Raw genomic sequence first — 144,179 nt, 5'->3', positions numbered from 1 at the left:
CAATATATAGTCAACTTAATAATTTTGCTTGGAAAATTCTTTATTCATAAATCGAAGTTTATGAAAAACTACGGTGACGCATTGCTGCCACATAGGCCTACATATAATTTTTTCCACTCAAGTGTGTAGTCATGTAGGCTACAAAATATGCCTTTATCCACATAAAATTGATAGCCAATCATGTCTTTATCATACGTTCAAAAAGCTGAAGAAATAACAGCCCCCAACGGACATTCATGTTAAATGATCAAATTCTGTACACACCTTATTAATAGCAGATGAGCCCAGAATACGAACATTGTGTTTAATTGCATATTAGGCTAAGCATTTTCCTCCCATAGAAAACCCTTATAATAAAGAAAAAGCTTAATGTGGCTTAATAGGCTACTTCAGTGATAAAGATCAAATGCTGTAGCCTACACACCTTATTAATAAACCATACTATCCTACAGAAAAGCAGATGAGCCCAGAATATGAACGCAATGCATTTAATTATGCGTTAAGCGTTTTCCGATAGAAACCCTTTATTATAAAGAAAATAAAGGTGGCTCTTAACGTGTCTTTCTATGGGAGGATGGCATTGCGGTGCACAGCAAATCCTTTAAATGGTATTCAATGCAAAACAAAAATGAAAAATAAAAGTAGCCAATAAAATAAACAAATTATTGTGGCATTAATTAGCCCACAAACAATATTTATTTTAAAGACTAAACGAATTTGTTTAAAGAAAAACACCAGCGTTGGGCGTTTATCTGTATAGGCTAAGTGTTTCAGTCGTCCTTTTCAAACTGGCGCAATAAAATAAAACAGAATTTGATTTGTTAAACATGAAGAAGACTTATCTGTCTGGCATGGCCGCTCGCTCTAACGTTAACCTAGATAAATGTTCGCTATTATTAAGCGCATATCCGAGTGTTTGTGCGGAGTGTGGAGCGCGCACTGCATGACGGCGCCGGTGCCATCACTCGCATTTTCCTATCAACAGTGGAAACAACTTAAATACTCCATCATTTCTGGTCATACAGAAAAGAATAATACATCAGTCGCAACTACTTTTATTTGTGTAAACTCTCAACAACAAGAAAACGGTGTGCTTTTGTAAAATAAAATAAAACGAACAGGGCGCGCTTTCATGATCTCTGTGAATTCGAGCGCGTCTCAAAAATGAACCGAAAAACAGTGTATAGACAAGCCTCACAGACATGAGAAATATAACTATCTATATAAAGTTTATAAAAAAAAAAAAATGTTATCCACCAACGAAAAAAAATCCAATCGAAAGCAAATAGCCTACGGTATACCATCTGATCCTGTCCGTATGAAAGGCGCATCTCTAGAGGCTAAATTATAGCGGAGATGTAGATATGTTTGCAGGCAGCCTACACTGAAAAGACTAGTTCATTAATAAACAATTAAAATGCTTCATTATTTTTTTCAGACACATTTATTAGGCCTATATCATTAGCCTACTTTTGCCGGTGCTTTGCGGCAAGTTTTATGCGCTTGAGCGCGGAATAGCCATATATACACCCAGGATTGAATTTAAACGTGAGATTAGTCCTAATTGCTTAAATAAATTACTACTAGTTTAGAAAAATCCTTCAGTCTATGGCAACTCTAATCAATAGCCTACATTTAATATTTGACATTATTTAATTAGTAATTAGTATCCAGCTCTTTACATTAAATTAGTTGAGTTAGCATAATTAGTTAATGAACAAATAAAATAATAAAATAAAGTTTAAATTATACTACCGGTAACCATATATTTCTATAGCATTGCTTATTCCACCACACAAAGGACTGTTTATAAGGTGACAATCCGTTATACATGTGAAGATTGTAGCCTATATGGCTGTATCTTGAAGATTTTTGTATTGTATCTTCTGTTATAAAGATGAAGATTGACATTTCGTTAATTAAACAAAATAAGAACACAATGTTGTAAAAAATAAACAACTTAGGCTATTCTGTTAGATGTGTTTTGACTACTTTTTGTTTAATTATATCTCTAGGTAATGAAGATATAGCCTATTAACAAAAATAAATCTTAGGCTATATATAATATATTATATATATAAAAAAAAAAAACTTATAGGCCTATATAAAATATATTTTAAAAAAGGGCCTCATTGATTCATTTTGCCTGATTGGGGGCTGTTACTATTTGCTTAAGCTTTTTGAACGTAGAAGTGTGATAAAGGCGCTATAGGCTGTCAATTTTATGTGGATAAAGGCATATTTTGTACATGACATGTCCTTATAAAGGCAAAAAAAGATGTCGTTTTTAACGACATCTCGTTATTACGAGAAAAATATGTCGTTTTAACGACATAAGATCACGTTATTACGAGAAAAGATGACGTTAAAACGACACAAGATCTCGTTATTACAACATAATTGAGGGGGAAAAATAATATGTATGTGGCAGCAGCTATGCGTCACCGTACTGCTCTTGATGTAAAGTGTAACAATTATCGTCAGCCCTCTGTTGGCATTTGTACATAATATACATATGTTCATTGTTTATATATTTCTTCATGTATTTTAATAGTGTTGTTAAATAAAATAAAATAATTAATTACTTTTAATACCCTACTTTATTTGAACCAATTATATTGCCTCATTTGTAATATGTATTTAAGTCATAAAGGCTATTGTTCACTTCAGATCTATCTTTATGACCAAAAAATATATAAATTAAATAGTCGACACTGACAGCCCTAGTTTTGAACATTTGAACATGAACCTACATTGTTTTGCATTTTGTGACTAAAAGACTATTTCCCTGTCTTATATTTTTTCATTGTTGATTTCTTGAAAATAATAGGCTATTAAAATACTTTCTTGTCACCTTCTCCTGTAAACAATATCGTGAATAGTTTCATATTGTGTATTCGCCCATTATGGTCAACTGTGTAAATTAAAATTATTACCACCTTCAAAAGTAAAAACTCAGAATGACACATTCCAGAATATTATGTTTATAGATTACAATTAATGAATTTATCTGTTCAACTTTAAAGTTGTTGTTAATAATTGTGCAAAAAGTTGTGACTTTGATGGTGTATAATTTGCATAGTCCTCATATCCAGTAGAAAGTGAGTGAATTATTTAAAAAAATATATACTATGTTTGTAAACCATTCAGAGATGACATTAATGACATGCACAACTTTGTATACAATACAAAATTTGTATCAGTGATATTTTCAATGTCATCAGAATACAAGAAAAGAATGATTGATTAGAAAGATAACAAAGGAAAGATAAGAAAAGCTAGGGGGAAAAATAGATATTATTTTATTGTGATGTGACGTTGGAGTCACACGTTGGTGTCACGCGTCTGTGGTGCGGCGTGCTGTGGTGCAACGTTGGAGTCACGCGTTGGTGTCACGCGTCTGTGGTGCGGGGTACCCCTTCTGTCACGTAAAATTACACGACTGTCGACTTCGGTAAGTTATCCGTGGCACTATCCACTCGTCATAGACCTCTCCCTCTCTCCCTCCCTCCCTCCCTCCCTCCCTCCCTTGGATAATTTCTTGAATGCTGTGCAAAACATATATATATATTGTTAATAGACCTCATAGAATGAGTAAATACTTTTCTGATAATTTGGCAGATGGCGAGACATTTGAGTTGAGTTACTGATTATCTTTTATCTTTCTTGTTCTTGTTGTCTCTTCCAGAAGCTCCAGTTTCCTCCAGTCCAGCTCCTCCACACTCCTCCTCCAGCCCAACACCTCTCAGCTCCTCTGACCTACACTGGCTTTATGCTTTAATTCCTCTGGTTATTGTCGCCTCGGGGGGCGTTTGCTTCTGGAAACTCAGAACAGCAAGTATTACTTACATTTATTCTTTTATCAGTGGATATGAGCAGCGCTGCAGTTCTAATAATCTGAGTCTGTATTCACCAAAATCTTTCAGCTAAAAGTTTCTACTAACGTGGAAATTTAGGAGCAGCTCTTAAAAATGAGTGTCGTTTTACTCCTAATTTTAGATCTCATACATTTTTAATCTACGAGTAATTCAAACATTTTAACACTAAAAGTAGCAGCTGAGTTTAGACGTCGCCCTCAGGACTTCTGTATTACTAAAGACCGACTGAGACGATCCAGAGCCTGGTTGTTGTTGTACATTCATGACACCGACCTTTAATACTGTATCGTCTGAATCGCTATGGGGTCATCCCTTCAACTCAACCAGAGGTCCCCGGCTCAAATTTTAGATTTGCTTATTTTCTTTCTGTAGAAAGACAAACATAAATAATGATGAAAGACAAAATATTAAATGTCACAGATGTATATTTACTGAGTAATCCACTGTTTTGTGGAGGAGGATCAAAATGACTTTAGAAAAATGGCAGCATCACTATTTTACACAGAGATTGGTAGATCTATTAGTCAAATATGTTGACTTTAGCAATCTGTGTTTCATTATATGCCGACAGTGAGAGTTCAATAATGGCATAAAGCACTTCTTATTTTTTGCCTCAAGTTTCCATGCCTGTAACTGAAGAAGTATTCAAGAAATCCCCCTGTAGTCACTAGTTGTATTCCTTAAAACTCACCAAAATGACACGTTTAAACGTTTTTTTCCTTAAAAAAAAATTCATGTCTTAAAATAGCTTGAATGTAACTCTACACCCTTGCCTCATTTAGTATACACGAGTCTATGAATATGCAAATGAGAAAATACTCAGCAATGGGGTTGACTTATGAATTTACACTAAGTTTGTCTTTAAGCGTATTAAAACACCACAGACACATAAACAACATTAAAAGCTGGATTTTCATCACAGAGGGACTTTAAAGATTTCTTAATATCCTTTTAGATTCTGGTTCTTAACAAACCTTAATTTTGGTATCTTCATTTTAAAGGCCCTCGATGGTTCAGTCCCACAGATATGGAGATCTTAATGCCACTTTATGAGTTAATTAGTCAATTACACACATTTCAGTGGTCAAAAACCCAATGTGGGTCACTTTGTATATGGCTAATACTTTTTTCTTTTAAATAGGAATATAACTATATCCCCCATAACAGGATGGCAATTGTAACATTTATTAAAATGTATAAGATAATTCCTTTAACATCATTTTCAAATTTATTTATTTTACTTGTGCACAGACAGGGTCTTCACCAAGATATATCGGCAAAGAAAGACTAGTAAAAGGAAAAACATTTTCAAGTAACAAGAGCCAGGTTTTGGTAAATTATATAAAAAGAATATTTATTTATTTATTTAAAAAAAAAAAAAAAAAACAGAACTGAAGTTCAATAAGACTTGTGTGAAAGCTTACAGAACTTTGTGTGTTTAAGTGAATGTTGGAATATATTCTTATATATATATATATATATATATATATATATATATATATATATTCTTTTTTTATTTAGTTTTTCAAAATAATCAGCATAAACAGTAATGAATAAATGGAGCATTATAGCCTATATATATATATATATATTCTTGTGAGGTTTAGTGGGTAATGTCATATTGTTTAGCCTCAGGCCTCAGTGTCCTGCCTTTATGCTTCACTGTGTTTGCTGCTAACATCATGACAGAGGGAAACCCCGATCCGTAGCGCATTTCCTCTCTTGTAGCTAAAAAACACAGAACAGATCAGATGTGTGTCTAGTCTGATTTTTACTTAAAAAAGGGGATACCTGGTTATTAACAGAGGGTTCTTTCACATAAATGTATAATTGTGTTATGTTATGGCAAGGTTTACATCAATGTTGTGATAAGGGAAAGTTGTGACAGCCCCAACTGGGAGTTTGGGAATGTTTGCTGATAATAAAAAATAATACAATAAAATAAAAAATAACACTTCACTTTAGGATTTAATAAAGAATCTTCTAAATTATTTACAAACTGAGCAATTAAGAAATGACAGAACAATCACAGCAGTGTGTATATGTCTAATTATCTAATTAATATTAATAATTACTCCTATTCTTTTGCCAGGTATGTCTTCTCCATATACACATTTGTAAATATAACTTTTAGCTGTGATCAATGTAACCAGTTGTAATTCAATTTGACCATTTTAGTTGCTGTGGTAAGCTTGTAGAGTTGAACTAAAACCTTGTGAAAGTGCTGCAGGGCTGCTGATTTCACAATGTTTCCAGCCATAAAGAGCATTGTGTGTTGTAAGGCCCACTATATTGGCCCAATTGCCGGTTCGCCAATATACGGGGAAGGAATCACGTGCTCTGTCCTCACTCATGCAAAGTATGGGTTGGTTAAATTTGTAATACATTAATCATATGTATACTCGTTAATTCATCTGACTCCATAAATGAAAGGTTTTAATAATATCTGTGCCTCACTAAAAGTGAGCAAATGTTTGACTATTCCTTTTAACCATTAAATGAACGATGTCAAGATCAGTTAGAATAATCACATGTAAGGATTTATTATGTCAGGTAAATGTATCATGCCAATTTCATAATCAATTCAAAGATAATCGATACAAAACATCAAATGCTCTTGAATAGAGAGAAGATGCAAACCCAACTTTAAGAAATACGTGAGGCTGAGAGATCTATCTCTCTCAGCCTCACGGACCGATCCGAAGTACAGAAAAGGGCCCGAACTCTCTGCTGCATCTCATTAAATAGCCAGACCTCTTTCACATGGAAACATGTGCTAACAAAAGAAATTTGCATTCAGTGGTCGCACTTTCATGGGGGTGGGTGACCATTTGCTTGAGAGACCACCTTCCTTTGTAAGTCAGTTATCCATAAACTCTTAAAACCTTATTACCTTTTATTTTATCTATCTGGATATGAGATATCTGTACCACTCACTTTGAGACATTTCAAATGACACCAAAAACATAACAGTCAATGATAAACATTCACATTAAACCATATTCTTGTGTGAGTTCTTAGTAGTTTGCGGAAGTGAGGTCGTATGGGGGAGGTCAAATGGTAATTAGCCCTTTGTCTCAGACCAGGGCCTCAACCAGTATTTTCAGTCTTACAGTGTTTCCCGGGAAAAGATGAAGGTTTACATGCATTAATTCATGCATGTCAAAAACAAACATTTCTCATTGTGTTTTAATAATGTCTGGGTGAAGTTATGCAAAGTAAGTAGTGAATCACATTTGTTTTTTTGACCACTGAAATGTGTGTAATTGACTAATTTACTCATGGAGCCGCGTTACGATCTCCGTATCTGTGGGACTGAAGATATGAATGAAGATACCAGAAGGAAAGTTTGTTAAAAACCAGAATCTAAAAGTATATTAAGATCTTTCTATTTCTGAGCTGTCACTGTCGGCATATAATGAAACACAGATTGCTAAAGTCAACATACTTAACTAATAGACTTCCCAATCTCTATGTAAAAATAAAATAGTGATGCTGCACTATTTCATCACTATTTATGTTTGTCTTTCTACAGTCATAGCAAGTGTGTAAAACGCACCTTTTTATTTGGTTTACGTGACGTCTTGTAATTGTGTGTGTGTGTGTGTGTGTGTGTGTGTGTGTGTGTGTGTGTAGGCTGTCAGAAACAGTCAGCATCAGATGATGAAGGAGCCAGAGAAACTCCAGCTGTCTCCAGGTATGAAGCTCTTCACTGTTTGATGCATCACATGACTTTTCCATTATTAGGATATTTCTCTTTGCCATGTTGTTCCTCACTAAGGACAGTTTCTGCTGTTTTCTTCACAGATCCAGTGTCTCAACAGAAAGAATTGGAAAACATGATTGTGTAGCCGTCGCCATGAACGGTTGTGGAGAACATCTTCTCACGTCTTCTTAAAACACTTCAACACTTTAACCTTCTTCAAAATATCAGTCCAACATTTTTAGTCAGATTGACAGTGATAACCATTGCGATGGACAGCACCAAAACATGTTGAAATAGATCTCCAGCATTAAGTGTTGCAGTGCAGTGTTGCCCTTCTGCTTGTTCTGTCTCCTGTAGTGTGATTCTGTGATTTTGTCTCATGAATGTTAAAGCCCCACTGAAGTGTCTTGGTAAGCGCAGCTTTGATGCGTTGATGTAATTTTCTCTGAAACAGGAAGCTGAGGCGGGACTTATTGAATGGCTCCTCCCCCTTTTTTAAATAGCCAATAGCGTTTAGTTTACAGCACCATTGAAGCGAATCTGAGCGCTGATGATTCGTTGGATTCAATAGTAGAGATGTGAATAAATTGTAACCATGTCATTCTTAACCAGCGTAAAGTTAGAAAACGTAATAAAAGTCAAGGGTTTTCAGCAACTGAACTGTTACGATGAGACGTATATTGTGTCTGTTGTGGGATTGATGTAGCCTATCAGAGATGAACAAAAAGCTTCTTCAGCAGATCTTCAGTCAGATCCACACATTATGATTTATGTTAGGATCCGCGTATACTTGCAGTCTTTATAAAGGGAAAATAATTGGTCTGAATTTGGTTATGAGAGATTCTCACACAGATGAAGCACAGTCTCTTTACACAGGCATCGCGTGACCACACTTTATTTAAGAAAATCTGGCTTGTGGTTACAGAGTTGAAGTGTGTTGTATTGAAGTGTGTTATATGAAGAGGATGTTATATTTGAGTGAATTTCTCTGAGAACATTCATCTCACAGCTTTAACAGTCTGGATGACCTAAAGAGCACACTTGGGGCTTTCCAGAGATACCAAATGTTGTAAGGTTTTGAAAACTCCCTCAGTCTTTACATTTTTAATTATCAAATGTAGCAGTCTTATGGAAATATAATATTTTGTAATATCATTTAATGGGTGACTGAGCTTTTCCTTGCTCCAAAACTCCATATGAGATTAGACATGCTGAATCTTAGTGCTTTTAAATCCTTGCTTAAAACTCACTTTTTTTTTTACCTGCTTAAATGTGATTTTGTAGTATATTGAATATTTTGTATGTTTATTTTAGGATTTTGATATTTTTATTTCTCTTGTAATTTATGTATTTACTTTTTACCTTTATACATTTTTTACAGTCTATGTTTGTTACACGCAGTGTGAGAAAATGTCCGGAGGTCAGGTGTTGACATGCTTCACTCTTCTCAGTCCCCTTATATCTTTGGGAAGCTTCGACATGCCATAATCTGTAAGTTATTAGCGGTCAATTTTGTTTTCTAAATGTTTAGTTACTTTTCTGGTACTTAAGAGGTTATTTTAACTCTTTCAAGCAAAAAGGTTGTTTGTGATCTAAGCCAAGCTAATGTTGCTAGCTTCTGTTTAGTATGTGGTTGTACAATATCTTATGGGTCAATGTGAGCACTGCCTTTTGCTCGGCTCGGGTCGTCGGGTTGTGCATGCAGGTTGTCAGGAGTGAGGCAAGTAGCTTTGATTAAGGCTTGCTGAGTTCATGTTCTACTAAATCTAACTAAAGAGGAAAGACCTGTTATATTTTTACAGATATGTTGAACAGTATTTTGAACTGCCTGTGAATCTGTGCACTGAAACTGCAATTAACTCCAGTATATTCCGCAACCACATGGTGGCAAACTGAATCATTTAAAGATGTAATGTTGTGATTCTTATATCTTGAACTCTGATCACTTCCAGCATTTAAATTCACAGCAATGAGTCAATTTGCTTGTATGTTCACAGTTTTACAATCAAAAAGAGAGGTCTTCAGTAAAGACACTAAGAAGAAAACTGTGTCCTGTTATTCCTGGAACCACCTTCTCTTACTGTTTAGCTCGCTGCATAGGCTGAGTAGCCACACACTCAACTGAGGGCAGAAGAAATATTCTTATGAAAATATTCCCAATTATAAATTTTTTACTCCCATTATTAAACGTTATGTTGCCCCAATAACATATTAATATGCAAATAAGATACATTGTGTTGAATGACACTACACATTTATGGCTATTTTACCCACATATTGCATAAAGTAAAATTATATATCAATTAATTCCGTTATATCTTTCATAGTTTGGAATCATCTTTATACAAAGTTTAGGGGAGAGAGAAAAAAAGCTTAATATGAAAATTGATTGGTGAATGAAAAAAAATAAATAAAAATGTATGCCTATTTATGTCTTTTCATTTTCTTAATAAAGGGTCATGGTGTCCTCTACACAGGACATAACAACAGGAATAAAATATATTTTTTCCAAAAATGTCTGTTCAATTTGTTTCTTCTCCAAACAATGTAATGAAAAACTAAATATGCAACAACAACAAAAAATATATACATATTCTGGTTCTCAATATAATAAAGTGGAAGTGTTATTATCCCCATTTACCACAATGACGAGTTCATGTCAGCCTAGCACACTTCCTAAAGCACTTGTTCAACCGGATACCGGATATTGTGGTTAGAGGTGAAGTGGGCAATTCTGTCAGTTCTGTGTGTTTGCATCTGTTTTTGTGGGGTATTTCCAAAAACCAAGACCACGTAAAAAAAACAATAAAAAAAAAAACCCTGAGCCATTATAAAGTTTTACAAATGTACTATAATTCATGATAAATGTTTTTATTTCCTATATAACAGTAATAGCAATTTAATTTTTACATTAATATTTCTTAGAAGACATCGAAACATAGGCACTAACCAGCGCTGGCTGGCCAATAGACCCCAGACCACAGTTAATTTATTAATTTAATACATAAATCATGTATACAAACTGTCAATATTTGTGTGTTTGAAATATTAAATGCACCCAGTATATTTGAAAAATATGATAGAAATTCAAAATTAAAATCTGTGCTGCGTACCAATAATTCGCCTACTTAAACTACGCCCTAAAAGTATGTCATGTTCAAAATAGACTAACAAAGAGAGATTCAAACAAATAACATATCCATAACAGGGTAGAATTTACTGATAGTGCTGAAGAGTAATATTCAGAGGTTTTTGAAGGAGAGAAAAAGAGGAAGAGCACAACGCTAAAAGCCCTGCTCCCATGATTACCAGACTATTGAAACTGACTGAATATGCCACAGCCACACCTAAGATATTTTTCACCAGCCGCCACTTAAACAATGTTGTCGTCTATCTATCTCACTCTTCCTCAGTGTTTCACATTAGTTCGCTGCTGTTAACGTTACCGACGACTCCCCGGGATGAGCTACTGAGGTTTAGCAAAGAGTTAAAATGCTTTTAAACAATCATCCGTCAGTGTCAGTGTTCTTCTGCTGCTCTCCATCCTCAGCATCGTTCCTGAAACCCCGCGGTCGGATATCAGCCATAACCTTTTTTACTGTATATGGTCATAACTTATATCTTCATTCAGAAACAAATGAGTGTGTTAATAAATTAATAATATGTAATTACAGACACTGATATCAGTCATAACAGCATTTGTGACAATGACTTATGACTAAAGTAGTGTCACTCCACACACAGTCATTTGTTTCTGAATGAAGATATAAGTTATGAACATATACAGTAAAAAAGGTTATGGCTGATATCCGACCGCAGGGTTTCAGGAACGATATTTTGATTAAAAATTCTTAAATATTGTACATTTAAGGAACAAACTCGATCCACAAGGAAACTGGACTTTATTCACGAGTTCACACTTATATAGACCAATAATCAGTGCGGATTAGAACCTGTAAACTTTGACAGGCTTGGCAAAACCACTAGACCATTAAAGTGCACAAACAAATATTGCGGATCTATGCATATTCACGAGGAAATTCTTATGGAGTTGTAAAAATGCAGAAAATTTTGTGTGATGGGGGTTAGTGTAAGGGGACAGTATAAAACCATTACGTCTATGGAGAGTCCCCATAAAACATGAAACACAACATTGCTTAGTCTTGTTGAAATGAGAGGTGTGTTTGATGAAGATGAAACTCTTGTCATCTCAGTCTCATCAGCTGGACTGAAAGAAGGTTCAGTGCTCTTATGACACTAAAACATGGCTCACAACGATGGCACAATTAGGGTCACTGAACAGTATTTCTGTGTGCCAGGCCCAACAGGACCATCTGGAAAGTATTCAAGGTCAATGTCTTTTATTGTCATTCTGTATGTTGACACATGAGAACGAAATATGTATTCAGGACCAGCAGCGTAAAGTATTGATGTGAAAAAAATGTCAACCGTTCATTTCTGTTAAAGGGATAGTTCCTTTTGACAGGCCTTTTCTAAAGCCATGATTGTTTGGTGTTCAGAAAAGCAGTGTGTGTGTGTGTGTGTGTGTGTGTGTGTGTGTGTGGCTCTGATGAATTAGAGTGGTATTTTGATAACGTGTTTAAAAAAGGAAATCAAGATACTTCCTGTTAGATTCCTGTTGTGTGTTACATAGAGAATTGTGTGTTGTGATTTGCAAAAAGTGTTTTAGGAAATTGAAAACTGTGTCAAAGACCAAGAATTAGAGTATGATTTTGCAGATTTGCAGACAGACATTTTGCTATAATATTTAAGAGACAATTGCTTAGACTTCAAATAAATATAAAAATTCATGTTTGCTTAAATATGAATTGTTAGGGAAAGTTGTCAGTGTGAAACTGTGATGAGATGGGGAATGAGTTTTTATATTTTGTGTAGAATGTATTTTAGATCTATTGCTCAGATTAAATAAAAAAAATTATACAAATGAACCTAAAAATACTCTCCCAGGCTAAAATGTTAGTGTGTGTTAACACAGTCTGATGGCTATAACTAATCAATGACAGTTCCTAATTGATTATGTTTTTACTAGTTGGAATATTGTATAATTAGTTTAGATGTAATTCAGTAATTTCAGTATGAATCTTTCCTCTCCTCCATCTTCTAGACGTATTCAAGTCCAGGTGTGAGGCTCCAATTCCAAGAGTTTCCCTGAGACCCTCCAGGGACGAGCCAGGAGAAGCTCCGCAGCGACTGTACAAATCTCATCCCTGCAGAATACTCGCAATCGAAAGATCCAGCTTACTGTTTAGCTTGTAGGCATTTTTCCCTCCCCGATGCTCCTGGAACTGTTTTCACCTCATTCGAGGGTTATCGTACTGAACCAAACGGCCAGGAAACTGTCCAGAAACGGCCTGAATACTCACAAAATGTTTTTGTACTTTTTCAGACTTTGAGCAAAATGTATTTTTATGTGACTTCTTTTCAGGTTTGTGGAGATTTTGATGTAACATACCCTTTGTAACTCTGTGAGCCTTTTCGTTGATTTGCTGATACAGCAGCTCATATTTACATGCATGAAATGTTCCTTTCACGTCGCCTTAACTGCTGTGAATATTGTATATACTGTACTGTATTTCTCATCACTTTTTCAGTAAAGACCTCATCTGTCAAACAATTGTTCAAGTTACTGGGGGAGAATGTGTGTTCTGAGTAAACAATAAAAGCGATGTCCAGTACCTTGTTTGAGTGCCCCATTTATTTCCACAGTGTATTTATGCTCACTTTAGTACAGCTCAGTCCATAGATCTTCATAGGTAAGTTTTTCTTTGTATAGTTTCTTCTTGTACAAATGCTGCCTGTCAAAAACTGTTTGCTTCCCCTCTCACACATCTGCCACTCATCACCTGTCTTGCCTTAATGCCTTTCCTGTGATTATGCCCCTTACTTATATCATACTTCTATCTCCTATTAAGTGAGATCACATTGTATGGTCACTTATTCCTATGAACTGTTTCACATGAAACCTCAAATGCAAGACATTGATTGCATGAGATTAAGTTTGTCTGAATGAGTTTGTAAATGGCAGCCTGTGCCCTTTTGTAGTGTGTATAGCCTACTATTTCTCATCAAACTGATAACTGTGATTAAATTCAGTATATAGCCTATACGTCTGCCATATGTTGCCACCCCTCAAAAATTCCAACACGATCTCATGAAAGCGCGTATCTATACCACGAATTTAATTTCTCGCCACCCCATACATATTTTTCTAGATCCGCCCTGAATGAAAACATTTGCCCTCTTTAATGCTGTTAAAATGAATGTTGGAAGCAAACTATCCACAACTTACAACAACAGAGGAATATGTGTGGAATTACGTGTGAAAGTTCAGTTGCGTTCCTTGCTATCGCCTAATGTGTGTGTATATGTATATAACACTGGTCTGGTCTAACGTGAGTGAGTCAGTGCGAGTCACACACTCACAGTTCACCCGAGTTCACCGAGCAGCCAAAGCGTAGGTTATTTTTTACCGTCAGACTTCTGCTTGTGGGAGAGGGCGGGGTTTGTAAATAAAAAAAAAAAAAAAAAGAGGGCGGGGTTTCCTCATTTCAGCCAATAGAAAGGGATCTTAGAAAGGGAACGTTTCCTCGTGGTATCAATGGGCTGGGCTTCGGAATATAGCCTATAAACCAACACGGTGAAGAAACTCAAACGGGGATTCCACTCCGAGCTGACTTGGATATTTCTTGTGAAAAAGATGAAAACCAGTGTCGCTGTCAACTTGGCACTTTTTTCAGGTAGGCTAGCTAAACTATAGGGTGACCGGGAACTTTGTCCCGCAAAGACGTAATCCGTGTCCCGCATTTCTGCATTATTTAAGTTTAAATAGCGATAGGCTATATTCTATTTATGAGTGAAAATTTATATAGATTCTATGTAAAATATCAGTATTTTCTTTGCAATTGGCTAAGAAAGCCTAAATAATGTTAGATGCTATAGATAGTGGAAGATTTACTGTTTGTGTTACCGGCCTCAGACCTAGGGGAATCTGGGCAGGTACAAAACCACAGGCTGGATAGCACTGTGGGTTGGAAAGAAGTGGAGATACAAAAGTTATGTCTTTCTCAAGCGCTGGATGTTTATTTCTGAGCTCTTTTGGATCAAATATCTCAATAATACTATGAGATCATAAACCGTACTTCAGCCATTACGTGGACCATATAATATAGAAATGGTCTATAATACTGAATACAATAAACAAACCAATATGAAAAGCATTGGTATATATCAGATAAAATACAAAACCCATTAATAACATATTGTGAAATAGATACCAGTCTTACTGTATAATATATTAAATATACATCAACATAGACCATATAATATAGATGGTCTATAACTATACTGAATACAATAAACAAATCAATATGTAAAGCATTGGTATATCAGATAAAATACAAAACCCATTAATACCATATTGTGAAATAGATACCAGACTTACTGTAACGTTATAATATATAAAATATACATCAACAAATGACACTATATATATATATATTATATCTTGAAACAATTGCTTTAGCACATTCAAATATGTAGACATTACACCATACACTTTAAACACCAATGTTTACTTGACACTACTGTTTACAGTCAGTACAAAAAGACGAGAGAACGGAACCTTCACTAACGGTGACAGTTCAACTAGCTCGCCAGCTAAGGCGGCAAGCCAATACATACAGTATAAACACAGCATAATAACCTTTCTACACGGAACATGACAACATACATCACCTAAACAACCGTACTGGTTATATACTCTTTCGATAACTTTTGACAGAGATTGGAAAGGTTTAAAAAATACCTGTGGGTTGGAAAGAAGTGGAGATACAAAAGTTATGTCTTTCTCAAGCGCTGGATGTTTATTTCTGAGCGCTTGAGCTACCGTCTCCACGGCAACCCAACTGAAACAGTGTAACGGCTTTTTTTTTTAAAAAGTAACAAAACAGAAGAAGGTTTTTTTCAATTAAACTAATATATGTGGTCATTTTCTCTACCCATTACATTTGCACCAGTGTTGTTATACATGAAATGGTATGCAATAGCCTAATAACAGAGTGTAAATTATTATATTTATTAAACTTATTAAATGGATAACGATAAACACTTTATTATTTTACACTTCATTTCCACTTTTCGCATATTTACATTTTTCATATTTTTTCTTTTTATTAAAAGCAAATGGCTTTTCGGGCTGATATGTGATGGGAAAGGGAGTAGAGGGAGTTCGGCAAAAGGCGGATTTGAACTCATGGTCGATTTACATCAAAACCTTCCTCTACGAGCCTTAAGCTAGTTTACTCTACTGCGGCTGTGGCGAGATAAGGCGGAGAGGAAGATGATGACTAAAATGAGCGGCAATAAAACACATTAAGATACTCAAAGTCTTAACTGTAGCCAACTACGCCACCTACCGTAACATTGTGGAGCCTACACTATGCACGTTAACGGAAGTAAACTGTATTTAAGTAAACGTATTCCTCATTATTCTAATACACTGGTTCTGATTTGCAGCTCTGGTTGTTGCTGGGTCGAAGTTCGAGGTGATCGATGGACAGAATGTTACAATATACTTCGACATCGATGAAGTGGAGAAAGCAGATGAAGTGAGAATTACTTTTAAAGAAGAAAAGAAGGAATATGCTGAACTTATTGCGCAGAAGCCTTGGGTCTATGATGATCCTCCCAGACCTGGAGTTTCACTGATAGTTGGAAAAGGACGTTTATCTGTAATCATTCAGAATGTGGACATCTCCAGATCAGGACTCTATAAAGCAGAAGCCTACACTGGAGGGAAAGTGTGTGAGGGGAATGCTACACTTGTGGTCAACAGTGAGTATATTACTATAATATCTGTTTGCCTGTAATGTGCAGAATCAGGTTTATGTGATGGTCAGGATAAGAGTCATTGATTTGCAGTTTATAACCGTCTAACAGTTTCTGTTCTTGTCTCTTCCAGAAGCTCCAGTTTCCTCCAGTCCAGCTCCTCCACACTCCTCCTCCAGCCCAACACCTCTCAGCTCCTCTGACCTACACTGGATAGTTATAGTTATAGTTATTGTTATTCCTCTAGTTATTGTCGTCTTGGGGGGCGTTTACTTCTGGAAACTCAAGAGGGCAAGTTACTTACATTTATTCTTTTATTCATGGATATGAGCAGCGCTGCAGTTCTAATAATCTGAGTCTGTATTCACTTTTCACCTAAAAGTTGATTCTAACATGAAAATTCTTAAAAATTAAATCCTAATTTTAGGACATGTTTCATCTAAGAGTAATTTAAAAATGTAAAAGTAAGAGAAGCTGCTGAACCAGGACAGTTTAGCACAGCTCCTGTTGTCAGTCTGCGTTGAGGAAATATATTGGAATATTACAGTTACACTGAGCTTTAATAATGTATCGTCTTAAGGTTTAAAAAAAAAAAAAAAAACTTGATTAGAGATGCGATTTCGTCTCCCATGAAAAAAACCCAACTCAATTACAAAAGTTTTGACAACTCAATATATATTAATAAGACCAATATACATTAATAATAGGCCTACATTTTTCTAGTTATCCTCGGCCAGAACTGAGCATATCTGATCAGATCACCTGACACAGATCTTAATAACAGTTTAAACAGAGTTTGAGTCAGTCTCAGTTCAGACTCTTAATGGTGGAGAATTACACAGGCTCGTCTAGTCCATATATCAGAATGATGATGTGTTTTATGTATTGCTCTCTAATGTCGGACACACAACAGTTATTAATATGATTAGCCTTTTTCTTGACCATGTTATCAAACGGCTTATAATGTGTTGCTAATGTTACACAAACTGTGTTTCCGTTCATCATCTCAGAGTCAGACATCTGTCTTCTAACATTCATCAGAAACGCTTTGAACAACTCAGAGCGTCAGCGGAGAAAGACATCGTCTCCAGGTGTGAAGCTCTTCACTTTTCTGGGAATCTTTCAGCTCTTTTTCCATAAAGTAGGATATTTCTCTTTGCCATGTTGTTCCTCACTAAGGACAGTTTTCTGTTGTCTTCACAGATCCAGTGTCTCCAAAAAAAGTGGAAAAATAATTGCAGTGATTGTGTGTCCGTCACTGTGAACGATTGAGGAGAAAATGCTGAATCTCTTCTCACAGATTCCTGAGTGTCTTAAAACACCAAATATCATCCCAAACACTTCAACAGTCCAAATCTGATTTTTGTGCATTTCTGATATTGAATCCGTAAGTGTGAACTTAATGACAAAACAATTTACTCCAGCTACTTTCATGTGGTTTCATCTTTCCAGATTGTTGATCAAATGACTCTTGTTGTATTAAAGTCAGACGGGCTGTAGAGATTTTCAAAAGTGTTTTCCAGTTATGTGTGAAATATATTAATAGAACAGTCAATATACTGTGTTCATGCTGTCTGTGGAAGAGATGAGAGACTGTATGAAGAGAGATTCTGTCAGATTTACATACACAAATATGTATTTGTTTCTCCAAAGCGTTGACTGTTTTCTCCTCTGACTGGTTAAATCACTTCACTCTGCCAGAGTAATATATCATAAATGTTAAATACATTGTGTACAGTTTAAGATGACCACATTTATTGATGCAATACGAATGAATCTGTTGTTTAAATATAAGTGTACATGCGCAGAGAATGGATCTTTTTAAATTATTGTCAAAAAAAAAAAAAAAACATGAATAAAAATCATGTAGCTGGCGCAGATATTTTTTCACCTTTGAAAGTTTTTGGTTTGTTTGTTTGTTTTTGTTTTATACATTTTGTGTAATACTTATGTGAGAATTGTATTGATCTACATGATAGTTTGGTAATAGTGACACCCAGGGTTGCCAGGTCCCAGAAATATTTCCAGCCCAATGACAACTCAAAACCCGCCCAAATGGAATGAAAACTAGCCCAATTTTCCCGTGTCCAATCAGATTAGACAACGGCTGGATTCCCACAAATGGTCTTAAAATAAATGTATATATGTATAAGTTTAAGTCTAAAGTTTTGGCCTTTTGTCTTACCCAAATTCTTAATATCACACACTGTTTTTTTTATACACAATCTCATACAATAAAGGTCAAATAAGAACATGTCCTCTCTGATATTTTCTAACCCTAGTCAGAAGTATTAACTTGTACTTTTTCTCTTATCAGGACTTCTCTCTGATGCTTTTCTCTCCAGATCTGCGATTGTTCTGTTTACAAACAAGCAAAATTAACACACTGTTAAACTAAATTAACATAAACTGGCTTTTATCAATATTATTCCCAATAGCTTACTGGGTGAACCTGAACACTTGGCCCTTTATTTTTGTTTGTCTCTTCTTTTTCCAGAACTTTTCACAACATTTCTTCTTAGATGGTCTAACTGTGCAGCCTCATTTTGATTACAGCTTTGAACAGAATCTCAGGGCTGTTTTATTTTAGACATTTATGCCCTCTTCCCCACCCTTCTAAGGTAGTGCTAAATGGATTTCAGCAGTAAAGAGAGAAAGCATCCGTGGTGATGGTTTAAATTAATGGCAGCATATGTTTCTTTTTTGCATGTAAGCTCGAATCCTCATTATATTTAGCAAAGAATTATCAGCTTGGTGAGCTCTTGACATTTACAATATTTACAGAATGCGTTTCTATCATCATTTGGAACACTACGAATCCACTCCTTTAATCATTACTCTGTCTCCCATTCTTTGCGATACTTCTTTCCATACTTTCCCCATTTACCTGACATTTTAGAATGCTGCTTGTTCATCCATGGACAACCGAACCGACGCTTCTACAACGCTCTCATATGATGTGATGATACTTGATTTGTGATGTTGTTGAGTCAAAAGCACACGTCTCGCGAGCAGCAGCAATTGTTGCCAAGTATTCATTCCCGGGATCAACACCCACTAATAAAAGTTCCCTTTTCATTTGATCTTTGTCTACAATTTATTTATTTTTATTATTTTTTTGCGGCCGCGGTACATTATAAATGTAGCCCAAAAAACCGCAACCCGCGACTCTGTAATTTTTCCCGCAACTCCTTTTTTAAAATAGCCCAATTGTGCGGGAAAACCGCTACCCTGGCAACCATGGTGACACCTAATGGGAAAAGGAGTAATATAAGACGTATTGGTCATGTGATTTTATATTTTGCGTGCTTACCGGAAAAGGAAAAAGAAAAAAGATAAGAGAGAAACACGAGGTGTCGCACACAAATCGAAAGAGGGAAAATAGAAAGAGTGTTTGATCAAAAAAAATTGTCTACTGATGTCTCCTGAGTCCCGATTGGAAAGCACACGGTATGTTTGTATGTATTTTGGTTATTGTTTATTTATAATTTGATGTACTGTGTGTATTGATTTCAGTTTTAATGGGATATGTTTCGAGTGATGTCATGGCAGAATCGCTTCAACAAATTTGATTGTAATTTTGGTTTATTTTTCAGTTTTTTCACGGTGTCCATTAGATGTTTGTGATATGGAATATCTTTATTCCGGAAAGGAAGACATTAAAAGATCGAAGGCATCAGTTGAAGCGTGATTTTTTCTGATCTGGAGAAAACCTTCAGGAGCCGTTATAAATCATATTATAATTTATTTCATGAATTTATTCCAAATATAGATTTACACCTTCACAACACCAACATTATATTGTTTAGGTTTACTTATGTATGCTGGTATTTTTGCTAATGGTTATTTTTAATTGTTTTAAGAAGGAGGCTGCCAATAATAATTAGTTGAGATTGCAGGTTTGATGTATCAGGGATGAACAGAAGCTTCTATACAGATCTTCAGTCAGATCCACACATTATGATGCACCTCAGGATATACTTGCAGTCTTAATAAAAGAAGGGAAAGTAATGGATCTGAATTTGGTTATTTTTAACAGCCCTACTGATGTTTAGGCCCTTGATAGATCACACAAGCACACAACTCTTTACTTAAAAGGATAGTTTACCCCAAAATCAAAATGTTGTCATCATTTACTCTCCCTCAAGTTGTATGAGTTTCTTTGCTGAACACAAAAGAAGATAATTTGAAGAATGTTGGTAACCAGACAGTGGATGGACCCCATACAAGTTTACAGTTTTTTTTTTTTTTTTTTTTTTTTTTTTTTTTTAATGTCTGTGTTTCCCATTTAGTCTTCAATTGTGTAAAATAGTCTTAATTTGTAGGGAAGTCTTTGTATAAGGACGTCTTTGTAAGGAAGTCCCCATAATAGAGCAACATTTTTTGGTTTTGAGTGGTCGGTGAAACCAATTGTTTTTGTGTGCAGATCTCAGAGCCTAGGCTGCCTACTACAGAGACGCATTTTTTTTACGGCTTGCTCATGGGGTGGGCAGCTAGCGGATCGTTAGGAAAGATTAGATGAATGTGATCAAAAAAATTGGGGCCTGAAATCACTGATACAACCTTTAAGCTGATGTTCATCTTTTGTAGAAATGGATCAGTCTCTGGATGTTCCTCTCTCTGTAGAGGAGACCCGAGCAGAACGGCCCAGAGTTCAGTGTGGCCATGTTCATTCACACACGAGGAAGAGTGTGTGTGAGCGATGATGATGATGAAGAAGAAGAAGAAGATGATGATGAGTATTGACTTTGTATTAAATAGTTTCTGTGACCATTTGGATTTCATTATTTTTCAACATTTCCACACTTGAAGTTTTACTGTTCACTGGTTTCCCAAACTAAAGCATTTGACGTTATTAATCAAATAATATTAGTATTTAAAATGTAAAATTTAAATGAAAAATGTTATAATAAAACCATTAAAAATGAAATGAAGCACTTTTTAAAATGTCAGATGCAGTTATTTTTTCCTCAGTACAAAATTCATAATATTAAAGGCACATATTTAAACAGTTTTGTTTCTGACCAGATTGTAGAGTCACACTAAAGATTAATAAACAATATTAATAAATCTGTAAATGGACTGTTCATGCTGTCTGTGGATGAGATGAGATCCATGAAGAGAGGTTCAGTCCTTCATTTTGCAAGTGCTCTTGAGTTTCTGTGAACGTTTTGTGAATCCACACATTGAAATATTAGTAAAATGTGTAGTTGATTTCTTGTCCCATAATGTATTATTATTATTATTATTTTAAAACTTATATAGCCTATAGCTCAAAGATACAGCATGTAATGATAACTCATCTCACAGCGCTCTCTGACTTATTGCAGGTGTGTGTGTAAGAAAAAGTATAATCTTTCAAATTTGTAACTTGGTACAAATGTGAAAAATGTGAGATTATAAGCCTGTTAATTTGAAATGATTAGATATAGACTAACACAGACAATTCTATTTAACTAATTTCACTTTCACTTCAGAATACTTCTAATGACAAATTCTACTACTTCTGAGTTCTGAGTTGCACACACACACATGTTCTTGTTCTAATTTCCCCGGTAAAGTAGGCCTATGTTGGGGTTCCTGAGTCACAAAATCTCATCTCAGCACTTTTGAACTCCCTACTTCCCTTTAGTAGACCTTTCCAATCCTTTTAGAAGGGGTTGAAAGGGTTTGGATGAAAAGGATGTTGAAAAGGCTCCCTGCCTGTTCCACACCCCTTTCGCTGGAAGGGCCTAAATCATGCACCCGGTGTCTTCATCCATGCGTGGGGAGGCAAAGCGTGCACACCGTATCCTCTAGTGGATATCTGAAGATTCCACGCTTTTGTACCGGGTTGAATCATGATACAATTGTCGTTTTGTGTGTGTGTGTGTGTGTGTGTGTGTGTGTGTGTGTGTGGTCACTTCAATGGTAAAATTAGCCTATAGACATACAAGTCCTTAATGTGGTTAAACAAGTGCTTATGTATTTGTACTTGTAGCCTATGTGTTTCGAATATTCACCTACAAATTGAATCATTTTTCCACCCTCAGATTTCAGACTTCATTTGTTTTACCATTACTCATTTACTCAGTGAATCCGTGCCTCGTTTTAATGTTCGTTTTCGTCTTGATACTGTTGAATTTTAAAAGTAATATTCAATTATCCATGCGCTTGAGCGTTTGCAGTTCTGTGTTATTAAAAATGAAAACAAAATAGGGGGCGTAAATGTGCAATGTGCCGAATGAGCTCACATTTACGCCCCCTCAGATCACCATGAATGTAAACGGGATTTTCAGACAGTGATATAGTAAATATAGAGTCAATCTTTCTCAACTGGTGGGTTGCAAGACTGTTTTGAGTAAGATGAATAGTGTGCAGTCAACAACAAACATAATTATCTTTTTTTTCTGATGCTACTTATATTTTAGAAGATGTGTGTCAAAGCTTGCGACACTTCTGTCAGATGCTGAGAAAAGTGTGTTGTTGGGATGGTGTCAAAACTAACTAACTTTTGTGTCATACACTGTAAAAAGTGAATAGTTGGATCAACTTAAAAAAATTACTTTAACTAGTAACACCTAAAGAAATTAAGTTTTCTCAACTTAAATCATCACATTTTATCGTGAAAAATCTTCCAGAATACGTTTTAATAAGTTTTGGAAGTTTCTTTTTAGTCCATCTCCTACCCTGAAGTCTGTTTTGCAGAGATGGACTAAAAATAATCTCCCAAAATTTACTGTCAGATTCTGGAAGATGAATTCTTCAAACAGTGGTAGAAGAGGATGTGGTGCTGGTCCTTCAAGAGTCACTCTCAATCTGTCTGTCTATAAAGCCTATAAAAAACAGTCTTCATGTATTTCACAACACTTCAGCTTGTGATTATATTAAGAGGGGGTCATGTTTAGGATTCTTTACCTAACCAGTAAGTCTCTGAGATCCTGACCTTGCTCTTCTGGAGAATCCAGGTAGGATGCAGTTCTGGAAAATGTTGGCGCTGAAGACTAAAAGGCTCCTGATGGTTTCACACTTAATTCTTCATTATTTTGCAGTTAACATGTGTCTTTTCTTCTCCACCTGTTTTTGTCTGACCCTGCTGACCCAATGAGCATTTCACTGTCCAATGGTCATGCCTTAACTGCAATTTCTAGTATTGCATTCTTCTCATGGGGATTTAATAATTTTTGACTTTTCAGTCTGAGTTTAATCTCCTTTTTGGCTTATTTTATCTGTAAAAGAAAACTTGCCTAATAATTCTGCACACCTGAATATAAGGTGTTTTTCATTTCCAGCCTTCGTGAACAATTATATATCACTTATAAATGATTAAATACAAAATGAATAGTAGTTATTAAGATTAATATGGTTTGGAATTGGCAAAATGTGTCTATGAATAAAATATGATCAGAAAATCAACGTGCCTAATAATTCTGCACACACTGTACAAACAACCATTTTATGCATTTGCAGATTAGTTTCTGGGAAATGTGAGTCTTCCTGTTTCCTTCCCAAAAGGAATACATAATACATAATACAAAATGTCCAGCCATTTAAATAGGAAAGTCACTTGGTGACGTAGGCAATTCAAATTGCATGAATGCAGGAACATAACTGTATTTTTTTTTTTTTTTTTCATGTAGGCTGTAGCTATAGGCTATCTATTAATACCTATTGCTCTCATGTTTCATTTCTTCTTCTTTTAAAACTAACTCTAAAACATGTTCATCATAAAATAGGTTGTAGCCCTCAAACCGTATTCACTTTATAGCCCTTAATTCTGTAATTGTGGACAAATGTGGGCACAGAGGACTCAGATGTGACCCTATTTTTTATTTATTATAAATGTTATATCACTGTCTTCGATAAAATTTTGTCTATCCATTAATGGTGTGTTTTTTTATTTTGGGGGTATTTTTGAATTTATTTACTTCAAAAAGTACCATATTTTCTATGTAAATTATGCTTATTTTTTTGAGTGTGAGTTTTTGGCATGATGAGAATGTTGTACAGGATCAGCCCTTCATTTGTGTGTATGTTAGATATGCATTGTATTGGATCTAATGATTTATTTTTACAAAAAAACAAGAAGAATGCTCTAAATTACAGTTTTTGCTCTAAATTACATTACTTTCACTGTCACTTTCACTTTCACTTTTTCCCATTAATTTCTATGGGTGCCCATTTTTGACCCAAAGATTAAGGATTAAGATTAAGGATTTTTTTTTTTCACCCACTTAACATTGTAGAATTGAGTCAAAAAAAAATTGTGTGTGTTCAGGAGGCAAACTTAGGAAAAGTGGCCAAGTCTTGTAACGCTCAGATCAAGGGAAGTATTTTTTAAAAATAAATCAAAATTATTTTGCCCACATTTGTCCAGAATATGGTTTTAGGGTTAAAATGTTCAATGTATTTTTGTATTGGCTACGTTTATCTGCTACTTCCGGAAATCACGTGTTTTTTTTTTTTTTTTGTAAGCTCACAACCATTAATAGCGCGTCATATGGGAATTTTACTTTTACTTTGGAAAATGGTTAGACTATATATATGTCAGATTACAAACGGACCATGCCAAACATTTGACATGTTGTGTCTGCTGAACTTGATCCTAATTGTAAGCTTCATAACCAGAGGTTAGTCACGAGAATCCTTTTTATTCAATATGCCTATTGCATTTCTTTTTAGGACAAAACTGTGTTAGGCTTGCAAACTAATAACTTGTTTATTTTCATTCAACAGCGTACATCTATCATGCAGAACTCCTCAACAAGTGAGTTATTTCATATATTTAATTGATTTAAACTTTTATAAAAATGGTAATTTGTAAATTAAGAAGAGCGAAGTTTAAAGTAGGCTTACTCTGTGCAAACAAAATATATTTATATATATTTATATATATAACTGTAAAACATGAACTGTTAAACACCCCTATTTTTTTTTACACAGCACTAATAACAACGAGTGTGTTGTGTGATTTGCTGTTTAATAATAATCAATGCTGAGTGACAGAGATTTGTGTAAATGTAACTGATTACAGCTTAGAGTTTTTGGCAACACTTTATAATAAGCTTTCATTTAGGCTATTAGTTATTTAACAATGATGACTCCTACATGCATTTATTAATTTTAGTTCATGTTAATTTCAACATCTAGCCTACTAGTTCAGAAATTAACATTTGCATTTTAGTAAGCATTAATAAAAGCTGTAAATAATATTGCTCATTGTTAGTAAATGTTATCTAATACATTAAATAATGTAACTGTAACTCTCAGTGTCAAGTCTAGTCTGATGCAAATAGTTGCTGTTCAACCATTCGTTCAAAAGTCTTCGTTTTCCGACTACATTTTGTGATCACATTTATTATACACGAGTACAGTAGGCCTACTGCTTCTCCAGGAGGTCCAGCACTATCATTAGCAGACGCTAGATGGCGCGAGTCTGTCACCGTGTATCTGTTAATGTAAATGTTACTGTATCTGTGTCTGTCCAGGCTCTTCAGTGTGGAGTGTTTGTCCATCAGTGTCCTGCTGTCTGTCTGCTCTCTGGAAGATGATGAGGACTTCTGTTTGTTCCTCTGAGGGTATGATTATTCTTATATTTATTATTCATTTAAATATTATATGTTATTCATATTATTATTCATTTATTAACATATTATTAAAACATATTATTCATTTATTAACACACTCGCGCTCAAAACATGAGTTTAGTGTCATTTGTTTCTGAATGAAGATCTGCACTGAAATAATAGAGTTTGTTTAAGTTGATGTTCATATTTTGTAGAAATGGATCAGTCTCTGGATGTTCCTCTCTCTGTAGAGGAGACCCGAGCAGAACCGGCCCAGAGTTCAGTGTGGCCATGCTCATTCACACACGAGGAAGAGTGTGTGGTGATGATGATGAAGAAGAACAGCAGCTTTGAGGGTCGAGACAAAGAAGAATGAACTAGAAATAAATTTGTATTAAATACTTTCTGTGATCACTCATTTAATGATGATTACAGAAAGATTTCCTTTTTTCTTCAAAATGTTCATGCATTTAAAATTTCACTGTTTAGATCTGGGTTTCCCAAATTTGCTTTTCATTAAATGAAATAGTTAATCAATTAGGCCTAATTATTAAAATATAAAACTAAAATGAATCTTATATAATAAAAACCTTATAAATAAAGCACTTATTAAAATGATGTCAGTGCTTTACTGTGTTCATGCTGTCTGTGGATGAGATGAGATACTGTATTAAAATATTTGCATAAATGTGTAATTCATTTCTTATCAATGTCTATACATTTGTCCTGGATATTTTACCAGCTTTTTCTGGTGTTTTCGCCTCTGACTGGTTAAATAACTCACTTATCAACTTCACTCTGCCAGAATAATACATCATAAATGTTAAATACAGACTTGCAACCTCCTGAGTTGACAAATCAAGAGAGATTTCACCAGTTTTGTTTAAAAGGTTTCTCGGATAATCGACCCATCGCCTCAACGTCACCAGAGATCACGTGTCAGTGAAGCAGAAGCAGATGCGCTGAGCCTGAGCAGAATGCAGTGATCGAGCTGTTGCGAGATAGATCAAGTTCATTGCTCGTTTTGTTTGAACAATACCCGTGCTTGTCTTAGGACAACTTTGATGAACTTTTTTGATCCACTTAAAATGTTGACTACTGTACATCATCTCTCGTCAAGGAATGCCCCCTTGACACACTGTGTAAACATGTGCTCTACTACACTGTCTGTAAATGATTTCTTTCCGAGGAAGAACTGATGATGACGGCACGATTTGAAGTTTGGTTGACCAATCAGCGGAAAGGGGCGTGAGAATATTCTAGTTGTTCATCCATAATCTGCCTCTGAACGTAGAAAAGAATATCCGTCCGAATTCTGTGTGTGTGTGTGTGTGTGTGTGTGTGTGTGTGACACTCAAAAAGTGAGTCACTCAAAGTGCACCAATCATGTGCGTGTCTGAAAGCGAACATGGCTCAAAGCCAACTATAGTCGTTATGTTACAGAGAGAGAGTCAGCAGGAGGAACTGGAGTCCATTACAGGAGGCTGTTTTCTGCCGCCATGATTCAGCCTGTTCGTGTTCGACTATCGCTCTTTTCTCTTAGACAACAACATTATTCAGTGTCACGAGTAAGTAAATGATTTTAACATTCGACAGTATTAAATGTGTGTTGTTTTAGCCTACACACAATAAATAGACTATTACATTTGTAATAAAAAGAAAAAGCTTTTTTTTCAGCAATCTTGATATTTGTAATTGTGTTTATAATTATAATTGTAATTACACAAGATCAAATTATTGGAGTAACATTAATTATATATTTTTGTTGCGTATGTGCCTGCTAGGGTTGCCCAAATGCGCGGAATTATAGCCTACTTCTAACCTACTTTTTGGACATATTGCATATTTAAGTGAAATGTTTGTATTGAAATACTTTACCTAATTTATATCCTAACATTGATAAAACTGCTTAACGAGACAGTATGAAGATGTTTGTGAGGGCTGGGCACTAGACAGCTTTTGAGCTCCTTTATGAAAACAGACTTTTTGATTACTAGCCTATATACAGTGATTTAAAATACCAGAGGTGCGGTTAGTAAGAATAGACCATTTGTAACCACGGTTTCAATAAATGATGATGAAGGCTTATGATCGCAAAACGTTATGTGCAAAAGATAGACAGAATGAGGAGGGTTTATGTGTGGCGTTGAATGCTCTGTCGACTCTGTCAGAGTCGGTGACCAGAAATGAGCAAGAGTGCAGAAGTAGAAGTAGCCTATCAGAGCGCATCTAAGGCCACGCCCACACACCCCGTGACATCGAAAGAGGCAGCTAAAAAACGAGAAAACCCACACCTTTGGTGGGTTTAAGGCTATTGTGAAGAATGACTGAGATCTGGGTTTCACATATCAGTCTGTGCGCGACGGCGACCGCGAGCAATCAGGCAGTCCGTTGAATCAAACAAACTACAAACACACGACATCCCGCTGCGTTACATATTTTTTATGATTAAATTTAGGAGATTCCGCACAGTTTTTTTTTAAATATGAAATTAATTTCCACTGTCTTCGTGTTAGTTCACTTTGTGTTGTTTTCAGGTAGGTAACGTTAGATAGTTGGGGTTACTGAACTGACGAATTCTTGTTTTTATTTAACTATAAATGTAAATGAATGTCAGTTCATCGCTCATTATTCTAAAGCATTGATTGTCATCCTAATAAACACTTTCTTTCTGTTTAACAGGCGATGCTTTACTTGCCGATGGGTCGAAGTTTGAGGCAAATCATGGAGAAAACGTTACACTGCCATTCCCGATGGAGAAAGCGGAGGAAGCCGATAGATTGAGGATCATTTTTAAAGAAGAAACTACGAGAAACTTATCTTTGATCGCACAGAAGTGTGTCCCTCATGAAGGATGTACTGTTGTGGACACATCTGGAGTCTCAGTGCTAGTTGGAAGAGAATGCGTGCGCGTAACCATTCAGAATGTGAACATCTCCAGATCAGGACTCTATATAGCACAAGCTTTCTTTGGAAAGGACGTGTGTGAGGTGAAAGCGACACTTGTTGTCAACAGTGAGTATATAATATCTTTTTGCATTTAATGTAGGCCTACTGGAAGAATATACTCTCAAAAGTTTGGAAATATTACTTCTTTTTTTATTTTTTATAAATCTCTTATGCTCATCAAGCCTGATATTCATTTGATCACAAATACATAAAAAACTGTAATATTGCGAAATATTATTACAATTTAAAATAATGGTTTTCTATGTGAATATATAGTAAAATATCATTTATTCCTGTGATCAAAGCTGAACTTTCAGCATCATTACTCCAGTCTTCAGTGTCACATGATCCTTCAAAAATCACTCTAATATGATGATTTATCAATGTTGGAAACAGTTGTGCTGCTTAATATTTTTTTTGGAACCTGTGATAGTTTTTTCAGGATTCTTTGATGAATAAAGAGTAAATAAAACAGCATTTTATTTAAAATAGAAATACTTTGTAACAACACTACTGTTTATATAAGCCTTTAAAAAATAATTTATTCAGCAAGGAAGGATGTGTTAAATTGATAAAGTGATAGTAAGGATTTATATTGTTAGAAAGGATTTATATTTTGAATTAATGCTGTTCTTTCGAACTTTTTTTATTCATCAATGAATCCTGAAAAAAGTACTACAAGTTCCAAAAAAATATTCCAAAAAACCCTAACCCAACTGTGTCCAACATTGATAATAATCCTTGTATGGGCATGTTAATAATCCTTATATGGGCATGTTATTCCTTTTCTTTAAACGTTGTCATGTAGGTGTGTGTCCAGTAGGCTTCACTCTTGGGTAATTGGTTACTGACAGGAACCTGAAATCTTCCCTCGGGTGTTGGCTGGAGAGAAGGTGCACACAGTTTTTCACACAGCACAAGGACTGAAACTGGATTCATTGACTGTTTATTTGGATTTTTGGTTACTTGAAAGCAAGACAGTCACAGTCAAATAAATCTACAGCAACTGTAACGATGTTGCAAAATGTATATCTGCAATAGAACATCAGTGTTGCTGATAAATCAGTGCTTAGCAGTAAGAAAACATTTCCTAATAACTAAATGGAACATTTTAATAAAAAATAGAAGTTAAAGAAAAATAAATTAATATGGCTCCTACAACTTGTGTGTGGACATTTCAGTTAGGCTAATAATAACCGAGGCGTGCGCGTCCATTAACAAGCGCCGTCCAGCCAGTAATGACTGATGAAAATTCAGTTTTGCATCAAATAAATAAATGATATTTTAAAATATATTAAAAAAGAAATCCATTTTTTAAAATTGTAATATTATTTCACAATATTACTGGGGATTTTTTATCAAATAAATACAAAGGTTTCTAAACTTTTTAAACTTCTAAAAAAGCAAATACTTTTTGAAAAATCTTCTGTTGAAAACAATTATAAGTGATAACATTTATTGCGATTTTTCTTTAGAAGCATCATACAGTTGGCCTAGTACATTCTTTTTAATAAATGATTCAATAACAAATACATTTTTTAACAGTCCTTGTCGCCACAATGTAATCGATAAATGCGTTATTTTAAGCGCCAAGTTTTAATCAGAAGCTGATTTACTATATTTTGATCGCTATCGTAGACATCAGTGTTTATATTTGAACTTTAAACTTTTATCCTATTACTTCTATGATAATTTGAACTATTGTATCACAATACTCCCTCTGGGTCAGCGCCAACACAGATTTGAATGTTGCGATATGATTTTGTCAAAGGTTTAATAGACAGATGAAATGGAAGAAGATCTAGCCTGGAAAAACCCAGACAACTTCCGGCAAATTTAGATTTGCTCTGCAAGTAGTCTGGCAAAGAGCTCATTCAATCCCAGAGGCATTTGAGCGACGTCCAACGTCCGTTGGAGAAGCGCACCAACTTTTAAATGCATTATTATATTCAAATTGCAAACACATGAGGACAGTCTCCATAAAGGACCCACTGGCACATCATGAACGTCCTACTACATTTCTCTCCGAAACGGTAGGAAATTAAATTAGATTTAATAGAGGATTTTAACTGTGACAAGATGATTGACAGGGCAATTTACGTGACAGGATGCTCGCGACAGATCCGTCCGATAAAGATGACGAAGTATGTCCCAAAGTTGGCTACTTTTTTGCTACACATTCAAAAGTAAATACATTTTCTTCACAAAAAGAGTACATAGGCTACTTACTTTTATAGCGTAGTGTAACATAGGCAAATTGGGACGCAGCATATGGCTTTACACATGACGATCTCTGATTGGTTTTAGGAGTTTTAGGTCTATCCAGTTGCGCCCAGAGGCATTTGAGCGACGTCCGTTGGTGACGCCCCTTTGGAAATTAGTTATTAAAGGAGCTTTGCCAGACCATAACTCAGTTACTAGTGAGAATGGTCTGGTTTTAACCAGGCTAAAGAAGATCGCGTGTGGTGTTTGAATCGAGATCACAGTCTTTTAAAGATAAAATGTGCTGCTCTATTTGTTGTAAACTTTCTAGTTATTTCGGATCAAACCACACAGACACCAGATTTAACTTCATCCATCCTTTATATCCACTTTTTACGTAATAACATTGATGACGTCACATCAATACACAACACCCCCCCCCCCCCCCCCCCCCCCCTCTACTTGAATATGAATTTACCCCAACTAAACAAGTTCCCATTCACATTTTCTTACAACTTAAGACAGTTCAGAACATTCAAAGTAGCCTACATGTAACACTGTACATCTTAATAGAACATAAGCAATGCTTTCTAAACAGGTGCACCACACCACAACTCTTAATCTGATTTTTACTTGTTTTCCTTCTTATAGCCTAGCCTTTATCTGACAGTCACTCAACAACATAGTCTCTAAACCTTTCAGGCAATCTGATTAATCTCTGGGGTCTGCAAGGTTTAGGAATCTGTTCCTCTCTGAAATGTTTCACAGTTCCCTTTGCATTTCTCTGAACTTCCCTTTTGCTCCTTATCATAACTCGGCTCTTGAGCACATATCATTTCACCATCCAGTGTTGGTGTTTCCGCAGAGTAACTTCTTGACAAATGTCGTATTCCGTGCATACTTTGCTCCAGTGGGTGACTGAACGACAGCGCTGTTACCTTCTCTGCATACAACCTTGTGAGGAGTGCTGTGAAATGTTTTTGTGAATTTGTCTGTTTTATCCTGTTTCACAAGCACTTGATCCCCAACCTCTATGTCTGATGTCTTAGCGTCTTGTCTGTGGTCTGTGTTTAACTTGGCTTTTCCTTTCTGCTCTGCGTCTTTGTCTCGAGCTTCAAGGTCACTGTGTGGAGTTGTGATGCCTGGTAACTTTCCTCTGATCTTTCTCTGAAAAAGAAGCTCTGCTGGGCTTTTGTCCGTTGTAGCATGTTGTATGGACCTGTAGACAGTCACATATTTGCGTAGCTCTTTTTTCCAATCCTGGCCCTCAGCTTGGGCTTTCCACTTCTCCATTTGCTTGCGCCCACTTTGGAGTTGTTTTGATATGGTGTATTCCGTTCTCCTGACAAAAAGCCTGAAACAGACTGGACTTGAATTGTGGGCCACAATCTGACCTGATTGTTAAATGAAGTCCGTGCCGACTGAAAATGTCTTCCAAACGGTCAATCGCTTTTTCCGCCGTTGTTGACTTGAGGATTGCATATTCATAGTACCTGCTGTAATAGTCAACAACAACCAGAATCGAATGTCCATCCGGTAAAGGACCAAGTAAATCTGTGGCTAAGTTTTGCCATGGCCCTTCAGGCATCACTGTGGGCGACAGTGGTTCATGAACATCTGGTTTCGCTACCAACTGACAACCATGACATGTCCTCACAAGTCTTTCTGCGGCCCTGTCCATTCCGGGCCACCAAACCTAGTTGTTCTCAGGTGTTGTTTTGTTCCTACCACACCAAGATGACCCTCATGTGCCAACTGTAATGCTCTTCCTCGCATCGACTGTGGCAAAACAATTCTTGTTCCCCTGGGTATTATTTGGCCAATGACACATAGCTCACCTGCAATATGTCTATATGCAGGACAATCATCAAAACAACCTGTTTGAATAGCAGTTCTCAGTCTCTGTAATTCCACATCATTTGCTGAGATTTGCTCGACTTCCTTGGTGGTGAGGGTGCTGGGTGTCACACAAACTGCTATAAACCGCACATATTCCTCTGCTTTATGTGTGTGCATCTCACCTTTGGCTGATGGGCCCAGCAGACGTGACAGAGGATCTGCAATGTTGTGTGTGCCAGCCTCCAGGTATATGAATCACCCGGAAGTCATACGGCTGTAATCTCAAGATCCACCTTTCGATTCGTGCGCATAGTTTTGAGCGAGGGCTATAAATTGCTTCCAATGCTTTGTGGTCTGTGACAAGATCAAACTTCCGACCATAAACTTAAGGGTGCAATCGTTCACATGCCCACACCAGAGCGAGTGCTTCGCGCTCTGTTTGTGAATACCTTTCTTCGCACTCTGTCAAGCTCCTGCTCACAAAGCAGACAGGAACCATTCCTTCATGTTGTTCCTGAACCAGTACTGCTCCAACGCCTTTTGGTCCAGCATCAGCAATGACTTTTGTTGGTGCGTCCTTGTCAAAGTAAGCCAGTGTTGTTGCCTCGGCCAACTTATCTTTGAGAGTTTTGAAAGCTTTCTTCTGATCAGCTCCGAAATTAAATTTGGTGTCTTTCTTTGTCAGTCTGCGCAGAGGTTCTGAGATGCTTGCAAACTGAGGTATGAAACGGCTACTATAGCCAGCTAAACCGAGGAAACTTCTCACCTCTGAAACGTTTTCAGGCTCTCTTGCCTCCACAACTGCTCTCACTCTCTCTGCCGTCGGGCCTATGCCTTTCACTGACAGCAGCATGCCCATAAACACCAATTTGTCCATGTTAAACTGGCACTTCTCTACATTCAGAGTCAAGCCGCAGCTTTGTCTCTTTAGTACTGCATGCATTCTTTTCTCATGAGTCTCTTTGTCAGGTGCATGGATGATGATGTCATCTGATATGTTCTCTACTCCTTCGATGCCTTCTAGTTTGCTGAAAACGACTGACCCATTCATTCCTTGCAACAGTTCATCCACTGTGGGGATTGGGAACCGCCCACGAATGATTGCAGTGTTTGCTTGTCTCATGTCCAAACACATCCTTATTTCCCCATTCGCTTTGGGTACAATGACAACTGGGTTTACCCAAGGGGTTGCTCCATTGACTTTCTCGATAATGTCCATGTGGAGCAGCTCATTTATTTTTTCCTCAACAGCCTCTCTTTTTGCACATATAAGATTAAAGGGTTAGTTCACCCAAAAATGAAAATTATGTCATTAATGACTCACCCTCATGTCGTTCCAAGCCCGTAAGACCTCCGTTCATCTTCGGAACACAGTTTAAGATATTTTAGATTTAGTCCGAGAGCTTTCTGTTCCTCCATTAAAGTCAATGGACGTGTCACTGTTCACGTCCAGAAAGGCAATACAGACATCGTCAAAGTAGTCCATGTGACATCAGTGGCTCAATCTTAAGTTTATCAAGCGTCGAGAATACTTTTTGTGCGCAAAAACAAACAAAAATAACGACTTTATTCCACTATTCATTTCCTTCTCTCTGGGCCTCGTAGTGTTTTTGCGCAGCGTGTCTGTGTTGCACGTCACCACGTAGGCTCACTATTGGCCGACGCTGGTCATGTGTGATGCGTGATGACATGCAACACTGCGCAAAAACACTACTTTTTGCGCACAAAAAGTATTCTCGACGCTTGATAAACTTAAGATTGAGCCACTGATGTCACATGGACTACTTTGATGATGTCTGTATTGCCTTTCTGGACGAGAACAGTGACACGTCCATTGACTTTAATGGAGGAACAGAAAGCTCTCGGACTAAATCTAAAATATCTTAAACTTTGTTCCGAAGATGAACGGAGGTCTTACGGGCTTGGAACGACATGAGGGTGAGTCATTAATGACATAATTTTCATTTTTGGGTGAACTAACCCTTTAAGGTCTGAACTTACTATAACCGTTATTTTTAGAAGATTAAAAAAAATTCCTATATAATTATTTACATTTTTTAGATGAAGTCCATAAAAAATGATCATTACCGCAACATGCCATTACATTAAATATATGGTTAAAAATGTGCATTTTTGGCTAATGTTAAAGTAGACTCTTATTACTCATGCTCAAAGCTATGTAAAACTCTGGAGAGATTACTTTTTCATATTTATTATGTTTTTGTAATTTCCTTATTTTCTCTCATTACCGAAACATACGTGATGATTTACAGTTTCTTTTATTTAATTGTTTTACTAAAAGATAACATACACATTTGTTATGTAGCAGACCTTAAAGGTACAATATGCAAGAATTTTGCATTAAAATATCCCATAATCTCAAGGCCAGTGTTATATATTTTGTTAAGTTGATTACTTACAATATCCCAAATGTTTCCAACTATTTTTAAATCGTGAGAAAATTGCGATTTTAACCAAGGAAACGGGGCGTTAGAGCAGGGGGGAGTGGGAGTCGCCAGTCAATTGCGTCATTTCCGCGTTACCCTCGGTTTCCGCTCGTACTGCGTGGAGTCCTGGACAAATGCGGAAGTTGTAGTTGTAGCGTCTATCAAGCAACAAACGTTAGCTTGTTTCGTGCAGTCGTTATGGAACACAATTATTCTTTAACGATTGCAGCTGGTTCTGTCGACAAAGCATCCTTAATTTTATATTTTCCAAATGTAGCATTCGGTAATAGTTATGTTTATGTAAGGAAAGTATTATTGCTTTACATTTGTGTTTAGTTTATTGACATTGTGTATCACGTCTGGTGTTTATGGCCATGTAAATAAATATAGCATGTGTTATACATAGATTAATCAGTATTTTAGCAAATGATGTGGGTATGTTCGAATGTACTTTTACAACAATTGTTTAGAACACGTAAAACTGCGCCGCGTTATCACAACAATGAATTCGACATACATCTACAATTCAGTAACATCTATGATAACCAATGTAGTATTAAACCTTACTTTTCTTGCGGTTAATTCATTTTAATGAAATAAAAGTGTGATGAGGTTCAAGAGTCAGGAAGGAAGAAGACAGGGGTCGGCGTGACTGGGACTCGTACTTTATTAAAATAAAGCAAAACAAACAAAAGTCGCGCACAACGCGCATTCACCGTGGCAACCGCGACGGCACAAAACAGTTCAAAAATGAGAGCTAGGATCCACCGGTCTTCAGTCTCTCTCTCTCATTCCAGCGTGCGGCTTAAAAGCGGTCTCTCCACGCCGATCACTGCAATAAGACACAGGTGTTCGTCATTTGCACTTGACCTACTTCAAGTATTTGACTACTTCAAGTAGTATACTCCCATTACAGACCGCGCTGAACCACGCCCCCCTCGCCACAAAAAGCATGTCATTATAAAAAAAACTTACCCTCATCCATGAACATGATTTTTCGATTCCCGTCTGACTGATTTACATCCACGGTGGAGTTTAAAACGACAGTTCCCATCATTCCACGCTCCTTCACATCGTCATCAAGCTACGCCGTTGTTGTTGTTGTTTGGAATGTAGCGCCCTCTCGTGGCAAAAAAATCCTGCATATTGTAGCTTTAAATAAGTAGTGTTGTATAATATGTATATACATTTTAAAACAAAATATGATTATCTAATTATTACTTAATTTGTAAAAAAGATACATGTTGCGGTAATGAAAATGCCATTTCGGTAATGAGGATCAATGTTTCGGAAATGAGATTTAGCTCACACATTCACTGTTGACAAAGGGGTTTGATGCCTAACCCTATTTTACATATTTAAAACACATACACTTTTTAAAAGAAGTGTTTCATTTTCTCATTTATTGTAATCATCACAGTACCATGCCTTGTGTTAACAAGTGTTGTGTATTCAAGTTACAATCTTATGCTCATAAAGAATCATGTCATGTAGCCTACACTGTAGTACTAACAAATATACAACCATTAGTTTAAGTATTATAATTCTAGTATAACATACAATCATGTGTTCATGAGAACGTTTTCAATGTAACATACTATCATGTGGTCCTGAGAAACATTTAAATGTAACAGCATCATGTGCTCTTGTAAAAAGATTTTAGTTTAGCTAAAACACTTTGGTCCTGACATTCAACCACACAACCTTTTTCTGAGAATAATTTCATGTGAAGAACTTGAATGGCAGCAACTCTATGCAATTTATGATTGGTCAAACAACTAAAACAAACAACTGGAACGACTGCTTTATACCAATCACGTTTTCCCCCAACTGTAACTCATTCATGAGCGTTTTTTGTATTTTGCCCATATGTCAGGAGAGGAGGTGACAGGAAGTTGTTCTGGGATTATGTCCCGTATGTCCTGGCGATAGTACCAGACCCTTTCTCCTGGAAATCTGATGCTCGGTACATAGAAGCGGTTCTCCCCAGCACAATTCATAGTGTCGACTTCATTCTGCTCTTCAGCAATCTGTTTTAAGAAACATTTTTATAGTCTCTAAACATTTTGGCTGGACAGCATGTACTATAATGTAACTGGAGAAATATTCACATATTAACTGAAACCCTGTACCAGGGAACAAGTCACCATCGTATTCAACCAGCCAGGACCCACTGTCCAACCTCTATGGTGGTCACTGTTCTGTCAGGGTCCTCATCTCTTCCCTCAGAGAACATGTGGCACTTTGCAGAAAAGCACTGGCATTTTTTTCCACAAAAGCATGACACCTCCTGTGTGTTTATGACTCCCGGTTTTGTGGATGTCAGCTGTTAGGGTGGAATTCACAAAGACAAAGATGAATTGGAGTATCACAGATTGACTCAGTAACAGACATTCTTTTGTGAGATTATTTCAGATACTGGTGTGGTCTGCTTTCCATGTTAATTACATGGAGAATTTAACTTATTTAACTTCTGTAACTTCTGTAACTACATACTACTTAACTACATTTACTTATTTAACTACATTTCTTCATATTTACTCATATAATTAATATAAATGTTGACTCACTCTGTGTATTTTCAGTGTCCCAGGAACTGTTTTCAGGTTGGGGGGAACCAATTCGCAGCTGGCCTTTATTTTCTCCTCTGATACTTTGTACAGAGTCACTGATGAATTATTCTTCAGCTGCTCATACAGAGAGTCTGTATCAGGAATACTGGTCTCATAAGAAACAATTCTGTCTGCAAGATTCTTCAAGGCCCCACCTACTCCATCTGGTGCACCTTTGCCATGTAATGCCTCAGTATAGTTCCAGGTCACCCATTGAAATCCATGCACAAAGGGCACAGTGGAGGCTAGATAGAAAGATGTTTTGTTTCTATACTGGGAAGTTGGGCCATCTGAAATGAAATGTATGTTGTGGGCTTCAGGATACTTTCCTCGTATGTATCTCAGCACTAAGAGGGATGCAAAGGCTTCCACTCTGCCCCTACTGAGATAGAGTACCCCGATGTGGAGGGTTACCTGATCATTCCCAGTTCCAAAATGGGTGTCCTTGATTTCTTTGGCATATTTGCAGCTGTAATTTTCGCTGTAATCCACATGCACTGCAACAGCATCATCTGTCAGGGTGTCTTTCATTGCTTTCAATGACAAATATTGGTGCTTGACATTAAACATGTGAATGGCAAAACCTGGAAGGTGTTCTGTTGTTAGGGCCAGCAACCGCTCAATGGATGAGGTACGCTTTTCAAGGACAGTTTTCTTTGTCTGCCTTTCCTCTGTAGATCCATCCTTGAGGGTCTTTGTTACAGTGACAGACCTTGTGATCCACTCTTGCCAGATGACAGTGTTCCCCTGAGTGAGAGGATCTAAGGATGTGGGAAAGGTCGTTTCAATGGATTAAATTCTTTTTATTTTCAAGTCAATGTTCTCGTGCATTTTACATGCACACGTCTCTCTGTCTTTAACTTTAGGCCTAATAATCCAAAATGGCCTCAATCTAAAGAACTGAGCTTTGGACACGGTTTGCTCAGGATGTTCAGCGAGGAAGCGTTGATGGAGTTTTGCCAAGGTGTCTGTGAGTGCTCTTTTTCTATAAATTTGTCCCTTGCGACGAATCTCTCCAGCCTTGCCATTTATGACAGTTGAGACATCATCCTGATGTAGGAACATTCTCACAACCTTGCCAAGTTGTTTCCGCCTGCTATTGATCGGCAGTCCCTTTTTAGCCTCTCTGATGTGAAATATTTGCTGGTAGCCTTGGCATTGCACTTTTTGTTCTATTAGCCGCCAGCCTTCTAATTTTTCTGTTTAGTGTCAGTAGTTGTTTTGTTTTTGCCCCAAGTTTTTCTTCAACATTCCTTAGCTTTGCTCTTAATTTGGCCACAGTCTTTGATGCTCGCTCTCTTTTTTCAATGACTGGCCATGTTCTCTGGGGGGTGGATGCCTCAATTGGCCCTGTCAGGTCTAAACTTTCTTCTGCTGGTGTTCTGTTGTTCAGACTTTCATTATTTGTGTCTAGTTCCTGTCTGTTATTTTCTTCATTTGCAAAGGAATTTTCTGCCTCACTTAATGAAGATGCTGGGGTTACATCTAGAAGTGCTTGCTCTAGCTTTTTTTTTTTTCTGTAATATTTTGCTGAATTTTTCTTCCAATTTTATTTTTTCTCTCATGCTGTCTACTTGTGAGGTCCTGAGTAGTCTTAATTTTACCATTTTCCTTATGTTTTTGATACCTGGAAAAGGAAAAATGAATAAAAGGTGAAATGCAGTAAGCACTGACATAAATACAAACTTTGGACTATAATCAAAATTGCACACAATTGTTCATTTAAGAATGGTAGGTGTGTGTGCATTTGTGTGTGTATCGGCTGTAAAATATCGGGCTGCTTTTGGTAGGCTACTGGATGCTGCCGAATGAAACTTTCTGCGCATGCATAAGGGCAAGTCTGAACAAGTTCGACTCGTGCATGCATGAGGCGGAGAATTTTGTACAGAAAGAGTAAACGCGAGAAATTTGTACTTTGGTTTTACTGTTTATGATTCTCTTATTCGTTTCTGTTCCTGTTGTCTCTTCCAGAAGCTCCAGTTTCCTCCAGTCCAGCTCCTCCACACTCCTCCTCCAGCCCAACACCTCTCAGCTCCTCTGACCTACACTGGCTTTATGCTGTAATTCCAGCCTTCATCATCATCATCATCATCATCTTCATCATCTTCATCATCATCATCTTGGTTTTTTGCTGCTTCTGTAGAAGGAGGAAGGCAAGTATTACTTACATTTATTCTTTTATCAATGGATATGAGCATTACTGCGGTTCTAATAATCTGAGTCTTTATTCACCAAAATCTTTCGGCTAAAAGTTTCTATTAACATGGAAATTTAGGAGCAGCTCTTAAAAACGAGGGGTGTTTCGCTCCTAATTTTAGATCTCATACATTTTTCATCTACGAGTAATTCAAACATTTGAACACTAAAAGTAGCAGCTGAACCCAGAACAGTTTAGACGTCGCCCTCAGGACTTCTGTATCACTAAAGACTGACTCAAACGATCTGATCATCTGGATTTTCATAACAGTTTAACAAACTTTCCTTTTGGTATCTTCATTTTAAAGGCCCTCGATGCTTCAATCCCACAGATACTGAGATCTTAATGCGGCTTTATGAGTAAATCGGTTTCAATTACACACATTTCAAAAACCCAGTGTGGGTCACTTTGTATAAAGCTAATACTTTTTACTTTTAAAGAGGAATATCTAAAGAACAAATAACGTTAAACTGCATCTCATGTTTTTCTATCAATACGGCATTGATTTCATAATTCATACATGACCACTGTAAAGACATCAGGACTTAAATTATGTTTATCAGGCATTCTGGGAGACGCAACAAGTGGAATTATATATCAACATTTTTACAAAAATATTCCCAATTATTACATTTTTACTCCCGTTATTAAACGTTATGTTGCCCCAATAACATATTAATATGCAAATAAGATACATTGTGTTGAATGGCACTACACATTTATTTTTACCCTATACCCATAAGCTATTTTACCCATATATTGCATAAAGTAAAATGGGATATCAATTAATTCCATACTATCTTTCATAGTTTGGAATCATCTTTATACAAAGTTTGGGGGTGAGAGAAAAAGTTTAATATGAAAATTGATTGGTGAATGAAAAAAATACATATAATTTATGCCTATTTATGTATTTTCATTTTCTTAATAAATGGGTCCTGTTGTCCTCTACACAGGACATAGCATAACAGGAATAAAATATATTTTTTTCAAAAATGTCTATTCAATTTGTTTCTTCTCCAAACAATGTAATGAAAAACTAAATTTGCAACAACAAAAAAATATACATATTCTGATTCTCCGGATAATAGAGTGGAAGTGTTTTTGTCCCCATTTACCACAATGAAGAGTTCATGTCAGCCTATAGCGCACTTGCTAAAGCAGATCTTCTACCAGATTTTGTGGTTCGCGCACTTGCTAAAGCACTTCTACCGGATCTTGTGGTTAGAGAAGCACTTCTACCAGAGATCTTGTGGTTAGAGAAGCACTTCTACCGGATCTTGTGGTTAGAGAAGCACTTCTACCGGATCTTGTGGTTAGAGAAGCACTTCTACCAGAGATCTTGTGGTTAGAGAAGCACTTCTACCGGATCTTGTGGTTAGAGAAGCACTTCTACCAGAGATCTTGTGGTTAGAGAAGCACTTCTACCGGATCTTGTGGTTAGAGAAGCACTTCTACCAGAGATCTTGTAGTTAGAGAAGCACTTCTACCGGATCTTGTGGTTAGAGAAGCACTTCTACCGGATCTTGTGGTTAGAGAAGCACTTCTACCAGAGATCTTGTGGTTAGAGAAGCACTTCTACCGGATCTTGTGGTTAGAGAAGCACTTCTACCAGAGATCTTGTGGTTAGAGAAGCACTTCTACCAGAGATCTTGTGGTTAGAGAAGCACTTCTACCGGATCTTGTGGTTAGAGAAGCACTTCTACCAGAGATCTTGTGGTTAGAGAAGCACTTCTACCGGATCTTGTGGTTAGAGAAGCACTTCTACCAGAGATCTTGTGGTTAGAGAAGCACTTCTACCGGATCTTGTAGTTAGAGAAGCACTTCTACCGGATCTTGTGGTTAGAGAAGCACTTCTACCAGAGATCTTGTGGTTAGAGAAGCACTTCTACCAGAGATCTTGTGGTTAGAGAAGCACTTCTACCGGATCTTGTAGTTAGAGGTGAAGTGGGCAATTCTGTCAGTTCTGTGTGTGTGCAAAACTGTTTTTGTGGGGTATTTCCAAAAACCAAGACCACGTAAAAAAAAAAAAAACACTGAGCCATTATAAAGTTTTACAAATGTACTATAATTCATGATAAATGTTTTTATTTCCTATATAACAGTAATAGCAATAGCTATAATTTAATCTTTACATTAATATTTCTTAGAAGACATCAAAACATAGGCACTTAACCAGCGCTGGCTGGCCAAAAGACCCCAGACCACAGTTTATTTATTCATACATAAATCATGTATACAAACTGTCAATATTTGTGTGTTTGAAATATTAAATGCACCCAGTATATTTGAAAAAAATATGATAGAAATTTAAAATTCAGATCTGTGCCGCGGTCGGATATCAGCCATAACCTTTTTTACTGTATATGGTCATCATAACTTATATCTTCATTCAGAAACAAATGAGTGTGTTAATAAATTAATAATATATGGATTAGAACCTGTAAACTTTGACACGCTTGGCAAAACCACTAGACCATTAAAGTGGACACACAAATATTGCGGATCTATGCATATTCACGAGGAAATTCTTATGGAGTTGTAAAAATGCAGAATATTTTGTGTGATGGGGGTTAGTGAGGGGACAGTATAAAACCATTACGTCTATGGAGAGTCCCCATAAAACATGAAACACAACACTGGTTAGTCTTGTTGAAATGAGAGGACTGTTTGATGAAGATGAAACTCTCATCAGTTGAGACTGAAAGAAGGTTCAGTGCTCTTATGACACTAAAACATGGCTCACAACGATGGCACAATTAGGGTCACTGAACAGTATTTCTGTGTGCCAGGCCCAACAGGACCATCTGGAAAGTATTCAAGGTCAAGGTCTTTTATTGTCATTCATGTTGACACATGAGAACGAAATATGTATTCAGGACCAGCAGCGTAAAGTATTGATGTGAAAAAAATGTCAACCGTTCATTTCTGTTAAAGGGATAGTGTTCCTTTTGACAGGCCTTTTCTAAAGCCATGATTGTTTGGTGTTCAGAAAAGCAGTGTGTGTGTGTGTGTGTGTGTGTGTGTGTGTGTGTGTGTGTGTGTGTGTGTGTGTGTGTGTGTGGCTCTGATGAATTAGAGTGGTATTTTGATATTGTGTTTAAAAAAGGAAATCAAGATACTTCCTGTTAGATTCCTGTTTGTGTTACATAGAGAATTGTGTGTTGTTGTTTGCAAAAAGTGTTTTAGGAAATTTAAAACTGTGTCAAAGACCAAGATTTAGAGTATGGTTTTGCAGATTTGCAGACAGACATTTTGCTATAATATTTAAGAGACAATTGCTTAGACTTCAAATAAATATAAAAATTCATGTTTGCTTAAATATGAATGGTTAGGGAAAGTTGTCAGTGTGGAACTGTGATGAGATGGTGAATGAGTTTTTATATTTTGTGTAGAATGTATTTTAGATCTATTGCTCAGATTAAATAAAAAAAATATACAAATGAACCTAAAAATACTCTCCCAGGCTAAAATGTTAGTGTGTGTTAACACAGTCTGATGGCTATAACTAATCAATGACAGTTCCTAATTGATTATGTTTTTACTAGTTGGAATATTGTATAATTAGTTTAGATGTAATTCAGTATGAATCTTTCCTCTCCTCCATCTTCTAGACGTATTCAAGTCCAGGTGTGAGGCTCCAATTCCAAGAGTTTCCCTGAGACCCTCCAGGGACGAGCCAGGAGAAGCTCCGCAGCGACTGTACAAATCTCATCCCTGCAGAATACTAGCAATCAAAAGATCCATCTTACTGTTTAGCTTGTAGGCATTTTTCCCTCCCCGATGCTCCTGGAACTGTTTTCACCTCATTCGAGGGTTATCGTACTGAACCAAACGGCCAGGAAACTGTCCAGAAACGGCCTGAATACTCACAAAATGTTTTTGTACTTTTTCAGACTTTGAGCAAAATGTATTTTTATGTGACTTCTTTTCAGGTTTGTGGAGATTTTGATGTAACATACCCTTTGTAACTCTGTGAGCCTTTTCGTTGATTTGCTGATACAGCAGCTCATATTTACATGCATGAAATGTTCCTTTCACGTCGCCTTAACTGCTGTGAATATTGTATATACTGTACTGTATTTCTCATCACTTTTTCAGTAAAGACCTCATCTGTCAAACAATTGTTCAAGTTACTGAGGGACAAAAGGGGAGAATGTGTGTTCTGAGTAAACAATAAAAGCGATGTCCAGTACCTTGTTTGAGTGCCGTGACCCATTTATTTCCACAGTGTATTTTTGCTCACTTTAGTACAGCTCAGTCCATAGATCTTCATAGGTAAGTTTTTCTTTGTATAGTTTCTTCTTGTACAAATGCTGCCTGTCAAAAACGGTTTTCTTCCCCTCTCACACATCTGCCACTCATCACCATGTCTTGCCTTAATGCCTTTCCTGTGATTATGCCCCTTACTTACCGGTATATCATACTTCTATCTCCTATTAAGTGAGATCACATTGTATGGTCACTTATTCCCATAGGCGTAATTCTATGGGGGGACAGGGGGACACGTCCCCCCCAATATTCAAAGAAGGACAATTTGTCCCCCCCAATATTTGATCATACTGTATGATTATGCGGGCAATATTGATGTGATTGCAAATACGTCTTTCTTTCCAGCTCCGAAAATATAAAATCCCGGCCGGTCCATTTCCCAAATCCATTCGACTGGCCTTACACTATACATTAACAAAACCTATTTCTCCTGAAATCCATGTCATGTTTTCCCTATACCTTTAGTAGCTCGTGCACCGTCAGTGAGTTAGGAAAAACCAAACAGAAGAAGAGTTAGGAGCGCGAAATCTGACAGAGCAGGTGACGGCGGTGTCGTCTCACATGGTGAAATCTCATATGGCAGGTGACGGCGGTGTCCTCGCAGAGAAACCGAAGTACAGTTGTAAATTTATGTTTCCATTTATGGGTATTGCCAGAGTTTTTCCTGCATAGAGAATTATGAGGCGGCTGCCTCCGTCAAATTTCGTGCCGCCTCCGGCTCTCGACAAAACTCGGACAGACAGTCACATGGTCAGATACACTTTCCCCACCGTGATGGTTCTGTTGCGGTTATAAAAATATTTAAAATAATCTAATTTAATACAGTTATAATTTTTCAATGTAAATTATTTAATTTGATTGGTAACAGCCTAGTGTCTTATTATTTTAATTGGATATATTTATCAAATTTAAGAATTTGAAATGAAAGATGGAGCATACAGTTAATAAAATTAGGGGGGAAAATGCCCTTTATAAAGGTACAAAAAACTATTCTGAGTGTTTTCAAACAGTGATGTAATGAAAAATGGACAATTTTAAGTTTGAAGGGAGTAAAGCCTCTGTTTAGGCTATTAAGGAAATATAATTTTGCCAAAAGAAGAACTTTTATTTTAAATAAATGTTCATTTTAAATCAGCATGTCAGTGTGATATGTTACCATATTATCATGCTTAACACTAAGAATTTGAATAATTGTAATGTGATGATCAGATGCAGATATCTAAATTAGAGAATATCATATAGGTTCGGGCGGTTTGCGGGTGGATTATTTATTTTTAACAGTGGATTCGGGTGACTCAAAGTGCACCAGATTAATGAATTTACCTTTAAAATGTACAAAATTTTCTTCCGGGGGAGCATGCCCCCGGACCCCCCTAGAGGTACCAAGTACACAGCTGTCCCCCCCAATGTGTGATTGACAATTTCGCCCTTGCTTATTCCTATGAACTGTTTCACATGAAACCTCAAATGCAAGACATTGATTGCATGAGATTAAGTTTGTCTGAATGAGTTTGTAAATGGCAGCCTGTGCCCTTTTGTAGTGTGTATTAGCCTACTATTTCTCATCAAACTGATAACTGTGATTAAATTCAGTATATAGCCTATACGTCTGCCATATGTTGCCACCCCTCAAAAATTCCAACACGATCTCATGAAAGCGCGTACCCAGCAAACATTGGTCCGACGGCAACGTCGTGTCCCTGGCCAAAAATAGTCGCGGTATGACGGCATAAATCGGTAAAAATATGTAACACAGAACATTTCCTAAAAATGCATTCAGATACATGTGTGCATGTCTACAGTTATCTGAGGTTGCATGTATAATTGTTATTTTGACTTTTAGCTACGTGTAGTTCAATATATACCATGTTGTGTTTCGGGTGAGAGAGGACGTCACCATGGCGACGTCTTTTACACGTGCATTTATAGTCCATCATGACCCTCTATGAAATCAATTGTGATAAAGCTGTGCTTAATCCTTGCGTGGTTAATACTGCAATAGTTAATTAAAAATTTTATTAAATTAAAGTTTTAATAAGTTGTGTGAATACGTCCACTGACGTCCTTTACACGTCTATAGTATCGGGTGAGAGGACGTCACCTGGCGACGTCTTTTACACGTGCATTTATAGTCCATCATGATCCTCCATCATGGAATCCTTGTGAAATATGCAAAAGCTGTGCTTAATCCTTGCATGGTTAATACTGCAAAAATTCATTTAATTGCCCAAGTAGTTTTTAAGAGGTTGTGAAGACGTCCACTGACGTCCTTTACACGTCAAGGCTGTGAATACACGTCCACTGACGTCCTTTACAGATCTAGTCAAGCAAGACAGAAAAAAAACCCCCAGGAATTATCTTTATGAAATACACGAATTGTATACAAATTAAATATATTTACTTTATCTTGTTTAAATAAATTATAATCACACAGTTCCCAGTGTGGTTAAGTGAATGCAAAGCCTCTGCATTTTAGTCATTATTTCAACCTGTAGCCTACCTGATACGTTGTGTTTTTTTTGTTTTGTTTTTTATGGAATGTATGCATGTAAAACAGAAATATATCTGGTCACCATTTATGTCTGAGTTGGATGTAATTGCCAAAACTGTGCTACCAAGATGTAACAAAAGATCTCCCGACATTACCAAATCCCGCGATAGGTTAGATTATCTCACGAGATGTTAACGCGTTTTCCCCATAGACTCACTCCGGAACACTGAAGTTTGAACAACCACGAAGAGAGGAGGAATTGAGGCCCATATTATTAAAAATCTACTGTTGGGTACGTACATTTTGTATTATTAGATTCACGTGCTAGAGTTTTACTTGTTTGACATGAATGAACCGAAAGAAATGATGCCCCACATTGTCAACTGAAATTGGCTAACTGAGTTTGGCTAAAATTAGCTAGTAGGCTAAAAGTTGCTTTGAACTTATACAACGGTATACCATAGTATAAAGTATGTTTAATGATACAGTCAAAGTTATTACTGTAAATTATTAATGTAGCCTTTTGAGAGTTTCTTTCAGAAAGTAAATTATCTGAAGTAGAATGAAATGTTTAGCTAGCTGGATTTGAACATGTATGTTTTCAGTAACTGCTTTAAAAAATTTGTAATTTTAGAATTGCTAAACATGTCTATTCAGGGGACATCACAGCCCACCTGTCTTTATCAGAAATGTCCTGTTCACTTTCTCACTGTTACACACCTAGTTTAGGGTCTTTCTCAAGGGCACCACAGTGGTATTGAAGAGGCAGGGGACAAATGCTGTTTTGAATTTAGCTGAAGACCATACAAATATTTTGAAAATAAGTGCATGTCATTTACCTCAAATTTTTAATTTTCATTTATTTTAAAAAGAAATATATTCTCTTCCCTTAGATGCTGTGAAGAGGTGGAGCCCACATGCTACAGACACTGAAATTGATGCAGCAATGGCAGAACACCTGAAACACGCTCCAGGAAGAGCTGGGGGTGGTGGATACAAAAAATGAGCCAAACAATGTGTTTAAGGGATAGTTCACCCAAAAATGAAAATTGTCATCATTTACTCAACCTCATGTTTCAAACCTGTAAACCTTTCTATGCTAAACACAAAGATGTTTAGAAGAATGTTTGTAACCAAGCAGATGTCGCTTCCCATTTATAATCATTTTTTCTCCAACAATGGTAGTCAGTGGATGCTCTATTTGCTTGGTTACAAACATTCTTCAAAATATCTTCTTTTGTGTTCAGCAGAAGAAAGAAACTCATACAGGTTTGGAATTTGGTGAGTAAATTACATAATTTTCATTTTTGGGTGAACTATCTTTATATAATAATTCAGTATTTTGCAATTGGTATTTTAGTTTGGTTAACAAATCGAGAGCTTAGAATTATAAGGTTCTATCTCCGTTTATTGTAGTTTATTGAGCATCAAAGTTTTTAAACTCGGTTTATGTTTTGTGAGATGGAACCTTTTATTTTATTAATAACTACTAACATTTTTTTTTTTTTTTTTACAAAAATAACACCACACAGGCATTAATAAACACCTAATGGATCAGATTGTCAAAAACTCAATTTCAACCAAAAGTGGAGATAGAACCTTAAAATTCTAAGCTCACGAAATGTTAAACATTGAAAAAAATAAAGAGAAATTTTGGCTGTTCAATATCAATAAAATGTTGTGCTTAATCAGAACATGCTTCTTTTTTGCTTATGTCCACAAATAATGTGTTATTGTTTTTGATGTACACGTGATTAAAACGTTTTATTGACGTTCAGGTCTGACTGGACCAATTTTGGACCTTTTTAGAACCTTTGTCAAGATGTGTAGGCTAAACCTCAAGACTTGATTGTCTTTCACGATGTTACACAATAGGTGTGTGATTATTTTATATGCAGGCTTATATATACACTTAAATTATGCAGCAACACATTTAAACACGTATGACGACGCATTTAGACGTCCAGGGACGCGCAGAAGAGACGTGGAATTCACGTCCAGAAAAGACGTGGAATTCACGGCCAGAAATGACGTCGGTTCAACTTCCATTTTGGAACTATTTTTCAACCATGACGGGACGTCTCGGACGGACGTCTTTTCAACGGTCATTAAACGTCCAAATGTTTGCTGGGTATCTATACCACGAATTTAATTTCTCGCCACCCCATACATATTTTTCTAGATCCGCCCTGAATGAAAACATTTGAACTCTTTAATGCTGTTAAAATGAATGTTGGAAGCAAACTATCCACAACTTACAACAACAGTGGAATATGTGTGGAATTGCGTGTGAAAGTTCAGTTGCGTTCCTTGCTATCGCCTAATGTGTGTGTATATGTATATAACACTGGTCTGGTAACGTGAGTGAGTCAGTGCGAGTCACACACTCACAGTTCACCCGAGTTCACCGAGCAGCCAAAGCGTAGGCTATTTTTTACCGTCAGACTTCTGCTTGTGGGAGAGGGCGGGGTTTGCTCATTTCAGCCAATAGAAAGGGATCTTAGAAAGGGAACGTTTCCTCGTGGTATCAATGGGCTGGGCTTCGGAATATAGCCTATAAACCAACACAGTGAAGAAACTCAAACGGGGATTCCACTCCGAGCTGACTTGGATATTTCTTGTGAAAAAGATGAAAACCAGGACCGGGAACTTTGTCCCTCATATCCGTGTCCCGCATTTCTGCATTATTTAAGTTTAAATAGCGATAGGCTATATTCTATTTATGAGTGAAAATTTATATAGATTCTATGTAAAATATCAGTATTTTCTTTGCAATTGCCCAGCAAACATTTGGACGTTTAATGACCGTTGAAAAGACGTCCGTCCGAGACGTCCCGTCATGGTTGAAAAATAGTTCCAAAATGGAAGTTGAACCGACGTCATTTCTGGCCGTGAATTCCACGTCTTTTCTGGCCGTGAATTCCACGTCTCTTCTGCGCGTCCCTGGACGTCTAAATGCGTCGTCATATGTGTTTAAATGTGTTGCTGCATAATTTAAGTGTATATATAAGCCTGCATATAAAATAATCACACACCTATTGTGTAACATCGTGAAAGACAATCAAGTCTTGAGGTTTAGCCTACACATCTTGACAAAGGTTCTAAAAAGGTCCAAAATTGGTCCAGTCAGACCTGAACGTCAATAAAACGTTTTAATCACGTGTACATCAAAAACAATAACACATTATTTGTGGACATAAGCAAAAAAGAAGCATGTTCTGATTAAGCACAACATTTTATTGATATTGAACAGCCAAAATGTCTCTTTATTTTTTTCAATGTTTAACATTTCGTGAGCTTAGAATTTTAAGGTTCTATCTCCACTTTTGGTTGAAATTGAGTTTTTGACAATCTGATCCATTAGGTGTTTATTAATGCCTGTGTGGTGTTATTTTTGTAAAAAAAAAAAAATTGTTAGTAGTTATTAATAAAATAAAAGGTTCCATCTCACAAAACATAAACCGAGTTTAAAAACTTTGATGCTTTATAAACTACAATAAACGGAGATAGAACCTTATAATTCTAAGCTCTCGATTTGTTAACCAAACTAAAATACCAATTGCAAAATACTGAATTATTATATAAAGATAGTTCACCCAAAAATGAAAATTATGTAATTTACTCACCAAATTCCAAACCTGTATGAGTTTCTTTCTTCTGCTGAACACAAAAGAAGATATTTTGAAGAATGTTTGTAACCAAGCAAATAGAGCATCCACTGACTACCATTGTTGGAGAAAAAATGATTATTAATGGGAAGCGACATCTGCTTGGTTACAAACATTCTTCTAAACATCTTTGTGTTTAGCATAGAAAGGTATACAGGTTTGAAACATGAGGTTGAGTAAATGATGACAATTTTCATTTTTGGGTGAACTATCCCTTAAACACATTGTTTGGCTCATTTTTTGTATCCACCACCCCCAGCTCTTCCTGGAGCGTGTTTCAGGTGTTCTGCCATTGCTGCATCAATTTCAGTGTCTGTAGCATGTGGGCTCCACCTCTTCACAGCATCTAAGGGAAGAGAATATATTTCTTTTTAAAATAAATGAAAATTAAAAATTTGAGGTAAATGACATGCACTTATTTTCAAAATATTTGTATGGTCTTCAGCTAAATTCAAAACAGCATTTGTCCCCTGCCTCTTCAATACCACTGTGGTGCCCTTGAGAAAGACCCTTAACTAGGTGTGTAACAGTGAGAAAGTGAACAGGACATTTCTGATAAAGACAGGTGGGCTGTGATGTCCCCTGAATAGACATGTTTAGCAATTCTAAAATTACAAAATTGTTAAAGCAGTTACTGAAAACATACATGTTCAAATCCAGCTAAACATTTCATTCTACTTCAGATAATTTACTTTCTGAAAGAAACTCTCAAAAGGCTACATTAATAATTTACAGTAATAACTTTGACTGTATCATTAAACATACTTTATACTATGGTATACCGTTGTATAAGTTCAAATTAACTTTTAGCCTACTAGCTAATTTTAGCCAAACTCAGTTAGCCAATTTCAGTTGACAATGTGGGGCATCATTTCTTTCGGTTCATTCATGTCAAACAAGTAAAACTCTAGCATGTGAATCTAATAATACAAAATGTACATACCCAACAGTAGATTTTTAATAATATGGGCCTCAATTCCTCCTCTCTTCGTGGTTGTTCAAACTTCAGTGTTCCGGAGTGAAGTCTATGGGGAAAACGCGTTAACATCTCGTGAGATAATCTAACCTATCGCGGGATTTGGTAATGTCGGGAGATCTTTTGTTACATCTTGGCAGCACAGTTTTGGCAATTACATCCAACTCAGACATAAATGGTGACCAGATATATTTCTGTTTTACATGCATACATTCCATAAAAAAAATAATAAAAAAAACACAACGTATCAGGTAGGCTACAGTTGAAATAATGACTAAAATGCAGAGGCTTTGCATTCACTTAACCACACTGGGAACTGTGTGATTATAATTTATTTAAACAAGATAAAGTAAATATATTTACTTTGTATACAATTCGTGTATTTCATAAAGATAATTCCTGGGGGGGTTTTTTTCTGTCTTGCTTGACTAGATGTGTAAAGGACGTCAGTGGACGTGTATTCACAGCCTTGACGTGTAAAGGACGTCAGTGGACGTCTTCACAACCTCTTAAAAACTACTTGGGCAATTAAATGAATTTTTGCAGTATTAACCATGCAAGGATTAAGCACAGCTTTTGCATATTTCACAAGGATTCCATGATGGAGGGTCATGATGGACTATAAATGCACGTGTAAAAGACGTCGCCAGGTGACGTCCTCTCACCCGATACTATAGACGTAAAGGACGTCAGTGGACGTATTCACACAACTTATTAAAACTTTAATTTAATAAAATTTTTAATTAATTATTGCAGTATTAACCACACAAGGATTAAGCACAGCTTTATCACAATTGATTTCATAGAGGGTCATGATGGACTATAAATGCACGTGTAAAAGACGTCGCCATGGTGACGTCCTCTCTCACCCGAAACACAACATGGTATATATTGAACTACACGTAGCTAAAAGTCAAAATAACAATTATACATGCAACCTCAGATAACTGTAGACATGCACACATGTATCTGAATGCATTTTTAGGAAATGTTCTGTGTTACATATTTTTACCGATTTATGCCGTCATACCGCGACTATTTTTGGCCAGGGACACGACGTTGCCGTCGGACCAATGTTTGCTGGGTGGCTAAGAAAGCCTAAATAATGTTAGATGCTATAGATAGTGGAAGATTTACTGTTTGCACCAGTGTTGTTATACATGAAATGGTATGCAATAGCCTAATAACAGAGTGTAAATTATTATATTTATTAAACTTATTAAATGGATAACGATAAACACTTTATTATTTTACACTTCATTTCCACTTTTCGCATATTTACATTTTTCATATTTTTTCTTTTTATTAAAAGCAAATGGCTTTTCGGGCTGATATGTGATGGGAAAGGGAGTAGAGCGAGTTCGGCAAAAGGCGGATTTGAACTCATGGTCGATTTAGCCTACATCAAAAGTTTCCTCTACGAGCCTTAAGCTAGGTTTACTCCACTGCGACTGTGGCGAGATGGTAAGGCGGAGAGAAAGATGATGACTAAAATGAGCGGCAATAAAACTCACATTAAGATACTCAAAGTCTTAACTGTAGCCAACTACGCTACCTACCGTAACATTGTGCAGCCTACACTATGCACGTTAACGGAAGTAAACTGTATTTTAAGTAAACGTATTCCTCATTATTCTAATACACTGGTTCTGATTTGCAGCTCTGGTTGTTGCTGGGTCGAAGTTCGAGGTGATCGATGGACAGAATGTTACAATATACTAAGACATCGATGAAGTGGAGAAAGCAGATGAAGTGAGAATTACTTTTAAAGAAGACAAGAAGGAATATGCTGTAGTTATTGCGCAGAAGCCTTGGGTCTATGATGATCCTCCCAGACCTGGAGTTTCACTGATAGTTGGAAAAGGACGTTTATCTGTAATCATTCAGAATGTGGACATCTCCAGATCAGGACTCTATAAAGCAGAAGCCTACACTGGAGGGAAAGTGTCTGAGGGGAATGCTACACTTGTGGTCAACAGTGAGTACATTACTATAATATCTGTTTGCCTGTAATGTGCAGAATCAGGATTATGTGATGGTCAGGATAAGAGTCATTGATTTGCAGTTTATAACGTCTAACAGTTTCTGTTCTTGTCTCTTCCAGAAGCTCCAGTTTCCTCCAGTCCAGCTCCTCCACACTCCTCCTCCAGCCCAACACCTCTCAGCTCCTCTGACCTACACTGGATAGTTATAGTTATAGTTATTGTTATTCCTCTAGTTATTGTCGTCTTGGGGGGCGTTTACTTCTGGAAACACAGAACGGCAAGTATTACTTACATTTATTCTTTTATTCATGGATATGAGCAGCGCTGCAGTTCTAATAATCTGAGTCTGTATTCACTTTTCACCTAAAAGTTGATTCTAACATGAAAATTCTTAAAAATTAAATCCTAATTTTAGGAAATTTTTCATCTAAGAGTAATTTTAAAATGTAAAATTAAGAGAAGCTGCTGAACCAGGACAGTTTAGCACAGCTTCTGTTGTCAGTCTGCGTTGAGGAAATATATTGGAATATTACAGTGAAACTGAGCTTTAATAATGTATCATCTTAAGGTTTAAAAAAAAAAAAAAACTTGATTAGAGATGCGATTTCGTCTCCCATGAAAAAAAACCCAACTCAATTACAAAAGTTTTGACAGCTCAATATATATTAATAAGACCAATATACATTAATAATAGGCCTACATTTTTCTAGTTATCCTCGGCCAGAACTGAGCGTATCTGATCAGATCACCTGACACAGATCTTAATAACAGTTTAAACAGAGTTTGAGTCAGTCTCAGTTCAGACTCTTAATGGTGGAGAATTATACAGGCTCGTCTAGTCCATGTGTATCAGAATGATGATGTGTTTTATGTATCGTTCTCTAATGTCGGACACACAACAGTTATTAATATGATTAGCCTTTTTCTTGACCATGTTATCAAACATCTTATAATGTGTTGCTAATGTTACACAAACTGTGTTCATCATCTCAGAGTCAGACATCTGTCTTCTAACATTCATCAGAAACGCTTTGAACAACTCAGAGCGTCAGCGGAGAAAGACATCGTCTCCAGGTGTGAAGCTCTTCACTTTTCTGGGAATCTTTCAGCTCTTTTTCCATAAAGTAGGATATTTCTCATGTTGTTCCTCACTAAGGACAGTTTTCTGTTGTTTTCTTCACAGATCCAGCGTCTCCAAAAAAAGTGGAACAATAATTGCAGTGATTGTGTGTCCGTCACTGTGAACGATTGAGGAGAAAATGCTGAATCTCTTCTCACAGATTCCTGAGTGTCTTAAAACACCAAATATCATCCCAAACACTTCAACAGTCCAAATCTGATTTTTGTGCATATCCAATATTTAATCTGTAAGTGTGAACTTAATGGCAAAACAATCTATTTCCAGCTACTTTCATGTGGTTTCATCTTTCCAGATTGTTGATCAAATGACTCTTGTTGTATTAAAGTCAGACGGGCTGTAGAGATTTTCACAAATGGTTTCCAGTTATGTGTGAAATATATTAATAGAACAGTCAATATACTGTGTTCATGCTGTCTGTGGAAGAGATGAGAGACCGTAAGAAGGGAGATTCTGTCAGATTTACATACACAAATATGTATTTGTATTTGTTTCTCCAAAGCGTTGACTGTTTTCTCCTCTGACTGGTTAAATCACTTCACTCTGCCAGAGTAATGTATCATAAATGTTAAATACATTGTGTACAGTTTAAGATGACCACATTTATTGATGCAATACGGATGAATCTGTTGTTTAAAAATAAAAGTGTACATGCGCAGAGAATGGATCTTTTTTAATTACTGTCAAAAAAAAAAAAAAACATGAATAAAAATCATATTATAATTTATTTCATGAATGTATTCCAAATATAGATTTACACCTTCACAACACCAAAATTGTATTGTTTAGGTTTACTTATGTATGCTGGTATTTATGCTAATGGTTATTTTTTATTGTTTTAAGAAGTAGGCTGCAAATACACAATATTACAGGTATAGTGGAGGATCTTTCCGAATTTTAGATAAGACCCGCCCTCTCCACTTTTTGAATAAGTTTTATTGATTCACCAGAATGATTGACAATTAAGAGGACCAATAGTATAGGTGATCCACCCGGAAGTAAAAAATCCTCCATTATACCTTTAATTAGTTGAGATTGCAGGTTTGATGTATCAGAGATGAACAAAACACAAAAGAAGATATTTTGAAGAACAGTTGATGAACCCCATACAAGTTTACAGTTTTTTTTTTTTTTTTTTCGTTTAAGAAGGGGGGGTTCTCCCCATAGCCTTAAATAAAGCGCACTGAAGCGCACTGAGTTGAGCAACACCGCAAACTTCTTACGGACTCGTGCAGACTCGTGTAAGACCGCGAGTGTGTTTAGATGCCAGTTGGGACGGGAAACTCAATGCATCACATTCACAGCAGAAACTTTTGACTTAAACACTTATTCATAATCATACAGCCGAACGGAAACCCTTTACACTTATATCAGATCTAGCAATGCAGAACTCCAATACAGGTGAGTCATTCAGATATTCCATATCCTAAATTAATCTATTAAAACTTTACACAAAAATATGAATTAGAATAAATGTATACATAATGTGTGATATGATTAACAGATTTGCTCTTGTTTGATTGACATCTGATTTTGTAACTTTTTTAATGAACGTTACTCACATAATTAGAAGAATACATAATAGCCTAATCATTAACGTTACTCAAATACAAGAAAACCAAGCTACCAAAACCATTTACTGTCATTTTTAATTATTGTCCATAAATTCAGTTGATTTCGAGTTTTTGTAAACACTTTACAATAAAGCTTTTATTTAATAACATTAGAAACCAAGCAATGGACTCATTCAGGGTTTATTCATCTTAGTTCATTTAAACGTTTAACCTGTTGATTCAGAAATTAAAATGAGTATTTTTATTATCTAACATTAACAAGGATTAATCAATGCTGTAATATATGTATATATTATTATATAGCATATATTTTGGCCATTGATACTTCATGTTTGCAAATAGATTAAATAACCTTAAATATCATAACTGTGTCTAGCAAAACGGACTGACAGTTGCATTTCGTTAGCTTCATAGCATAATTGCCTAAGTCATTTTTTGTTTTTTCTTGTTTTCCAAAGACATTGAATTATGACTTAGGCAATTATGCTATGAGGCTAACGATAGTATAGATGGCGCTATAATAACTATTAATGGTTTAACTGTCCCTCTCCAGGCTCTTCAGTCTCGACTGTTTGTCCATCAGTGTCCTGCTGTCTGTCTGCTCTCTGGAAGATGATGAGGACTTGTGTTTGTTCCTCTGAGGGTATGATTATTCTTTAAACAACATATTATTCATTTATTAACACACTCGCGCTCAAAACATGAGTTTAGTGTCATTTGTTTCTGAATGAAGATCTGCACTGAAATAATAGAGTGTGTTTAAGTTGATGTTCATCTTTTGTAGAAATGGATCAGTCTCTGGATGTTCCTCTCTCTGTAGAGGAGACCCGAGCAGAACCGGCCCAGAGTTCAGTGCGGCCATGTTCATTCACACACGAGGAAGAGTGTGTGTGAGCGATGATGACGATGATGATGACTATGACGAAGAGCAGCAAGACAATCAAATTGGAAATTCATATTTTTATTGACTTTGTATTAAATAGTTTCTGACCATTTGGATTTCATTATTTTTCAACATTCTCACACCTTTGAAGTTTCACTGTTCACTGGTTTCCCAAACTAAAGCATTTGACTTTATTAATCAAATAATTTTAGTATTTAAAATGTAAAATTTAAATGAAAAATGTTCTAAATAAAACCATTAAAAATGAAATGAAGCACTTATTAAAATGATACAGTTTGATACAGTTATTTTTTTCTTCAGCACAAAATTCATAATATAAAAGGCAAATTTTTAAACAGTTTTGTTTCTTACCAGATTGTAGAGTCACACTAGAGATTTTACAAGTGTTTTTCAGTTATTTGTGCAATATTAATAAATCGGTAAATGGGCTGTTCATGCTGTCTGTGGATGAGATGAGATCCATGAAGAGAGGTTCAGTCCTTCATTGTGCAAGTGCTCTTGAGGTTCTGTGAACGTTTTGTGAATCCACACATTGAAATATTAGCAAAATTTGTAGTTGATTTCTTGTCTGATAATGTATTATTATTATTATTTTAAAGCTTATATATAGCTCAAAGATACAGCATGATAGGTAAAGATTACCCAGAGCAGTGGTCTCAAACTCAATTCCTGGAGGGCCACAGCTCTGTACAGTTTAGCTCCAACCAGCTCCAACTCACACCTGCAAGGAAGTTTCTAGTAATCCTGAAGACTTGATTAGCTGGATCAGATGTGTTTGATTAGGGTTGGAGCAAAACTGTGCAGAGCTGTGGCCCTCCAGGAATTGAGTTTGAGATCACTGACCCAGAGGGTTACCTGACACCGCTGAATCTACAGGGACAGATGATCCCAGTTCTCCAGCAGGGGGAGCTAGAGCTAATTCACAATCTGCTACATTTGCAACTGCAAACAAGGCTAATCGTTGTAAAACTGTATTTAGTGTTACAGTAATTTTACTGTTGAATGAAATACAGCAACTACTGGATAATTGTTGCCAGTAAGTTACTGTTAATTTGACAATCATTTTTTTACAGTGTGGAAGGCCAAAATCATGCACCCGGTCTCTTCATCCATGCGTGGGGAGGCAAAGCGTGACACCGTATCCTCTATGGATATATCTGAAGATTCCACGCTTTTGTGTCATACCGGGTTGAATCGTGATACAATTGTCGTTTTGTGTGTGTGTGTGTGTGTGTGTGTGTGTGTGTGTGTGTGTGGTCACTTCAATTGTAAAAGTAGCCTACAGACATACTTGTTTAACTACATTAAGGACTTGTGTTTAAGTATTTACTTGTAGCCTATGTGTTTTGAATATTCACCTACTACAAACTGAATGATTTTTCCACCATTTTCAGATTTTTGGATATTTGTCTTCAATAACATGTCTTCTTTCAGACTTGTGGTGAAAAAAAGTCTGAAATACACATTTAGGTCTTTATTTTACTACACTTTGTCTGTTTGCGTCTGTAGATTTCTCATAAATTCAACAAAAGTTGGCGTTCTTAATCAACACGCTGCTCTGCGATCCCCACAGCAGCAGCACACAGCACTGCTTCCTCACAACAGACAGCACAAGCAGCACTGCATTCAGTTCAGACAGCACTTCTGCTTCCTCACAGCGGACAACACAGCTGTAAAGCTCTCTCTCTCTGCTGTACAATGCTGCCCGATCCAAATATGGTCTGATAGACAGTCATTTCCTGTCTGCAACCACCGTTTTCTCAAAATGACTTTTTCCTCATACTCCAAGTCTGAAATCTCCCCTTCAGTAGCACCTGTCCTACGCCTACACCAAACTCTCCAGTCTTGTACCTAGTTATATTATGAAAACATTTACAGAGGGATTTGTAAATATATTATTCCTAGCCTGATTTATATAACATTTTATTCCAAAAAACATGTCGAAAATATTTTTAAGGCTATTGACAGTAGGCTATATTCTGATTTACAGGATAACAAAAGTAGATATCCATAAATCCCTCTGTATTTTCTTTCCCCATCTAATATGTGAACTCAATGAAAAATTTTTTTTAACCTGGCTTTATCCAATCCACTCAGATTTCGTTTTTTAAAATATATGCAAATTAGAGCATATTTAATTAGACATTGCCTAATTTGCATATTAAAACATTAAATTACAGAAAACTTGTAATACGTTTTTTTTTCTCATCTCAATGTAGGTAATCAACTGGGAAAGTTTCATGGTGATATCTGCTAGGTAAAGCTAGATTTACTGCTAGATCTGCTAGTTTAGCCTATTCACTAGTGTTTCACAATATGGTACAGGGCCACCGCTTTCTGACATCACTCAGCGCTTGGGAATTTCTCGCTCTGAACATGTAAAGTAAAAACCTGGTAAAAACCACAAGTGCACGTGACTTCATATTCCGAACTCAATGAATGATTGACTTATGACTCTACGAATGACAGCGCTATTCAGCCGGTGGGCGGGACTTGCAGGATCAGCACCCGTCCACGCTGCAGGCTGCTTCTACACTCAAGTTGAACAGACTCCCTCCCTGGTACATCTATCATGCAGAACTCCTCAACAAGTGAGTTATTTCATATATTTAATTTATTTAAACTTTTATAAAAAATGCCAATTTTTATAAAAAATGCCAATGCCAATCAGCGAACAGGCTTAGTGTGTGCAGAATATATTTTAATAATTGTGAATATTAGGCCTATATGAACATGAAGTTAAACAACCCTATTTTTTTTATTATTAAAAACACCACTACAATAACATCGAGTGTGTTGTGTGTAGATTTGCTGTTAAATAATAATCAATGCTGAGTGACAGAGATTTGTGTAAATGTAACTGATGCTTAGAGTTTTTGGCAACACTTTACAATAAGCTTTCATTTAGGCTATTAGTCAACAAATATGGGACTGTTTAACGATGATGACTTCTGCATGCATTTATTAATCTTAGTTCATGTTAATTTCAACATCTAATTTAGAAATTAGCATTTGTATTTTATTAAGTAGCCTAAAAGGGATTAATAAAAGCTGTATTGCTCATTGTTACATGTTATCTAATTAACATTTAATAACGTAACTGTAAGTCTCAGTGTCAAGTCTAGTATCAAGTAAATAGTTGCTTTTCAACCATTCGTCACACACTCATAATTCTGACTAATGACTAATACCGCGCGTTTCAACTACAGAGAGAACGTTTACATGATGCGCGCGCTAGATGGCGCGAGACTGTCACACTGTGTCTGTTAATGTTAATGTAAATGTGTTGTAATGTCCCTCCCTGTCCAGGCTCTTCAGTCTCGACTGTTTGTCCATCAGTGTCCTGCTGTCTGTCTGCTCTCTGGAAGATGATGAGGACTTGTGTTTGTTCCTCTGAGGGTATGATTATTCTTTAAACAGCATATTATTCATTTATTAACACACTCGCGCTCAAAACATGAGTTTAGTGTCATTTGTTTCTGAATGAAGATCTGCACTGAAATAATAGAGTGTGTTTAAGTTGATGTTCATCTTTTGTAGAAATGGATCAGTCTCTGGATGTTCCTCTCTCTGTAGAGGAGACCCGAGCAGAACCGGCCCAGAGTTCAGTGCGGCCATGGTCATTCACACACGAGGAAGAGTGTGTGTGAGCGATGATGATGATGAAGAACAGCAGCTTTCCTTTTTTTTCCTTCAAAATGTTCATGCATTTAAAATTTCACTGTTTAGATTTGGGTTTCCCAAATTAGCTTTTCATCAAATGAAATAATTAAGTTAATCAGTTCATTATTAAAATGTAAAACTAAAATGAATCTTTTATATATAATAAAAACCTTCTAAATAAAGCACTTATTAAAATGATGTCAGTGCTGTACTGTTCATGCTGTCTGTGGATGTGATGAGATACTGTATTAAAATTTTTAAATATTTGCATAAATGTGTAATCAATTTCTTATCAATGTCTATCTATAGCCTATGTTCAATATAGTAGTACAGTACAGTACAGTACAGTACGCTCGTTTTGTTGGCAGCATCTTGAGATTACTGATGTAATATAGTGAGCGTGAATACAAAGCAAGTGTATTTTGTCAGTTCTTCCTCTTTAATATGCCGATTGTTTCATGCCGCGATTCAGATTCATCCAGCGCCTATGTGTATTCCCTCAATTTACAAGTGCAATATGCCAAGGTTTTAGAGTGTTATTTCGCACTCTTTAATCGCGAAATAACACTATAAAACCTTGGCATGTTGCACTTGTAAATTGAGGGTATTACTTGCAGTAACTATAATGAACAACATTAAAGAAAGAATAACAAGACAGCAGAATTAATCAGAATGCAGGGAATACACATTCATATGGCGCTGATGAATCTGGCTGATTAAAGGCTTCCAGTTTATTATAGATTAAATGTGTATAGTTTAAACATCTTGTGGCAAACATAGAATGGCTATCTATTTATTTGCCTAGTACTTGTATTAAAGGCTCTAAATTGTTGTTAAATTCATATCTGTAAAGATGATTATCATACAACTGCACAAACAAACATGTTCATGTGAAATGTTGTCTCATGAAATTTGATTTAATGAGACAACTGAACAACATGAACATGTTTGTGTAGTAAAAAAAGGGTTGTTGTTTAGAACTAATATTCTGAAGCTAATATTTTAGAACTATAGAATTGCATTTTCTCTAGAAATTGACTTTTTAAGTTTGTATTAATTTCCATGAGTTGCCCAGGCCTTGCTATAATCTGCCAATGAGGTAACATTAAAATACCGGAATAAACTGATCAGCAATTTAGTCTTAACTCTATTCACTAAGTATTCAAGTCTCATTTGACACTTTGATACTTTCTTACATCCACTATTCCTATTTTCTGTCAAAGCTGCTGATGCTGATTATTCCAGTTATTCAAATATGTTGAATCCATTCACTAAAAGGATTAATTCAGTGACTTTTTCTGTATTTTACAGCATTACACCACTAGATGGAGATCAATGAGCGTGTTTATGTCAAGGTTTTGTGTGTGTGTGTGTGTGTGTGTGTGTGTGTGTGTGTGTGTGTGTGTGTGTGTGTGTGTGTGTGTGTGTGTGTGTGTGTGTGTGTGTGTGTGTGTAGCGAATCCTTCAAACTGAAAAGTCTCAGTATAATCAGTAGTTAAGTTATAACAAGTATATTCATTTGGCAAATATTAGCTAATATTAACAGCTTGCATGGATATTCATGTTCTCATGTGGGCGGCAGGAAACGCCCCTTTCCGCTGATTGGTCCAATATTTTCCCTACATCCGTTCTTCATCAGTTCTTCCTCAATTCTTCCTCAGTTCAGTGAAAGAGAATATAATCGTACTCTACTGTCATATTTGTACCGGTATGGGTTCTTAAAACGTTTATCAATGCTATATTTTCTAAATGTCATAAACATTTGTTAACAAACAAGTATTCATTACTTCAATGAGCTCACAGTTATTATTACCATTGCATTATTTATTTTTTCTTTCTCCCTGTTTGGACCACATACACTCACTTATACGAACTTGTATATTGGCATCCTGATCTTGAAAATAAAGCTGATAAAGGATTCTCTGGCCGGATTATTTCTGTAGTGCTCCCATCCTAAACGAACCACTAGTCCATACTTTACACTTTATGTGTGTGAAAGGTGCATTTATGCATGTTTGGCCTGAGTGTTTGTTGCATCACACTGTTGTGAACAGCAGGGGTCAGTCACAGCGTGCGTGTGGCGAAAATGAATCTAAACAATGAATCATTTGGCGAGCGGTTCAATTGATTCGAAGCTTAGTTTCTCCTTCATCACCACTCGACAGACTGAACAGAAAAATGAGCCAGAGGAAATTTCCACTTCAAAGAAGGTGGAGCCTCCGAGCACACACATATATGACATGACTCGAGCTCGGCACCTCACCACCTCAGAATAAACAATACAAAGATGTCTACCTGCCGGAGCGATCAGCCTTTTTACCACTTTTCCGGAAATTATTTCGCTGTTTCGAATTGTTTAGAGTTGCAACAGAAATGGGCTGTGTTTCCCAAAAGCATCGAGAGCTAGTTAACCGTAGATAGCACACGACTATTTGATGTGAAACTTACATCTGGAAGACATATTTTAAAGAGTGTTTGCTCATCTGCAATACATCTATAGGACGTTTCCTGTCAGATGTCAAATAGACGTTTAGAAGATGTCAGTTTAACATACATTCTAAATCATTCTAAATCATTACATCTTAAAGACATCTTCTAAACGTCTATTTGACATCTGACAGGAAACGTCCAATAGACGTATTGCAGATGAGCAAACACTCTTTAAAATACGTCTTCCAGATGTAAGTTTCACATCAAATAGTCGTGTGCTATCAGGGATAGAGACTATTGATGGCAAGTATTCTACGATCAAATAGGCTTTACGATGCTTTTGGGGGAGCGCAGCCCAGGCCGTTTATGACGCACTTTTAAAAGGTAAGATAAGACGTTTAAAGAACACGTTTATATTATCAACGTCTGAATCAAATTAACTTGCGTATTAAAGAATGCTTTTATTATTGCTCTCTAAATTAGTAAGGGATGTTATCATACAATAGATTGTGCTTTAGATATGTTATTGGATAAAGTAATTTATCGAACCACAAACAGCCTATTTATGGTTAAACCCGTTCTATTAACGCAGTTTTATCCATCGTTGTGTAAATAGAGAAAAAAGTTCTAAAACGGGTTAAATATAACATTGAGGCGTGTGATATGAGAATAACCGTTTTTATTCCTTATAAATTAATGTGATATAAAGAAGAAAATTCCTTATTGTAGGAAAGACCATTGCTACAAATTTAGAGTAAGCAAAACCGTTTGGGTGGAGTTTAGGCACTGAGATTCTGTTGACTAAGTATCATATCATGTTTCAGCTGAGCTGATTTTTGGATTGATGTTAAAGGGAAGCTCATAAGTGAGATAAAAAAAACTGCTAAAAACATTTTTAAAAAGTTTTTTTTTTTTTTTTTTAACATATGTGGCTAATATTAAATGATGGGATGGGGGAAGGAATCATACTAAATACCAAAATTGTATTATATACTACTGTATAATAACATTTCCAGTGTTTGCCTCTTTTATTCTGCTTTCAACACAAGAAGCACATTGGATCCTGAAGACTCCCTGCACTGACGCACGTAGCTCTGTGGATTTTTTCAAGCTTTTTTTAAAAAAAAATAAACCTTTTATAAACATTAAACTTCCCAGTGTTGGTCTTTGTGAATTATGGTATAGCACCCAATGTTTAGTTATATTTAGGTTCCCCCTGCTGACTTGAGCCACCATGATCATTTTCTCCTGTGTGTCAGTGGGAATAGTACATTCATATTGCTTTCTCTGAGCAACTGGATCCTCCTCATGCAGGACTGCAAACCATAGTGGAGACCAAGAACAACATGGCGGAAAGAACTGACAAAAATGCTTGACATGCAGTTTGTTCGAAATGTATAAATCCATTGTTATACAGTGCAAATGTCTGTCTATATATATATATGTGTGTGTGTGTGTGTGTATAAACATGTTTTTTATTTAGACTTGGATATATCATGTATTAATTTATATAGTGTAAGTAAAGGATACATAAGATTAATTAAATTTCACTTGTTTGTAATAGATAACCTGTCACCTGCAGGTCTCCTGTCTTTGTGAAACCATATTGAACGTGACATGATTAAGTTTAAGAATAAAAAAAAAGTAACGTTAAACTGAAATATGTTAAGGCAGGCAACGCTGGTTGACCACACATTGTCAAATAATAGCAGATTTTTTTTATCTTACTACAAAAATAAAATAATTTTTTTTATACCCTAAGGCTAAGCGAAGAACATATCTATGAGAGACTCCATGGGCCGCCATTTGATGACAACACCCAACGGTCTTTTCTTTTTGTCAACAACGGTCGATTCTCATTGGAGTAAACGAAGATGACGCAATTGTAAAACCTTCTTCTATAGGTCCATGACTCAATGTACTTTGTGTGACAAGCACTGTGATTGGCTGCACAGGGAAGGATTTGCGCTGATTGGTTGGGGGTTGTTTTAACACTGATGTGATACTGTCTGTGACGTTTAGAAACTAAAGTACGTCGAGAACGAAACAGACAGACCATGTCGAAGGCAGCTATACACACTAAAATGTGTTGTAATCGTTTTCTCTACGGAAACCGTCAATGTCGCAAGTAAGTAAATTATTTTACCACCCAATATTATGTTTTACATAACAAACGCAGTGGATATTTCGATAGTTTGAATATGTACACGTTGACGCAGAAAATTTGAGTCGGACAATTCATATTCAATTTCGGTCTTGTGGAAAATGGCGGGCACGCGCAAAGCTGCTAGTCATTTTTCAGAAGGCTGCTCGCGACCTTTGCTGTCGAGATCATAAATGTACACTGGGTGGGCGGGGGAGAGTCATAGATGGGCGGGGAGAGTCATTGACAGAAGAGAAACTGAGAAACGCTTAAACGGTCATCATAGTTTATTGGCGTGACAGCAGTTAAGATGCCGAGCACTGTACAGCATATTCCTGCTCAAATCGGCGGACTATCGCAAATAGGGCTCGGGGGATTACTTTTCACAAGTAAGATTTAACATTACCGTACTGGTTGTATTTTGTGAATAGAATATTACAGAGAGTTGAGAAGGAGCAAGGATCTTTGATATTATTGTAACGTTACTGAAATCGGTTTACTGCACCGGCCGGTGTTCACCCGGCTATGAACTGATAAGTCATATTCCATAACACTGACTTACAACTGACACAAGAATGCTATTGTAGAAATAAAATATTACTGGTATAACTTTGGCCAGCGAAATTTACAAAGTAAATTTACAGACTGTATTATCAGTGTTCGGCAGTCACTACTTGTAGCTTAGCTAGTAACGTTAACTTATTATTTTGGTGGTAGCTTCACTATTTCGTGTGTGTGTGTGTTGTGACTCGGGGGGCCGGGCTTGGACAAAGGCTGGGAGGAGATGGATGCAGAAGAACGTAGTAGTAGAGTGAGTGAGTGAGTGAGTGTGTGTGTGTGTGTGTGTGTGTGTGTGTGTGTGTGATAGAGAGAGACAAATATAAATTAATAGCCTGTCCCTGGCTAAAAACAGAAAAAAAAACTACCTCTGTCCCCGTTTTGTTTTTGAAGACACAACATTAGGTTTCTCAATAAGATTTATAGTCAAAATGTCCCCCTTTTTGGTGATTATGTTCCCAGTTTTGATCTCGGACGTCTGGTCACTTTATATCAAATATCAGAATATTCTATTACTGTTAAGCCCACTGTTAATATTAAAATATGCCGAACCATGTGTCCTGTATCATAGCTACATGTATGACCTTTGCATAAAAAAAACCCGCGTGAAAATCTGTTCGGTATTATTAAAGCTGCAGTCCGTAGCTTTTTTGGGTTAAAAATGATCCACAATAAATTTGAGTAAGTACATAACCAGCCAGTGTTCAACACTCTCTGCTTGCCTTAGCTCGATTCAAAATGGTAAGCTTGTAATAATGATTTTAACTCCAGTGTTACTGGTGGATTTCCACGGGAAATTCGAGAATGTCTTTGTGTCATTCCGTCACATCTGTCCACATAAAGAAGAGTCTCGGCGAGTCGGCTATGAGTGTGAGGATGTTGGAGGTGGAGATTTATAGCCTTTTCTCACAGCACTTGATATAATTAAACTTAGCAATTTGATGGCAGATCCAGAAATGTTCAAACGACAATCACCAGTGACAACTGGAGATTCACCCGCTGTAAAACGCAAAAGACTTCAGACTTCGGAGAAAAAAAGAGACTGCAATGGATCTGCCTCTGATTTAATTAGTGCCAGAGAAAGATACAGTTTGATCTCAGCTTCAGTCTTTGACTTAATGCTGCCTTCACCCTCCTGCTCATCTGCTCTCTGCTGCCTTGTGGAGGTGAATTTGTTGAGCAGGGTGGCCAAGCTTTGCTGCTGTTTTTCAGAGGTGGGTGGGGGGGATGTGAGTTGTGCTGCTTTGCTCTGTCTGGGCAGCTCCCTCACTCAGTGTTGTCATCTCTGCCAGTTTTGAGGCTTCCTCAATACAGCAGTTGACCGTAGCATCAAGGTCATCAGAAAAGGGGCGGCAGTGGCTCAGTGGTTCATGTAGATTGTCTACAAACCGGAAGGTTGGTGGTTTAATCCCCGGTTCCACCTGACCAAGTGTCGAGGTGTCCTTGAGCAAGACACCTAACCCCAGCTGCTCCCGACGAGCTGGATCGCCTTGCATGGCTGACACCGCCGTCGGTGTATGAATGAGTGAGTGAATGGGTGAATGTGAGGCAATATTGTAAAGCGCTTTGGTGGCCATTGGGTCTGTGAAAGCGCTATATAAATGCAGTCCATTTACCATTTACCATTCTTTGCATCAACACTGTACCTGGATTCAAGATCTGACTTCATTACCCTCTTCAGGTCTATGGTGAGGGCACTGTCTTCATTTTTTACCTCAAGAATGTCTGAAATGATGTGACTTAGCACCGGCCTCAGGGCTGACAGACTTACTCTGCTCTCTGAAGCCAAAGCATCAGTAAAAGCACTGAGTGGTTGAAGGTTTTGCAAGACTTGTTCAATGACTGCAATATCTGCATCCTTTTGCATCAAATGCCATGCGCCTCTCTCTGTTGCCAGTACAGCACAGACTGCCTGCTGTTGTTCAGTAAACCTCCGCAGAATTTTCTGTGTTGATCCCCATCTAGTGACTACGTCATGGATGAGTGACCTCTTGAGGGACATTTAAGGCCTCTTGTTTATTTCTGAGCTCTCTTCTTCTCTTCCAGCTTCTTGAAAATCCCTGCACCAAACGTCGACAGCTTCGGACAGCTGTGTCCACCCTCTGGTTTTTCAGAGCTTTAGAAATGGCCAGATTCAAGTTGTGGCCAAAACAGCCAAACCACTGGCCGGGAAAGGTAGTGGTGTCACTCTCGAATGCCTTTTTCATGTTTGTAGCATTATCAGTTGTAATACTGACAAGAAAGTCTTTGTTGATGCCCCACTCCTGCAACATGTTATCAAAAATTCACTGATATTGTCAGCAGTGTGGTCTTCTGGAAAGAACTGCGTTTCCAGGCAGTTTGATTGAAGTTTCCAATCTGTGAGGTAGTGGATGGTGAAGCTGATGTATGGATGACCACTTCCTACACTGCTGGTCCATAGGTCAGTAGTTGCTGCATACCATTTTCCCTGGGCTATACGGCTGCCAACATCATCTTTTAGACTGTTATACATTTTGGGTAATTCTGTCTTAGAGAAAAACTTCTGTGAGGGAAATTTGTAAAGTGGAACTGTTGTCTTCATCAGTTTCATAAATCCTGGTTTTGCTACTGTGTAAATGGGGATCATGTCTTTAGCAATACAATATGCTATGGCATGATTGATTTCCTTGGCCCGATGAGATAAAGGTCCATATGAAGCCTGACGCTGGAATGCCTCTTGGACTGTTGGCTGAACGATGGCTTCAGCTGAAGATGAACCAGCACTGCTAGATGCATGGCCACTCTATAAAATAGGAATGAAAAATATTACTTCATACCTCTGATAATTTAAATAAAATGCTGTTCAGACAGAGAATACAAGCAAAGTACATTTTTGTTTTTTGTTTGTTAGATTTAAAATAACCCAAGTTCCAACTTTCAACTAAATGCATCTGTCATTCCATACTAGATTTTAGTAATGGAAAACACACGATGATGAGCTTAAGTTTTGCACTTGTACTCTCTTGTAAACATGTATAAACATCAAGTTTACTCGCACTGTGTGGAAATGTATGATTGTGTTGCGTTCCTTTTTTAACTTAAAATCAAATTAATTATTCTGTCTAACTTCCATTATTAATTACAGAACTTACTTTAGCTGAGTATTGTATTTTTGTTGTTAAAATATGAGACGCAAACTTAAGTGTAGCAAGTGGAGTTCATGCTAACTCTTAAACTAACGTTAGGCTACGTGGTGGAAGCAAGCTACATGCAGCAAATGAAAATAAGTTAACATAATTTTGCCATCCTGTCTTTCAAATAGTTGTTTTATGTGGTATTCAACATGAGAAATAAAGTGTCTTAACTTTATCTCCCTGAATTGCAGTGGATGGTTGTCACGAATATGAGCGAACATGTTAGACGTGTTCCTGTGTTTCGCAGCCACTTTCCGTCCACATGTCTTACACAAAGGGAAACTGTCTTCGATCAGCAATCCCTCTGCATTTTTTTGGAACCCAAAATATTTCCAAACCTCTGACTTTACCCTTTTTGAAGGGGGATAAATTGTCGGTAGCGTTCCTCCTTCCGCCATGCTGCTTCTTCGTGTGAGGATTAGAGCGCGGCGGCGCGCACTGCGTGCACACAGTCTTCTACATGTGGGGATTGTTTATATCAGAGTGCGCACGCGTGTTCTGCGCAGCATATACGCAGTGTTTCTTCAAGCGGGCGATGGAAAATAAGCGAATGCGTTTCTAAAAATATAAATTCGGATCTATTATTTTTCCACTGTATTTTGAAGTGCCCGTGATAACAATATCGTACATATTCATTACCGCGATTTATCGCTTTACCGAATACCGGCACATGTCTCCTTCCGACGAGTCAGGAGCGGCTTGCATCTGCGCCATTTCTTCACAATACAACTATACTTTAAATAAGGATTTGTCTTATTCAGTGGAATTCTACAAATGACATGTGTAGGGCAGTGACACAGTCTGCTGCAAATCTCGTAAAGAGAAGAAACGCGATCCGCTATCACCAGTTAGCATTTAGCTTCGCATCTAGCGAGTCTTTTTACACATTTGAATACTATTTTCACGATGAATTTGGTACTTTTATCGGGTATGTAGACTGATGATTTAATAGGTTGATGAAAACCGTACTATCAGTTTATTCCTCATTATTCTAATACAGTGGTTCTGATTTGCAGTTCTGGTTGTTGCTGGGTCGAAGTTCGAGGCGATCGATGGACAGAATGCTACAATATCCTTCGACATCGAAGAAGTGGAGAAAGCAGATGTAGTGAAGATTTCTTTTAAAGAAGACAAGAAGAAGGAATATGCTGAACTTATTGCGCAGAAACCTTGGGTCTATGATGATCCTCCCAGACCTGGAGTTTCACTGATAGTTGGAAAAGGATGTTTATCTCTAACCATTCAGAATGTGAACATCTCCAGATCAGGACTCTATAAAGCAGAAGCCTACACTGGAGGGAAAGTGTCTGAGGGGAATGCTACACTTGTGGTCAACAGTGAGTATATTACTATAATATGTCTGTTTAACTGCAATGTTCCAGAATCAGGATTATGAAAAAGAATGGTCATGATTGTGCTCATGAAGTTTTTTAAATTAAGTTAATTTACATTTACATTTATGCATTTGGCAGATGCTTTTATCCAAAGCGACTTGCATTGCATTTTAAGGTACACATTTACATTATTAAATGGGAATCGAACCCATGACTTTGGCGTTGCAAGCGCCAAAGCTCTACTGTTTGAGCTACTGGAAAGACTGTTACAACTTGATGCTACACCTACTCTACCTAGAATGAATTGCAAAGCATTTTATCTAATCTAAATGTTTTTTTTTATAAATCACACAACGTAATGGTCATGTAAAGAATCAATGTCACATCATTTGATCAGCATTAACTCCTCATGATTTATTTAACGATTTAGAAAAGGGAGGGGGGGGGGGGGGGGGATTTAGCTTACATTATTTCTTAAAAACTTCAAAGTTTGTGTTTAAAGCTGTGCAAATACACCACAGACTCTTTAGCAACTGTTATCTGCCAAATTATCAGACAAGCTTTTGCACTTTCTCTGAACTCTGTGGCACAGACTTGTCTGATAGTTTGGCAGATTGTAACAGTTAATAAAGTAGGATTGATCATTAATGTTTTAAGGTGGTTGTAAGGTAAAGATCATTTTATTTGAGTGTATATTTCTCTCAATTAATTCTGTTCCTGTTGTCTCTTACAGAAGCTCTAGTTTCCTCCACTACATCTCCTCCACACTCCTCCAGCCCAACACCTCTCAGCTCCTCTGACCTACGAGGGCATTATGCTTTAATTCCAGTCTTCATCATCTTCATCATCATCATCATCTTGTGCTTTTTTGCTTTTGCTTCTGGAAACACAGGATGGCAGGTATTACTTAAATTTATGCTTTTAGTGATGGATGGGAGCAGCACTGTGGTTCTAATGATGTGTTAAGCTGATAAGATGTTGATATTAAAGTTATTATAAAGTGATTCCTATGGTTTGGATTGTAGAAACATAAAGAGACAAAGCGACACTCGTCGTCATCCTAAAACCTCTCGCACCGGGGGGAAAACAACCTAACCGTCTCCATTGACTTTGTATTACGTAAAGCTTCCTCCGTGTCATTTCTGACTTACAACAAAAAAACAAAACAATGTCTAAAAGCTGCTGTGTGACGGGTGTGCAGCAAACAAGCACTACGTTTTTATAAGCTGTCCAAAAAACGGATGGATGCAGGCAATTGATAGTGTAACATGTCCTATTACTCTGAGAACGAACTTACAGCCACTGGAGAGGAATGTAATCGGTGACAGGATAGCTTAGCTTACAGAAATATACTATATAAAACTGACATTTGGATATTTGACTTACCAGTGACAAAATGTTTACTGCACATGTAGTGTATTTCTAGTGCATGCTGAGTGTCAGGATCCCAATTTACCCATTTGTTCCAGCTGATGCTTCAGGTCTTATTGCCTGTATCCACTTTTGTCCCCTTAAGGCTGGCTTTTATGTTTCATTAGCTTATAAAAACTTAGTTCTGGGTTTTTTAGCTTGTTTGCACCCTGTCACACAGCAGCTTTTAGATATTGTTTTGTTTTTAGTTATAAGACGGTGGACGTGGCCTAAATGCGTTCTGTCTCTGTGTAAGGTTTCATCCACTGTTTTGAGCCAAAATATCCAGCCGATGATTTTTGAAGCACTAGGGCGGTAAAGAGTTCTGCCCATATTTGCTCAGCCCTACAGCTTTAACACACAGCAGAACAGAAAGAGCTGTCTGCCATGGATGCACACACTGCACCGAGGATCTGTCTTCATCCATTTTGCCTCCAGTTGATTAGTGTTCAAAGAGAATGATGGGAAATCACTGAACTTTACGACACGTGACCTTACAAGAGTGATCACTGATAGGCTGTCTGTCACCTGCAGAACACCAATCATGTTTTAGAGATGAAAAAAAAATCATCCCCTGACTGACATCACTACTTTCTTCTCGGACTTTGAAATACAGAGGAGTAAAAAGTACGATATTTGTCTTTCAAATGTAGGGATGAAGTTAAAGTAAAAAGTTTACATTAAAAATGCTTTAAAAGAGTATTTAAAAAATACTCAGTGTACTCAAGTAAATGTACATCGTTACTGTCCACCTCTTAAATTTTAATGGGGTCAAAGAGTTTGAGCCTCTTCATGTTCTGTGGATGCGTGCATTTTAGTTTTGCTTTTAAATTAGCGATTTTAAAAAACCTCACAGGTGTTGTCACACGTCGATTAACCAGTGGGAAAATATCCTCACCGCCACATCCCTAGGAACCACGTCAGTTGGCCAAATCCAAATAATATTTCATTTGGATTGTTAGGGGTGTTTTAAACCTTTTCTAATCTGATCGAGAGGACGGATGGGAACCCGAAACTGGAAAGGACTGCGCATGTGCAATGATGTAGAAACGGTGTATTGAACAAGCTGTTGTTGTTAAATTAAGTGTAATAAATGAGTGTCCCGTCATCCTAAAATTCTCCTTAAACTCGTCGTTTGTGAAGTGAAGCTGGATGACGTCCCACCAGTGCTTGTTTCAGACTCTCATCCACAGATGCTTTGTGTTAGGAGCGTGAAGAGGCGCTTTTACTGCGTGATGAACATAAGCAGCACGACACAACGGTTCATGTGCTCGTCTCCTAATCACGACCTGAAATAAATACAGATTAAGTCTGCTCTTTAAAACCAGGAAAAGAGACAAATATTAGGAAAATGGTTAGTGTATGCGCTAACAGCGGGAAACTGTATATTCCTGCAGTGTGTTAGCAAACGCTACGTTTGGATTAATCTATTGGAATAAATTAATTCTGATTGAAACAAAAGGTGTCCCTGTAAACGGAGCTATTGTCTCCAAAAACAGGCCTTTTACTGGTGACCATTAATTTACTGTTCGTCGACATATTCAGTGAAAAGTTAATCCTTAATTGAAAATCAAGTATATTCATGTGTGAAGCCAGTGGATTAGACAGAATGAGTTATAAACCAGTTTAAATGATTAAAAATAAGTGAATGTTAATTTAGTAAATAATTAGCTTGTTTTTGAATATTTCAAAGAATGTGCTTTAAATGTATAAATTAAGCTTTGACTTTGGCAACATTTTGTTTGATTTTTGTTTTTTTTCATCTTGTAATTGTGTTTTTCACTAAGCTCAGTTTTCTGTTGTTTTCTTTACAGATCCCGTGTTTTAAAAGAAAGAAAGAATCGGGATCCAGTTCCAGTGACTGTGTGTCCGTCGCCATGAACGGTTGTGGAGAAAATACTGAATCTCTTCTCACAGAGACCTGAGTGTCTTAAAACACTAAATAACATTACAATCACTTTAGCCAAGTCAGTCCAAATCAGATTTTGTGCATATCTGATCATATTCGGTAAATGTGAACTACAAAAAAATATTACGTACTGCACCTTTAAACATTAGCCCCAGGTTTCACAGACCAGGCTTAAGATAGTCCCGGACTCAAATACATGTTTGAGCTGTTTTACCTGAAAAAAAACATGTCAGTGTCATTGTTTTGTCTCGAGATTCAGTAATGTTTTTTTTCTCGAGATTCAGTAATGTTTTTTTTCTAAGACACATTTATAAAAGCTACTTAAATCAGTCCTAATTGATCTAAGGGCAAATCCTGGCTTAATCTAAACCCTGTCTGTGAAACTGGGCCCAAATGTCTTTGTCCAGCACCATGGCTAGATGTAAGACGACATCTGTGTTGAAAACCCCTCGATGAGGCTGGTGCTGTTATTTGGCCATAGACACTAATGCAGGTATTCTAGAAAATAAAAGAGATCAGATTCCAATCACAGATAATCTGATTTGGATTGAGTGTGAATGTAGTCTTAGATGAAAATGAACTGCCAAACTATCAGATGCTGTTATTATTTCAGTGTGGTGCTCGTGCTGAAAGTACAACTGAAGTATGAGTACAGATGTCGCCTCACATGCATCTGATCGCAAATTCAGTTCTCTTTCACAGCTACACACACAGTTATGTCAAAAAGCACATCATGTGGACAGGAGCATTAAATTTAAACTATAGAACTATATATAGTGTTTTTTTTTGTTGGTTTTTTACATTTTATTCAATTTCGGTAGGGCCTATTTTAAGTATTCTTACTACATGGTACATAAACCTGCTATTGTGCCTAAAACTTCAGTTTATTTCATTTGTATATTTTTTTTCTATTGTATTTGTTATCCTATTGCTTGTAATTTGCTTCTTTGTTCAAAATAAAAAAAAATGGCCTTACTGAAGTCTGTGTAATGATTGTAGTCAGCTTTAATGGACTTCAAAACAGAAACGGCCGTTCACTGCCATTATAAAGTTGGAAGAGCCAGGACATTTTGTAATATAACTCTGATTGTATTCGTCTGAAAGAATGTCATATACACCTAGGATAACTTCAGGGTGAGTAAATCATGGGATAATATTCATTTTGGGTGAACTATCCCTTTAACTTGTGTAATAATCAAAGCACTAGCCTCAGCTTTATGAATGTTAGAGGGAAGTGGCGCTTCTAGACCACAGTAACATTCATCTCAACCTATTTTCAGTATTATTTCAAGTAATCTTTCAGCATGTCATGCATCACTGCAATCTCTAGAAGTAAGCTAATCAAACGATTTCAACTCAAATTAATTTGTCATAATGTTTCATTTATTTGACAGGTCATTTTCTATTGTAGTGTGATATAATGATAATACAATTTTAGCATCTAAGCTCATATAGGCACTTAATCTCCTAGTGCCAATTTTGTCATTGTTTTGGAGCACACCGGCTTATTAATACCTTAAGACTGACATATTCATACTAAAAGCTAAAAAACTTACATTTTGATTTCAGGGGGCCTTTAAATACATTTGTCTACAGTTTAAGATGACAGCTGTTATTGATGCAATACACATTTGTTTCAATTTAAAAGTGCATGCACAAAAATCAGACAAAGTAACATTGAAGTTATTTCATGAAAATGTGGATTTATACCTTCACAACACAAATTATACTGTTAATATTTTCTTGTAAGCTGGTATTGATGCTAAAAATCTCTTTTTAATTGTTTTAAGAAATAAAGTTATACAGCTTTTATTATATTGTTGAGATTGCAGGTTTGATGAATCAGAGATGAAAAAAAGCTTCGACAGCGGATATTCAGATCCACACATTATGATTTATGTTAGGATACGCGTATACTTGCAGTCTTTATAAAGGGAAAATAATTGGTCTGAATTTGGTCATCATGAGAGATTCTCCCATAGATGAAGCACACGTCTCTTTACACAGGCATCACGTGACTGCATTTTATTTAAGAAAATCTGGCTTGTGGTTGAAGTGTTTCTTTCTCTTTCCCTGTTTCTTTCGTAGTGTGAACATAGGCCTACATAGATTCAGTGTGCAGGTGTTACAGATGCTATTCAATCTCTCCATATTTCAGTGTCAGACAGGAAGAATTTGCAATGCAACAAACTTTTATTAAACATGCAATTTATAACTTGTTGCAACCGTCCCCGACCCTATCAGCCATGACAGAACATCATATACCTGCTAGACACGCTGACTTTGACACATGCTAACCATGCACTTAGAAGTCAACAAAACAATAATTCAAACTAAGTAAGTTTTGATTAATTCATACAAAATGTCAGGACAGTATGACAAAAATACATCTCATGAAAAAATTTACTTTCATACCTCCAAAACAAGTTTTGTTCAATAAATGCAGCAGCAGATGTTGAATGTCTTCTGTATTCTTGGTGGGGAGAGGGTCTAACTGTGCATGTGCAGTATGTGAGTATCACTCAGCTTGTTCTTTGGGATCGTGTTTATCGTGAAAGTTAATCTGCGCATGCGCGGCCGCGCCCACTAAATCCAGCGAGGTGTACAAGTGTAGAAAGTGAAGCAACAACGACGCGAAGAGGTTGTGCTCTAGCTCCTCCGTACCACTTGGATGCAGCCATACTATGACGCTAACTCCTCCAGCAGGTGCTTGGCCAATTAGAGAGAAGGAATCATGTGTGCAGCTGATCTGGCTGTCTAGTCAGTGGCTCGGTTCATAAAATCTGTCTAGTGCCTCGGTTTTCTTGCTCATCTGAGTGACGGATTCATTCGTAAAACTTTACTAAAGCATATAGAGTTACTAAAGTTTGTCGAACGAATAACTAAAGTCTGTCACAGCTCTGAACATTATCATGGTAGAAAAATCAATAATTATTGCAATGTTCTTATGTTTTATCCTGTGGCATTCGTTGTTCGGTGAAATATCCGCTGCACCCGACGAGATCACTCCTTCGAAAGGTAAGACAATTGTCTTTCTAGTTTGCTATGGATTTTTAATAATAAGCGTTTACTTAAGTTTGCAAAAAATTCCTCATTCATTGATTTAAGTTATTATTATTTTTTAAGCTTTACTGTTGTTGGACAATGGACAAAACCATCCTGGGAATGTGTTTCGGGCGCGTCCCCACGGGAAGAGACCCCAGGGAAGAAAACCTTGGACACGCTGGGGGGATTATGTCTCCCGGCTGGCCTGGGAACGCCTCGGTGTCCTCCCCAGAAGAGCTGGAGGAAGTGTCAAGAGAGAGGGAAGTCTGGGCATCCCTGCTTAGACTGCTGCCCCCACGACCCGGCTCCGGATAAGCGGAAGAAGATGATGATGATGAATGATGAATGATGATGATGATGATATTTATCCTAGCTGTAACTGTCGTAGCCTATCAGTCAATAGCCTATGTAAAATTAAATCTAGTCTAAATACGTAACTAATTAAATAGCACTATAAATGTCAATATATCTCAAAATCTCTCTCCTCTCACAAAAAACCCACGAGGTGAAGATGCGTTAACTTCACTTTAAAACTTTGTTGGAATACCGTATGTCTAGACATATGTGCGATTGTGTGGTCTGTTCCCGACCTTGTTAATCAAACCGCTTAGAACACATATAGACACTTGATATTCCATCTTGTTAGATGAATTGCATTTGATCGATTTTACTTAAAATAAAACATTTGCTATATGTTTGTAATGTGTATTTATGCATGAGTGTTTATTTGGCCTGAGTGTTTGTTGCATTACACTGTTCTACCCAGCAGGGGTCAGTCACAGCGTGCGCGTGGTGAAAATGAATCGAAACAATGAATCATTTTGCGAGCGGTTCAATTGATTCGAAGCTTAGTTTCTCCCATCACTACTCGACAGACTGAACAGAAAAATGAGTCAGGGCTCAGGGGAAATTTCCACTTCAAAGAAGGTGGAGTCTCCGAGCACACATATATTATGACATGCCTAGATAGACACCTCACCTCAGAATAAACAATGATAGCCGAAAGATGTCTACCTGCCGGAGCAATCATCCTTTTTACCACTTTCCCGGAGACTATTTCGCTGTTTTGAATGGTTTAGAGTTGCAACAGAAAAGGGCTGTGTTTCCCAAAAGCATCTAAAGCTAAGTTAACCGTAGAGACTATTGATGGCAATTATTCTACGATCAAATAGGCTTTACGATGCTTTTGGGGGAGCGCAGCCCGGGCCGTTTATGACGCACTTTTAAAAGGTAAGATAAGACGTTTAAAGAACACGTTTAATATATTCTCACTACATCTGAATCTAATTAACTTGTGTATTAAAGAATACTTAGTTTATTATTGCTCTCTAAATTAGTAAATTTTGGGGATGTTATCAGATTATAGATTGTGGTTTAGATATGTTATTGGATAAAGTAGCTAATTTATCAAACCACAAACAGCCTATTAATGGTTAAACCCGTTCTATTAATGCAGTTTTATCCATCGTTGTGTAAACAGAGAAAAAAGTTCTAAAGCGGGTTAAATATAACATTGAGGCGTGTGAATGTGATATGAGAATATCCTTTTTATTCCTTATAAATGAATGTGAAATAAAGAATAAAATTCCTTATTGTAGGAAAGAGCATATTGCTACAAATTAAGCAAAATTGTTTGGGTGGAGTTTAGGCATTGAGATTACAGATCGACTATCTGTATACCATGTTTCAGCTGAGCTGATTTTTGGATAGATGTTAAAGGGAAGCTCATAAGTGAGATTTAAAAAAGCTGCTAAAAATAAGTTTAAAAAGGCAACCAGTTAAAAAAAAACATACGTGGCTAATATTACATGATGGGATGGGGGAAGGAATCATACTTAATACCAAAATTGTATTATATACTACTGTATATAATATAATTTTCCAGTTTTTGTCTCCTTTATTCTGCTTTCAACACAAGAAGCACAAAGGATTCAGTGGATCTTGAAGACTCCCTGCACTGACCGCTGTAGCTCTGTGGATTTTTCAAGCCTTTTTAATTTTTTTCAAATAAACCTTTTATAAACACTAAACTTCCCAGTGTTGGTCTTTGTGAATTATGGTAGCCTATAGCACCCAATGTTTAGTTATATTTAGGTTGCTTCTGCTGACTTGAGCTACTTTGATCATTTTCTCCCCTGTGTCAGTAGTAGCCTACATTCACACTGCTTTCTCTGAGCAACTGGATCCTCCTCATGCAGCACTACAAACCATAGAGGAAACCACAAGAACAACATGGCGGAAAGAACAGACAAAAATGCTTGACATGCAGTTTGTTCCAAATGTACAAATCCATTGTTATTACAGTGCAAATGTGTGTGTGTGTGTGTGTGTGTGTGTGTGTGTGTGTGTGTGTGTGTGTGTGTGTGTGTGTAAACAGATATAAGTGCAATAAGATTAATTAAATTTCACTTGTTTGCAATAGATTAAGAAAATAACTTGTCACCTGCAGGTCTCCTGTCTTGGTGAAACCATATATTGAACATGACATGATTAAGTTTAAGAACATAAAAAAGTCACGTTAGCCTTAAATGTGTTAAGGCAGGCAACGCTGGATGACCACACATCGTCAAATAATAGCAGTTTTTTTATCTTTTAAAAATAACATTGCTGTAACTATAAAAAAAAAATATATATATATATGTATACCCTAAGCGAAGAACGAAAAAGAACTTGATCTATGAGAGACTCCACGAGCCGCCATTTGCTGTCGACACCCAACGGTCTTTTCTTTCTGTCAACAACGGTCGATTCTCATTGGAGTAAACTAAGATGACGCAACTCTAAAACCTAGATTCTTTAAGTCCATGACTCTGCGATTGGCTGCACAGTGAGGGATTTGCGCTGATTGGTTGGGGGTTGTTTTAACACTGATGTGATACTGTCTGTGACGTTTAGAAACTAAGTCATTTGAGAACCAAGCAGACAAACCATGTCGAAGGCAGCTATACACACTAAAATGTGTTGTAATCTTTTTCTCTTCGGAAACCTTCGATATCGCAAGTAAGTAAATGATTTTACAACCCAATACTGTGTTTTACATAACAAACGCAGTGGATATTTCGATAGTACAAATATGACCTGTAAAAATCTAAGTGTGAATATGTACACGTTGACGCAGACTAATATATTAAGGAACGCGAATGGTTGAAATTTGAGTCGGACACTTCACATTCACTTTCGGTCTTGTGGACAAAGGCGGGCACGCGCATAGTCATTTTTCAGAGGGCTGCTCTATCTTCAGATCTATGATCGAGAAGATGCATTCTCTCTCTATGTGCACTTTTCCCCGGCCCCGATCTGTGGGCGCCTGGGCGGAGCTTTTAGTCAAACCAAAATTTCCACTGGGCGGGGAGAGTGAGAGAGTCATCAACTTGTGGTGTTTCGAACGCTTCGAAACAGTGAATCATTTTGCGAATCGGTTTAACTGCTTCGAAGCTTTGAAAAGCTCACCGGAAGAAGGTCACTATGCTCAGATGTTGCGTTGCTCATATTATGCTTCCGACGACGAGTTATAGGAGTGGCTTGCGTCTGCGCCATTTCTTCATAACATAAAACACTTTTAATAAGGATTTGTCTTATTCAGTGGAATTCTACAAATTACATGTGTAGGGCATTAACACAGTCTGCTGCAAATCTCGTAAAGAGAAGAAACGCGATCCGCTATCACTTGTTAGCATTTAGGCTTACACATTTTAAGCTTATCCTGGTGCCTTTTCTGAAGATGAATACTATTTTCACCTTGTTTTTGGTACTTTTATCGGGTATGTAGACTGATGATAAGTTGATTGAAACAAGTGCTGTCAGTTTATTCCTCATTATTCTAATACAGAGGTTCTGATTTGCAGCTCTGGTTGTTGCTGGGTCGAAGTTCGAGGCGATCGATGGACAGAATGCTACAATATCCTTCGACATCGAAGAAGTGGAGAAAGCAGATGTAGTGAAGATTTCTTTTAAAGAAGACAAGAAGAAGGAATATACTGAACTTGTTGCGCAGAAGCCTTGGGTCTATGATGATCCTCCCAGACCTGGAGTTTCACTGATATTAGGAAAAGGACATTTATCTGTAATCATTCAGAATGTGGACATCTCCAGATCAGGACTCTATAAAGCAGAAGCCTACACTGGAAAGAAAGTGTGTGAGCTGACTGCTACACTTGTGGTCAACAGTGAGTATATTACTATAATATGTCTGTTTAACTGCAATGTACCAGAATCAGGATTATGAAAAAAAAAAAAATATATATATATATATATATATATATATATATATAAATGGTCATGATTGTGCTCATGTAGTTTTTAAAATGAAGTTAATTTACATTTATGTATTTGGCAGACTCTTTTATCCAAAGCGACTTACAAAGCTATAGCCTACTGTTTGAGCTACAGTTTCGAAAGCCTGTTACACCTTGATGTTACACCTACTCTACCTGCAATGAATTGCAACATTTCAAAGCATTTTATCTAGTCTAAATGTTTTTATAAATCACACAACATCACTAAAAACTGCAGAGACTGAATCCAAATAAAAAGGGCTTTTTGCAATTTATAAGTGATAAGATTTAGGTGATGTAAAGAATCAGATGCACATAATTTGATCAGCATTAACTCCTCATGATTTATTTAACAATTTAGAAGAGAGGGGGGAAAAAACTTGCTTACATTATTTCTTGAAAAGTTTGTGTTTAAAGCTGTGCAAACACACCACAGACTCTTTAGCAACTGTTATCTGCCAAATTATCAGACTCTTTTTTTTATTTATTTTTTATTGTTATTTATTTATTTAATGCCAAGGTATCAAAAATATAAGTAACCTACATAGCAAAAATGTACAAATTACATACAACGAAGTAAAGAAAGCAAAGCAGCATATATATACATATAGCCTGTACATATGCTCATAAAAAAAAACAGAACAGAAAGCTTTAATGAAATAAATTAAAAAGTTGAAAGCTTTTGCTCTTTCATATTTTATTCTAGTCAATGTGCTGCTTTGTATAGCAGTATATATTATTTACTGTCCTCTGAAAATAACTCAACATACAGCCATTGTCAAAATAGCTGGCAACAAAAGTGAGTACACCCTAAGTGACAATAGCTGTACGTCGTTTAACCATGCAAAGCCACATGTCCTATTCATCATGTTCATGTTTTTGTCTGCTTGACAGGACCATACAAATTGTTGTATCTTGTATTAGAGCAGTTAAAATTTGTGCTTTGAGTACAATTCTCTCATACTGACCACTGGATGTTCAACATGGCACCTCGTGGCAAATAACTCTAAGGATTTGAGAATTAGAATAGTTGCTCTCCACAAAGATGACCCTGAAGCTGAGTTACAGTGCAGGCCAGGGTCATACAGAGGTTTTCCAAGACGGGTTCCACTTGGAAAAGGCCTCGCAGGGGTCAATCAAAGAAGTTGAGTCCCTGTGTTGTGCGTCAGGTGCAGAAGCTGGCTTAAAAAAAACAATGCATGAGTGCTGCCAGCGTTGCTTTAGAGCAGTGGTTCTCAACCTTTTTTGGGCCAGCGCCCCCTATCCAATGTCCAGGTCTCTGTGGCACAGATTTCAGAGAAAAAAGCAAAAGCTTGTCTGATAATTTGGCAGATGGTAACAGTTGCTAAAGTAGGATTGATAATTAATGTTTTAAGGTGGTAATTTGATTTGAGTGCATATTCCTCTTAATTAATTCTGCTCCTGTTGTCTCTTACAGGAGCTCCAGTTTCCTCCAGTCCAGCTCCTCCACACTCCACCAGCCCAACACCTCTCAGCTCCTCTGACCTACACTGGCTTCTTTATGCTTTAATTCCAGTCTTCATCATCTTCATCATCATCTTGTGCTTTTGCTTCTGGAAACACCGGATGGCAAGTATTACTTAAATTTATAAGGACAGAAAAGTAGATAAAGGCAATTGACTGTTCGTGTTCACGAAGACCCGGCCCCTTTAGTTACTGTTGCTATGTCTGTAATAATCGCAGCCTTTGCGATTTTAAAATCTCGATTTAAGTGCGATTACGTGGAAAGTGATCCGACCTAGTGAGAACATGATGTGGAGTGAGAGAGGCCTGGCAGCCTCTCATTGTTTGCATTTTAGGTTTTTAACTTGTATATCCTTTCTTAAAATGCCAGTACACACCGTTGTGGTGCTGAGACTGATTCCCATCACATGATTTATTCTTATTTGGTGTTACACACATGGTATTTGGTCTCATATTTGTCACCATAATTGTGCTGGAACTACCAGGCAGTGACATAAGTGTACGCTGAAGTCTTTCACCTTAGAAAAACTGACTTTATTATTCTGTCAGCCGTTATCCTGTGCTCTTAGCGCACACTCAATTGCACGCGCAAATGCAGCGGCGCGCGCTGTATCGCCATAAAGTGCAAAAGAAACTACGAGCATGCAACGCCGTTACGTTGTAAATTACACAAAATAAAAGTAATGCAGGTATGATTTTCATTCTGTTTACCAGGAGCAGTTTCCATGGTTCATTAACAGTTATTGTTAGTATTGTGTATTCACCATGTCAACTGTCGTTTCCATATTAACCCCAAAATGCCACTTTATTTTTCTTTGTGTTATTTTTTTATATTTTTAAATGACTCTAGTGGCTCATACCAACATTGTATTAACAAAAACTAGTCTGGGACTGCTATAGCTTTAGCATAGGCCTAATGTTTATTTATAGTCTTTACTATTAGTCATATTCTTACAATTTATGTTAAGTAAAGGGGGACCGTACTTGTGTGTGTGTGTGTGTGTGTGTGTGTGTGTGTTAACAAATTTTGTATAAACATGTTATAATTTGCCTATATATAGGCAAATTATAACACGTTTACACAAAATTTGTTTATATATATATATATATATTCAATGTAAATTTTGATAATCATAATTAATAAATCGCAATTACAATTCCAAGGGAATAATCAGCAATTATGATTTTTGTCATAATCGTGCAGCCCTAAGGTAAAGAAACCTGTTTATTATTTATTCATTTGATTTCGCAACTGTTCACTGAAATAGCTGGTTTCAATAAAACTACTTGTGACATGTCATATTTGGCTTTGACTTTGACTGAACATTTGCTCTCACTTTGCGGAAAAAATATCGGGATATATATCGTATATCGATATTCAGCCTAAATATATCGGGATATGACTTTTGGTCCATATCGCCCAGCCCTAGTCACCGGAGGCAGATCTTAATAACGATTTAACAGAGGTGGACAAAACACACACTTCCTTACTTCAGTGAAAGTACAGATATACTGGTCAGGTATTACTCCGGTACAGGTAAAAGTTGTAAAGACCGATTTTTACTTAAGTAAAAGTACAAAAGTACTCGTTTTTCAAGTATCAAAAGTAAAAAGTAAATGTCAATGCATTGTTTTATTATTGTTGTATGTAATACTTACAGTACCTTATGCCTCTGAAGCAACCTAGTGAATACACCTACCAGTTACTAGTATCTGTGGAGTTAAGGGCTTTCAGAATGTTATAAAACCAGAAATTGTAGAAATTAAACGACTGAATTGACATAAAAAGACAGCCATATTTATCTGACTCTGATATAATTAATCTGACTCCATTAAAGTTGTTGTTATTCTTTAACCTCTTATTCTTTAAAGGTAAAGGTCTTAGAACTGATAGGAAAACGTAAGATTTAACCTGAACGTTTAGATAACGAAAGTTTTAACCACTTTAGCTTTCAACATGATCAGTGATAAAAAGAAAGATTCTCAAAGCCTTTAAAGCAGGCAAAGTTATTAAGTTACATGTTTAAATATACAGACAGTAGAGTGGAACAACATACTGTATAGAAACTCAGTTGTAACAAATAATGCACTGTCGTGCAGAAGAGGCTGGAAAAGCCTTCCTTGTAGTATGAGGTTACGCACCGGTGTGCGGGAGTGACAGGGTTAAAGCCTTTCTCCTAGATCTAGTTACCTTCTTCTTATACCCTGAGCAAAGCATTGAACATGAGTGGCATACCGACACTAAAACCAACCGACAGGAAACCAAAAGATGAGGCAAATGTGTGGAGATCCAGAGGGGGAAAAGAGACCATTAACCTATTCTCCTCAATGCATGTTTAAGCAATAGTACCTAGATTGTACATTAGGATACTTTAATATCTCTATTAAGTTCATCACCATTCATTTCAGTTTAGAAGCTGTCAGATGAGACCAAACATGGCATAGTTACATATTAGAACACACCAGTAAGTAAACAGTATGTAGTTGAAAGCACATGTTCTGTGAAGCAAATCTCTCCTGACAGAGCCGTCCTGTGCCTGGAGTGTCCCAACAGTGTGCCACGTTTAATTCACATGTATACCTTTAAAAGGATTTTTGAAGCACTAGGGCGGTAAAGAGTTCTGCCCATATTTGCTCAGCCCTACAGCTTTAACACACAGCAGAACAGAAAGAGCTGTCTGCCATGGATGCACACACTGCACCGAGGATCTGTCTTCGTCCATTTTGCCTCCAGTTGATTAGTGTTCAAAGAGAATGATGGGAAATCACTGAACTTCACGACACGTGACCTTACAAGAGTGATCACTGATAGGCTGTCTGTCACCAGAAAAAATGCTTTAAAAGAGTATTTAAAAAATACTCAAAAAGTGTACTCAAGTAAATGTACATCGTTACTGTCCATCTCTTCAATTTTAACGGGGTCAAAGAGTTTGAGCCACTCCATGTTCTGTGGACACGTGCGGCCGAGCACATTTTAGTTTTACTTTTAAATTAGCGATTTAAAACCCCCCGCGGGTGCAACAGCGGGAAACTGTATATTCATGCAGTGTGTACGATTTGAAGCTCGAATTGCTTTATTTAGCATCTATGTAAACGATACGTTTGGATTAATCTATTGGAATAAATTAATTCTGATTGAAACAAAAGGTGTCCTTGTAAACGGAGCTATTGTCACCAAAAACAGGCCCTTTACTGCTCACCATTAATTCACTGTTCATCAATGTATTCATTGAAAAGTTAATCCTTAATTGAAAATCAAGTAGCCTATATTCATGTGTGAAACCAGTGGATCAAACAGAATTATTTATAAACCAGTTTAAATGATTACAAATAAGTGAATGTTAATTTAGTAAATAATTTGCTCGTTTTTGAATATTTCAAATAATGTTAAAGAATGTGCTTTAAATGTATAAATTAAGCTTTGACTTTGGCAACATTTTATTTGATTTTTGGTTAACATGTCGTCTTGTAATTGTGTTGCTCACTAAGCTCAGTTTTCTGTTGTTTTCTTTACAGATCCCGTGTTTTAAAAGAGAGAAAGAATTGGGATCCAGTTCCAGTGACTGTGTGTCCGTCGCCATGAACGGTTGTGGAGAAAACCCTGAGGTCTCTGAGAAAGCTTCAGTGTCTTAAAACATGAAATAACATTACAAGCACATAGCCTTGTTCAATATATCAGTCCAAATCAGATTTTGTGCATATCTGATCATATTCAGTAAATGTGAACAACAACAAAAATGTACGTACGGCACCTTTAAACATTAGCCCCAGGTTTCACAGACCAGGCTTAAGCTAGTCCCGGACTAAAATACATGCTTGAGCTGTTTTACCTGAAAGCAACTCACATTTCCAAAAACATGTCAGTGTCATTGTTTTGTCTCGAGATTCACACCAGTAATGTTTTATCCTAAGGCACATTTATAAAAGCTACTTAAATCAGTCCTAACTAAGGGCTAATCCTGGCTTAATCTAAACCCTGTCTGTGAAACTGGGCCCAAATGTCTTTGTCCAGCACCATGGCTAGATGTAAGACGACATCTGTGTTGAAAACCCCTCGATGAGGCTGGTGCTGTTTTTTGGCCATAGACACTAATGCAAGTATTCTATAAAATAAGAAGACAATCATTTAGATCAGATTCCAATCACAGATAATCTGATTTGGATTGAGTGTGAATGTAGTCTTAGATGAAAATGAACTGCCAAACTATCAGATGCTGTTATTATTTCAGTGTGGTGCTCGTGCTGAAAGTACAGCTGAAGTATGAGCACAGATGTCACCTCACATGCATGCAAACTACACACACAATTGTCAAAATGCACATTGTGTCGACTGAGGAGCATTAAATGTACACAGTTGATGGTCCTACACGAGCGAAAAACAAATGGGAGAAAATCAGATGTGTAACTATATCTGTGGATTTGTCCTTAAAGGGAGCAGCCTCTTAAACTGTTGCCATACATTTCATTAAGGTTAATAAAAATAAAAAATAAATTAAATTCTTTTGACAATCACTTTTTTATTTTTAATATAAATCAGTTTATATTCACACAGAGAAGACTATATAGTGGTTTTTTTTTACATGTTATTCAATTTCGGTAGAAGGGCCTATTTCTTACTATATGGTAAATAAACCTGGTATTGTACTTGGAAAACTTCAGTTTATTTAATTTGTATATTTTTTCTATTGTCTTTGTCCTATTGTTTGTAATTTGCTGCTTTGTTCCTATTTTAAATATCAAAATAAAATTGCTTTAATACAGAAGTCTGTGTGTAATGATTGTAGTCACAATCGTAAAACGATTGTAAAACAAATTATTTATTAATACCATTTATGAGTTATGATGACTCCCCTATGGCTTGCCACTCTTTAACTGTTTTTCTATCCTGTCAAAGTACTTCTCACTGATAGATAAAAAAAAATAAAAAAAAGGACATCCATGGTGAATTTGATCTTGTCACTTTGTGTGTGTGTGTGTGTGTGTGTGTGTGTGTGTTCCCCAGAACTGATGTCAGGTGAGTGTGAATTGCATGAATTTTCTCCTGATCTTCAAAGTACAGTGGCACAGGCACTTGTTGGTGGAACACTTTTGGAAAAAGTGTCAAGCCACTTTGATTTCTTTTGGCCACTGATGATGGACTGTGCAGAGAAAATTGAAAATGACAAAAGGAACACGCCAACTTTTTGTTACTCTAGCTTATTCACTGTATCCCCAAGAGTTAGATAAGTCTATACTTGTACTGTAACTCTGTCTGACGCACCCACCGCTAGCCTAGCTTAGCACAAAGACTGGAGGTAAAAGGCTCCAGCTAGCATACTGCTCCCATTAAGTGACAAAATAACGCCAACATTTTCCTATTTACATGTTGTGATTTGTATAGTCACAACATGTACAAATAACAAGGTCACATGAGACAGCCATCTTCTAACCTATACATACTGGGAACTATATTCTCAGAAGGCGAAGCACTGCTACTTCTGCAGAGTGCGGGGCTTCTCAGGTGCTGCGATCAAATCACTCCGCACAAGTAGCAGTGCTACTTTTTTTACTTTCAGAGTTCTTTCTCAAACTCTGGAAAGTCCATCAACTCCTTTGCTTTAAGAACATTGTCAGCTTTGATTTAGTGAATTCGAGAGTAATGTCTTCTGGAATCATTACCAACAAGATAGGACATAATAAACTTCCATAAGTGTCCGTTACAACACCTAGTGCGTCAAGGCTACGTACGCACCTGTATCTCACAGTCATCATACAGTTTGAGCAAAGCGCTTACATCAGTTGCTCGATTTACGGGAGTCATGTTCAGTAACTTATTCATTTGAGCATTATTCACTAGATCTTTACAGTCAACTCGTTGTTAAGCAGATCAATGGCACTGGCAGTGTCATAATTAATATTAGTCAAAGCGAGGCCTGCTACTGCACTCGCTGCGGTGCCGGTCAGAAATGATTTCAAATAACTGAATTTGTCAGTCTTGCTCAAACGTTCATTATCATGGATGGTTGTTTCGTACTGACTCCAAAATCCTTGCCACTCACAAATCTCCCCAGAAAACTTCTGAATGATCCATTTTTGAAGTTTGACTGTGTTCCTTCTATAAGATCCAGATCCATGCTCACTCTGTTCGGACTGACTTTCTTCTACTTCCGTCTCACTCTTGTTCTCCGCACACTTATCTCTTCTTCAGTTTCTGCTTCAACATCTTTATCATGTTCTCTGCGAATCTTTTCTTTGTCCTTCAACTGATCAAGCAATTCCTCCAGTTTCTCAAAGCATGGTTCTTCTTTATCCAACTCACCATCAATTTTCCGGTTGAGTTTTGTCGTTGCAGTTCGGATCACTCCCCGCTTTATTTTCAGTCGCTTTAAATCCGCTGGATCCACGACTTGAGCTCGAATTCCACACGCAGCTTCTTTCGAACAATTCTTCACTCCCGTTCAGTCTTCTCCCTTTATTCTTCATGAATCAGATCCTTGAATCCCAGAATTCGGCACCATTTTTTTAAGTAGGCCTACAAGCCAGGAAAGATTCCGATGAGAAGAGTTTTCTTGATGCATGAAATCAATTTATTGCTTATTATTTTACAACTCTAAGGTGCGCGGGGAAAAGGGAATGGGGAATGGGAACAACTAGGTAGTATTGGGTCTCGTGCGCGCACGCGCTCCGCATCCATGGTTCCTTTATCCTGGGGAACCCCCACTTCAACAGTGGATGTCCATATATGGAAACGTGCGTCACACATAGAATTAACCCCTTAAACTGGCAGGGGGGACGTCTCCATTTGTAGAGCTAAGCTTCAACGACAGGGACATGCAATATAACCAAAGAGTATAGAAGCACAAGAGGCGAAACTCAATAGAACGCCCCATAGCAACAGTTGCCCCCATGACTTGACGGCGCGGCCGCCATTATGGACTGAAAACTGAAGGAAAACGCCGAAAAATAAAGGGAGTCAATGGCACTGAAAAACTTAAAATAACAAAAACTTAACATAGCTTAATTTTTTCTGGCCGTCATATCTAAATATGAAAACAATTTAAAATACATTAATGAGGATGACCGACGTTAAATGACGTTAAATGACAGAAAATATACGTATATGTGTTGGTTAGGAAAATAGTATTTTGGGACAAAATATTACTATAGAAGTACTATAAGACTACTATAGAAATACTATAGCGGCTCTAGGATATTATAGAGGTATTACAGAACATAACATAGCCTGCTGCTGTGATGTTCTGTATAGCCTCTCTATAATATTTTTAAGCTGCAATAGTAGTCTTCTCGTACTTATGTAGTATGTCCCAAATTACTATAGTATTCCTATAAGATTACTATAATATTTTGTCCCAAAATACTATAAATATGAAAACAATAATAATAAAAAACATTTATTTTGTCCCAAAATACTATAAGATTCCTTAGTACTTTTTAGTAAGGGTATCCCCACCGAATCGGCTTCATTAGCCTACCACTTACGGTTTGCAAAGATACAATTATAAAATTACTGCAAAACTTTAATCTATTAATATTTATGTTCTATTATGCATTTTCCTTGTTATATGACTAACAGAAATTCATGAAATAATATATGCTCGCTTGTCTATAGGCAGATACACAGTAATTAGATATAAGTAATAAGATAGTTATTCAAATGTTGATTTTGAAATTAGTAAACATCACCATATATATGATTTGGAATTTTTTTTATAAATGAACATTTCTAAAGACAGTTAATATTTTACACTGTGAACGTTTCAATGGCAAGAAAAAAAAACTATGAATGTCCTATTACAGGCGGAAAGGTACAAAAAAGATGTGCAATCCAGCAAGTGCACACATGAACTAATAACACCTACTAAAATGGATTTTGCCATTGACTGGCGCTAACGATTCCAGCAGCTTTCAGTCCATAATGGCGGATTCGCCTCCGCAGCGCCATCTACAGACTGTTACCCATAACACAACAGAGTTTCGCCTCTTGGGCTTCTATACTCTTTATACTCTTTGATATAACCATAACGGCTGGTTTCAGTCACGTGACGCTGGATCTGAACGAAAACGCGTTGTGGAAACGTGTTGAGGTAGGCTAGTGCTTTTAGAGAGAGATGTTTACATTTCCTTAAGTAGCTAAAGCAAACACACAGTATGATAAAACCCACATTAAGTGCACATAGCCTACATTTTACACTCTAAAAAATGCTGGGTTGTTTTAACCCAATTTTGGGTCAAATATGGACAAAGCCAAATGTTGGGTTAAAAATGTAATGTAAAAATGTAACCCAACGGCTGGGTTTGTCCATATTTGACCCAAAGTCAGGTTGTGTGTGACTTGACCCAAAGTCAAGTGTAGCCTAGTCCAAATCATTAAGCTATTTTAAGAAACATGTAGCCTATATTAAGATATAAATAAGATTATTAGATCATCTCATTTATAAGAAACAACTCAAACCAGAATCTACATTCAAACCATATGGGAAAAGTTTTTAATGTGGGTTTTATCATGCATGACGTTGGAAATAATCAAAATATTTGAGTGAGAGTGCAGTTCAACTTTTAGAGAGATTTACATAAGACACATTTATAATAGGCATATCTGTATATGTGTGTGTGTTCACACCATAGTCTGTAAAAAAAAAAAAAGTTCACATAGGCTATTTCCAATATCCCCTACTAGTGGACGGACGTAAAAACGGTCGGTTATTTATTTCCCATCCACATACCCAGAGAAAGAGCCTTTCTCTCTATGGCTTCCTATTACACTCACTGTGGTTATCCTACCGCCCTTTTCTGACTGCAGTCTTTTGTGTGGGTGTGTTATTCCTCCTGTTCCTGTGTGTGAGCCGTGAGGGTGATATAACCCCTCCTCCTGTCCCTGTGTTTTTTTTCCTCCTGTCCCTTTGTGGGTGTTATTCCTCCTGATATATAACCCCTCCTCTCACTACATGCAAGACAGCGCTTCTGCATTAACTTCAGTCTGAGACAGCAAAGCATGCCGAACTCCAATACAAGTAAGTAATCACATCATTCTTATAATGTATAGCCTACTTATTAAAACTTTCAATACATTATTGTAAAAAATAAAACCATAAATATAGAGCGATGTTTAATGTTTTTCTGCAAAACATAGAACTATTTTGACCAACAATTGAAATATTACAACTTTAAAACGTGAACTGTTTAACAACCCTATTGTTTTATAGGCTATTATTTGCTCATGCCATTATTATTCATAAAGCCTGCGTTTAAAAAACAGCAACAAGAAAGTTGATGGGGGGGAAACCATAAGGTTTTGTTATTGTCATGTTGTTGTTTATAATAATCAGAGCTGAGTGAAAGGAGATTTGCTATTGTTTGGTGGAATTTTGATTTTGTGACTGTTTCGAAGAACCAACGCTATTTGCATACCACAAAAAACTACTATTTTCCATAAATTCAACTGATAACATACATTGGGGGTTAAAATAAGCCTAAGTCAGAAATTAACAGTTGTATATTTTATTAAATAACCTTAAAGACCCACTCCGATGAAAATCATGTTTTTCTAGGTGTTAACATGTTCTTGTGGCATTTTTCTGATGTTAGAGGACATATATTGAGAAAAATAAGCTCAAAGTTGTATTTCTGAGTATTTCTGCATTCAAATGGCTGTAAATCAGTAGCAGGCGCTAAAATGCCAGCTAAAATAGACTGGAGTTGTGACGTAGTAACTCCACTGGGTGGGGCCAAAAGCTCATACTCCCTCCGAAGGGACACTTCACCCATTTGCATTAAGCTTTGTATTGTTAGAAACCCAGTCATATATTATAATAAACGTGGATTTTTCATTTAATTTTCGTTACCATGCAATAATTCACCACTTCGAAAGAAATACAAATGAGGAGTAATTCACTAATGAGTTCGCCAACTAACTAACGTTAGACATTTTGTGTGAAATGAATTTCAAGCTCTGGTGGGTGGGAGCTAGCCTTATAGACGGATGTGTGATTCAGTTGCTGTTCTGGATTAGTGGGAGTGGCTTGCACAGCTGTGCAATGTGGTGCATTGTGGGAGTTGTTGTCTTTCATACAAATGCGTCCTGAAGTTACTTTCTTTCTTTCCTCGGTCAAGAAGGCACCAAATTCAAAATTTATTTTACATTTCGACTACATATATGACCCACTTTCAATAAAGATCAATGTTCCCATGGGTGAAATGCTCCTTTAACAAAGATGAATACATGCTGCAGCAACAACAATATTCTCAGCAACGTTAATATTCCTCATTGTTATAGCTAATGCATTAAATAATATAGCCTATACCTTATAAGTGACTTTCGATATCAGGCATGATGTGAGAGAGCGATATAAAGATAGTAGCATGCAAATGGCGCTATAATAACTAACAGTTGTAGAATGGCAAGCCGTTTTAGCTAGCGTTACTCGTCGTAATTGCATTTTTACTAGTAAGAATTAAAATTATAGAGCTCTCTAATTCAATTGCTACTAGTAAGAATTACAATTGGAGAGCTCTCTAATTCAATTATTACTAGTAACAATAACAATTAGAGAGCTCTACAATTCAATTATTACTAGTAAGAATGCAATTACAGAGCTCTCTAATTGAATTTTTACTAGTAAAAAAACGAATTAAAGATATGTATAATTGCAGAGCTCTGTAATTGAATTAAAGAGCTCTGCAATTGCATTCTTACTAGTAACAACTGAATTAGAGAGCTCCCTAATTGTAATTCTTACTAGTAACAATTCAATTTATAGAGCTCCGTAATTAAAAATGAATGGAAGTCAATGGAGACATATGACTAGTAAAAATTAATTTGTAGAGCTCTCTAATTGGAATTCTTACTAGTAAAAATGCAATTACGACGAGTAACGCTGGGTACAATTTAAGCTAAAACGGCTTGCCATATTGTAGGTTAGGGTAGAGTGGGGGAAAACGCCCCCCTTAAGGAAAATGTGACATTACAGTGAAACAAAACATAAATGTGACTAGAATTGCCATCCCGGTTTTGAGTGACTATGGCAGGAGTTATTCACCAAATATAAAAATTGCTCAGCCTTCATAATTAATTAGCATTTTGACTGAAAATATTTTTGTACAAAGGGGGCGTTTTGCCCCAGCGGTGGGGTAAAACGCCCCCCAAGGTGGGGTAAAATGCCCCCTTTCTTACAAACCAGTTTGCTTGATAGATCAACAGCAAAATTAACAGACAATAGTTTTTAATCTCTAAAAGTAAAAGGCAAGTAATGTATAAACATGTATATATATTAATATTTATTTCAGCAATGTCCAAAATAGCCAAATTTAACTACCTTCCATCAATGAGCTAACTTTGCTAGCAAGCTAGCTAGTTAATGTTCACTTGAGGTAATTTTTTCATGTTTTGTTCAAATATTTTGATTTTACCACCTAGTTATACTGCATTAAGTGTAAAACAAAGGATTTGATAGACAGAAATATTTTATTATAGTAATTATGATAGAGAGAAACTATGCTCCCAGGGGGGCGTTTTACCCCTCAGCATAGGGGGCGTTTTACCCCACAAGCTATGACTTTTTTTTAAAATGTTTAATTTTTTTTATATAATTATATTCCTTAAAAATAACATATGATCTCAAACTACAGACTTCACTATTCATCTATCATACATCACTGCGATATCCTGCAGAACAATATTCTCTTAAACACTTATTTACTAATATCTGAAAATTATAGCATTTACCATGTAATCCTCTTCTCTTCAAATATGTCGCTGGTGTCAGCTTCTCCATAGAGATTTGTATATCCCCGTTATCAACGTAGTGCATAGCAACAGTAAAAACCTATATTGACTACTTTTACTGGTTATTTTGGGAAAAACAGGTGGGGGGCGTTTTACCCCAGGGGGGCGTTTTCCCCCACTCTACCCTATTTGTCACTGTTCCTGTCCAGGCTCTTCAGTGTGGAGTGTTTGTCCATCAGTGTCCTGCTGTCTGTCTGCTCTCTGGAAGATGATGAGGACTTCTGTTTGTTCCTCTGAGGGTATGATTATTCTTTAAACAACATATTATTCATTTATTAACACACTCGTGCTCAAAACATGAGTTTAGTGTCATTTGTTTCTGAATGAAGATCTGCACTGAAATAATAGAGTGTGTTTAAGTTGATGTTCATCTTTTGTAGAAATGGATCAGTCTCTGGATGTTCCTCTCTCTGTAGAGGAGACCCGAGCAGAACCGGCCCAGAGTTCAGTGCGGCCATGTTCATTCACACACGAGGAAGAGTGTGTGTGAGCGATGATGATGATGATGAAGAACAGCAGCTTTGAGGGTCGAGACACACGAATGAACTAGAAATTCATATTTTCTTGACTTTGTATTAGTCAAAACTAACACAATAGTTTCTGTGATCACTCATTTAATGATGATTACAGAAAGATTTCCTTTTTTTATTCAAAATGTTCATGCATTTAAAATGTCACTGTTTAGATCTGGGTTTCCCAAATTTGTAAAACTAAAATGTAAAACTAAAATGAATCTTATATAGCCTAATAGAAACCTTCTAAATAAAGCACTTATTAAAATGATGTCAGTGCTTTATTGTGTTCATGCTGTCTGTGGATGTGATGAGATACTGTATTAAAATATTTGCATAAATGTGTAATTAATTTCTTATCAATGTCTATCACTAGCCTATATTCAATATATATATTTGTCCTATAGGCCTACTTGGATATTTTCCCACAGCTTTGACTGGTGTTTTCTGCTCTGGGGTGCGTTTCCCGAAAGCATCGTTGGCCAACTATGGTCGCAAGTTCATGGTAACGACGGAACTTGCGACCATAGTTGGCCAACGATGCTTTCGGGAAACGCACCCCTGACTGGTTAAATAACGCACTAATCAACTTCACTCTGCCAGAGTAATAAATCATAAATGTTAAATACAGAATTGCTTCCTGAGTTGACAAATCATGAGAGATCTCACCAGTTTTGTTCAAAAGGTTTCTCGGATAATTAACCCGAGATAATTCGCCTCATCGTCACCAGAGATCACGTACAAGGAAGCAGAAGCAGGCGCGCTGAGCAGAATGCAGTGATCGAGCTGTTGCGAGATAAATCAAGTTCATCGCTCGTTTTGTTGGCAGCATCTTGAGATTACTGATGTAATATAGAGTGCGTGAATACAAAGCAAGTGTATTTTGTCAGTTCTTCCTCTTTAATATGCTAATTGTTTCATGCCGCGATTCAGATTCATCCAGCGCCATATGAATGTATTCACTCAATTTACAAGTGCAATATGCCAAGGTTTTAGAGTGTTATTTCGCGATTAAAGAGTAAGCTACCAGTTTATTATAGTTTAAATATGTTAGTATATCTATCAATGAGCTAATGTCGCCATCTTGTGGCAAACATAGAATGGCTATCCTATCCTATTTATTTGACTAGTATTAAAGGCTCTAAATTGTTAAATTCATATCTGTAAAGATGATTATCATACAACTACTACACAAACAAACATGTTCATGTGAAATGTTGTCTCATGAAATTTGATGAGACAAATTCTTTTTGAGAGTATTATTCTAGAACAATTGAGACAACATTGAACATGAACATGTTTGTGTAGTAAAAAAGGGTTGTTGTTTAGAACTAATATTTTGAAGCTAATATTTTAGAACTATGAAACTGAATTTTCTCTAGAAATTGACTTTTTAAGTTTTTATTCATTTCCATGAGTTGCCCAGGCCTTGCTATAATCTGCCAATGATGGAACATTAAAATACCTTAATAAACTGATCAGCAATTTAGTTTGTAAAAGCTGCTGATGCTGATTATTCCAGTTATTCAAATATGTTGAATCCATTCACTAAAGGATTCATTCAGTGACTTTCTGTATTTTACAGTTCATTACACCACTAGGTGGAGATCAATGACTGTGTTTTTGTCAAGATTTGTGTGTGTGTGTGTGTGTGTGTGTGTGTGTGTGTGTGTGTGTGTGTGACACCCAAAAAGTGAGTCACTCAAAGTGCACCAATCATGTGCGTTTCTGAAAGCGAACATGGCTCAAAGCCAACTATAGTCGTTATGTTACACAGAGAGAGTCAGCAGGAGGAACTGGAGTCCATTACTGGAGGCTGTTTTCTGCCGCCATGATTCAGCCTGTTCGACTATCGCTCTTTTCTCTTTGGCAACATTATTCAGTGTCGCAAGTAAGTAAATTATTTTAACATTCGACAGTATTAAATGTGTGTTGGTTTAGCCTACACACAATAAATAGACTATTACATGTGTAATAAAAATAAAAAGCTTTTTTTCAGCAATCTTGATATTTGTAATAATTGTGTTTATAATTATAATTGTAATTACACAAGATCAAATTATTGGAGTAACATTAATGATATATTTTTGTATATGTGCCTGTTTGGGTTGCCAAAATGCGCGGAATTATAGGCCATACTTTTAACCTACTTTTTTTGACATATTGCATATTTAAATTAAATGTTTGTATTAAAATACTTTACCTAATTTATATCCTTCCATTGGTAAAACTGCTTAACGAGACTGTATGAAGATGTTTGTGAAGGCTGGGCACTAGAAAGATTTTGAGCTCCTTTATGAAAACAGACTTTTTGATTACTAGCCTATATACAGTGATTTAAAATACCAGAGGAGGGGTTAGTAAAAATATACTATTTTTAACCACGATTTAAACCAAAATTAAATGATGATGAAGGCTCATGATCGCAAAAGATAGACAGAATGAGGAGGGTTTTATGTGTGGCGTTGAATGCACTGCATCTTCACTGTTTGAGTCGCTGACCAGAAATGAGCAAGAGTGCGGAAGTACAGAGCGCATTTAGGCCACGCCCCCACACTCCGTGACATAGACAGCTGCAAAACGAGGAAACCCACACCTAGTAAGCTTTGGTGGGTTATTTTGAGGAATGAGATTTGGGGTTACTGGACGAATGCTTGTTTTTAATGTCAGTTCATCGCTCGTTGTTAAAGCATTGATTGTCATCCTAAACACTTTCTTTCTGTTTAACAGTCGATGCTTTACTTGCTGATGGGCCGAAGTTCGAGGCAAACCATGGAGAAAACGTTACACTGCCATTCCCGATGGAGAAAGCGGAGAAAGCCAATAGATTGAGGATCATTTTTAAAGAAGAAACTACTAAAAGCTTATCTTTGATCGCACAGAAGTGTGTCCCTCATGAAGGATGTACTGTTGTGGACACACCTGGAGTCTCAGTGCTAGTTGGAGGAGAAAGCGTGCGCGTAACCATTCAGAACGTGAACATCTCCAGATCAGGACTCTATAAAGCACAAGCTTGGTTTGGAAACAACGTGTCTGAGGTGACTGCCACACTTGTTGTCAACAGTGAGTATATTACTATAACGTCTTTTTGCATGTAATGTACTAGAATATATATATATATATATTATTCATCATTTGAGGAAGAACGGATATATGTATGTATGTATATGTATGTATGTGTGTGTGTGTGTGTGTGTGTGTGTGTATTACTGAGGTATTCTATATATGTATATGTATGTATGTATGTGTGTGTGTGTGTGTGTGTGTGTGTATTACTGAGGTATTCTATATATGTATATGTATGTGTGTGTGTGTGTGTGTGTGTGTGTGTGTGTGTATTACTGAGGTATTCTATATATGTATATGTATGTATGTATGTATGTATGTGTGTGTGTGTGTGTGTGTGTGTGTATTACTGAGGTATTCTATTCTTCATCAAGGTTTTCAGCCAGTAAACAGGATGGTTTAAGTTATCGGTCAGGACACAGGAATAAAGACGAGGAGATGTAATTTCTTCTATTAACTGTATTGAGCTCCAGCAGTACTCATCAGAACATTCCAATATCCAGTATTGTCATTATAGTCTGATAGAAAAGCAAATAATTACCAACCAGTAACTCAATGAAACAAACAACAGCTCAACCCATGTGAAGAACGACTCACTCACACAATGAAACACTCATAGAACACAGCTTTTACATTTTAAGAAACATTTTACATCTTCCCTATATATATATATATATATATATATATATATATATATATATATATATATATATATATATAAAGCATGTATTTAAAATAGAAATCTTTGTAACAAAATACACTACCGTTCAAACGTTTGTGGGCGGCATTTCTTTCTTTCTTTTAATTTTTTTTTCATTAATGCTACTCAGCAAGGATATTAAATTGATAAAAAGTGATAGTAAATATTTAGATTGTTAGAAAAGATTTCTATTTTGAATATTGTTTAAACATATTGATAATAAATCAGCATACTAGAATGATTTCTGAAGGATCATGTGACACTGAAGAGTAATGATGGAGTAATGATGCTGAAAATTCAGCTTTGATCACAGGAATAAATTATATTTTAAATTATATTAAAATAGACATCCATTATTTTAAATTGTAATAATAATTTTTCTGTATTTTTGATCAAATAAAAGCAGGCTTGATGAGCATAAGAGTCTTCTTTCAAAAACATAAAATAAACAAAAATAGTAAGGTTTCCAAACTCTGTGTGTGTGTGTGTGTGTGTGTGTGTGTGTATATATATATATATATACACACACACATACACTCACCTAAAGGATTATTAGGAACACCTGTTCAATTTCTCATTAATGCAATTATCTAATCAACCAATCACATGGCAATTTTCACGCACAACCATTTCTAGGGTTTACAAAGAATGGTGTGAAAAGGGAAAAACATCCAGTATGCGGCAGTCCTGTGGGCGAAAATGCCTTGTTGATGCTAGAGGTCAGAGGAGAATGGGCCGACTGATTCAAGCTGATAGATGAGCAACTTTGACTGAAATAACCACTTGTTACAACCGAGGTATGCAGCAAAGCATTTGTGAAGCCACAACACGCACAACCTTGAGGCGGATGGGCTACAACAGCAGAAGACCCCACTGGGTACCACTCATCTCCACTACAAATAGGAAAAAGAGGCTACAATTTGCACGAGCTCACCAAAATTGGACAGTTGAAGACTGGAAAAATGTTGCCTGGTCTGATGAGTCTCGATTTCTGTTGAGACATTCAGATGGTAGAGTCAGAATCTGGTGTAAACAGAATGAGAACATGGATCCATCATGCCTTGTTACCACTGTGCAGGCTGGTGGTGGTGGTGTAATGGTGTGGGGGATGTTTTCTTGGCACACTTTAGGCCCCTTAGTGCCAATTGGGCATCGTTTAAATGCCACGGCCTACCTGAGCATTGTTTCTGACCATGTCCATCCCTTTATGACCACCATGTACCCATCCTCTGATGGCTACTTCCAGCAGGATAATGCACCATGTCACAAAGCTCGAATCATTTCAAATTGGTTTCTTGAACATGACAATGAGTTCACTGTACTAAAATGGCCCCCACAGTCACCAGATCTCAACCCAATAGAGCATCTTTGGGATGTGGTGGAACGGGAGCTTCGTGCCCTGGATGTGCATCCCACAAATCTCCATCAACTGCAAGATGCTATCCTATCAATATGGGCCAACATTTCTAAAGAATGCTTTCAGCATCTTGTTGAATCAATGCCACGTAGAATTAAGGCAGTTCTGAAGGTGAAATGGGGTCAAACACAGTATTAGTATGGTGTTCCTAATAATCCTTTAGGTGAGTGTATATATACATACACACACACACACACACATACATACACACACACACACACACACACACACAGTAATTATTTGAGACTGTGAATCCAAACAGTCAGGCACATACTTTTTGAAAAATCCTCTGTTGAAAACAATTATAAGTGATAACATTCAGGTAATGTAAATAATTAAATGTTTAATGAATTGGAAAAGAAGAAAATCATTTCTGCAAACACACAGATCTTTAATTTATTTAAAGAAAGAGTAAAGGCTTGACTTTTGGCAGATTGTGAGGAATTTGTGGTACTTTGGACTTAATGTTTATGATTCTCTTAATCGTTTCTGTTCCTGTTGTCTCTTCCAGAAGCTCCAGTTTCCTCCAGTCCAGCTCCTCCACACTCCTCCTCCAGCCCAACACCTCCCAGCTCCTCTGACCTACACTGGCTTTATCCTTTAATAACTGCAGTCTTCATCATCATCATCATCATCTTGGTTTTTTGCTGCTTCTGTAGAAGGAGGAGGGCAAGTATTACTTACATTTATTCTTTTATTTATGGATATATGCATTATCTTGTGTTCTAATAATCTGAGTCTGTATTCATCAAAATCTTTCGGCTAAAAGTTTTTATTAACATTGAAATTTAGGAGCAGCTCTTAAAAATGAAGGCGTTTCGCTCCTAATTTTAGATCTCATACATTTTTAATCTACGAGTAATTCAAACATTTTAACACTAAAAGTAGCAGCTGAACCCAGAACGGTTTAGACATCGCCCTCAGGACTTCTGTATCACTAAAGACTGATTCGATCTGATCATTTGGATCTTCATAACAGTTTAACAAACTTTCCTTTTGGTATCTTCACTTTAAAGGCCCTCGATGGTCCAATTCCTCAGATATGGAGATCTTAATGCGGCTTTATGAGTAAATTGGTCAATTACACACATTTCAGTGGTCAAAAACCCAATGTGGGTCACTTTGCATAAAGCTAATACTTTTTTCTTTTAAAGGTGCAGTGTGTGATTTTTAGCGGCATCTAGTGGTGAGATTTGCGAATTGCAATCGGTCAATAATTCGCGGCCTTTCCTTGAAATTACAAACTCGAATGAGAGTGGCCGACGTAGGAAGCCGCGTCTTTTTCTGCTGCTTCTCATTCAAGTTAGTGATGAAACGCGCTCTGTAGCGCTGTCTGTTCGCTGTCGGCTACGGTAGAAACATGACGTCACGATATGGCGACCTTCATAGAAGGGGTGGCCGCGGTTATGTACATATAAATGACTCATTCTAAGGTAATAAAAACATAACGGTTCATTAAGTAAGGTCTTTATACACCACTGAAAACATAGTTATGGATCTTATATTGCATTTCTGTCAATAGATCCTCAGAAATATCACACATTGCACCTTTAAAGAGGAATATTTAGAAAAATCCTATTATAAATGAGATTAATCAATAATTCAGCAACAAAAGTTACTCTAAAATCATGACTGCACAGTAATGGTATAAAATCTAAACATTTAGTGAAAAACATTATTTAGTGGGAAACGAAAGTAGAGAACTAAATCTCAGGGTTTTTCCTGGGTCAAAATTGGTCTTCGGTGGTGGCTGACCGACATGGTCATCCACACACAGCAAAGAGTACCCTAGTACCCACATGATCCGCAAGCCCAATATTGACAATAAATGTTAAATTTAAAATAAATACAAAGAAACAGGTTGTGTTTTTTTTTTTTTAAGGTAATTTACTACACATTGTCATAGGCCTATACATACTGTGGATTATTAAGGCTAAATTTTACTAAACACTCTTGCTAAATTAGGTAAGCACACTTACTTTATCATTTCAGATTAGGGGTGGGAATCTCTAGGCACCTCACGATTCGATTCGATCACGATTCAGAGGGTATCGATTATTAAAGTTTTTTTTTTTTTACTTGGGTACTTTTAAAGCAAAGTATTTATGATGACCCATAACGAACTTACTTCCATCTTCCTATATTAATTTTATTAATAAAACAAATGGAAGTGATTTGAACATTGCAAAGAACCAACATGAAAATACATGTGTGCCTGTACTAGCAGTGTACTTGTAGTAAATTAATACAAACTTCAGCATATTCTGAATCTCTAGCATTTAATAATAGACTTCTAACCAACATCCTCTGGTTATTTCCAATGAGCAATATAATCCTTCAGACAAAAAACATTTTGCTGTAGCAAATTCACAAACAGTTTTCGTTCAAAAATATAGAATTATGTACCAGCAGCTCTCATATAATGCTTGTGGACTTATGCATATTCTGAACATACAAAGCCTCTCTTATTCACAACTAAATAATAAAGAGTTATGATTTGAAATGTTTGCTGTATACCACAATCAAAAACAGCTTATACAAAAAAAGTGAATGAACATCTGCAGAGAACACAGTCAAAATGTAACTTTTTGTGACTGGCATTGCACATATTGCAGGGCAGTAGCAATGTAAGTATAACAGATCGGTTTACAGTATATTGATGTGAAAACTAAATAGGCTACTGAAAGCAGCTTTCATACAAAAAATACTAAATAGGTAACAATGAAATTGCCAATTTTCCATACGCTAGCTTTTAATGAAGAGGGTGCCGTTCGAATTTGGCGCTCAGCCATCATGCGTCTGTTATGTGCGCGAGTCTGTTATGTGCGCGAGTCTGTTATGTGCGCGCCACAGACTGCACGCGCACTGCACGTCCGCTAGAGTTCCGCCTTTTGCGTTCCGTCATTATGTTTTTTTAGAGATTTGATTTTTTTGACATTTGTGAATCGATTCAGAATCGTCCACGTCCGCATCGCGATGCATATAAGAATCCGCGCGGTGCTGTGATCGTTCTCTCCGTCACTCCGTCAGTAGCCTGCTTCACTCAAATAAAGCTTTGGCGGGACAAAAAATCGTTTTGGCGGCCGCCAAAAAAATTTCAATGTAGGAAAAACCCTGAATCTGATATGTTACACATTGTTCTTAGTATTGTTGTAAAATAACAATAACAAAATTATAAATATATGTATTAATAAAGAACCCTCTGTTAATTGCCAGGTATCCCCCTTTTTAAGTAAAAAGCAGACTATGCACACATCTGATCAGGGGCCGGTTGCATAAAAATAGCCCTTATTTTAAGACTGTGTTGAGTCAAGGGACAATCAGTATTACTTTCTAATATCAAATTAGACCAATCTACGTTTTTATATTACTGACTTAACAGTCATAAAGAAAAAATGTGATGACTAAATTGTAAGACTAGTCTTAACCGATTATGCAACCGGCCCCTGTTCTGTGTTTTTTTGTTGCTACAAGAGAGGAAATGCACCACGGATCGGGGTTTCCCTCTGTCATGATGTTAGCAGCAAACACAGTGAGGCATAAAGGCAGGACACTGAGGTCTGAGGCTAAACAATCTGACATTTGACACTAAACCTCACAAGAATATATATAGTATATATAGGCTATAATGCTCCATTTATTCATTACTGTTTATGCTGATTATTTAATTAAAAAAAAAGAATATATTCCAACATTCACTTAAACACACAAAGTTCTGTAAGCTTTCACACAAGTATTATAGACCTGCATTAATAATTCAGTTTGTTTGCGCCCCTAAAAATAGTTAGCAGAATCCGCCACTGGCTTCTAGTCATTGTGTTTCCCTCCATCAGAACAACTGCACACAACACACACCTCTGAGTGCCAAAAACAGAAGAAATTCAGAAGTTTACATGTCTTTAATTCAAGAAGTGTTAAAGATATCTTCATATCCTCTTAGATTCTTGTTCTTATGAAACCTTTTTTTTTGGGGGGAATCTTCTTTAAGGTTCTATATTTAATCTCATAGATATTGGGGTGTCAATGTGGGAACGTGTGGTTACGATAATGCATATTTTTTATACTCTTGCTAGCTTCAGCTAATAAAATGAACAATCCCATCTTCCAAATATCCCTAAAACTGTTGCAAATAAAGATTCTTATACATACATGTTTGAGAGCAAGGTAATGTGCCTCATCTTAACCTTAACCTAATCTTCTGTGGGTTTCTGACCTCAGAGAAGTGTGTTTGTTTTATGTAATTCTGTTCATAGAGGGAAACCAGATCCATTTCTAGTTTCATTCAGCAATGTTTATTCTTCCTCTTTAAATGCAATAAGTATCAGCTGTGTGCAAAGTGAACCACATTTGGTTCTTGACCATTGAAAATGGGTAAAATAAAATTCAACCATTTGAACATGGAGCTGCTTTGAGATCTCCATATCTCTGGCATTGAACTATATAGGGCCTTTAAAATGAAGATGTCAAAAGGAAAGTTTATTAAAGGGCCCCTATTATGCTATTTTAAAGTTTCCTAATGTTGTTCTGGAGTCTCCTACAACATGTCTACATGCATCAAAGGTAAAAAAAATGGTTTAATTTCCTCATAATATACATTTGCACATCATCACATTTTCAATGATTCTCAAACGACTCGTCAGATGAATCAATCTCTCTAAATCCCTCCTTTCCGCGATATACTCTGCTCTGATACACTACTCAGTTTGAGGGACATTATGAGATGTTGCAACTGTAATTCCTCACCATCAGCATTAACAAGAGCATGTACATCAACAAACTGATTATTTTGCTTGTGCTAATTTATGTACAGAGTATTTTTCTAATATATTGTGGTGAATACGTGGAAACTGTATCAATAACAGTGCATGTATGCAATGTATACATTAGCCGAGCTCTAGCGTGAATGATCTGATGTAACATAAACATTGGTAAAACAAATATTTCCTCAAAGTAGTGAGAACAACAGACAATCTGCATTAATAGACACAGTTATAGGTAATAGTGGTCCACAACTGATTAGCAGAAGTATTTCAGTGAGACAGTAATAACGTGAGTTAGCCAGTTAGCAGGAGACCTAACACCTTCACATTGTAGATCACAGCGTCTTCTGGACATGATGCTCTCCAGTGTCCACAGGAATCAGCTGTTGGTTTGAGGTTCAAGTTTTCCCTGGTGTCTGCGAGCGCAATAAGTGGGCGGGCAATATGATAATGTTTCGTCTTGACATCACAACGAAACGGCTTATGATTCGTTTGAAAAAAGATTCATTTAATTGACTCCGAGTCGACTCTTACTTTTGAAAGACAATAACTTTATATACGGTGCACTTTCAGATTTAAAACTTTGCAGGATGTTTTCATTCACTTAGAGCTGTGTTACACACTACATGAAAGCTCATTTTCAAAAATCCATAATTTGGGCCCTTTAATGCCGCTTTATGAGTAAATTGGTCAATTTCACACATTTTAGTGGTCAAAAAACAAATTTGAGTCACTTTGCATAAAGCTAATACTTTTTTCTTTTAAAGAGGAATATTTAAAAACAAATTATTCTGGCTTTCATCACTATTTATGTTTGTCTTTCTACAGTCATAGCAAGTGTGTAAATCGTACCTTTTTATTTGGTTTACGTGACGTCTTGTAATTGTGTGTGTGTGTGTGTGTGTGTGTGTGTGTATGTGTGTGTGTAGGCTGTCAGAAACAGTCAGAATCAGATGATGAAGGAGCCAGAGAAACTCCAGCTGTCTCCAGGTATGAAGCTCTTCACTGTTTGATGCATCACATGACTTTTCCATTATTAGGATATTTCTCTTTGCCATGTTGTTCCTCACTAAGGACAGTTTCTGCTGTTTTCTTCACAGATCCAGTGTCTCCACAGAAAGAATTGGAAAAGATGATTGTGTAGCCGTCGCCATGAACGGTTGTGGAGAACATCTTGAAGCTCTTCTCACGTCTTCTTAAAACACTTGAACACTTTAACCTTCTTCAAATTATCAGTCCAACATGTTTAGTCAGTTTGACAGTGATAAACATTGCGATGGACGGCACCAAAAACATGTTGAAATAGATCTCCAGCATTAAGCGTTGCAGTGCAGTGTTGCCCTTCTGCTTGCTCTGTCTCCTGTAGTGTGTTTCTGTGATTTTGTCTCATGAATGTTAAAGCCCCAATGAAGTGTCTTGTATCGCACAGCTTTGATGTGTTGATGTAATTTCCTCTGAAACAGGAAGCTGAGGCGGGACTTATTGAATGGCTCCTCCCCCTTTTCAAATAGCCAATAGCGTTTAGTTTACAGCACCACTGAAGCGAATCTGAGCGCTGATGATATGCTGGATTCAATAGTAGAGATGTGAATAAATTCTAGCCATTTCATTCTTAACCAGCGTATAGTTAGAAAACGGAATAAAACTCGAGCGTTTGAGCAACCGAACTGTTGCGATGAGACGTATGTTGTGTCTGTTGTGGGATTGATGTAGCCTATCAGAGATGAACAAAAGCTTCGACAGCAGATCTTCAATCAGATCCACACATTATGATTTATGTTAGGATACGCGTATACTTGCAGTCTTTATAAAGGGAAAATAATTGGTGTGAATTTGGTTATCGAGATTCTCACACGGATAAAGCACAGTCTCTTTACACAAGCATCGCGTGACGGCACTTTCTTTCAGAAAAACTGGCTTGTGGTTACAGAGATAAAGTGTGTTATATTGAAGTGTGTTATATGAAGAGGATGTTATATTTGAGTGAATTTCTCTGAGAACATTCATCTCACAGCTTTAACAGTCTGGATGTCCTAAAGAGCAGATTCAGAGCTTTCCAGACCAAATGTTTTGAAAACTCCCTCAGTCTTTAAATTGACTGAATTATCAAATGTAGCACTCTTATGGAAATATGATCATATTTTGTAAGATCATTCAATGGGTGACTGATCTTTTTCTTGCTCCAAAACTCCATATGAGATTAGACATGCTGAATCTTAGTGCTTTTAAATCCTTGCTTAAAACTCACTTTTTTAGACTTGCTTTTATGTGATTTTGTAGTATATTGTATATTTTGTATGTTTAGTTTATTGTTTTGATGTTTTTATTTCTCTTGTAATTTATGTATTTACTTTTTACCTTTATTATATGCTTTTCTGTATAAAGTGCCTTGAGAAGCAACATTTAAAGGTGCTATATAAAATAAAGTTTGATATTATTATTAAATCTGACTCATTTTCAAATGGTTTGTCATAAAGCAACATCTCTTATGTGGTTTCTAATCAGAATATGACTTTCTGTTACGAAACAGGGCATTGATTTCATAATTCATACATGACCTCTGTGAAGACATCAGGACTTAAATTATGTTTATCAGGCATTCTGGGAGACGCAACAAGTGAAATTATATATCAACATTTTTACAAAAATATTCCCAATTATTACATTTTTACTCCCGTTATTAAACGTTATGTTGCCCCAATAACATATTAATATGCAAATAATATACATTGTGTTGAATGGCACTACACATTTATGGCTATTTTACCCACATATTGCATAAAGTAAAATGGTATATCAATTAATTCCGTTATATCTTTCATAGTTTGGAATCATCTTTATACAAAGTTTGGGGGTGAGAGAAAAAGTTTAATATGAAAATTGATTGGTGAATGAAAAAAAATACATATAATTTATGCCTATTTATGTATTTTCATTTTCTTAATAAATGGGTCCTGTTGTCCTCTACACAGGACATAGCATAACAGGAATAAAATATATTTTTTTCAAAAATGTCTATTCAATTTGTTTCTTCTCCAAACAATGTAATGAAAAACTAAATTTGCAACAACAACAAAAAAAATATACATATTCTGGTTCTCCAGATAATAGAGTGGAAGTGTTCTTGTCCCCATTTACCACAATGAAGAGTTCATGTCAGTCTCGTGCACTTGCTAAAGCACTTCTTCTACCAGACCAGATCTTGTGGTTCGTGCACTTGCTAAAGCAGATCTTCTACCAGACCAGATCTTGTGGTTTGTGCACTTGCTAAAGCACTTCTTCTACCAGACCAGATCTTGTGGTTTGTGCACTTGCTAAAGCACTTCTTCTACCAGACCAGATCTTGTGGTTCGTGCACTTGCTAAAGCACTTCTTCTACCAGACCAGATCTTGTGGTTCGTGCACTTGCTAAAGCACTTCTTCTACCAGACCAGATCTTGTGGTTTGTGCACTTGCTAAAGCACTTCTTCTACCAGACCAGATCTTGTGGTTTGTGCACTTGCTAAAGCAGATCTTCTACCAGACCAGATCTTGTGGTTTGTGCACTTGCTAAAGCACTTCTTCTACCAGACCAGATCTTGTGGTTTGTGCACTTGCTAAAGCAGATCATCTACCAGACCAGATCTTGTGGTTTGTGCACTTGCTAAAGCACTTCTTCAACCGGATACCAGACGTTGTAGTTTGTGCACTTGCTAAAGCCGATCTTCTACCAGACCAGATCTTGTGGTTTGTGCACTTGCTAAAGCAGATCTTCTACCAGACCAGATCTTGTGGTTTGTGCACTTGCTAAAGCACTTCTTCAACCGGATACCAGACGTTGTAGTTAGAGGTGAAGTGGGCAATTCTGTCAGTTCTGTGTATGCAACTGTTTTTGTGGGGTATTTCCAAAAACCAAGACCACATAAAAAAAATAAAAACACTGAGCCATTATAAAGTTTTACAAATGTACTATAATTCATGATAAATGTTTTTATTTCCTATATAACAGTAATAGCAATAGCTATAATTTAATTTTTACATTAATATTTCTTAGAAGACATCGAAACATAGGCACTTAACCAGCGCTGGCTGGCCAATAGACCCCAGACCACAGTTTATTTATTCATACATAAATCATGTATACAAACTGTCAGTATTTGTGTATTTGAAATATTAAATGCACCCAGTATATTTGAAAAAATATGATAGAAATTTTAAATTCAAATCTGTGCTGCGTACCAATAATTCGCCTACTTAAACTACGCCCTAAAAGTATGTCATGTTCAAAGATAGATAGACTAACAAAGAGAGATTCAAACAAATAACATATCCATAACAGGGTAGAATTTACTGACTGTGCTGAAGAGTAATATTCAGAGGTTTTTGAAGGAGAGAAAAAGAGGAAGAGCACAACGCTAAAAGCCCTGTTGGTTCTCATGGTTACCAACTATTGAAGCTGACTGAATATGGCACAGACACCTAAGATATTTTTAACCAGCCTCCACTTAAACAATGTTGTTGTCTATCTATCTCACTCTTTCTCAGTATTTCACATTAGTTCACTGCTGTTAACGTTACCGACGACTCGCCTGGATGAGCTACTGTGGTTTAGCAAAGAGTTAAAATGCTTTTAAACAATCATCCGTCAGTGTCAGTGTTCTTCTGCTGCTCTCCATCAAAATATCGTTCCTGAAACCCCGCGGTCGGATATCAGCCATAACCTTATTTACTGTATATGGTCATAACTTATATCTTCATTCAGAAACAAATGAGTGTGTTAATAAATGAATAATATGTAATTACAGACACTGATATCAGTCATAACAGCATTAGTGACAATGACTTATGACTAAAGTAGTGTCACTCCACACACAGTCATTTGTTTCTGAATGAAGATATAAGTTATGAACATATACAGTAAAAAAAGTTATGGCTGATATCCGACTGCGGGATTCCAGGAACGATATTTTGATTAAAAATTCTTACATATTGTACCTTTGAGGAAAAAACTTGATCCATCAGGAAACTGTAGGGAACTCCATTAGGCAGGCTAACAGATACCGTTGCAGTCAGACTAAATTCAGTTATAGACTTTATTCACGAGTTCACGCTTATATAGACCAATAATCAGTGCGGATTAGAACCTGTAAACTTTGAAACGCTTGGCAAAACCACTAGACCATTAAAGTGCACAAACAAATATTGCGGATCTATGCATATTCATTCATTCATTTAAAAATGCAGAAAATTTTGTGTGATGGGGGTTAGTGAGGGGACAGTATAAAACCATTACGTCTATGGAGAGTCCCCATAAAACATGAAGCACAACATTGCTTGGTCTGTTGAAAGGAGAGGACTGTTTGATGAAGATGAAACTCTTGTCATCTCAGTCTCATCAGCTGGACTGAAAGAAGGTTCAGTGCACTTATGACACTAAAACATGGCTCAGAACAACAACGGCACAAGGGTCACTGAACAGTATTTCTGTGTGCCAGGCCCAACAGGACCATCTGGAAAGTATTCAAGGTCAAGGTATTTTATTGTCATTCTGTATGTTGACACATGAGAACGAAATATGTACTGGGGACCAGCAGCGTAAAGTATTGATGTGAAAAAAATGTTAACCGTTCATTTCTGTTAAAGGGATAGTTCCTTTTGACAGGCCTTTTCTAAAGCCATGATTGTTTGGTGTTCAGAAAAGCAGTGTGTGTGTGTGTGTGTGTGAGAGGCTCTGATGAATTAGAGTGGTATTTTGATATTGTGTTTAAAAAAGGAAATCAAGATACTTCCTGTTAGATTCCTGTTGTGTGTTACATAGAGAATTGTGTGTTGTTGTTTGCAAAAAGTGTTTTAGGAAATTGAAAACTGTGTCAAAAGACCAAGAATTAGAGTATGGTTTCGCAGATTTGCAGTGGTAATGTGTTTCAGATTTGTAGTGTGGTAATGTGTTTCAGATTTGCAGACGGACATTTTGCTATAATATTTAAGAGACATTGCTTAGACTTCAAATAAATATAAAAATGCATGTTTGCTTAAATATGATTGGTTAGGGAAAGTTGTCAGTGTGGAACTGTGATGAGATGGGGAATGAGTTTTTATATTTTGTGTAGAATGTATTTTAGATCTATTGCTCACATTAAATAAAACAATTGTACAAATTAACCTAAAAATACTCTCCCAGTCTAAAATGTTAGTGTGTGTTAACACAGTCTGATGGCTATAACTAATCAATGACAGTTCCCTATTTATTATGTTTTTACTAGTTGTAATATTGTATAATTAGTTTAGATGTAATTCAGTATTAATCTTTCCTCCCCTCCATCTTCTAGATGTATATCCAAGTCCAGGTGAGAGGCGCCAGTGCAGCAAATGCCAAGAGTTTCCCTGAGACCCTCCAGGGACGAGCCAGGAGAAGCTCCGCAGCGACTGTACAAATCTCATCCCTGCAGAATACTCGCAATCGAAAGATCCATCTTACTGTTTAGCTTAGGCATTTTTCCCTCCCCGATGCTCCTGGGACTGTTTTCACCTCATTCGAGGGTTATCGTACTGAACCAAACGGCCTGGAAACTGTCCAGAAACGGCCTGTATGAACCTACTCACAAAATGTTTTTGTACTTTTTCAGACTTGGAGCAAAATGTATTTTTATGTGACTTCTTTTCAGGTTTGTGGAGATTTTGATGTAACATACCCTTTGTAACTCTGTGAGCCTTTTCGTTGATTTGCTGATACAGCAGCTCATATTTACATGCATGAAATGTTCCTTTCATGTCGCCTTAACTGCTGTGAATATTGTACTGTATTTCTCATCACTTTTTCAATAAAGACCTCATCTGTCAAACAACTGTCCAAGTTACTGAGGGACAAAAGGGGAGAATGTGTGTTCTGAGTAAACAATAAAAGCGATGTCCAGTACCTTGTTTGAGTGCCGTGACCCATTTATTTCCACAGTGTATTTTTGCTCACTTTAGTACAGCTCAGTCCATAGATCTTAATGGGTAAGTTTTTCTTATAGTTTCTTCTTGTATAAATGCTGCCTGTAACGCTGCCTCTCTGACAGTCAAAAACTGTTTGCTTCCCCTCTCACACATCTGCCACTCATCATCTGTCTTACCTTAATGCCTTGCCTGTGATAATGCCCCTTACTTCTATCATACTTCTATCTCCTATTAAGTGAGATCACATTGTATGGTCACTTGTTCCTAATATGAACTGTTTCACATGAAACCTCAAATGCTAGACATTGATTGCATGAGGTTAAGTTTGTCTGAATGAGTGTGTAAATGGCACCCTGTGCCCTTTTGTAGTGTGTATAGCCTACTATTTCTCATCAAACTGTGATAACTGTGATTAAATTCAGTATTATATAGCCTACGTCTTCCATATGTTGCCACCCCTCAAAAATTCCAACACGATCTCATGAAAGCGCGTATCTATACCACGAATTTAATTTCTCGCCACCCCATAAATATTTTTCTAGATCCGCCCTGAATGAAAACATTTGAACTCTTTAATGCTGTTAAACTGAATGTAGGAAGCAAACTATCCACAACTTACAACAACAGTGGAATATGTGTGGAATTGCGTGTGAAAGTTAAGTTGCGTTCCTTGCTATCGCCTAATGTGTGTGTATAACACTGGTCTGGTAACGTGAGTGAGTCACCGTGCAGGTGCAGTGCGAGTCACACACTTACAGTTCACACACAGTCAAAGATCACTTTCTATTGGCTGATTCATTGTAAGAGAGCGGAAGCGTAATCTTGTGCGGTTTGTACGCATAGACAAATATGTTTGTACGGCAGATTCTGCTTGTTGGGCGAGGCTCTCTCTTACAATCAGCCAATAGAAAGTGATCTTAGAAAGGGAACGTTTCCCTGTGGGTTGGGATTCGGAATATAAACCAACACGGTGAAGAAACTCATCCAGGGTTTCCACTTCGAGCTGACTTCTTGAGCAAAAGATGAAAACCAGTGTCGCTGTCAACTTGGCACTTTTTTCAGGTAGGTAAACTATAGGGTGACCGGGAGCTTTGTCCCGCAAAACGTAATCCGTGTCCCGCATTTCACTATGTCTGTATTATTTAAGTTTAAATAGCGATAGGTTATATTCTATTTATATTGAGTGAAAATTGATATAGATTCTATTTAGCTACACTATGTAAAATATCAGTATTTTCTTTGCAATTGGCTAAATGTAGAAGGCCTAAATAATGTTAGATGGTAGCTATAGATAGTGGAAGATAGGCTACTGTTTGCACCAGTGTTGTTATACATGAAATGGTATGCAATAATAACAGTGTAAATTATTATATTTATTAAACTTATTAAATGGATAACGATAAACACTTTAGGCTATTATTTTACACTTCATTTCCACTTTTCGCATATTTACATTTTTCATATTCTTCCTTTTTATTAAAAGCAAATGGCTTTTCGGGCTGATATGGGAAAGGGAGTAGAGCGAGTTCGGCAAAAGGCGGATTTGAACTCATGGTCGATTTAGCCTACATCAAAAGTTTCCTCTACGAGCCTTAAGCTAGGTTTACTCCACTGCGGCTGTGGCGAGAGATGGTAAGGCGGAGAGAAAGATGATGACTAAAATGAGCGGCAATAAAACTCACATTAAGATACTCAAAGTCTTAACTGTAGCCAACTACGCCACCTACCGTAACATTGTGGAGCCTACACTATGCACGTTAACGGAAGTAAACTGTATTTAAGTAAACGTATTCCTCATTCTAATACAGTGGTTCTGATTTGCAGTTCTGGTTGTTGCTGGGTCGAAGATCGAGGCGATCGATGGACAGAATGTTACAATATCCTTCGACATCGATGAAGTGGAGAAAGCAGATGAAGTGAGAATAACTTTTAAAGAAGACAAGAAGGAATATGCTGTTCTTATTGTGCAGAAGCCTTGGGTCTATGATGATCCTCCCAGACCTGGAGTTTCACTGATAGTTGCAAAAGGACGTTTATCTGTAATCATTCAGAATGTGGACATCTCCAGATCAGGACTCTATAAAGCAGAAGCCTACACTGGAGGGAAAGTGTGTGAGGTGACTGCTACACTTGTTGTCAACAGTGAGTATATTACTATAATATCTGTTTGCCTGTAATGTGCAGAATCAGGTTGATGTGATGGTCAGGATAAGAGTCATTTGATTTGCAGTTTTTAACCGTCTAACAGTTTCTGTTCGTGTCTCTTCCAGAAGCTCCAGTTTCCTCCAGTCCAGCTCCTCCACACTCCTCCTCCAGCCCAACACCTCTCAGCTCCTCTGACCTACACTGGATAGTTATAGTTATAGTTATTGTTATAGTTATAGTTATAGTTATTGTCGTCTCGGGGGGAGTTTACTTCTGGAAACACAGAACGGCAAGTATTACTTACATTTATTCTTTTATTTATATATGAGCAGCGCTGCAGTTCTAATAATCTGAGTCTGTATTCACTTTTCGCCTAAAAGTTGATTCTAACATGGAAATTCTTAAAAATTAAATCCTAATTTTAGGACATTTTTCATCTAAGAGTAGGCTAATTAAAAAATGTTAACACTAAGAGAAGCTGCTGAACCAGGACAGTTTAGCACGGCTTCTGTTATCAGTCTGCGTTGAGGAAATATATTGGAACATTACAGTGACACTGAGCTTTAATAATGTATCGTCTGAAGGTTTAAAAAAAAAAAAAAAAAAAAAACCTTGATTAGAGATGCGATTTCGTCTCCCATGAAAAAAAAACAACTCAATTACAAAAGTTTTGACAGCTCAATATATATTAATAAGACCAATATACATTAATAATAGGCCTACATTTTTCTAGTTATCCTCGGTCAGAACTGAGCGTATCTGATCAGATCACCTGACACAGATCTTAATAACAGTTTAAACAGGTCAAAGTTTGAGTCAGTCTCAGTTCAGACTCTTAATGGTGGAGAATTACACAGGCTTGTCTAGTCCATGTATCAGAATGATGATGTGTTTTATGTATCGCTCTCTAATGTCGGACACACAACAGTTATTAATATGATTAGCCTTTTTCTTGACCATGTTATCAAACAGCTTATAATGTGTTAATGTTACACGAACTATGTTTCCGTTCATCATCTCAGAGTCAGACATCTGTCTTCTAACATTCATCAGAAACGCTTTGAACAACTCAGAGCGTCAGCGGAGAAAGACATAGTCAGGTATGAAGCTCTTCACTTCTCTGGGAATCTTCCAGCTCTTTTTCCATAAAGTAGGATATTTCTCTTTGCCATGTTGTTCCTCACTAAGGACAGTTTTCTGTTGTCTTCACAGATCCAGTGTCTCAAAAAAAAGTGTAAAAATAACTGCAGTGATTGTGTGTCCGTCACTGTGAACGATTGAGGAGAAAATGCTGAATCTCTTCTCACAGATTCCTGAGTGTCTTAAAACACCAAATATCGTTCCAAACACTCGTTCAACAGTCCAGATCTGATTTTTGTGCATTTCTGATATTGAATCTGTAAGTGTGAACTTAACGGCAAAACAATATACTCCAGCTACTTTCATGTGGTTTCATCTTTCCAGATTGTTGATCAAATGACTCTTGTTGCATTAAAGTCAGACTGTAGAGATTTCACAAGTGTTTTCCAGTTATGCGTGAAATATATTAATAAATCCGTCAATATACTGTGTCCATGCTGTCTGTGGAAGAGATGAGAGACTGAATGAAGAGAGATTCAATCCTTCATTTATTATAAATATGAATTTGTATTTGTGACTGTTTTCTCATCTGTTAAGATGACCACATTCATTAATGTAATACAAATTAATCTGTTGTTTAAATATGTGTACATACGCAAAGAATGGATTTTTTTTAAATTACTGTAAATAAATAAAAACATGAATAAAAATCATATTATAATTTATTTCATGATTGTATTCCAAATATAGATTTCTACCTTCACAACACACAAAAAAAATGTTGTTTATTTTTACTTGGTATTTATGCTAATGGTTATTTTTAATTGTTTTAAGAAGGAGGCTGCAAATACACAATAATAATATTGAGATTGCAGGTTAGATGTATCAGAGATGAACAAAAGCTTCTTCAATCAGATCCACACATTATGATGCACCTCAGATATGCATTTACTTCCAGTCTTAATAAAAGAAGGGAAAGTAATGGATCTGAATTTGGTTATTTTTAAAAAATAGCCCTACTGATGTTTAGGCCCTACTTGACAGATCACACAAGCACAACTCCTCACTTAAAAGGATATTTTTACCCCAAAAAAAAAAAAAAAAATCATAATTTACTCACCCTCAAGTTGTATGAGTTTCTTTGCTGAACACAAAAGATGATATTTTGAAGAATATTGGTAACCAGACTGGATGGACCCCATACATGTTTACAGTTTGTTTTTGATCTCTTTTCCTGTTCATGTCTGTGATTCGGCCGAACTCTAAGCACGCCAAATTAAACTTTACTCCCTCTAATTGTATGTAGCCTAAGTGTGAACTCGTGAATTTGCTGCAATAACTGATATGGCACCAAACACCATGCAGGTCAAAAATCTGGAATGTCCAAAGAAAAACACAAACACAAAATTTTAATGTCTTTTTTTAAAATTTATTTTTTAAGTCTTTCTCTTATTCAAGTAGTTTTTTGGACAAGTACTTTTTACTTTACTCACACTACATTTTTTGGACTGTAATGGCTACTTTTACTTGAGTATATTTGTTCAATACTCTTTCCACCACTGATTAAAATATGCTGACGTTTCTAAACTAAAATCTAAATTTTTCAAGTGCATCGGGCCTAAATGAAAGAAATATGAACTATTACCTCTTTATTCGTGTGATGAGGATCCATTCCGGGTAAATCTGATGTGAAATACTTTGGTTTAACAATATCTAAAAATATAAATACAAGAGTACTAGTAAATAGAACTAATATGAAAAATAAAATGTACTAGTACTTTTTAGCGCAATTTTCCACCGGACAAAATTGCGATTGTTAACTCGTGATTTCTGTTCTGTCTGTGTGCACCAATCTTTCACTTCTATCTACTCCTCAACCAGACCACCTAGAGACTTCGGGTTTTCGGCATTATGTTAAGGAAGGTCTAATCTCGGGAACGCACAAAAAAAATCCAGGAAAAGATTTTGGATTTCCTGGAAATTCCAGAAAAAAATCCGTTTTTTGCACATTTCTCGGCAACCATAATAGCTATCGAGTTGAAACAAATTGCAATCGATAGCTTCTAAAATTTACAATAATATTAGAAAAAAAGATTTGATCAAAAATCTTTCCTTTATGCTTCAAAAATTGAATTTTGAGTGTTGTGATCCCATGATGTGAGAAAATTGCGCTAAAACACTCACTGAGTTTTTATTACTTGTTTATTAGACACTGGTATCTTTTTTTAAATGTAACTAGTAACTTTTCTTATCTTAGTCACAACTGCATAATTACTCATCTTATGTTATGACTAGAACGTCCACTGTAGAGTTCAGTTAAAAATCTTAGTAAAAATGAAAAATCTTACTGGTAACATTTGGAATAAATACTATTCAATATTTTTAAACCCCTAGCAACCTCAAAATTAGGACCTTGGTGATTGATTGCATAAGATCAATAATGAATGTACATTTTGTGAATGAATTTAATAAACTTAGTTACCTTTCCTGGAAGCTATTGACTTTGTAAGTAGCCTAATAAACAGCCGATATTCAATATGCATGTTAAGCGACTAGTTAATAGTGAGAATTAGACCTTAAACTAAAATGTTACCTTTTTTTAAATCATACACTCATTGGAGGCTGAGCCCCCTAAAATTAAAATCCTAATCACCCCTGATAATAATTAATAATTTCTGAGCATTGACTCTCAGTCTTTATTCACCCTTTCCTCATGTTTTCTCGATAGAATTCATAAAACAGAACAGATTAGAATAGAATAGAATAGAATAGAATAGAATAGAATAGAATAGAATAGAATAGATCTAATTATTCATAGATCCAATAGATCCAATAATTGTAACGCAGTGACAACATGCCCCACTAGCGCAGATTTAAACCCGACGAGTGTCTTCTGCTGGATAGATCAGCATTATCTCAACTGTTAAATAACAGATATAAGGTTAAAATAATATCAGATTTGTCTCATTTTAAAGTTTAAAACACATAATATAGAAATGAAAAATTAACATGAGAAATTTACTTTAGCTATGATTAAATAATCAGTGATATCGTCAAAAGATTTCTGAATTTTGGCGCAATTTTTTTCCCCTATAGTGTCGATATGGCAACTAATTTCGTCATGCTGGCATGTGTGGAAGTATTTTAAACAAATGTGTTACAACGAAGTTCCCCAGGAGATTCATTCAAGGACTTTAGTGTTGCCTTTTTATCTTCAGCTAGAGGCTCCTAGAGGTCAAGATGTGTAATATGTAGGCTATTCTAAAAAGAAAATGAAGCCTAGCGCAAGTTCTGCCAGGAAGACTCAATCGTTCACGTCATGTATTACCTTCTCATCTATCCAATCATATCCTAATAGCCAGTATAAAAGGGTGGTACTTCAACCACCTCCATCCTCCCCATCCACCACCAAGACGGGACTTTTCCTTCATCTCCCTAACATTTCTATGCTGGGTCCTCCCCTCCATCCTCCCCATCACCTCCAGACGGGCTCTCCCCTCTACCCTGAAGACGCCAGGATGTCCTCTCCTCCTTCCACCCCACCACCACCAGATGGCCCCCTTCCTTACTTCGCAGGGGGTGAGCTGCGCCCCTGCCTTCGTCTTCAGGCAGGATATGCAGATTCCGTACCCTCGGAATGCGAGTTACGGACGGGGCCTACCTACGCCAAAGAATTTGATTGTTTGCTGAGCTCTTAAATAAATGTTCATTGTCACAGTATTAATTCTCCCGAGTCTTTCTGGTAGAAATGTGCATGGTTGAGGGTGAGGTTGTGCCTTCCTGGCCCATAAATGACACACTTCACTTTCGGTCTTCTGGACTGAATCCCAGTTGTCCTTTTATATTTCAGAAGGACGAGCGCCGTCTAGTGTGTTGATTTAACTCCTCAACGCGCTCAACGCTATCACTGGTTGGATGCTCTCACTGAAAATGCTGATCAGATAGCATTTTAATCTGCCATATGGTCATGTTAGAGTGGGGCACATATGGGGCATGTTGTCACATTTCACTTCCATTCTTTTGGGGTAGAGGAGCGCGGGGCACAACCTAACGCAGGGCTAGTTGTAACGGTTGTAACACGCGCTTGTTTTAAATAGCAGGGCCGTGCACAGACCTTTTGAGGGGCATGTGCTGAAACTGAAAAAGGGCATTTCTGAAGGATCACGTGAGTACTGAACTGGAGTAATGATGCTGAAAATTCAGCTTTGATCACAGAAATAAATGACATTTTAAAATATATTCAAAAAGAAAACAGTTATTTTAAATTGTAAAAATATTTCACAATATTACTGTTTTTGCTGTATTTTGGATCAAATAAATGAAGCCTTGGATTGAATTAAATCATGAATTACATTCTGCATGATAAAATTTTAAGATTTCACAGTGATCTTCTGTAATGATTTTTTTTTAGTTACTACTACAACATTACTGTAGTAAAACCATGTTTTACTACATTTTATGCATGTGAGGACGAGCAGAGAGTATAGAAGATTAAAAAATTAGCTAGATAGAGAATACGTGCATATTAACAGCCTTGAATTAACCATAATTTAATATTATTACCAAAACATGATTAGCATAAATGTTAATAAATTAAGTGTATCAGCAATCATAAATCAAAGAAGAAATTTCTTAGAAATATATGTTACCTAGGTGACGAGGATCACTCGTCGCTTTGTGTAAGTTCCAGTACGAAACAGCGCGGGGGTGCACCTATTATGATTTTCCGATGGTAAAAACAAATAATATGTTGCTGTATTACTTATCAATACATAGTTTTTGGCCAGCGAATGTGTGCAAATGTGCATTTTGTTGTCCGTCATTAAAACGGCAGGCGCTGGCGCCACATTACATTTTCATCAACAGGTTACAAACTAGCTATATAGGCGGGGCACTCAGTTTTTCCTGTTGTAAAATACATTTGGCCAAAATCGCATTTTATAAAAGATGAAATGCTACTGTATGCACGCACAGGCTATTTAAGTGTAGGCTATGACTAGATGGCAAATGCTAGCCTAGACCTCTCTCTCAGGCGACATCCAACATGTCTCAGTCAGTGAGTCAGACATCAAATAAATCAAATATGAGCCTTTATAAACATAGTGTTTAGTTGTACTTATTCAAACAACAAGATATTTATTTACCCTTCGCAAAACTTCGTTCAGCTGCTGTCTACTGTGCGGCTGCTGTGGAACTTCAGTTGATTCAGTGAATATAGAGGGGGCAGAGTTAACAGCTTACTGACAGCTTGAGGATCGAATAAGATTTACACAAGCTCGTTTTAAGAACTTTCATTGGCTAAATATTTGTAAAACAGACAGACAGACGTAAAGGGTGACCAATAGCATTGATAAAAAAAAAAAAAGGGGGCATGTGCTCTGCACAGGTTGAGCCCTACCTGTGCACGTGCCTGTTAAATACTTCCGCACATGCTTGGATGACGAAACTTTGTGTATTTACTAGTTGCCATATCAACACTATATATATATATATATAAATAAAAAAAATCCGCCAAAATTAAAAACATTTTGGAAGATATCCATAGACATTTATAAAACTATAGCAAAAGTAAATTTCTTACTTAAGTTAATTTTTCATCTCTATTTTTTGTGTTTATTCAAAATAAGACAAATCTGATATTATTTTAATCTCTAAGATGTTATTTAACAGTTGAGATAGTTATTTAATGCTTCGCTAACTAGCAGAAGACACTAGCCGGGTTTAAATCCCAGTTGTGCAGGCGGGGGCATGTTGTTACAATGTGCCCCTATTAGAAATATGCTATTATATTCTATACTTTTATTAATTTTATTGAGAAAACGTGAGAAAAAGGTGAATAAAGACTGAGAGTCAATGTTCAGAAATTACTAATTATTTATTTGTTTTGAACTATGTTGTATAGCTGTGTTTTCATGTGTTCGTAGTCAAAACTCAAAAATGAGTTTATATTTAATTATTAAAAATTGCCATTATTTTATATGAAAAAGTTTTTTAATTGTATTTTATTTAGAAAATATTTTAGTTTTTTTTTAGTTTTTTTTTAGTTTTTTTTATTAGATCAGATAACATTTTAAGCTGTCATATGGTCATGTTACAATGTGCCCCTCACATGTTACAATGTACCCCACCTATGGGGCATGTTGTCACATTTCACTTCCATTCTTTCAGGGTATATCCAGAAAAAAGTATTTACTGTATTAATAAAACAAAAACACATAATTGTAGTAGACATGTGGGAAATTAATATGGTAAAAAATAAATACTCTGAACCATAAGTAGATTTACACAAACTGAGAAAGTCAAAAAGCGTTACTTTGTGCCCCGCTCTCCCCTAAATCAAGAAAAAAGCATACACTGTATTAATGAAACAAAACTGTATACTCTGACCCTAAAACTGAGACAGTCAAAAAGCGTTAGGTTGTGCCCCGCTCTCATACTTCTAAAAAGAAAATGTTCATGGTTGTGCACCTGCGCAATGAGTGTTTCCGAGTTTCTGAGCGGCATTTCCTGACATGACAATCGTGACTTTATCTCTTGGAAAGCGACTGCCTTTCATGGCCCATAGGCTATTTATTATATGACACATTTCACTTCCGGTCTTCTGGACCCATTTGTGTTGGACAGATTTCAGAAGGAGGGGAGCGCCGTCCGTGCCTCCTCAATGTTCTCAACGCTATCATTGGTTAGCGCCCTGAAGCGAGCTCTGACAGAAAGCTTCTTCCCCACAGATGAAGCACACTGAACGGAACACCACCGCAAACTTCTTACGGACTCGTGCAGACTCGTATAAGACCGCGAGTGTGTTTAGATGCCATTTGGGACGGGAAACTCAGCGCATCACATTCACAGCAGTAACTTTTGACTTAAACGCTTATTCATATTCATACAGCCGAACGGAAACCCTTTACATTTATATCAGATCTAGCAATGCAGAACTCTAATACAGGTGAGTTATTCAGATATTCCATATATTAATCTATTAAAACTTTACACAAAAATATTAATTAGAATAAATGTATACATAATGATATAATTGACAGATTTGCTCTTGTTTGATTGACATCTGATTTTGTAACTTTTTTAATGAACCAACGTTACCCATATTAGAAGAAATACCTATAGCCTAATCATTAACATTACTCAAATACAAGAAAACCAAGTCACCAAAACCATTTACTGTCATTTTTAATTATTGTCCATAAATTCAGTTGATTTCGAGTTTTTGTAAACACTTTACAATAAAGCTTTTATTTAATAACATTAGAAACCAAGCAATGGACTAATAACGATGAATTATACAGGATTTATTCATCTTAGTTCATGTTAATTTAAACGTTTAACCTATTGATTCAGAAATTAAAATTAGTTTTATTATTAACAAGGATTAATAAATGCTGTAATATATGTATATATTATTATATAGCTTATATTTTGGCCATTGTTACTTCATGTTCGCAAATAGATTAAATATCATAACTGGTTCAAACAAAACGAACAGACAGATGGCGCTATATTATCTATATTAATGGTGTATCTGTTCCTGTCCATGCAGGCTCTTCAGTGTGGAGTGTTTGTCCATCAGTGTCCTGCTGTCTGTCTGCTCTCTGGAAGATGATGAGGACTTCTGTTTGTTCCTCTGAGGGTATGATTATTCTTTAAACAACATATTATTCATTTATTAACACACTCGCGGTCAAAACATGAGTTTAGTGTCATTAGTTTCTGAATGAAGATCTGCACTGAAATAATAGAGAGTGTTTAAGTTGATGTTCATCTTTTGTAGAAATGGATCAGTCTCTGGATGTTCCTCTCTCTGTAGAGGAGACCCGAGCAGAACCGGCCCAGAGTTCAGTGCGGCCATGGTCATTCACACACGAGGAAGAGTGTGTGAGCGACGACGATGATGATGATGATGAAGAACATAAGGACAATCTACTGCAAATTCACAATTTTATTGATTTCCAGTTAAATAGTTTGTGATTCAAAATAAAGCACTTACCAAAAAAGCTGAAATATTTTATTTATCTAGAGATTCAATATCTAATTATCTGATTCATGACTTTCTGCAACTGTCTGTCCGTTTTCGTCTGATTTGTTTGCCAGTTACAGTTACAATATTTAATGGTATATAATGTATTAACAAACATGAACTAACCATGAACAATAGGCCTATTACATCATTTATTAATCCTTGTTAATGTAAGGCCTAATAAAAATAATCATGTTAATTTCTGAATCATAGGCTAGATGTTGACATCAACATTAATTAAGATTAATAAATGCTCATCGTTATTAGTCCATTGCTTGGTCTCTAATGTTATCAAATGAAAGCTTTATTGTAAAGTGTTTTCAAATACTCGAAGAAGTTAGGCTATTTGTATCAGCTGAATTTATGAAAAATAATTCAAAATGACAGTAAATGGCTTGGTTTTCTTTTATGTAACCTTGATTCAATGAAAAAGTTACAACATAAGAATGAAATCAAACGAGCAAATCTGTTAATCAAATCAAGCAGCATAATATCATTATGTAGGCCTATAGATTTATTATAATGTTTCTGGGTAAAGTTTTAATAGATTAATATATGATATGAAAAACGATTGGTCGTGAGATAGCGTTGGAATAACTCACATGTATTGGAGTTTTGCATTGCTCGATCTGAGCAAAGGGTTTCCGTTCGGCTTTAGCACTCAGATCAAGTTCCTGTGGATGTGATCATGCTTTCAAAATGAAGCTCTGCATTCAAAATATGATCAAACATCTCAAAAGCAAACATTTGTCTTATGTTGCAAACACCTTTGCCATAATATTATATTTTGGATATATCATATACACACAGTTATTCAAAACCTAAAGCTCTTCTTTCATGAGCTCCTATGTACATTTCTGTACAAGACTGAAAGTAGGTAATTGTCAGAGAGATGTTGAAAAATTCACGGTAAACACGAAAGCAAGATTGAAAGCAAACTTTTTATGTATTTTTACTGTAAGCGTTTGTGGTTGTGAATACAGTATTACACAGTCCGAAAAACCTATAACTTGACCTTTGGCCTATTTATAGGCCCACTCTAAAGGCATGATTGTTTGGTGTTCAGTAAAGCAATGAGTGTTTGCACATGTGAGGAGTGTGTGTGTGTGAGGAGTGTCAGTGTGTGTGAGGCTCTGATGAATTAGAGTGGTATTTTGATAGGTTGTGTTTAAAAAAGGAAATCAAGTTCCTGTTAGATTTTTGTGTGTTACATAGAGAATTGTTGTGGTTTGCAAAAAGTGCAAGGGAATTGAAAACTGTGTCAAATGCTGAGACTTGTTTTGCAGATTTGATGTGTGGTTATGGTGTCAGGTTTCAGAATTAAAATTATGATTCAGAGTCCTAAATCATCCTGCAAAGAAAATAGACCCCTGATAAACAGCTGCTGTATTAAACACGCTCTGAACAGAAAAACCTGCTATTTCGCATCAGCTGCGGATGGTTTGGACGTTTATCATCCTTTTAATCATGCTCCACATTTCCTTAACTGAAGTACCAATTTCTTCACAAAATGATCTCCAATACTCTCTCTTTACTTCCCTTATAACTTTCTTCATTTCTGCTAGAGTTTTCTTATATATTGCCATATGTTCCCAATCATGTGTTTTCTTCAGTGTTTTAAATGTTTTCCTTTTTGTTTCTGACTGCTATTGAACGCTTCTCATTTCAGCATTGAACAATTTGCTCCTCCCTCTTTCCTTTACTTTTTGGGACTAATTCTTTTGCATCATTCTATATCACTGAAACTAATTCTATATTTTTCCTTTCAATTTATTTGTATTCCTTCCTCTCTCATCATTACTTTGTATTTTCCCAGTTAGCTTTTTCAAACTTACACTTTCCTGTATTTCCTTGTTTTCCCCTCCTTATCTCATTATTTAGCCTACAATTGTACATATTATAGGAAAATGATCACAACTGTACATTTATTTAATACTTCACAATTTATTATTCCTCGTAATTTTTCTGAAACAATTGTTAGATCTATTGCTGATTCCCTCCCTGAATTCACATCAATTTGTGTAGTTTCCGTCATTTAAGCAGTTTTCCTTTCCATCAACTCTTCAAAAACCTGAATATTGTGTCTGTCATTATTCCTCCCTCCTTAAATGAAGCTTTACCAGTAAATATATAGCCAATATTTCTAGCTCTGACTCATTCATTTAAGTCGTAATTATGGCCATGTTTAAAATGCATAGCCCATATAGTTCAGTTGAATGATAACATTTGCCCTCTTTTGCTGTTAAACTGAATGCACGAAGCAAACTATCCACAACTTACAACAACAGGGAATTTCTGTGGAATTGCGTTTGAAACTTCAGTTGGGATCATTGCTATAATGTGTGTATAACGCGGGTGCACTGGTCTGGTCTAACGTGAGTCACGTTAACCACAACCTTCCTCTTAGAATTTGCCAGTGCCAAACACACACACTTCTGCTCACCGAGCGGCGCAACGCCACCACGGGACCCCTCTGCTGCCAAGAAACCATACTCTGCACTTTTCTCAGTCCTCCTCCCCTCCCCTCGGCTGCATAGCAAACTCTCGCATACATTTCCGGTCTAACTTGTGCCGCATTTCGACTCCCTGCCAATGACAAATTCTTACCCTATACATTGGCTAATCCTCTACCCCTGATCCTAACCCCTCCCCCGCAACTAATTCTACCTAAACCAATACTAGGGGGATAATAATTTGGCGGGGGTCAGAATTCGGCACAACACCGGCAAGGCAAGGCGCATCTCAAACCAGAGCCATGTAAAGAAAGAGATATACATCTATGGCTGTCTCAAACAAGCCTTGTGTACTTATGAAAGACGACCGAGCCAATCAGAGTAAATAGACAAGTGCAGCCCCGCCCCATTTTGCACACTGCAGGGCTGCGTTCAGCCCCGACAAAACGTTGCACAACGTTTTTTAAACAGAAACGGTGCTGTGTTGAACACACTGTTCTGATGACGCAAGAGTTGCAACTGGCAGCTGAGAAGGCCATTCTTTGTGTTCTTTGTTTAGAATTTTCGGAGCCTTGTGAAGTCTGTATAAATATGTGTTTAATACTACAAAATATGTCCGATGTCACAATTACTGCACTTGCCGCCCAGAACAAAAGAGAACATCCCAATCGAGTGAAGGGATTGCTGAAACTGAAATGGAAGCACACATCTTACCTAATTCAGACTAAAACACATCTATTTATCCTCACATACTGACTTTATTTGTAGTTCATACTGTTTTAATACCCTTTATTTTCTTTCTAATTTTTAGGAAAAGCACTTAATTACCATTGTTTATTTCTATACCAAATGTCATACACTTGCAATGAAGCTAAAAATATAAACAACTACATCATTGTGTTGATATCCTATATTTTTTACAATAAAACTTTCGACAAACATGTCTTCTAATATCCTCAGTTGTTGCGTATACCGAGCTGCATCGAACACATTTGTAAATTACTTTCCTTGAACCCATTGTGCGAGTTCACTTTAATACCACGTGCTTTATACATGTTGCTGCTGATTGGACTGCAGTTCTGACACACCCACCAAACAAGAGAAAACGTATCTCAAACCCCGTTGCACACCGGTGCACCGTGCACGCCGTTTCCAGAAAACATGACGTTCAACCTGGAAACCGTAGCAAAACGTTGCGCACCGTTTTGAACTTGAACATGCCCCAGATCCTCCTACGCCATTTCGCAAAAACAGCCATGATGAACTGGGGCACGTTCAAGTTAAAAACGGTGCGCAACGTTTTTTAAACAGAAACGGTGATGCGTTGAACACACTGTTCTGATGACGCAAGAGTTGCAACGGCAGCTGAGAAGGCCATTCTTTGTGTTCTTTGTGAAGAATTTTCGGAGCCTGGTGAAGTCGGTATAAATATGTGTTTAATACTACAAAATATGCCCGTTGTTACAGTTACTGCACTTGCCGCCCAGAACAAAACATCCCAATCGAGTGAAGGGATTGCTGGAAAAAATCCTAGCACACATGTCTATTCTCACGAATCATGCGAATTGATATCGTCTTGGTCTGGAGAGAGGTTTACGCAAGATAATGTGAAAATAATCAACCCGTTCTCGTGTAAATAATCGGGGCAGTCAGAAATCTGTGCGCTGCAGTTCCATTTTTCACCACAGATTTACATTGGAAAACTGTGAGGCGCTGTAGAGCTGAGGAGACTACACGCTATATTTGAATATAGCCTATCCTGCTCACTTTACTATTCGACTTTAAATAATCTAGAAAATCCGAATAAAAAAAAAAAAAAATTGTTGCAGAATTATGAACAACACATTTACAATGTATTATTGATTCAGTGTAGAGATCTATTTTTTGGATGAATATTTTGGTGGGGCTCTGCTTCATGCCCTAACAGAATGCGTTCCTTATTTAAACAGAAAAATGAGTTCGACTATAAACGACTAGACTGTTTTAGTTCCTACAACACACATGAATATAATTCATTTGAACTTAATTGGAATTGAGGTAGCTTAGTGGTGGAATAGACTATGTCCAGTAATAATGAGTGAATTTGACATTTTTCTCTTAATCCTAGACTGTAAGAGAAGTTTCAAAAACTTGCAACTGAAAAATTAAACACTGATTGTTTAACATTCAATTATTTGGCAAAAAAAAAACAAAAAAACAACAACAATTCCATCATGCTTAAATTAAGAAAACATGTTCTCTTTTAAATTCCCATGTGCAAAAATATGAATATTATAATGTGAATATTATAATTAAAACAAATGCCAGAATGTAAAATCTGTAATTTTATACACAAATACAAATTCGATCAATTTGGCTAATCTGCCAATTTGCGCAAAACGACGCTTTTTCGAGTGCAAATGAACAGGACTCGCATTATTTGTGCATTTACTTAGATAAAGATTACATTTAATTTGTGCTTTATATTGTGAATGTGAGCTCACAGCAGCAGCCATTTGCCTATTTTTGAGGGCTATACGCTCATAAATGTGACGCATATACAGTAAAAAAATTATATGATCAATAAGTTGTGACAACACATGTTTTTACATTGCTATAACTCATCAAAATACGATTCAACTAATTTAGTAATTAGTAATAGAATAAAGTCAGTTTAATGTGATTTAAGTTGAATTTAGCCTACTTAAAATATCCAAGTTAATTGGTTTTAAAAATTTAATCCAGCTTTTTTTTTTTATTTTTTTTATTTTTTTTTACATTGATATAACAAATACATGCAGGGTTTCTTTCTTTCTTTCTTTCTTTTTTGACGCTGATCTCCACATTGAATCATGTTGGGTTTTACCAAACTGTTCTGCGGGTTTTTTCTTCTTTTTTTCCCCCGCACTCTTCATTGATTTGCTGAGCGAGGCACGGGTTGCTGAAAACCCCGTGTGGATGTGGTGAGCGGGTTGTCAATGGTGGTGTACATTAAGGAAGAGAGGAAGTGACTCTCTGTTCATCAACTCTAAACTCAGTGCATCACTTTCACAGCTGTGACTTTTGACTTGAACTCTCATGTATGCAGACGATTTTTTATTTTTTTTTATTTTTTTATAAATGTATTAGACTATAGCCTACATTTATATCACATCGAGCAATGCAAAACTCCAATTATGGTGAGTCATTCAGATATTTCATATTAATCTATTAAAACTTTACACAAAAATATTTACTAGAATAAATGTAGACTATAACTAATGATATAATGCTAATAATAGGATTAACAGATTTGCTTGATTTAATTCTGATTTTGTAACTTTTTCGATGAACCAACGTTATTCAAGAAAACCAAGCCACCAAAACCATTTACTTTCATTTTAATCATTGTCCGTAAATTCAGCTGATTCTAGTTTATGGAAGCGTTTTACGATAAAGCTTTCATTTAATTCTACATCATTTATTAATCTTAGAAAATGTTAATCTTAACATCTAGCCTATACTGATTCAGAAATAATATGCAAATGAGACCACAGCCAAGTGTCACGTGTGTCTGAGAGTTGCGGACGGAGTGAATGAATCGCTATAGATGGCGCCAGATTGTCACCGTGTATCTGTTACTGTAAATGTTAATGTTTCTGTCCCTGTCCAGGCTCTTCAGTGTTGAGTGTTTGTCCATCAGTGTCCTGCTGTCTGTCTGCTATCTGGAAGATGATGATGAATTGTGTTTATTCCTCTGAGGGTATAGTTATTCTTTATTAATTATTCATTTATTAACACACTCGCGGTCAAAACATGAGTTTAGTGTCATTTGTTTCTGAATGAAGATCTGCACTGAAATAATAGAGTGTGTTTAAGTTGATGTTCATCTTTTGTAGAAATGGATCAGTCTCTGGATGTTCCTCTCTCTGTAGAGGAGACCCGAGCAGAACCGGCCCAGAGTTCAGTGCGGCCATGGTCATTCACACACGAGGAAGAGTGTGTGTGAGAGATGATGATGATGATGATGATGATGATGAAGAGCAGCAGGACAATCTATTGCAAATTCGCATTTTTATTGATTTCATATTAATAATAGTTTGTGATTCAAAATAAAACACTTACTAAAAAAACTGAAATGTATTTGTTTACATGCATGTGACCAAAAACCGACATCAGATAACATGAACCTGCAAAGGTGTTTTTTTTTTTTATTATTATTATTGAAATATGAACTTCAAAGTAATTATTTGAGCTCAAAGTGGTTTGGCTGACAAAAAAAGTTTGGGAATCCCTGATTTAGAGGATATAATAGTTTCACTGCAGGCCTATGAAATACTTGATGCCTTATTATCAAATGTTCCTATTTTTAATAATAATTTAATATGTGTGTAGATCAATCCATCTTTCATTAAAACAATTAATAAACATTCATATTTAGATGTATTTGTTAAATCGCCCGAGTTGAAGATTGCAGTGTTGGCTCTGCACATTTTTTTTCTTTCTGTTAAAATGTATTTGATAGAGATGCGTTCAAAATTCTGGACGAAACAAGCTTCAATGTTTTTAACATGAAGACCTATTTATGACATTAAATAGAAAAAAACTTTCAGAACTGTGTATATATTTTTAAAAAATCCAGATTATCCCATCATAAATTATATATTTGGCACCTAATTTATATGGCTACTATTAGCTCTGTTTCTAAAATTAGAATGTAGGCCATAATTTTACAGACTAGGATGAAGTCTTTATGTACATTAACAAAGCTTTGGGACAATAGTTGACACATTAAGAGAGATCACATCATCACACGCAGAGCCGCCCGACCGCAGCCTATGCTGTTGTTTATGTTATTTCCTGCCATCCTCATCCGGTGCATGATGTCTCAAAGACTGCAGAAAAAAACCTTGTAGCGAGAAATAAAAAGCTTGCGGCGTAAAGAAAGAAAAAAAAAAAAAAACTGAAAAGTTTCAGTTTCAAAAGTTCAGTTTTCCCACTGAAAAGGGGAACATAGACATAATAAAACAACAACAGACACTTGTTGCGTTTCTCTCAATCTCTGTATTAAGGGAAGGGAACCGTGCAAGGGGGTCAACATTATTTGTGCAAAATTGATTTTGAACCAACATCACTTTGTAATGTAAATTCAATGCAATTAGCATTGATGCATCAACATGGACTCAACATTGTTTCAATTATTGCTTGCTGTCTGGGTTATTATAGCTGATTGTCCTTCATCAATAAATAAGATAGCCTGGAAATCCATACCCAAATCTGAAAGATTAATGGTCTGGCATCGACTAATGAAATTCGCCCAGCTCAAGGGGCGGCACCAAGCATGCATTTGAAAATCTCACTGCACGCAATTGGATAACACTACAACCAATCACAACAACAAGCCCCATATGCTTAGCTACCAAGAGGGTAATCTTTCAGAAAAAACTGAAGCTTCCCCGGCGCCGCCATTGATTAGCGGACTATCACCTGGGGCACGTTCAAGTTCAAAACAGTGCAACGTTTTGCTACGGTTTCCGGGTTGAACGTCATGTTTCCTGGAAACGGCGTGCACCGGTGTGCAACGGGGTTTGAGATACGTTTTCTCTTGTTTGGTGGGTGTGTCAGAACTGCAGTCCAATCAGCAGCAACATGTATATAAAGCACGTGGTGTTAAAGTGAACTCGCACAATGGGTTCAAGGAAAGTAATTTACTAATGTGTTCGATGCAGCTCGGTATACGCAACAACTGAGGATATTAGAAGACATGTTTGTCGAAAGTTTTATAGTAAAAATAGGATATCAACACAATGATGTAGTTGTTTATATTTTTAGCTTCATTGCAAGTGTATGACATTTGGTATAGAAATAAACAATGGTAATTAAGTGCTTTTCCTAAAAATGAGAAAGAAAATACAGGGTATTAAAACAGTATGAACTACAAATAAAGTCAGTATGTGAGGCTAAATAGATGTGTTTTAGTCTGAATTAGGTAAGATGTGTGCTTCCATTTCAGTTTCAGCAATCCCTTCACTCGATTGGGATGTTCTCTTTTGTTCTGGGTGGCAAGTGCAGTAACTGTAACATCAGGCATATTTTGTAGTGTATTAAACACATATTTATACCAACTTCATCAGGCTCCGAACATTCTTCACAAAGAACACAAAGAATGGCCTTCTCAGCTGCCATAGTTGCAACTCTTGCGTCATCAGAACAGTGTGTTCAACGCATCACCGTTTCTGTTTAAAAAACGTTGTGCAACGTTTTGTCGGGGCTGAACGCAGCCCTGCTGTTAGCATTCCATTGACTCCCATTCATTTTGGCGTCACTTTGACAGCGAATAACTTTACATCTGAGGCGTTTAAAGACTCCATTTGTCCATTATTTATTTCTAAAGAAACACCAAAATGTTTAAAAGGCTCCATTACTTTATATCTTATGTTATGGCCCCGTAGAGGCAGTTTTTGTAAAAATAAGCTAACATTGCATCATAACCACGTGACTCTCTGTCCCACAGTAGAGAGATTACAGTATGGACAGGAGGAGAAAAGCTCGTCCCAGACAGCAACATAGTGTCTGCCCAGATCCGGCCCACATCTGGTGGGATCCGACACGGCCCAGATGAGGGCCAGATCTGGGCTGACACTTTTTTGCTGTCTGGGGCGGGCAATCGGGGGGACGTGGAGGCAAAGTGACAAAATAATTAATCAGAATATTTAGCAAAAGTTTCTCCTGCTCCTAGCTCATGGACAGCTCCTACTCACACTCTCCGTCTCTGCAAGATTCGGAAGGGAATGATTCAAATTTCTCTTGGCACAAAGCATGTAAACTTTTGATCAGCTGATGAACAGCCTGTTTGAGTTTAAATGCAGTTTACAATAAATTGCCTACTCTCTATTTTTTGTCTCTTGCTCCTGTTTCTTCTTTTGGCATTCTGAAGCAGCACTTACAACCCGGTTATGATCCACCAACGCGAAATGCGAATACTTGCAATGTTTCCCCCGGTCTTAAGATTTTGTTCAGGATACTTCCAAAACGCTGCAGTGAAGTGGTTTCATGTGCATATGGGACAATTGCATGCAAGAATAAGTCATTAATATAGCCTATGTAGGCCTGAGAGTAAAAAATGCTTTGGGAAAGAGTGTGTGTGTGCTCACACAGGGGTGCACTTTGTATAACCAAAACTGGCAAGTGCGTTCGGAGCTTTTAGAAGCAGTTCCCGTCCGAACTGAATGGACCAATCATCATCAGCAGCGGCACTGTTTATTTAACTGTGCATTATTGGCACACAAATCACATTTTACTCGCGCACGTTCACCAGCGCGCGCTCATAAAGTGTGATAAGATTTGCGCGAGCCGGACTAGACCCTTCTCGACTATTCTAGTGAATTAACTAGAATAGAATGCAATTTTTTAGTGAGAATTTATCACTGTAAAATGTTACGAAGAAAGTCAAACATGATCTATAACAGACACATAAACTAAAAAAAACTGATGATAAGACGGGAAAACTTTTTTTGGTGAACTGCCCCTTTAAGTGAAAATCGCTGCCCTGCATAAGTGACAAATCAGTCACAAAAAAGAAAAGAATAAAGCGCCTTTCTTCCTGTTTTCTGTTTTCTTGTGCTCCGGTGTGGAGGAGATGCAAATACTGGAGCGAGGAGATGGACTTACTGATATTTCCACAACTCCGACATATTCACCCACAACTTTTGACTTGAATGCATTTATATCAGATCGAGCAATGCAAAACTCCAATACAGGTGAGTAATTTGGGTATTTCATATAAATCCTATATTAATCTATTCAAACGTTTCACAAAAATGTTTTATTAGAATAAATGCATAGACTATAATGATATAGGCTAATGGTGAGAGATGATTAAGATTTGCTCTTAAAACATTGAGTAGCGTAGGCTAGTTTGCGTCACGCTCGAAGAATGCAGCTTTTTATCAACAGTTCGTTCACTGATAACTTTGTGTCATACTGAATCTTATATGCTTCCCTCAGCATATAGACTTTTCGTAGTGTGAAGATAAACGGTTCAGTTGATCTGAGGTTATGGGTTAAAGGGATAGTTCACTTTGAAATTAAATTTTGGTATGTTTTAGTTTACCTGAAGGGCATCCAAGATGTAGGTGTCTTTGTTTCCGCAGTAGTTTCAATTTTGATATTTTTAGGTCAAACCGTTCTTGTCTGTCAGTCATATAATGGCGAAGGCGACATCTAGTGCTAGTGTTTCTATACCCGCACGCGGGCGGATATAGATATAGAAACACTAGATGTCGCCTTCGCTATTGCAGTTCATTAGCCAAGGCGACATCAGTGTATATATCTATACCCGCCCGCGCCGTCAGATCAGTTGGACGCGGCTTTGTTCAAGAGGCAAAAACTATATAAATACGGTTCGTTTTCTCACACAAACCGCTCGTTTCGTGTCTTATGGTGCGTTCACACCGGACGCGTTTAGCGCGTCAGGCGCGAGTCATTTCAATGTTAAGTCAATGCAAAGACGCGTTACGCGCGTAAAAAATTCCTGCGGCGCGAATGAGGCGTTTAGCGCGGCGCGGTAGACGCGAATTCGCCTCATTCGCGCGTCAAGTTCGCGCGAATGACGCGAATTGAGCGTCTGGCGCGTTAAGCGCGTTACGCGCGAATGATTTTATTAGTGCTATTTGTGCATTCACGCGTTTGACGCGAATTCGCGTCTGCCGCCCGAGTTGAAAAATCTGAACTTCTGCGTCAATTCGCGCCGCGTTAACCAATCAGGAGCCTGCTTGCATGCTGCTGTCACGTGGTGAAGTGACAGTTTATAATGTTATTTTATGTTTGGCCTCAATAAATTATTTTGTACTATGACTAAAAATGCACAATAAAGCAAATAAAAACATAAAACTCGATTTCAATATATGAGAGATACTCATTTTGTATTGAATGCTATTTATTCCATATCTATTCTAGATTATATGAAACATTATTAATCTAATGTAAAGACAACAAACACAATTTAGTGTATAAAAAAAAAAATCACAGGACAGGTTTCATTTTTGAAGGCTGCAGCTCCATTTATTATCAAAACAAAAATAAATCACAGATTAGGTGCGGGCGAGGGTGAACCTCGCGCCGGGCTGTACAGCGCGGGCTCGTCAGGCAGCGACCACCACTCGAGGCCGAGGCTTATACGGCCTACGCTTTCCTCGTCAGCTCCACTGTTAGGTCTACCAAACCTACCTCCTGGAGCAAATTGTGAAACCCCTGAAACCCTCCGGAGGGTTTGGTGGACCCGAGAACAGCGACGATGTCCACTACGCTGCTGTTTCTGCTCTCCAGAGCATATACGAGCGGTGACTCTCTCGATTAATGCTAATGCTAATGCTCGATAAACATCTAAAAAAAGATGGCCGCCAACAGGTTTCGAAACTTTCGCCTCTGACGCGCGTAAATTTCGATTCAAACTTTTGATTTTACGCGCGTCAATTTCGCTCTTGACACGCGAATGCACACAAAGTGGTCAAGCGTATAACTAGACGCGGCAGGCGCGAATTTTGACGCATTTTCGCGTCCGGTGTGAACGCACAGTTAGGCCATCAAAGTGTACTTACGATGGGGAATTGTTTCATTTGGACGATGGGGAATTGTTTTAATTTGGACTTGTGCATGCTGTTTTGAGACAGTGACCGCAGACCTGCATTATATGACTGACAGACAAGAACGGTTTGACCTAAAATATCAAAATTGAAACTACTGAGGAAAAAAAGACACCTACATCTTGGATGCCCTTGAGGTAAGCTAAAACATATCAAAATTTAATTTCAAAGTGAACTATCCCTTTAAGGTTATGAGTCCTGCCACAGCAGCACAAGCAAACGAATTATCGTAAACATTTTTTTAGCTCAACAAGACAAGGTAGCCTATAATAGAAAAAGAAAAAAAAGTAACTTAAAGGGAAGGGTTCTGGAGATGGCAAGGCCAAAATAACAAACAAAAAGCAATCTAACTGGGGAATTTAAACCTCTGACTAAACTACCAAAGAACAGAAAATAATTAATAACAGTAACTTAAACTGAAAAGAGTAAATGTTAGAGACACTCACAATTATAAAATAAAAATTTGTTGAAACCGCCCAGCCAGCAATGACATGTGGGGCCCAGGTGGGTTAAGTACGGGTTCCATGGGTACTGTGTGGGCATGGGCTTTGGCTGGGTGAAATCAGCGGGTCCCATGTAGGTTTTGTAGTATGAGTCCCACATAGGAAGCCCATATGAGCTGATTAAATGGGCCCCATAAGGGACAGGCATGGGCCAATTGGGCATGGGTTTGAACTGGGAACACATATATGGGTCTTGCATAGCATAGTTATGGGCCAAGTGGGCATGGGTTTGATCTGGGAACACATATATGGGTCCTGCATAGCATATTTATGGGCCAAGTGGGCATGGGTTTGAACTGAGAACACATATATGGGTCCTGCATAGCATATTTATGGGCCAAGTGGGCATGGGTTTGATCTGGGAACACATATGGGTCTTGCATAGCATATTGGGCCAAGTGGGCATGGGTTTGAACTGAGAACACATATATGGGTCCTGTATAGCATATTTATGGGCCAAGTGGGCATGGGTTTGAACTGGGAACACATATATGGGTCCTGCATAGCATATTTATGGGCCAAGTGGGCATGGGTTTGAACTGAGAACACATATATGGGTCCTGCATAGCATATTTATGGGCCAAGTGGGCATGGGTTTGATCTGGGAACACATATATGGGTCCTGCATAGCATATTTATGGGCCAAGTGGGCATGGGTTTGAACTGAGAACACATATATGGGTCCTGCATAGCATATTTATGGGCCAAGTGGGCATGGGTTTGATCTGGGAACACATATATGGGTCCTGCATAGCATATTTATGGGCCAAGTGGGCATGGGTTTGATCTGGGAACACATATATGGGTCCTGCATAGCATATTTATGGGCCAAGTGGGCATGGGTTTGATCTGGGAACACATATATGGGTCTTGCATAGCATATTTATGGGCCAAGTGGGCATGGGTTTGATCTGGGAACACATATATGGGTCCTGCATAGCATATTTATGGGCCAAGTGGGCATGGGTTTGAACTGAGAACACATATATGGGTCCTGCATAGCATATTTATGGGCCAAGTGGGCATGGGTTTGATCTGGGAACACATATATGGGTCCTGCATAGCATATTTATGGGCCAAGTGGGCATGGGTTTGATCTGGGAACACATATATGGGTCCTGCATAGCATATTTATGGGCCAAGTGGGCATGGGTTTGAACTGAGAACACATATATGGGTCTTGCATAGCATATTTATGGGCCAAGTGGGCATGGGTTTGATCTGGGAACACATATATGGGTCTTGAATGGCATATTTATGGTCCAAGTGGGCATGGGTTTGAACTGGGAACACATATATGGGTCTTGAATGGCATATTTATGGTCCAAGTGGGCATGGGTTTGAACTGGGAACACATATATGGGTCTTGAATGACACATTTATGGGCCGAGTGGCCATGGGTTTGAACTGGGAACACATATATGGGTCCTGCATAGAATTTTTATGGGCCGAGTGGCCATGGGTTTGAACTGGGAACACATATATGGGTCCTGCATAGAATTTTTATGGGCCGAGTGGCCATGGGTTTGAACTGGGAACACATATATGGGTCTTGCATAGAATTTTTATGGGCCGAGTGGGCATGGGTTTGATCTGGGAACACATATATGGGTCCTGCATAGAATTTTTATGGGCCGAGTGGGCATGGGTTTGAACTGGGAACACATATATGGGTCCTGCATAGAATTTTTATGGGCCGAGTGGCCATGGGTTTGAACTGGGAACACATATATGGGTCTTGCATAGAATTTTTATGGGCCGAGTGGGCATGGGTTTGATCTGGGAACACATATATGGGTCCTGCATGGTTTATTTATGGGCCAAGTGGGCATGGGTTTGATCTGGGAACACATATATGGGTCCTGCATGGTACATTTATGGGCAAAGTGGGCATGGGTTTGAACTGGGATAATATATATAAAAATATATTTTTGATTTATTTGTATGTTGTGTATGTTGTGACATTTAAATTGTTTTTTAAAGATTATGTTTGTTGTTCGATGTAACATTTTTTTATTAATGTATTTTTTGGAGAGATGTTTTTTTTCAGAGATTTTTTTTAAATTAAATATATTTTATATGTTGTTGTGACGACCACAAAAGTGTTGTATTTGTGTTTTAAGAATATTCACAATTATTGTCTTTTATTTGAAACAAGTGATTGTATTTTTTTTTTAAACAAGTAACCCAATTGTTTTATTTTTAATCTGAATTTTCCTGACTTAAAGTGAATTGTGTAGTGTTTGCTCCAGGCCAGTAGGGGCAGTGTAGAGTGACGAGTTACTGTAGCTGCGTGAGTTGCGCGGGTTTTTCATTACTGCAGAGAGCTCGAAACTGATAACACTAGGTGTTTCTCAATGTCAAGGATACTTCCTTGGCAGGACTGGTCCTTCCAAGTCACTTCCTTCAGAGGCTAGGCGAGGCTCCTCTTTAGCATTCGGAGAACATGTAAATGGAACAGGCTAGCAAGTGCACGTCAGTGCGTCATTACGTCAGTGAAAATGAAAAACAGAGCGTTGCTATGGACGCAGTTCTGTTCACTCAGGCAATATAATCGTTTTTAAATCAATAAACTCCTTTTTAATCATATTGATTATTTGACTGTTAAGTGTGTTTAAACAGTGCGGGTCAATTTGACCCATAACATAATGGATGTAATTATTTTTTTAAACAAATGTTTGGTAACGTAAATATATTTACATTTGAAAGCATATAGGCCTATATCACGAAAAAATTGAAGACCGGAAGTACGTCTTTTAGTAGGGATACGGCTCTTCCGGTTAGTTCTTTACAATGGCGGAGTCCGATAGATACAGCTGGACCAAATCTCTCCGCAACCTGCCTGAAATCACATATGACGATGTGGTTCGGATGGTAAATGAAAACTCTCAAGTGGAAAAGCGTGAAAGCTGAGTTATGGCTGTCTCGTCCTGACGCAGAGCAACCCGGTGCACTACAACAACAGCTGCGGGCCGTTCGCCAGTTAGGTAAACGTTTCTATGGTAACAGCGAGTTGGACCAATCAGCAGACGTTGCTGCTACGCTTAGGATTGTGGGTAGTGTAGTTTTTTTTCATAAGATCGCGGATAAAACATGTTTTTCCTAAAACAAGGTTGATTTCATACGAACTTATAGCTTCTACAGGAGCAAAAACCTTTGTTTCACAACCTCATAGCTCCTGGTCAGTCTACCTCGGATGGTTTAGACATTATGGCTGATAATCTAAATCCTTATGGAGAAATACCGTTGACCGGAAGTTCTGAATCCCTACTCCGCGCTCCGGAAGCAGGAAGTGTGACATAGGCCTATTGATCCGTTAACGCTCCGACTCCGTTAACGTCTAACATTTTGAATTTTTTGAACAAGATAGCAAAGCTGCGCGCATAGGATTGTGGGTGATTTGAGAGCGCGAAGAGCGCGAAGGCTACACATATGCATCCTTTCCTGTATATGGGATATTTTTCAAACGAAGGACTCAGTCCTTGGTGGAAATTCCGAGGATCCTCGACATTGGAACAGTCCTTCGACGGATGTCGATGACGTAGCATCCTCGAAATTCTGGCTTCCGAGGATCCTTCCTTGACATTGAGAAACGCCTACTGTCTCCTCGTTTCTCTCCTGTTTTACAGGTGGGTAAATGTATAAAAACACCTCAGAAGTAGCATTTATCTATGCTGAAATGTATGTGAGATATGAGTGAACTGTTTTTAGTGAAGTGAGTTTCGTTAGGGCCTGTTTTTGATTTAGTTTGAAATGAGTTGAAACGAGAGGGCAAAGTCCTACAGAGTAACGTAACTGTTAACGGTCGAGAGACATTACTAGAGAGCAAGTCAGCTCAACACACACTTTCCCCGTGTATATGTACATGAAGATATTTTTTTGAGCTTGTAATGTTAACAGATATGTTTAGCTCACTGTATGTCAGTTTCCCACCATCTGTTGGAAATGTTTTTTTGCTCAATGAGTTTATACAAAAATGTTTACAGTTTAAAATGAGGTCAAAAGTTACACTTTAAGCACTTTATGAGTTCTTCTGAGCATGATCTTGCTGTACTGTATTAACATGATACTGATGAAATACTGTGAATGGAAGATTCTAAGTATCTAAAAAAAAAAAAAGCTGGTGAATATTACCATTGTCTTTACATTTCATTTTGATAAATAGTATAAAATACAAGCATGAAGAGTAAGTGAACATGCATTTGGTGGAAAGAGGTTTATTTTAATATGGATTTTGCATTGACATGGACACTGAAAATTCATTGTAATGTTAAAAAAACACTGAACATGTAATATGTGAAACATACAATGATACTTAACAATAGAGATGTGATTGCTGAAGAAAATTCAGAAAATAAATTACTGCAGAGAGCTTGAAACTGATAACACTGTCTCCTCGTTTCTCTCCTGTTTTACAGGAATTAATCTGTTATCCATGGTGCCGTTGCTACGGTACCCGTTACATTGTGACATTTAAATTGTTTTTTAAAGATCATTTTTGTTGTTCAATTTAACAATATATTTCTTGCAGTTCAAAGCGTCAAGTTTCTTGTATTTATCTTGGACTTATATTCATTCCTCATTTTTAGTTTTTCTTAGATTGTTTCCTTAAACCACTTGGCATGGTTGGGCTTAGATAGGCCTTGCATGAATTGCCCAGTTAGGACCCACATAAGATCCTTACAGAGCCCACTTTAAGCCCATAGGGGCATTCACGGTTGAATCCTGGTGCAAGCCCACTTTAAACCCCTTTAGGCAGGTGGGGCCCAAATGGGTCTGACATGAATTACCCAGTTAAGACCCACATAAGACCCTTACAGGTCCCACTTAAAACCCATCTGGGCATCCACGGCTGGCCCCCGTGTGGATCCCGGGTGCAAGCCCATTTTAAACGCCCTTTAAGCAGGTGGGGCCCAAATGAGTCTGTCATGAATTGCCCGGTTAAGATCCCACATAACACCCTTATAGATCCCTTTTAAAGCCCATCTGGGCATCCACGGCTGGATCCTGGGTGCAAACCCACTTTAAACCCCTTTGGGCAGGTGGGGCCCCAATGGGTCTGGCATGAATTGCCCAGTTAGGACCCACATAAGACTCTTACAGAGCCCATTTAGAGCCCATCTGGGTAGCCATGGTTGGATCCCGGGTGCAAGCCCACTTTAGACCCATTTGGGCAGGTGGGGCCCAAATGGGTCTGACATGAATTGCCCAATTAAGACCCATGCAGTACCCTTACAGGTCCCACTTTTAGTACGTCTGGGCTTCCACGGCTTGCCCCAATGTGGATCCCGGGTGCAAGCCCATAATGGGGCCCACATTTGCCGCCCATGAAGCCCTCATCTGGGCCCCACATGTCATTGCTGGCTGGGCGAGTACACAAGTTGTCAACATGAATATGCCATGTCAGAGAACGTGTGTAGGCTACTAGGCGTTCTTTCTGAAGAACTATCAGTGATGTTTCTCACTTCTTGTTTGTTGTTCCTGGTTTCAATGAGCTGTTAAATAAAAAAATTAAAACGAATGATGGGAAGATGCGCGGTCTGTCACCGCCCAGTGAAACCGTCACCTCCAGAACGGTGTTCACCGATTGGCTGTACAGTGAGACACTTAAAAGTGCACCAATCAGGGGTGCGTTTCTTAATGCCAAATATGGGCGTTACTTTACACAGAGTTACCAGGGAGAAGGAAGTTAGCAAAAGCTTATATTCGTCTGGCGCCATGATTCATCCTGTTCGACTATCGTTCTTTTCTCTTTGGCAATCTTCATTTTCACAAGTAAGTAAATGATTTTAGCATTCGACAGTATTGAATATGAGTTGTTTTAGCGTACACAAGAAATATTACATATATAATAAAAATAAAAAGCTTTGCCGCTATCTTGATATTTGTGTGTTTATAATTATAATTGTAATTCATAATTACACAAGAAAAAATAATTGGAGTAACATTAATGAAATATTTTTTTGCGTATGTGCCTGCTAGGGTTGCCAAATTGCGTGAAATTAGGCTACTTCTAACCTACTTGTTTGACATATTGCATATTTGACTGAAATGTTTGTATTGAAATACTCTAAATACCCCATTTATATTCTACCAATGATAAAACTGTGCTTAACGAGACAGTATGAAGATTTTTGTGAGGCTTTGGCACTGGTAGGAAGCTTTTGAGCTCCTTTATGAATATAGGCCTACTTTTTGATTACTATAGCCTATACAGTGATTTAAAATACTAGAGGTGCGGTTAGTAAGAATATAGCTACTATTTGTAAGGTTTAAACCAATAAATGATGATGAAGGCTCATGATCACAGAATAAGGAGGGTTCTATGTGTGGCGTTGAATGCTCTGAATCTTCGGTGACCAGAAATGATCAAGAGTGCGGAAGTAGAAGTACAGAGCGCATTTAGGCCACGCCCACACCGTGACATCGAAAACCTAAGATAGAAATCCCACACACCAGCTTTGAAGGAATAGGCTTGTTTGAGATGAGCAAAATCTGCGCAGAATCGATCACCGGTGATCAGCGCGAGATGCATGCCGGTTAGAAATGTGTCCGAGTGCGGTCCGCCTGGCTCTGATGTCATGCTGACGTATATGGCGAGCGGATAATGCCTTTTCTAAAGGTGTGTTCGACATCGGCTGCGGCTGGATGTAACCGATCGGCGAGAGTAGCCGCGTGCAGGCGGGGAGGAGCTGCAAACGGAGACGTGAAGTCGGACACTTTCTGGTTCCCGTAGTGACCGCTCACGTGGTGTTTGCATACTTTACCACAGCTGAAGTGAAATAAATGCAATTTTTGCCAAATAATGTTTCAGAGACATTTTAATTCAATACTTTATGTACAGCTTCATGCAACGTCTGTTTGAACAAGAATAAAGTTCAACATAAGTTACTATCAATGAAGTGGAGTCTACGTTTTAAATCAGTTTTAATTTAATAAACATGACACAATATAACATCGCAACTACATGAAAAGAGTGTTTACTGTTATAAAAAACTGATTTGTGAGCGTTAGAGGAACTAAAGGTGTTCGGATAAACACGAAACACACGTGATCGTTGTCATGCAGTGAATCCGGCCAATCGTGGAACAGCTGTGTCGTCATCAGCCCTCGTGCAGCCGCTCTTGAGAAGCTGCGCTGGCTGAGTTCTCTGGCTACTCTCGAATCACTCTCGCGGTACTTTGATGGCATACGTCACAGTCATGTGGCGTCGGCGCTGGATCAAGTCGGACACAATTTCTAACCGGCATGCACTGCTTCAAGTCAGCCACCGATCGGATTGCGCAGAGCTGCATGAAGTCGAACAAGCCTTAAGTCTACCCTGAAGAAGGCGAAGGAGCAGTCTACCCTTCCGTCGCCGTCAGTCCGTGTCTATTTTTGAATGGGATTGATAGAGACGTCAGACGACAGACCGGCGGCGACGTCACGGCGGCGTCACAGTAGTAACGTATACCTTACGGCGACGTGGCGACGGCGTACGTGAGAAATGTATAAAAAATCATAACGTCTGAACCAGGCACGTCGCCTAATAAGACGCCTGATACACACGTCGTCCCTCAGTACGTCGCCTAATAAGACGCCTGATACACACGTCGTCCCTCAGTACGTCGCCTAATAAGACGCCTGATATTTCTTGACCAACAGACCCCAGAATGTTCGATCCGGCTCCAACTGCTCCACATCCATCACACTCAACACTGGTGTACCACAGGGCTGTGTGCTAAGCCCGTTCCTCTACTCCCTCTTCACCTCCGACTGCAAGCCTGTGTACGGATCTAATTCCATCGTCAAGTTTGCGGACGACACTACGGTGATTGGTCTCATCAGCAACAACGATGAGACTGCCTATAGGGAGGAGATCAAGCACCTGGCCACATGGTGCACCGAAAATAACCAGCTCCTCAACACCACCAAAACGAAGGAGCTCATCGTGGACTTCAGGAAAGTGTCAAGAGGCACACACGACACCATCCACATCAATGGAATGGCTGTTGAGCGTGTCTCCAGTTTCAAGTTCCTGGGGACCCACATCTCGGCGGACATGACCTGGACAACCAACACCTCCAGCCTGGTCAAGAAGGCTCACCAGCGCCTTTTCTTCCTGAGGACACTGAGGAAGAATCAGCTTTCCTCCACTATCCTGGTGAACTTCTATCGCTGTGCAATAGAAAGCATCCTGACCAACTGTGCTACAGTGTGGTATGGGAGCTGTTCTGTTGCAGAGCGCAAGGCACTGCAGCGGGTGGTGAAAACCGCCCAGCGCATCACTGGGACTCCACTACCTGCCATCGAGCACATCCAGAGGAAACGCTGTCTGCATCGAGCTCGCAGCATCCTTAAGGACTCCTCTCACCCAGCCCACAGACTGTTTTCTCTCCTGCCCTCCGGCAGGCGTTTCAGGTGCCTCCGGACCAGGACCAGCAGACTAAAGAACAGTTTTTTCCCCAGAGCTGTCTCTTTATTAAACTCTAACCCTCATTGATCCCACTCCCCTCATATACTGATTGACTCTCCTCTCCCTCCTCACACCTGCCTCCATTTTGTTATTTGCAATACTATAATGTTCATTTGCACTG

The 144,179-nt window shown here is 37.2% G+C and overlaps 3 protein-coding genes and 2 long non-coding RNA genes across 11 annotated transcripts; all 5 read left to right on the top strand.

Moving 5' to 3' along the window:
* Nucleotides 1–19,738: 19,738 nt before the first annotated feature.
* LOC311302662 lies at nt 19,739–21,202 on the top strand. Its single transcript, XR_014629641.1, has 2 exons — nt 19,739–19,881; nt 21,022–21,202. It is a non-coding gene; the product is annotated as an uncharacterized lncRNA (long non-coding RNA).
* A 6,076-nt stretch (nt 21,203–27,278) lies between these two features.
* LOC311302647 (uncharacterized protein) lies at nt 27,279–107,318 on the top strand. Of its 5 annotated transcripts, XR_014629628.1 has the most exons (6): nt 96,687–96,821; nt 97,661–97,993; nt 100,625–100,782; nt 101,130–101,181; nt 105,803–105,863; nt 105,974–107,318. XR_014629628.1 is itself a non-coding variant. In XM_084428654.1 (5 exons), exons 2-5 carry the CDS (start codon nt 97,732–97,734, stop codon nt 106,015–106,017), a joined length of 525 nt encoding a protein of 174 aa, XP_084284780.1. In that variant the 5' UTR covers nt 27,339–27,544; nt 97,661–97,731; the 3' UTR covers nt 106,018–107,318. The 5 variants fall into 5 exon arrangements, 3 of the variants coding, with proteins under 3 accessions (XP_084284781.1, XP_084284780.1, XP_084284779.1); XM_084428654.1 differs by lacking the exons at nt 96,687–96,821; nt 101,130–101,181 and adding an exon at nt 27,339–27,544; XR_014629629.1 differs by lacking the exons at nt 105,803–105,863; nt 105,974–107,318 and adding an exon at nt 101,670–105,794 and having other exon boundaries at nt 101,130–101,267.
* Nucleotides 56,879–57,319, top strand: LOC311302660. Its single transcript, XR_014629639.1, has 2 exons — nt 56,879–56,969; nt 57,111–57,319. It is a non-coding gene; the product is annotated as an uncharacterized lncRNA (long non-coding RNA).
* On the top strand, nt 67,418–87,399 carry LOC311302642 (uncharacterized protein). Of its 3 annotated transcripts, XM_084428645.1 has the most exons (5): nt 67,418–68,199; nt 68,329–68,446; nt 70,196–70,516; nt 71,247–71,413; nt 73,738–73,918. In XM_084428645.1, the coding sequence occupies exons 2-5, from the start codon at nt 68,413–68,415 to the stop codon at nt 73,846–73,848; spliced, it is 633 nt and encodes a 210-aa protein (XP_084284771.1). In that variant the 5' UTR covers nt 67,418–68,199; nt 68,329–68,412; the 3' UTR covers nt 73,849–73,918. The 3 variants fall into 3 exon arrangements, with proteins under 3 accessions (XP_084284771.1, XP_084284772.1, XP_084284770.1); XM_084428646.1 differs by lacking the exons at nt 71,247–71,413; nt 73,738–73,918 and adding exons at nt 82,590–82,741; nt 86,153–87,399 and having other exon boundaries at nt 67,418–68,446; XM_084428644.1 differs by having other exon boundaries at nt 67,418–68,446.
* A 14,185-nt stretch (nt 107,319–121,503) lies between the features above and the next one.
* Nucleotides 121,504–123,016, top strand: LOC311302650 (uncharacterized protein). Its single transcript, XM_084428658.1, has 3 exons — nt 121,504–121,962; nt 122,569–122,658; nt 122,800–123,016. Exons 1-3 carry the CDS (start codon nt 121,944–121,946, stop codon nt 122,994–122,996), a joined length of 306 nt encoding a protein of 101 aa, XP_084284784.1. The 5' UTR covers nt 121,504–121,943; the 3' UTR covers nt 122,997–123,016.
* The last annotated feature ends 21,163 nt before the right edge of the window (nt 123,017–144,179 follow it).

The sequence above is a fragment of the Rutilus rutilus genome (assembly GCF_951802725.1).
Source record: "Rutilus rutilus genome assembly, chromosome: 13".
NCBI lineage: Eukaryota > Metazoa > Chordata > Actinopteri > Cypriniformes > Leuciscidae > Rutilus > Rutilus rutilus.
Note: the sequence above shows the minus strand (reverse complement) of the source record. Positions and strands in the feature narration are given on the sequence as shown.

Bases quoted from the DNA above. Each gene is read 5' to 3' on its own strand.
- LOC311302650 (XM_084428658.1), top strand. The intron at 122,659-122,799 runs GTATGATTATTC...CATCTTTTGTAG, and splicing joins TTCTGTTTGTTCCTCTGAGG to AAATGGATCAGTCTCTGGAT.
- LOC311302642 (XM_084428645.1), top strand. From the start codon at position 68,413: ATGGATGACCACTTCCTACACTGCTGGTCCATAG. The intron at 68,447-70,195 runs GTCAGTAGTTGC...TCTGATTTGCAG, and splicing joins CCTACACTGCTGGTCCATAG to TTCTGGTTGTTGCTGGGTCG. The intron at 71,414-73,737 runs GTATTACTTAAA...TTTTCTTTACAG, and splicing joins CTGGAAACACAGGATGGCAG to ATCCCGTGTTTTAAAAGAAA.
- LOC311302647 (XM_084428654.1), top strand. From the start codon at position 97,732: ATGGAGAAAGCGGAGAAAGCCAATAGATTGAGGATCATTTTTAAAGAA. The intron at 97,994-100,624 runs GTGAGTATATTA...TGTCTCTTCCAG, and splicing joins TGCCACACTTGTTGTCAACA to AAGCTCCAGTTTCCTCCAGT. The intron at 105,864-105,973 runs GTATGAAGCTCT...TTTTCTTCACAG, and splicing joins GAAACTCCAGCTGTCTCCAG to ATCCAGTGTCTCCACAGAAA.